Here is a 109,059-nt window from a genome sequence, read left to right as displayed (position 1 = left end):
TGATATGGAAGCAGTCATATTGACATGAATCAGACAATAAACTGGATTGATTAAACCCATTTTTCTCATTGATTTGCACGATGTTGCAGATATGAGACTCTTATTTTTTACTTTTTTCTTTTTATTTTCTTTTTATATTTTATTAATTTATCTATTTATTTATCAATTAATTTATTTACTTTTTTCTTTTTAATTTTTATTTATTTATTTATATGTATTTTTAAAAAAAAAGAGAAATTTTTTACTAAAAACATGATGACTGCATGTTGCTGGAACTTGCAGCTGCTCAGCGAGTTAAACTTTAATTTGATTAATCTTTACTGACGCTTGTAAAACTTGCACGTTTACTGCGATTATTTAATGACTGCATCATCATCATCATAAAGAAGAAGGTGTGTGTGAAACAGCTGAACCTGTGTGTGCACATACAGACAATATTTATAAATGAGGCATGTGTGTCACGGAGCTAAACTCTCACTCTTTTTTTTTTCAACCACTGTGCCGTGGTACACTAGTGTGCCCTGAGAAATGATCCAATTTCACCTCATTGGTCTAAAAAGCAGCTGTGTCTTCATCCAAACAGGCCCCAGTGAAAGATAATAAAATTCCTTCTTCTTGTCTTCATCTGATTTCCATTCAAAAGGCTCCAACGAGGTGGACTTTATATTAATAATATGGACTTTTCTTTGGTTTGTGGTGTGCCTTGTGATGTTTCAGTGAGAAAAAGTGTGCCTTGGCTCAAAAAAGGTTGATAAACACTGCTCTAACTCTCTGCAGATCTCATCCCGTTTTGATGTCAGTCTGGGAACAGAGTTCGCGCTGTTGGCCTGGCTCGGTCACAGAGGGGGTGTTTCCCACCCACAGAGGACGGCTGCGCCGCTTTCTGCTGCTGAAGCTGCTAACTGTGCTGCTGTTCCCACATGGAGCCGGCCTCCCCCTGCTGGTGGGCTGCATGTTCAGCCTCCGGGCCCTGCTGCTGCTGGGCTCCCCGAATATCTCCACCAAGCCCTCCACAGTGTTTCTGGGGCAGCTGGCCCTCACAGACGGCCTTGTGGCGCTGCACTGGGTTCTTCGGCTGGGAGGGACTCTGTGCAGGTGGGGGGTGGACGGGGAGCGGTCAGTTTGGTGGAGGGACACTGTGAGTATGTTCTGCCAGCAGCTGCTTGATGCACACCACCTGGTGTCTCTGCTCCTGCTGGGTCTACTGGGACTGGAGGCCATGCTGGTGTCGCACTGGCCTCAGCAGACCCGGAGATTCAGAACTTCACACTTCGCACAGCTCAGCTGCCGCCTGGTTTGGATGCTCGTGCTGCTCGAACTCATGTCTTTGCTGCACTTAAAACATCTGCAGGACTTCGAACAGCAGACTCACCTCCCTACTCTCTCCTTCTACGTCAGGAGGATGTTCTGGCTCATGGATTCATGGCTGCATTATTCCATCTTCATCAGGAAGCCGCTGAAGAGAAAGAGCTCATATCATTAAAACACTGGACTGTCTTCATGTTCGCCAAAACCAGACATCACTTCCACTCTGGAGATGCAGAATAGTAATTATCTGCCTCCGTCTTTCCAGAAAGATGTTGCCAACAACATGTTAGAGTGTAAAGATGGAGCATTGACAGAAAGAACCAACTAGTTATCATTTGTGTTTCACCACATGGATGGGCTTTACTTCTCACACTCAGAGTCAATTTGATGAGCTTTGGCAGATTCCCAGGAGGTGATGTGTGACTTTCAGCGAGGAATGGTCAGTAATTAGAAGTTATTTCATCCTAAAATATAGGGATGCACCGATACCGATACCAAGTGTGTGTACTCGTACTTGGTATTAATAAAAGTGTGCCGATACCACACGAGTCAAGCCAGCGCAGATGTGTTTGATGACATGCTTCGGACATGTTTTTTTAAAGAAATATAAAAGCCTTGAATGTTAAAATGTGACATTTTTGTTTCACTAAAAGCTCAGTCTTTGTTTCAAAACCACACGTTTATAGTTGTATTTAGGTAAAATGTGCCGAATCAGAAAAAAATTGTTCGATCTGTAATGTTATTATGTTTGTATTGGTGAGGTAACTTCAGAAAGGATGGGTCATTTATTACAACCTAATGAAATCTTATACAGTTATAACAGCAATAATAACCATAGTCACAATAATGTTTATATAAACAGATTTTGTGTCTGCAAATATCGGTATCGGCTGATATTCAAGTTTCAGATATCTGTATCGGTTCGGAACTCCAAAAAAGTGGATCGGTGCATCTCTACTAAAATATCTTCCTAATCCTGCAGTGATGGATGTCCCTCCTGGTCTGTAAGTTTCTCCCATCTCCACAGAAAACTGATCAAACCTATAGTGAACATTGGTTTATTAGTCACCTGTCTGCCATTTCGAGTATTTAGTTCAATTTTCTGTCACATTTAACATTTCGAAGATCATGAAAATGAATTTTTAACCATGGACATTTAAAAAAACAAAACCCAAACAAAAAACAGTCATTATAATCGTAGAGGATTATAATCCTCACAAAAACATTCTTACTCATCATTCATCTTCATAAAAGCTTCATAAAAGCTTCAGGTTTTTACAGACAGAAAAGTGAACATTTTCCCCCATCAGCAAGACGTCTGAGGTCTCTGCACTGGTTTTCTTCCAGTACTTCAGGAACCTTTAAGTCATCTGGAAGATGTTTGCTTTCTTTCCTCCAGAGGCAGAAAAAATCCAGTAAAACAAAGAAAGCTGCTGTCATTTCTATGTACAGAAAGCTGCAGGTTTACAGCAGCTGTTCTGGAAGAGTTTCTGCGTTTGATTATTTGAACAAGAGAAATTTGGTTGTTTTTCCTCAACATAAGAGTTTTATTTTATTTTATTCTTAATATATTTTTCAAATTTAATTTAATTTAAATTAAGTTTTTTTTTCTTTTTTTTTTTAAATGTATTTTTAATCACCTTGTTGCTAAACTGTGATATGAATAAATTAGCCTTCCTTTGCTTTTCTAAGTGAACAAATGTACATTTTATTTCTCATAAAAAACTGTTTTGTTCAACTGATATTCTATGTGTTGCTGTTACGGGGCGCTGTTTTGCTACCTGGGCAGGTGACGCATATATAAGTCTCTGGTGCCCCAAAAGGGCACAGCCTTTTGACTGCAAGGTCGCGAGTTGATACCGTTTTTTTTTTTTTGTAACGAAACAACCGAAAGTGTAAAGTCTGTTCTAGACAATGCATCACGACTTAGCTTCTTTAACATAAACTATTAAATTAATTTTTAAAGGTCAGGCTGTGCGTGTTTTATAGTTCACCAAGCTTACAATGATGAAAGATGTTGTAAATACATTTACATTTTACAGCTTTGTGCATTTTTTTGCTAAATATTCCTTCATTTCACATTTGAAAGGCTCATGAAATAAGTCATGTGTAACGCCGGTCACTTCTGACCAACCAGGCAGAATCAAACTTAAAAGGGTAAGTTTTATTACAATAGTTAAAATTAAATTAATTTAAAAAAGGCAAATGTCCTTCAGTGCAGGTGTGCCAGTAGGCAAACTGGGAAGAGTCATTGGAGGAGGTTGGGCGAGTTATGCAGCTCCTATCCGCATGGAAAAGCCTTACATCAGGCTAGCAGTACTAAAGCTTATGCAGGTGTTGGTCTGTCAGCCGTGAACCACCGACTCAGACCTCTGCCATTCCTCCTCCTGAGCAGAACCTGCAGGTCTCCCTCTGAGCCCACCTGGACACAATTCACCAAGCCACAGAGAGCCAGAATGTTGTGTGTCTGCCGCTTAGATAAGACAGTGATTCGCTAGCAGATGGAAAACACCTGGTTCACCACACCCACACACACTTCCACAGCAACCACACAAGAACAAAATGGTGCTACAGCTCTACCAGGTTACAAATGCAACATTTAACAACTAAGAGTTCATCATCTGGTTAAAATTCCTCTGAAGTCCTGCCAACAATCTGTCACAGAGACTGGGCAATAACAGCAAAAGAAAGCAGAATCATATCTACTCACCTGGCGAGCCTGATTCTACATGACCCCCCCCCCCCCCCCCCCCCCAATCAGGACCGTAATCTTTCCCTGCCCCCTCAGTCCCATCCCATCATGCTCCCTTAACTTCTCATGTAGAGGTCAGGTCACATTAGCCTGATCAGAGCATCTCTGGGTCCACGTGCACGCTCGTTCTCACAGCTTATTCATGTGAGAAGTACATTTGCTGCAACCAAACAAGCATTTTTTTTTCTCTCTAATGAATGGAAATGGCTTCATTTTAATTTGTTTAATGTCTTCCTTCCACGCAGCTTCTTCATTTGCTTCTATTTAACACATCCAAACACACACACACACACACACACACACAGAGAGGGGAAGTGTGTTTTGTGTGTAAACAAGTCAAACATAGGTCAAGCTGATAAGACGCATAGCTTTGAAGCATTTCTGTGACAGACTGGGGTTGGAGATATCAGCTTCTGCAATCACCGTTCTGCTGCACAAATCAGTCACTGAGGACGACAAACATCAAATCTGCACTTCCTGTAAGGAAACTGCTTGCGTTTGTTTGAAGAATGTGTTCACACACCACATTTACAAGAAGCATCTGCGCTGACACAGATAGAAAGAAGTCAAAGAACTCAGCTCCACTTTTCATGCAGACTTTTTTGTCCTTGCAGCGGTGGTTGTGTCCAGCAGGAGGAAGCGGAGAGCAGCTGAAACTAAACTGCAGGAGGATGGAGGAACTCCGCTTCCACACCATGCTCACTACTAGGACTGCTTCAGTGTGTGTATATCTGGGTGTAGCTACAGCTTCAAGTTTTCCTGGAACTAATCAGTTAAGCGTGAAAAGCCAGGAACAACAGACTAAAGAGGGGTGGCCACTTCCTTCCCACGATGCTCTCTGGTTGGCAGTGGTAACCCCACACAGTGGCTTTGCTGCTGCGGCTGTCACTCACAGCTAAAATAATGTTGGACTTGAGGCTAACAACATGCCTTGTTCGACTCCTTTGTGCTTTGTAGACTTTAAAGGATGAAAGTGGAGGGCTGTTTGCTGTGATGGCGAGTTCAGAATAAACAAAGTGACAGGCTCGGATTATAGATTAGAGGTGAAAATGATGATTTGGAAATTTCTGTGAGAATGAGTTTCCCCACCCCCCATTTAGTCCAAGACCAGGCCAACATGGACCACATGCAGTATGTACACCAGGAGTCTCCATCTCCAGTCCTTGTGAGCTACCATCCTGCAGGTTTTAATGTTTCCCTGCTACAACACAACTGATTCAAATGAAAAGGTTCTCCAACAGCTGCCTGTTAACGAGCCTAAGATTTGGGTCAGGTATGTCTCAGCCTGAACACACACTAATGCAGGATGGAAGCTCACGAAGACCAGAGTTAGAGACCCCTGATGCACACTGTTAAAGAGAAAAGAAACTATGATGAAAGTACTTTAGCATCCATAGGTCAAAGGGGACAAGCTCTCTAGCACCACCTAGTGTCTATCTGTGCACACTACTGACTGCTGCTGGTTTCATAACTATACCAAAATAATTATCGTTGAATAGAAACAAAATTAAACAACATGATTACAATGGTTAGAAGCAGAGTTGGAACATTATGAAATTATGGGTATAAACACTGCATAAAAACAGTTTTTTTTTTCCATTGAACAAAACTTTACAACAACCCTTTTATGCATAGTGGCCTTATAGTGGAGACCTATTTACAAGATTTTTTCTTGCATTTTCATGAATGAGGATGGTATTTTTGTAAATAAACCACTTCAATAGGTGTTAGTGTGTCATCCAATACATTTCCTCTCATTGGAGAATAAATAATAATATAATTGAACATAATGTAATAATGCAAGTTTAAGAAGAAAATGATACAGCTATATTACATAGAAGATTTACATCAAATTATTCTGATTATATATTATAAATATTTTATAGAATACATTAAAATAAATCATAAATCATGATAAATTCTAAACATCTAATAAACAAAAAAGCATCATTGCATATGTCTGTAGAAGTAAAGTATTGTGTTTTTAAAAATGCATTGTTTTTTGGTTTTTTTTTTATTCATTCATGCATGAAAGGGTTAATAAACATCAAGGAACAACTAAATTGATTTTAAAAGGCAATGTCCCCATGGCAACATAATATTCCTGCAAAAATACTCATCTGGACATAGCAGTGACCACAATGACGAGAACAGGGCGTCTTAACAAAATCAAAAGTTCATTATGTTAATAAATAATTATCACAAACAGGAAATATTTGCTCCTTCAGAATCTGTACTGGAAACTATTTCTGTTCTTAGACCTTGAAGTCATTTCAGGGCCTCCGTTTATGAAAGGTGGAGCTCTCAGTTCTGCCAAAAGCCTGTTGATATTTAGCCTTAAGAGCCAAAAACAGTCTTCAGCGCTCCTTCAGAGGCTGCAGCCCCCAAACTCATGGAGACACATTACCAAGGCAACATCACCAGCAGCTGGGCTATCTGGCTAAAAGAGTCGAGTTCCAGCTTTATATGTGGAGGAGGACGCTTCCTTCTTCCAGCACAAGCAAAACAAATGAAATGCACACAGAATCCAGTGTCTGAATAGATAAATAGTCAGAATGAATCTGATCAGAGGGAAGACTGGATTGTGTTGCACAGTAAGGAGTAAACACACACATCTAAAAACTTACCATAGCTCCATTTTTACATGATGCTATGATGCAACCGTCTCAGGAAGATATGCACATCCAGCACTGCCTCAGGAGGGCCAAACAGGCCCTCAGGGATCGCACTCACCCTGGACAGAAACTTTTTGAGCTGCTAGCTTCAGGTAAACTCTACAGGACACTAAAAAACAAAAACAAAAAAACCTCAAAAACTGTTTTTATGCCAATGCCATTAAGGCATTAAACGCTGCATAAATGTATTTATTACCACCGTTTTTTATATTCTTATATGTTTGTAATTTTATACATTTATATTTATTTTACCTCTTTCTTTACAGCTTATGATGGTTTGCACTTTTTCAATTTCATTGTAAACATGCAATGACATTAAAGACATTCAACATTCAACAAAAGACAGCAAAGAAGGAATAATTAGCTAATCTGTCGTCCTTAAAGCAGACATCTGGAAAGTTCTTGTGAGTTTGCGATCAAATTTATCGATGTTTACAGTTTATGTTGTGCTGAAAAGAAGCTCTAAGTGTTGCCCTGCCACGCTGGGAGCACCGTGCTCGTCTTTGCTTTTGTCGTCAGGAACATTAAGGGATTTTGTCTGCCTGACCATATCTCTAAATCCTCTCGGTTAGTGAAGATCTCCTATCTGGCGCAGTATGCCAACAGAGCAGATGAGAACTGAACTAGATTCAATTATCCAGTTCAGTTGTGCCAGTTTGCCCCTTCAGAAGACCATGTTTGGGAAAAGAACAGATGAAATCTTTGACGGCTGAATTTATACGTAGGTAAATCAGCCTGTTACATCAGAGACGAGCAGCTCCGTCTCGCAGGCTGGGGTCAAACTGGTCAGCCAGTCTGCCTCGCCTCTCAGTCTGGAGGACGAGCACTCACCCATGGCTGCTCATGCTGCACTCCATCAGTGCTGTGGGGTAAACAGCTTCTGCTTCGTCTCAGGCTGGAGCTGCAGAGTTTCCTCCCATCTGTGGCCTCAGACTTAACCAGCAGCATTGATCTGGGCTTCTCTCCGCCGTTGCCGAACTGGTTTCTGATCTGGTCCGGACCTGAACGCCATCTAACAGGGTCAGCTCCAGACCTACACACTCAGAACAACCTTCTACGCTAATGTTAATATCAGTCCATAAAGCTTAAAAAGCTCCTGTGTTGTACTGCCTTTGTGCAGCTCTGTTGTCAGGGCAGAGGTATGTATGGCACGACGGGGTTACCCCCTAAACCCTACTGGAGCCAGTGAAAGAGGATCGACGGAGGCGAGGGGAGGAAAGAAAAGGAAATACACTCATCATTGCATTAAAGAAGAGAAAGACAGAGGAGAAGAAGAGAGGGAGGGTGGAGGAGGGAGGCTGCAGTAATGGGGTCTTTGTTCTGGTTGGTGTGACTCACAAAGCCCTGGCCAGGGCAGCCCAGCTTAGTTACCGTCACCAAACATACATAAGAGGAGGGATGAGGTTGGGACTGGCAGATGTTCCTCCCCTCCAGCCCAAACTTAAATGTCTCCTGCTTTATTAAATTATGGCACGTCAACAGAGTCTTTGATGGTCTGGACTTTAGATACTGACAGTACTGTTAAGATGTTAAGGGTTTAAACACACACACACACACACACACACACACACACACACACACACACACGGTCGGTGCAAACACATTCACATGGACTGAAAGTTGCATATACATACACGCACGGTCGTGCACCTAACACACATTGTATTGTATCAAGTATGTCTGTCAGTACTTGAGACATCTGTCATCAGGCCAGTTGGATAATCATCTAGTACAATTTTGTTTTAAAGATATTACTCCATGTCACAGTCAGAGGAAGTAATACATTCATTCGTTCATTTTCTGAACCACTTAATCCACTTCAGGGTCGCTGGGAAGCTGGAGCCTATCCCAGCTCGCCAGTCCATCGCAGGGCAACACAGAGACGAACAACCACTCACACACACACACACTCACTCCTAATGTAGAGTAACCAATTAACCTAGCATGCATGTCTTTGGATGGTGGGAGGAAGCCGGAGTACCCAGAGAGAACCCACGCATACACGAGGAGAACATGCAGACTCCACACAGAAAGGCCACTGACCGAACCCTTCCCCAGGCTTGCTGTGAGGCCACAGTGCTAACCACTGTTCCACCGTGCAGCCCTTGAAGGAAGTAATACCTTATATAAATTCTTGTCATGGTCAGTTCCAGGATGATGGAGGAGACATAAAACCCCTCACTAAGTGGAGGAAGTGTACATTCCTTGTGGTTAGGACAGGATGGAAGCAGAGCAACACTAATAGGCCCTGATTGGGTCAAAGTATTGGATTTTAAGGACTAATATTGATTTCATAATGGAATAGTTTCCCACAGAACCATAAGGATCTTGCACAGAAGAGGAAACATTTAATGACTGCATGAAAAGAGCGCACATCTCTGAATGGAGTCAGTAGTTTTGATCTCAAAAGCACTTTGAGGTGTCTTTGGTTTTCACATTAAATGACTTTATGTAATAAGAGTGGGACCTGCACTGGTAACCAGTCAAATAGATGAAGCTTGTCTGGATTCACTGGAGCAGCACGTTGCATCAGAATTACGGCCCAAGTTGGAAAAGTAAATGATGAAATGAACCATTTTACGTGTGTAAAAGATCCAGAGGGATAAGTTCAGACTGATAACGGTGGCAGATGTGATGGAAGAGGTCAAGGTAGGGCGGCGTTGGACTTCCTCATGTAAAAACCCTGAGTCAGGGTACTGAACTTCTTCATCAAGATTTCTGCAGCATGTTACCGAGATCTTTACCTAAAGTAGGATTACCTGTAAAACATGTAGCGCAGGGGGGTCCTGTGGACCTGGACTGAGAAACACTGGGCTAAATGGAGTCAACAAGACTCATATGATCTCTTTAGCACCAGTTCTTTTATCTTTGTCCACTGTGAGAAAACAAAGACGATATTTAGGCTTCAATTTAAAAAAGGTTCCTTTAAAACAAGCACAGAAAAAGAACTTTATTATAAAAGAGGGACAACATCTGTTGCTGTGCAGTCGGACAGGCTGTTTCTCTATACCGAGGACAGTTTATGTTTAGATTATCAACTTTGCTTTTGATAAATCTAAAAACAGAGATGGAGATCTGCCGTCCTGCAACTTTTAGATGTAACTCTTCTCCGACGCACCTGAATCAGACGACTGTCTCATTATGAGGCCTCTGCAGAGCTGAAGGACATGCTGATGAGGAGATTCAGCCATTTGATACAGCTGCGTTGCAGAAAGGATGTGTCTAAAAGTGTCATCCCTCATCTCAAAAGATACAGACTTTATATTGTAATTTTCTACATATCATTTCATACATACATTTCACATAGTTTCTCTAATGCAGAATAAATGCTAAATCTGAACATAATAAAAGATAAAATAACACATTTGTGTTATTTTACATTTGTGAAACTTTATGTATTTAACCTGATAACACACCTGCAGACTGTTAGTGAAAACTTATTTCTCTGCTTCACATCTGTCACTGTCAATTAGAAGATAATACACAAAACTATCAGAGGTCTGTAAAAATGTGAAACCAGAAATAATTCATTACATACGAGCAGTTTTATTCAGGCTACTTGTTCTTTTTGTTGCCTATTAATAGATGTTTTAAACTGTGACCATCCATCATCTTCTGCAGAAATTTAATTCTTTACACATTTAATTTTATTGTAACTTTGAGTTAAAACACCAGAAGGAAAAAGCAACTTTAAGGCTCTAAAGTAGGTGGTGGAGTTGAATCAAAGATTAATTTCGCCCAAAAAGAGGCAAATAAAGCAACATAGACCTTAAACATTAGTGCTTTTACATTTTTATGATCATGTAATAACACAAGAGAAATCTGGGATAAAAATCAGGTCAACCACAGAAGTATTAAACCAGTAATTTTACTGGTTTAATGCAGGTTACTATGTTTCAGCATATTTATCACATTATTTATGCATAGTCTTTTCTTTTCTTTTATTTTATGTTAAATGAGTGTAAATAATCTTGTGTGTAGTTTAATTATTCTGTACTTTTAAAAAGCATCCATTTTACCATTTTTGTCTTTCAAGATGTGAAGTTCTTTTTGAATTGTATTTTATTCCATACTGACTTGTATTAAAGACATAAATGCACACAGTACAATCATTCAGGGGAAGAAGTATTAATGTTGGTGTAGATGAAAAAATGCCATAAACTAATCAAATCACCTGGAAAATGTTGGTTTTGCTCTTCTCTTTTATTTATATATCTCTTATTTCTTATATTAAACCTGAAAACAACAAAGGAAAAGAAAAAGCACAGTGTATAAATCCGCCTGCTCTGGTTTGTTATAAATCAAACGGAATAAAATTTAAACCAAGAACGATGAAACCTGGAAGATCTCTCCACAACCATCAGTACGCTACGATTAGAGACACATACTGATGGAAGTAAAAGTTGGCACAAAAAGTGCAAGAAATAACAGCATGAATTGGGTTAAACTATGACCAGATGATGATGTGGGGGAGGATCGGGGGGGCTTATAACTTAAAGCGAACTGCAGTCATTTTTCGAATTCCTTTCAGGTGTTTTAACGCTTGAACATCACTTTATAATAAAACAAAATCTGTTCAAGTAATATTGGAACAAAATAACATCTTAATACTTAATTTTATTCATTCATTACTTCAGAAGGAATAATGAACAAAAACTTGTTTTCTTAGTTATGTTCTCTTCATCAAACACTGAACATTAAACCATCCGAGTCTCGTCGGTACGGTAACATGCTGACACCAACACTCACTTACAAATACTGCTGGTTATCCATGAATTCACTTTATGTCTGGAAGGCTGTAAAATATCCCTTAAACAGCAAACCTTTCCCAGTTATCAGATAAAATGAACCAACTGGGAGAGGACGGATTCAGAGGTCGAGTTTTACAAGACAAGAAGCCAGTCTGGAAAAAAAATCAGTAGGTTAGAATATACCGTGTGTGTGTAGGGGGTGGGGGGGGGCACATATGCTGAAACATATATTTGATCTGAATTATTTGTTGCTTTTTAAAATGATTTTTGGACGTCATCGCCAGGTGGAGTTGAAGGTAACTAAATAAAAATACAGGAATCAAATAAAGTTATTAAACATGACGGAGGAAATATGCTTTGATCAGAGTGTGACTCACACTTCTATAAACACACGTTCAACACGGCAACGCCGAAGGATAAATCTACTATGTAAGTGTGTATAGTATTGTGTGTGTGACCTCAGTTTTAAGCAGGATATCCTGTCCTCCCTGCAGCTATTGTGAAGTGAACAGCCTGCCAGACGGTACCCCCGAAGACCACTTCCCCTCTGTCAAGAGCCTCTCTCTGTGTTTCACTAACACACCCACACACTGCAAAACCAGTGCAAGCCTGAACACAATGGGAACCTGTCCAAAAACACCCTCCTGTCACCTGGTTAAAAATAACTATTAGCAGCCTCAGACATGATGATTGTGTTGTATGGTGTGGCAGCACTTTGATCCGCCAAAATAGCACAGCGCTGCTCATCTCAGACAACAGTCTATGTTACTAGGGCGGAACTGGTCCCCACTGGATGGCACTTCTATTTGAGTTTTTATTACACTTTCTTTTCTTGTGCAACCTTTTCCCTGTAGGTCTGTCAGATTATCTGAAGCCAGTTGATTGTTTGGATGGTGTCTGACATTGGCAACAGGAAGTTTAGTCACTCTTTGCTGTACACAAACCCTTAAAGCCCATTTGAGCCCGGCACAAAAGGTGGATACGTAGAAGGATAGACAGTTTTGTCCGTCCCCTGCGTTAGTTACGTGCATAATTTTATTTCCCAAAGGGCTTAGTTATCAGTCGCTTGATGCAGAAAATGGAGCAAGACCACCGGAACCTGCGGGGCAGTGTTGAGTTACTTACATGCTACCAGTGAAGGGAACAAACCAGAGAAGAAGACAACTGAGAAACTGCAAAACAAAAAGCACCCAAAGAAAAAAGAGATGCAGAAGACGAGAAGAGCAAAGAAAAAAAGTAACATTTATGATTTTATTCTTCTTCTTCTGATGTTTTTGGATGGTTGTAAACAACTTTATAGCGCTGCACTAGCGGAAATGAACTCCAAACTCAGCACTGCCCTCTAGTGGATGAGCTGACTTGAGAGCTGTGGCAACGTAAGGGACGAATAAGTGAGACGACTTGTGACACCGTTTGAAGCAGATGTCCCCATTTAAGAAGCATAAATAGGCCTTTCGGATACGTCCACACCAGGTGAGCCCACTAGAATTGGTAGAATTGGAAACTTGGTTCATTTTTAGCGGGGTGCATCGTTAAACACAAAGCTATTCAGCCTGCACAACTCAACAAATTTGACTTTGTACAGTGTTTCACTCGCCACCATTAGAGACAAGAAGCCCTGCAGCAGATAGTCTGCTGAAGGGCACAAACAAACTGATTCAAGCATGCACAGAAACAGCAAATAAACCATCAGAATGAGTGTTTACATGGTTCATTTTCCCAACCAGACTGATAATTCTTTAGAGGCTGATTGGATCAGCTGAGGTGTTTACATGATACATCTTTATTCTGATTGGATGTTTGATCAGATCAAAAGGGCTCCATGTTAAAGCAGCTACTGGGAGATACTGGGTTAGACTATAGCACCATGCCAAAGTGTTTCATTTCTTTAGATATCAGATGTTTCCCTGCTGCAACACAAATGTCAAATCCGCGGGTCATTGAGGGCCTGGCGATAGTTTCCTTTAAATCCACTGAGTAGGAGCAGGGAAACATCTAAAACCTGGACACTGGTCCAAGAAGTCTGCTGCTGGTTATTCACTGACATTATTTAACTGGAAATGCATCATAAAAGGCAAACAGCACAATTTAATGAGCTCAAATTCAATAACTGGTTCAAACAGATTTATTTTACAGTCTGAACTTTCTTGGAAAGGTTTTGTTTCTTCACTTAGTCTTCGTAAAAAGTTTTCTAGTCTTCTTGAAGTATATTTCTTTGGATCTTCGTAATGTCCAGGTACTGGGGAGGATTCATCACTCACCAGACCTGTTGCCACTGATTTTTAGCCCAGTTCTTGTTCCGTTGGGTACGCCTCAGTCTTCTGTCCCTCCTCTGCTTCCTTAAAAATGGCTTCTTCACTTCCATCCTTCCAAATAGAACAGAGATGCCAAAGTTCGGTCCTCGAGGTCTCTCATCCTGAAACTTTCAGATGCAACCCTTGTCCATCACACCTGATCCAAATGAATGGCTGTTACCAGGCCTCGGCAGAGCCGAACATCACGCAGAAGAGGGAATTCAAGTGTGTTGCGTCTAAAAGCAGCAGGATCGGGGATCAAGAACCGAACTTGGGCAGTCCTGATATAGACAATCTCAAATTATTTTAATGGACATCACTTTCAGACACTGAGCTGGCAGTAGAGGTATTGTCTTACTGCACACCAGGCTGAGTTGACAACTTTGCAGCAAATAGCTCTTTGTGAATCACCTTTTTGGTGGTACACTATTTTATAGGGCTGGGAAAATCGGATCGAATAATCATGAATTGGGATTTTTTGCTTTACAATTTTAAAATCTTTTTTTTTTTTTTTTTTTAAATAAATAAAAATGATCCATTATAAAATTTTTGTCATTTTTATTATTTTTATTGATCTTTTTACTTGTCTTCTCTGGCATTGTAGCAGCAGAATGATGGTCTGACTGTTTTTTCCTAAAAGAAATCAAGAAAAGGACGAGCAAAAAGAAGTTCTATACGTTTTTTTTTGTTTGTTTTTAATCTACAAAAATCAGTGATATCAAAGAATTGTGAGACTCAGAATTTGAATTGAATTGACTCAAAAAAATTGGAAACGAATTGAGACAAAAGCGTATCGTCACAATCCTCCTATTTTACACATCAAAATGTGTTGTCATTTGTATTTTTTGGACATTTGATGAAAGAATCAAAAAGCATTTTTGCAAAACGTTGCTAGTAGCAGCTTGAAGATATGATTTAAAGTTCTCTGCCAAAGTGTCTGTTATGTACAGGTACAAGACTGCTTTGGCTCTATTTTTATTCAAATGATCCCCAAGTTAGCTTTGACTTGATAAATGAACAAATAAAAAAAAAATCCTTTTTTTAATAACCCAGAACAAGATCTGGTCCCCAACAAAAACTGGTTCTGCAGTTGGACCTTTGGTGCAGCAACCATCCCAACTAACCTCTGTAGCGCATAGCTGCTGCTGATCAGGCATATGATTGTAAACTACGAGAGTTCCAGATGCTCAAAACAAGATGGAAAAGCAGAATAAACTGTTTGGCATGTGCAGGGGGAGATGCAACAAGTTTTTCATGAGCACAACAGACATACTCTGCCCTGATGCTCATCCCGCAAATACATTTCCCCTACAAATGAGGCTTCATTTGAAAGGGGAATAAATAGGGTTTTTATTGGTTACTGGCAAGAAAAAACTATTTCTTAAACTTCTCTGTAGAGATAGATGGGTAGATGGATGGATGGATGGATGGATGGATAGATGGATGGATGGACTGATAGATGGATGATGGATGGACAGATGGATGGGTGGATGGATGGATGGGTGAATGGATGATGGATGGACGGACGGATGAATGGATGGATAGATGGATGGATGGACGGGTGGATGGATGGATAGATGGATGGGTGGATGGATGGATGGACAGATGGATGGGTGGATGGATAAATGGATGGATGGACGGGTGGATGGATGGATGGATAGATGGATGGGTGGATGGATAAATGGATGGATGGACGGGTGGATGGATGGATGGATAGATGGATGGGTGGATGGATGGATGGGTGGATGGATGGATGGATGGATAAATGGATGGACGGGTGGATGGATGGATGGATAGATGGATGATAGATGGGTCGATGGATGGGTGGATGGATGAATCGATGTATAGATAGATAGATGGATAGATGGACTGGATGAATCGATGGATGGATGGATGGACGGACAGACGAATGGATCGATGGATGGATGAATACATGGATGGATGGATCAATCGATAGATGAATGGATGGATGGATGGATGGATGGACGGATAGATGGACGGGTGGATGGATGGATGGATAGATGGATGATAGATGGGTCGATGGATGGGTGGATGGATGGATGGATGGATAGATAGATGGATAGATGGACTGGATGAATTGATAGATGAATGGATGGATGGATGGATGGATGGACGGATAGATGGACGGGTGGATGGATGGATGGATAGATGGATGATAGATGGGTGGATGGATGGGTGGATGGATGGATGGATAGATAGATGGATAGATGGACTGGATGAATCGATGGGTGGATGGATGGATGGATGGACTGGAGTGTATCTAGTTGATTACTTCACTTTATGACTCTACCCTCTGCCCTTTCCTCTCTGCAGCCTCCTGTTCCCTCCTCCCCCTCCTCCCCTGTTGTCCCGGCCGAGGTGCTATTGTCTCGTTTCCTGTGACCGCGCTCGCACTCCCCGCACGTGCACGCTCGCGCCCCCAGCGCAGACGCTGTACATTGTTGGGATCGTGATGCAGGTCGGAGCGAACTCGTCGGGATTAATAGAAGCGTTCACACCCGCAAGATTTGTTCCAAGTTTATAAGCGGTGGCGCGCGCCCCGCTCCTCGCCAGTTTGACCCGGACTGGTGCGCGTTTGGAGGCTGCTTTGGTGAAAAAGTTGGTCTTTTGACAGCTGCGCCGCTGACAAACATCAGTGACCAGGAGGTGAGCTGTCACCATCCGCTCAGCTGCCTGTGAGTCTGTCTGCTACACAACAACATCTTTTCTGTCGTGGTTTGTAAAAACATTCCTGTTTTCAGAGAAGAGGAGTTTTCATTCCTGCATTAGAGAACAAGTTAGAGACTAACAGATGGATGAGCCTCAGCTTGGTGGATTTTTCTCCAATTTACAGGTGAAATGTGGGAAAGTAGATTTAAAAAATACAGAACTTTTTGGTTAGAATAAAAATCAATTAAATTTCAAACAGGTACTGCTACTATAAGAAAAACTGTGACAATACGCTTTTGTACCGATTCGATTAAGATATTTTGAGTGCCGATTCGATTTTAAATTGCAATTCTCACAGTTCCTCGATATTGCTGATTTTTGTAGATTAAAAACAAAATAAATGTATAAAACTTTTTTTTTCTTTTTTGTGCTCGTATTTTGTTCTTCATTTCAACGAGGAAAAAAACAACCAGACCATCAATATGCTGCTATAATGCCCAAAATGACAAGTTAAAAAATTATTAAAAACAATGACAAAAATATTCAAATGTATTATTTTTATTTAGTTGGAAAAAAATCCATTTTTAAACTGAAGCAAAAAAGTCCTGATTTTCGATTTTTCAATTCGATTTGCCCCCCCCAGTGGGAACACAAACATGTTTTTAAAGACGCTTGACATGTTTGGTGTTGTGTGCTCTGCAAGGCTTTAAATGTGGTGCAAAAAGTTCAAATCTCTCAACACAACAAGAGTATCCATACAGTCAGCGTGCCAGTTTATCATAATATCTTTTTTTTTTTTTTTTAGAAGAGTTTAAACTTAGCGTGGTTACTTGAAGTTTTCTTGCATCATGTTGATCCTTTAAGTGTAAGAAAACATTGCCAGATGTTGACTTATGACCAGACAGAATAAGAAAACAGTTTGTGAAAGTGTAACAAAACGAGATGACCAAAGACGTCCTCTCCAACGCGACCCTCGTTGCCTTCCACCTTCATCCCGCCCGACCTTTTTTCTCCTGGTATGTGAGAGAAAGGAACAGCTGGATGAGAGCTGAGCTGAACTTGATCTGTTCCTATCAGCGGGTCCCAGGGGCCTCTTTCTGTCACCGCTGTGGCCGGCTGCGAGGGGGGGAACCCTGAGATGATGCAGCTGTTCATGACCTGAACATGAAATCCAGACACAAACACTCAGGACTGAAATCCCTCAGCAGGACTTCTAGTGATCCACAACATGCTCGACTCTGCTCCAGATCTGCAGCAGAGGTTTGGCTTCTTCTTACTCTTGAACATGAACTGTACAGCAGACAGATTTAATGTTCTTCTTGTCAGCAGCAGACTATGAAGCCGGCGCTGTCAGGGCCCCCGGATTTGAGTTACACAGAACTCAGTATGCAAACTGGTGCATGGAAATGTTTTCCTGCTTGTGTTCATGTGGAGTCTGCTGTGTATGGAAATGCGTGTTTGGTGCAGATGGGTACAGTGAGGGCATTGTGAGGATCCGGGGGAAGCTTTCTGGGAGGCGTGTGAAAATGCAGTAAAGATGTCACAGTGCAGCTGGCACAGAACTGGGCTGCAGGTTTACGCTCACAGCGTTGCCTTTGTGTGTGTGTGTGTGTGTGTGTGTGTGTGTGTGTGTGTGTTACGCTGAGAAGACGGGGTGAATGTTATCCAGAGACACGCTGGATGATTGCAGGCGATGCCAGAGAAGCAGACCACCTTGCTGCTGCTTTAGCTCTGCTGTGTACCAGTAGAAACCATCAGTTTAGCTTGTTATTGCAGATTTGATGCTGCAGAGGTTTAGAACCGCTCTCCTGTAAGCAAAGATAAGAGGAAATAAAATAAGCAGAGCATTTTGGTTCATAATACGGGTGGATGTTTTTAAGCTTTTGGTGCAGAATCTTCTTCCAGAGACTCAGTCCTGATGACCTTAGTCAGGTTTTTATTTCAGGTTTTGACATTGTTATACACACCACACAACGGTTTCTTTGATGCGTTGTGACTCAAAGGGAAATCAGTCTGTTTATGTGGTTAAAGGAAGTCTTTAAAGGCTCTCTGCTTCAGATAATCAAAGTGTTTGTGGTTTAGATTTAGTTTTCAGCTAAAATTGCTGTGAAGGTTTGTGTTGTTTTGCACCTCTTTGTATTTACCTGCCCAGGTGATGCAGCAAGATGATGAAGACACAGATGCAGAAGTTTATTTAATGCTCAAGTGTAAATCATTTACAGTTGCAAAGTTGCTAATCTTTTTCCTTTTTTTTTTCCTTATTGAGAAAAAAAAATGAAATACAAACAAGAAAGACAGCATCAGGGACAAATATTACAATAAAATTATACAATAGGTCATGTTTATCTAATCCAATCCATTTATTTATCAAACACATTTAAAAAGCAGAGCATCTCCAAAGTGCTGCACAGAGTCAAATATCACAAAATGAAAATAAAAAATAAAATATAAAAATGTCATTAAAAATAATAAGAACAGGTAAAAAGAATGAAAAATACACAATAAGATAACTAAAAAGAAAAAATAAAACAAGTAAAAGACAGACATCTTTAAAAAAAAAATGAGTGAAAAGATAAAAAATGAAAATTAATAAATGAAAGATTTTTAGAAAAATAACAGTTTACATAGAAATGTTTGTGCATTTATATTTTCATGCAGGTATTCTGGTTATGCATTGTTGCTTTCATAAATCTGAGAAATGTTCAATCATGGAAGTGAAAATCAGAATTCCTGAATTCCTAAAATATTGCCTCATATTTATGCATGAAACCTGAAGATGAGACAAAGATGCAGCTGTATGCAGATCATCAAAGTGGGGGTGTGCACTGGGTCAAGATAAATTGATTATTTTCAATCTGTGATGTTTATATCACTAAAGTGGCTGATTTTAACTTAAATCACCATGGTAACTTAATATGTAATCGCTGGGTCAAACCTTTGAAATAAACGTGCAATGTGTAACAAATTTAGAGAACTACAGTTGATACAGTTGATATGATTAAAAATGTGTTTATTTGTATCTAATTATTTTACTATATTATTATTTGTATATTTATTCTGAGGATGAACCCTCTATATCTACTTGCCTGTTTACATGTCAGTTGCTATGTCTGTGCCACTATTTCCCCAACATCTTGGCAACGTGAGAATTTTCTGAGCAATATAAGTGCTGCACATGCTTTGATAGGTGCAAGAGCAATAAATAACACATTAAAATGTAGGTAGAAGAAGACAGTACACATGTAGGTTATGCTGAAGTTGTTATACCTGCAGTATCAGGCCATGATGAAAACATTGCAGGAATGTCTGGAGGAATTTCGGCTACTGATGGCCACCATTCATTCACAACCAAATAACCCATCCATCCATCCATCCATCCATCCCTTTAACTGCTTTGTCCAGTTTAGGGTCCAGTTAAGGGCACTGGGAAACTGGAGCTAACCCCAGCAATCATTAGGCGTGATTTAGCGTCTGAATGAATCCATGTATGTTTTTTTTCCCCAACATGTTGAGCATATTTTCTGGAGTTATATAAATGTAGATAAAAATCATACAAAATCAAAACGAGGAAATAATAAACAAAACATTTACGACTTCTTTAGTTGTATGGTGGCCCTGAAGTGTCACAGCAATGCAACGGCCGCAACACAAATACAAAAAGCCACATCAGTTTTGTGAAGAGAGTAAAACATTAATGGTAAATTATGTTTGTTATTTTCAGTTTGTTCTATGAGAAGTAAGGGATAATGCCCAACGAGGTGTCCATTATCAGAAATTAATGGCTGACGCGGGGGCACGAACCGTCCGATGCTTTGCTTCCGCTGAGTCCATTAATTTCTGATAATGGAAACCTCGGAGGGCATTATCCTACTTATACAATGGTCACTCACAAAGGAAATGATATAAGATCAATTACTAATGTTGTTTCTGCTGTTAAAATAATGTTTTTCACAAGAAAGGGCAGATAGACTAATGTCTTTTGTTGTGGCGTTTCCATGGTAACTGGTTTTGAGAGTACCAGTCAGTTTGTACATATCAGTAGTGACTTTATTCATTCCTGACTATATAATCAGGTTGAAAATACTTGACTGATACAGAATAAATGTCAGATTTCTGAAAAATCCATACTGTAAAGACACTTTGCAGTGACTTAAAAGCAAACTGCAGGCTATGCATCATGTTTCCATGTGTCATCTGGTGAATCAAAGTGCTGTTTATGATTTTCTCTCTTCTTGATTTGCCAACAAGTCTGGAATGCTGGATGTAAAACAAGGGAAAATTCATATAATCAAGAAATTCACTTTGATTAGGAGTGATAATGTGATAATAAATGATGGATGTATTCTTACAGGTTGGTGCCGGACTTAAATGAATGAGTTAGGTAAAGTTATATGCAGGTAGACATAAATGGGAGACAGATATGAACTTCATATTTAGTTTTAATGGCAGCATTGTTGGTTTTGTCATTTTTTGTCTCCCATTCACACAACTTTCTCTTTCTGTGGTCCGTCTCAGTTGTGAATTTTGCGCATCAGAAATGTCAAACGATTAAAACATGAACATCACTGTTGATTCCAGCTTTAGCTTGTCAGCTTAGACAGAGTGAGTCTGGCTTTTCTGCACATTGTCAGGAATCTGAGTACTTATACAACCATGTATAACACAAATAAGCAGCTTTACCATGATCTGTGTAAACACCATGTTCTAAGTGTGATGGAAGCCAGGATAAAAACAGGGAAGAGAAGCATTCATGTGATTCTCTGACTCAACAGGAACTGGACTATTTAATGGAACATATCACAGTTTTAACAATATGAGAGAAAAAGTTGAGTTTGTCTCTGATTTTGAATGAATATCATGGAGTCTGAGATCCGACTGCGCTTATCGTGTCTACTTCCTGCTCTGATATCACACAAAGTAAACAGCCAGAAAATTTGTTGTCTTTGATGATGTTGCATCACTGTAGTTGTTAATGTTCAAGCAAAGCTGTTATGTTTTATGCGTAGCAGCGCTGTGACAGCAGAGACTGATGTGCACTGCATTCCTTTCACAATCAGCTGTTTGCTTCCTCCAGCTGGTGTCCAGCCACAGATTCCCTTTTTTCCCCCGACTTTTATGGGCTGGAAGTGGATTTTTCATGGATCATGTGTGAAAGCAGATGGAATTTAAATGAAGTTTGTTCTCTTGTGTAAATCAATCTACAGGCTGCAGCTTGGTAAGAGACCCGGAGCTGCACAACATACCGACATGACGACTAAAACCACGTGACAACCAGCCTGAAATTAGATTATTAATATATTAGAGAGAACAAAAAGGGGTTAGTGTAACGATTAAAGCATTTGTTTTATGAAAGGCAGACCAAAATGATAAAGAATGCCTCATAGGTGCAGCGTGAATGGAGTTTAAACATCTACACTGCTTTCCTCCTGACTTAGACCATTTCAAGAATGTTTTTAGTGTTTAAAGGTGGAGTATGTAAGATTTTCAATATTTTCAAAATAAATTAACTAAAAAAATAACTACAATCATAATTAGAAAGTTTTTTTTTTTTTTACATGTAGGTTCCAGTCTGTCCATATTTGATGTGCTATCAAATTACAAGTTTAATTAACGACAAAGACCCTTCTTAAATGTTTGCCTACCAGTAAAAAAGAAAAAGTGCTTTTTGTCATTTGTCATTAATTAAACTTGTAATTTAATAACGCATCAAATATGGACAGACTGGAACCTACATGTTCAAAAAACTAATTATGATTGTTATTTTATTAGTTAATTTATTTTGAAAATCTTACATACTCCACCTTTAAAAAGTTAAATGAAAATTAGTAAAGAAAGCTGAAGAGGAAGGTCAGTCAGACTGTAGACAGTCGAATATTTCATGTAAACTAACCTGTTCCTGGGTAAAACAATGCAAAATTAAAGCTTTTGTTGTATTTATAGTATAGTATGGGGGTGGAGGGGTTTGGAATGATCAGTCCTCTGAAGGGGGGGGAGGGGGGGGGTGGTAGTAAAAGTCTGAGAACCAGTGCGTTATGGAGACCTGGAATGGTTGGTTTCTTATCCGGCAACCTTTATAGTCCGGAAGTGACGGAGTGCTTTTTCCTTTTCTCTCGGCAGGAGGAGTGACCAGCTGTGCAGCTGTACATCCTGACTGTCTGCTTTCATATGCGTGTCCAGGAGGACTTGGAGGGGACTTGACTGGAGGGTCCCCTGCTGACCCCTCAGACCCCCACATATCCGCTCTCACTCCCTGTTTCCTGACAGCTTTTCTGTGCCCATTTCTGCGGAGACCCCTCGCCGTCTGAGCCGCCACCATGGCTAGCCTGGTGATCAATGAAACTGGAATGGAAGACTGCGGCATTGACGACTCCTTCAAGTACGACTTGTACTCGGCGGTTTACAGCGTGGTCTTTGTTTTAGGCCTGATAACCAACTGCGCAGCTCTCTTTGTATTCTGCTTCCGGATGAAGCTGCGCAACGAGACCACCATGTTTATGACGAACTTAGCCTTTTCCGATTTGGTGTTTGTGTTCACGCTGCCGTTCAAGGTCTTCTACAATGTCAACCGCCACTGGCCTTTCGGGGACGGTTTGTGTAAGGTCTCAGGGACAGCCTTCATCACCAACATCTACGGCAGCATGCTCTTCCTCACCTGCATCAGTGTGGATCGCTTCCTGGCGATAGTGTACCCGTTCCGCTCGCGCACCATCCGCACGCGCAGGAATGCGGCGCTGGTCTGTACGGCCGTGTGGCTGACCATCGTGGGGGGGGGCATATCAGTGACCTTCTTCTCCACCATCAACAGCAAACACAGAGCTACAACATGCTTTGAAGGCTTTTCAAAAAGCACCTGGAAGACCTACTTGTCCAAAATCACCATCTTCATCGAGGTAAACTGGTTTCTTTCTGACATCTGCGCTGTTTGGTTTCACTTTTAAGTCAAATTATTGTTTTTTTCTTCTAGATTGTTGGTTTCCTCCTTCCTCTTTTGGCCAACTTGGTGTGTTCTTCACTGGTTCTTCGGACACTGCGTCGCCCGGTGACCGTTGCTCATGGATGCGATAGCAAGAAACGTGTCCTGCGGATGATTTTGGTCCATTTAGCCATATTCATCATCTGCTTTGTCCCTTATAACTCTATCCTCTTCCTGTATGCGCTGGTGCGAACCCAGGCCCTGTCTAACTGCGCTGTGGAGCGCTTTGCCCGAACACTTTACCCCATCACCCTGTGCCTGGCCAGTCTCAATTGCTGCCTGGATCCTGTGGTCTACTACTTCACCTCGGAGAGCTTTCAGAAGAGTCTAACCATGGGTGGGAAAGGTGCAGTTTCCCGTCTGGAGAGCATCCCCCGCAGCGACACCGAGACCCAGGAGACTGCAAACGCCGTCCCGAGTGACACACACACTCCAGCCAAGAACGGAAAAGAGACAGTGATCACGGACACTCAGTTCTGACTTGACATGGATAACAAAAAAAAACAGAAAGAAACCTTGAACTCTAAAACTAAAGCAATCAGCTGTTTGATCCTGGAAGTGGCAAACAAATAGCTCACCAGATTAGTTAAGCCCTGAGGTAAGTCCCAAGGTACTGCCTAGGCTTTACGGATTAATCCACCACTGGAGAACAGTGGAATGTATCTTTGTGTTGAAAGAACACTGCAGGGAACCCAGATCCAGCCACATGGGGGACTCCTGACAGTCCAGAACCTCAAGGAGAGACTCTGAACATCCTCTTTCAGGCTTAATGCGCAGAAACACTGAAATGAAAATTGCTGGACGGTGCATAAGATGGAGATTGACGTCCAGCTTGTTGGAATGTGCTGTAAAGTCTTTAAATTTTGACCTGAGGAAGCTGAAGCTCCCACAGTGCGTTGCATCATGTAAGACGACGTTTAAGTACCACTGCCCTGCAGGTTTTAGATGTTTTCCTCCCTTAAAGTTCTTTGCATGCTTGTTAGTGAAGCGTTTGCTGCAGTCGGGTTAAAGTATGGAAACATGGAAAACATGCAGCGCATGTATGACTCCAGCTGTGGTGAGATCTTGTTATTGATGCTGTGTAGCAGTGTTGTTGACCTGCTGAGTTTGATGACTAAATGTTTTGAATTTTTTATCTGGCTACATTTATTATTTCTGTCCCCGTCCCGTCACATCCCCCTCTCAGTGAGCAGGACTGTAAATCTGAACTCAGCAAGGAGTTTTTTCTACTCTGATGTGGGCACGCTCCCGGAGGGAAAGAGGGCGGCCCTGATTTTTTTCGAGGACCTTGGCCTGTGTGCTGTGTCACAGGCCAAATGCTTATTATGACTGGAGCAATGGTCCATTGTTTGCTTCTGAATGAGGGCTCTCTGTCTTAATCTGGCCTTAGACTGCAGATCTGCTCAAAGTCTCTTACACACAACAAATATGCTCACATTCCAAAGTACGGATGAACACTCTTGACTGTTTACCCGAAATCACCATCTTACACAACACGGAGCACAAAGCACCAACATGAGTCAGCGGGTCCAGAAGTGTGAGCATTGCGGAAACTGCTGAATATGACATTTGCAGGACACAGTGACACCTTTTTTTCCCCACAGAATGTTAGTTAGACTTAGACTTAGACTTTAGACTTTATTGTCCCCAAAGGGAAATTCTTTTTCACGTACACAGCACATGTTTGACAACAAAAAGGACAATAACAACAGACCACAGAAACAACATACAAATACAATAAACAGTACACTCAGCGCCCCCTGCTGTTTAGAAATGTTATGACTGAGGGGATCAGGCTTTTTCTCAACCGAGCCTTTTTTACCTCCGTCCTGAAGGAAGAGGGGTGAGTTGTTCATGAAGGGGTAGTTAGATGCAGGATCTGGTCACATCGGAGCGCAAAATAAACTGATTTGGCTGCAGATTTCTGTGATAAATCCTTTGCATCGCACTCAGATGATGCTGTGCGAAGCTGTTAAAAGACAGTTTGTAGCTGGTTGTTGCATTAAATCAGGACTACTCCATCCTGGTCCTCGAGGACCGGCGTCCTGCAGGTTTTCCAAGTGTCCCCACTGCAAAACACCTGCTTCATATCCATGTGTATTAAGCTGACATGTGCAAAGCTTCTCTGAGTTAGGCGTGTTCCAGCAGGGAGGCTTGGAGAACCTGCAGGACACCGGCCCTCCAGAGCAAGGACTGAGAATCCCTGCTTTAAAAGGGTACAATTTGGATAAAATGCACTTCCTCAGCAACCTCAGCTTGACATCTTGAGTGCTACAGGTACTACTGACCAGCTTTAGCATCCTCCTAATTCATTCTGCTACTAGCATCACATTTATTTAAGGTTAAACTGCTATTAATGCCTCCAGTTATTGTGCAGTGATTATTTTTTATGTTGAAACCGGCTTTAAATGAAAAGACTTCTCTTCTGGGTGCTTAATGCAAGGTGTTTATTCATGCTTCCCAAAATGATCCACAGATGGAGAATTGATTAGTTGGGAATACAAACCTTTAAAATTTGCTGCTGTGGAATGTAAAGAGCGAGGAAGAGAGGAAAAAAGACGTGGTGACCCCATCAGACTTGTTGCTGCTGTGTGCATTTTCTGACAGTATGTATTCAGCTTCATAGAGATAACAGAGATTTGGGGTCAAGGGCGGCAGAGAGGAGGATGACAGCACTGAAGTGAAAAGAAGGACAGGAAATAAGAGGAGTGGGAGTGTAGGAGCATGTAAGAGCTCCTCTTTAACCTCTGAGTGGCTCCTGTCAAGAATGTTGCTTCTGTTGTGCAGCAGAAAGATTCTACTGTAAGTTGGGAAGTTTATAGACATGCACATGCACCCAGACTGCCCTGGAGGTTGAAGGAAAAGCCTGCAGCTCCAGAAGATGTGACTGGTGGTTTGCTCTTTCAGAAACTTGGACCTGCAGTTGTTGAAGTGAAACCAAACACAAAGTTTGCATTTAAAAACAAACTGCAAGGGAAACTTTTCAACGACCTGGGAATCTTCTGGGTCTTTTTCTTCTCGTGCAAACCCAGAAATATGAAACTGAGCAGACGATGAGAACGTTGCAGAGTTGTGGTTTTGCATGCACGTGAAGCCTTTTTGTGTTTACACAACACATTTGAGACCGCAGTCACAACTGGGTGGAGCCAGTTTATTGTTTGTCACCACAACAGCAGAAAGAAAACATTTCCCACTTCAAATGTCATCGTTTCCTGCATTCAGATCAATGATACGTTTAGTCAATTAATCTTTAAATGAACAAATAAAAAAAAGGAAGTTTAGCTTTAAATAGAGGAAGCAGACAGGAGCCTGCATGGCCGCATCCAAACCGAGTAAAGGGTTTATGATGCATGGAGCTTTGCAGTTGGGTGTAATGCTGAAGAACTGGGGAGAAAATAGCAAAATGAATGCTATTAAAGTCTTCTGCATGCGCTTAAAGAATTTCCAACACCAGAAATAAGAGGAACTAACTTTCATCTATGCATTTATAAATAAAACTCGACTCTCATTTGGTTTATTAACCACAAAATAAGTGTGTGTAAGTAAAGAAGTTTGTCTCAGTTGCTAAGTGATGTCAGAAGCCTCAAAGAGCCTGAAAGTCAAAAAAGGGCAGAGCTTCCTTTTCCCCTTTTCAGCAGGAGCCAGAGAGCAGCCCGCAGCAGTCGTCATCTCCTCTCGAAGCGACACAAGCAAACCACAGCAAGACTGCAGTGACGCCGAGTTTACATCCAAACAGGTTCTGCTCTGACGTGCAAAAGTGCGCCAAAAGCGCCTGGAGTTGTCTGCGGTGCGGTGCCATGCTGTGCGTGGCGCAGAGCGTGTTTGTGGAGCAGCTGGAGCGCGTGGCCGTGGGCCTCCGTCCCTGAGCGCTCAACGGTGATGGTTTAGAGAGAGGACACATGAACACAAGGTAATGATGCTCCTTTATTTATAAAAATGTCTGCGGAAGTTGTGCTGCAGTTATTTGAGGTGCGTGATGTGCGCAGGGGAAAAACATCTACATGTTGTTAAAAAGTTAATTCAGACGAAAAATGTAGAAATAATTTTGGTTTATTTAGTTCTGTCTGCTAACACACAACCTAAATCACATGGTTTTTCATTAATATCAGGTGTTTGGCAGAGAAATTTTATCATGTAAAGTGCTTTACTTAGACATGAAAAACATTACAGATGGTGTAAAGAAGAATAAAAGGATAAAAAAAAAAAACTAAAATAATTAAAAGCAAGATTAATAAAAGGTTACCATGCAGATTTCATGCATAGGTTCATGAGTTTATCAGCATTTGCTCGTGTTTTAATGCAACACATGGAAACAAAGCGTCTTTGTATCATATAAACAGTAAACTGAAGATGTGGTGGTTCAGGGTGGACCCAGGTCGTCAGTGGCCCATAAGATGAGTGGAGAAAAGTCATATAAGAGCTGCAATCCAGCAGGTTTTCCATGTATCCCTGCTCCAACACAGCTGACTTAGAGTCATTGTTCAGAACCTGATAGGCTGTTACTTCCATTTAATTTGATCCAGGTGTGTTGAAGGAGGAATAAACGGAACACCTGTAGGATTGCAGTCATCGTATGAATTGAGTAACTCTGCTGTAAAGCAACAGCAGTAACTGACTGTTTTTCTCTTCCCCTTCTGGAAGGAAGGGTGTGGATGTGTCTTAATGGCAGAAGGAAGGATGATGCTACAGTGATAAGCAGATTCAATTCTCCATCTCTTTCCTGTTGCAGTTTTTAATCAGCATCTGCTCTACTGCAGTTTTTGTCACCGTTTTAACACTTAATGCAGCACCAGCATCTAGCAGTCAACCCCATTTAGATTCTGGTAAGTTCACCAGATTTCTTCTTTGTCCTGCTCCAATGTTTGGGACTCACATTGTAGCAACATGTTGACGTTAGCTTTCGATGGGAAGCTGTGACAATAAGCCATTTGTAAAAGATTTTGGGTGCTGTAAATCTTCAAACAGCATCTTTATTTTTGTTTATTTTCCTCTTTAAATGTGTAAAACCTGCTTTCCCTGAGTTGTGGGACTCTATGAACAGATGGTGCTGAAATGGCCATTCTGGAGACCTCATATGACCTTAAAACTTTTCTAATTTTCTTCTCTTTCACTTAACCAGAGTTAACTTTTGCAGATACATTTTTATATTGCAATGTGATCTCATAAAGGTTCAGAGCTGCAGCTGCATCGTTCCATGGAGATAGAAATATTCACCCTGAAACTGGTTATTCAGCAAGCCGGAAACTTTTAAAAATTTCTGCATCTTAATTTATTCTTCACCACTAATGTGTTTACTCAGATGCGACTGCAAACATGTTCAGTTTTAGATCATGTTGCAGAGATAAACTCATCTTATTCAGTGCAATATTTTAGCTGAGGCCTAAAAAAGGCACTGGCAAAAAAACCCAAAACACAACAACAAATAAAAAACCATTTAATCTTTTTAAAGAAGGAAAATAACATCTCAGGTACAAGTCTAACACTAAAAAGTGGATCCTGCTTATCCTGTAATATATAAAGTATCAGTTTATTAATTAAAGCTTACAAAATGGATATTCAGGATGAAGGAAAGAGTAAAGTTATATAAACTTCTTTGCCTTAAAGTTAATAAAAGGTGAATAATAAGCAGTTGAACTCTCATCATTTCTTCAGTACTTGCATAAATTAGTTTATAACTGCAGGTGTTAACAAGCGACCATGTCCAGAGTTTGGATCTCATCTGAAAAATAAAACCACCATAAACATTGATTTATTAGTGACAGAAGTAATACCTGTTTTTTTTTTTTTTGTTTTTTAACCGAGTTCAGTAACCGTTCAGATCCTCCTCATGTGACTAAACACATGTTGACCCAGATGTTCTGCTGCTGCTGCTTCACAGCTCATAATGGGTCTTTGGTGTGGTCGTCGTGCATGCATCATTCTACGGGTGGGTTAACACCTGCCAAACATGAGACTGAAAGTTTGCTCGTGGATGTTTTCATTGCTTTTCCAACGGCTTAGTTTAGTTTCAGTTTCAACTTTAAAAGTTTTGTTGAGATGTAACACAAACTGGACAGGTTTAATACACAAAGCAAACAGCGTCATTATCTCCCCGAGTGTGTCAACAGCTTTAACTGTAGTATTTACTTCAAGGTTTTATTCGCTGTTTGTGCATGAACTGACGGTCCAGGTGCTCTCAGGGTTGTCAGTTACAGGTTATTAAAGAAAGTAAGTAAGTTAAATAAGTATAAAATGTAAATAACTAAACAAATTAGACATGGCAATAAACCGAAAATTTACACACAATGAAATTTACAACGATAACAGACAAAATTTTGCCCAAGCCAATAATTTCAGTGTGCAAAAAAAAAATATTTCTTTTTGGTCGCATGTAGGTAGTCTCTGGTCTTGTCCCTTTAAGACGGCTTACTACGTGTACATTGTGTGTAGTTAGTGACCCATGCAGTTAAACTAGGAGCGAAGCGGCTGTTGAAGCGGCTTCTGTAATGGCGAATGTAGATGTGGTCGAGGAAGAAAAGCTGCAAGAGGCAATTAAAAAAGTCTCCCATATTAAGGCAGCAGTCACTAACCGAAGCATTTACTGGTTCTGAACAACATGAATGAACATCAAAAAGATGGATTGACATTACCGATGAGATTGGCTATCAAGGCTCCCATTGCTACCGTGGAGCGCGAAGGGTTTATACACCTCGTTAAAACCGTCGCCAAGAGATACGGCCTGCCATATTTAGAAAACTGATTCCCAGCATGTAAACGACGGAGAAAAGGTCGCAGTAGAATTACGATACGTTAAGAACGTTGCAGTCACATCCGATCTCTGGACCAGTCGTACAATGGATCCGTACATCAGTCTGCAGTCTGGTATCAGTCTAGTATGTTACGACCCCCGATGGAGTTTGTCCAGGGGAACAAAGGGGTTTGTAACAATAACACAAGGAAACCAGGAAGATGCACAGAAAAGAAGGCTTTATTTAGGACTCGCTTGTCCTTAAAAAGTATTGTGAGTCACAGACAAAAACCAAAACAAACCCAACAAAAAAAGCATAAACCAAAGCTGGCACCAACCTAACTATAATCACAAAAATGTTCACCAAAGAACACCAAACAGTCAACGTGAATGAGTGGCAAGCTGCGGCACCAAGACTCAACCAAACACCCGAACGAAGGTCGTTTACTCTGGTGCTCAGCGGCCAATCAAGGGTAGGGGGGCATGTGGGCGACCAATCAGCATCCAGCACATCAGTCTGAGGGCAGCACCAGGAAGAAAACCAGGTGTATCCAATCTCCCAGGTGATGATGGTTTGAATGGTGATCATGATATTGTGATATTTATTTGAGGCCCTACAACACATGACACCCATGACCAGTTTTTCCCATTTCCCCATCTTTCTGTTTTTGGTGATTCAGTTAAAAACGAGAAGCACTGAAAATAGATGTGTCTTTATCTGTGTCTGCAGAAGAGAAGAAAATGACTTTGAACACGACTGGGTCGTGGGAGGGCTCCCCAACCAACTCCTCATTCTGTGACGACAGTTTGATCAGCTTTAATAAAAGCATGGAAGGTCTGTACACCTACTTCTATCTGCTGCTCTTCATTCCTGGACTTCTGCTCAACACAGTCGCGCTCTGGGTCCTCTGCAGACACATCAGGTAGAAATGAAGTCAGACCGAGATCTCTACGATGCTTCCTCTTTGTCGCAGAGGCTGACTGATTGGTTTGTTGCTCAACAGCAAGAAGACCAAGGCAGTGATCTTCATGATAAACCTGGCTTTGGCAGACCTGGCCCACATCCTCTCTCTGCCCCTCCGGATCTATTACTACTTCACACACACCTGGCCGTTTGGACAAAGCATCTGCTTGATGTGCTTCTACCTGAAATACTTAAACATGTATGCTGCCATAGTGTTCCTGGTAAGAGGGAAAGTTTTATGACAGTCCTGGGAGATTCTGAAAACTCTCCTTAGGAGAGGCGGGAAATTAAAAATGAGAAGTTGGCAATTTTTTTAACTTTTATTTTAAAATATTTCCAAATCATTTTCTGATGAAAACATAGTGGAACAAGCAGGAAGTCATGTTCTTGAGAGCAGTTTTAGTCAGGTATTTCTGCTCTTGCAGGTCTGCATCAGCGTGCAGCGGTGCGTCTTCCTGATGAAGCCGTTCTCTGCCCGCCAGTGGAGGCGTCGTTACGACCTGCTGATCAGCGTAACCGTCTGGGTGGTCGTCGGTCTGGCTTGCTCTCCTTTTATTGTGATGCGGAGCAGCAACGCCAGTGTATCGTCGGTCACCAGCATGCCGCAACTTGCAGATGTTAAGCCCACCCAGCAATCCTTAGGAAGCAGCAAGCCTCTGATGCAACTGATGAGTACAACTTCCATCAGAGTGGCCTCCAACTCCAGTCCTGGCAGCTGCTTTAAAGACCTGCCCATCCGCAAAGTGTCCCTAACGGTACTGGTGACAATGATGACTCTGAGCGAGTTGTTTGGCTTTTTGATTCCTCTCGCCTGCATCAGTATCAGCTCCATCCGCATCGCCTGGTCTCTCAGGCAAAACCAGAGCCCGAATCCTCCGACCCCGGCGCCACTCATCTCATCAACTCGCAGTCGACTCCAGTCGGTGACCTCCAACGGCCAGCCGGACAAATACCAAGAAAATCAAATGAACAGCGAGAAGCGGCGCGCTCTGCGGATGGTGTTGAGCTGCTCGGCTCTGTTTCTTGTCTGCTTTGCCCCGTATCACATCAACTTCCTGTTGTACATGCTGGTATCGCAGAACTACGTGTCCCACTGTGCAACCAGGCTGGCTGTGAAGCAGTTTCACCCGGTGTCTCTCTGCATAGCGAGCCTCAGCAGCTGCCTCAATCCTCTCCTTTATTACTTCCTAACGGCTGAATTCAGAATGCACCTCAGCATGCGCACCTCTTCCTTCTCATCAACCCTGCTCTCCTCCCCCACCGAGTGTCCGAGACGCAACAAATTACTGCGGATGGAGAGTACCTGCTCAGAAAGGGAGTAGCGTTACTTCGCGGCAGAAGCTCATTTTGCTTCAAGAAATCACAAAGATGCACACGATGGATAAGTATTTACAGAGGAATCTGTTCAACTGAAAAAAGACTGACAAAACAAGCAGGGTGGGGCTTTTTCTCTCATTAAAGTGTATCTAAGATCCTATAATAGTTGCTTTGCCCAGATAGTTGACAAGTTTGGACCTAATGGGAACAACATTTGCACTTATGGCTCAGTTATGACACTGGCCAGTGACTTTTATTATTATTTGGAAATAATGCTGTGAGTTGTCTAAGTCTGTATGTCTCCTGTGTACAATCTCACCAAATAACTAGAAATAAGCTATTTAGAAGGCAACTCAGCTTATTGTATGGCCGCGCTCATTGTGGGATCTGTGTTTTTGTGTGCCATCTCGTCTCTTGCATGGTTTGCGAGGGAGTTGCATCAAGTTGAAATTTACTCTTGGTGACTGCAAATGAAAACAGGTGCCAGCCCTTTTTTTTTTTTTTTTTTTTTTTTGCTCAACTTCCTCTCATCTCACGATACAAAGAAGAAAAAAAAAGGCCGAAGGGTTTGGCTGTTAAAACAGAAATTCGGTTCTTAAACAGCCGCCCACATCCTCTTGCACCTGCTGAACTCAGTTACATTTTATTTATAAAGCACTTTCAGTAGCAACGAGCCACCCAAAGTGATGACAGCATGATTGGATATGGAATTAACTTCAACAATATATTAAAAAAGTCTTTACATATGGCAGAATATAACCTAACCAAATTCTATTCCGTTGTGATTTAGCACACATCTGAGTGTGAGAACACCACAAGCAAGAAATCAAACAGAATCATAGATAAGTGCTAGTCAGACTAGACAAATTAAAAATACACTCCTAATCTTTCATCATCTCTCACACATTCATACAGATAAAGCACACAGAAGGCCTACCGGCCTCCTGCCAATGCTCAGAGTAACTCCAGTCCCTGATAGCAGGCGTGAGGCTGCTGTGAGATAAAGATATATTGGGGATCCGTCTACCCTAAGAGCTGCTCCATCGGCGACTACGGAGGTCGCCGCTACAGGAATCCCTGAGATCATGTCCAGCTGCAACCATTAGGAGGCAGTGCAGGATCCCATCGCCCATCTGGATGAGGATGATCACTGCAGCAGCAGCAGCCCTGCAGTTTGAGCAGGCATGGCCCTCGGTGGGAGCAGGAAAACACCGGGGTTTAGTTTCTCTCAAATGTTTACACATTTTTATTTCTTAGATTTTTTTTTTAAACCCGTCCTGTCCAGCATCGCAGCATACAGAACAGCAAACTGCGTGCCATATTTTTGCCAGACAGATTTGCTCTGTCAAGGGAGACATCTCATGTATATAGCTGCCCTTGATAATCTGAATATTTTTATTATTATAGTAATTATTTTTTTTAAGATTTCTTAGATGTTTCTAATGCAAACGCCTGAGCCTGTCGAAGTATTTCTGTCACCGCTTGAGACGGACAATAAAGATCTATATCTCTATCGCTCTCTATTTTCTGAAAGCCTGCCTCACTCTCAGAACTCTACATACATTAAAAACACACACACACTCACACACACACACACACACTTATTAATCCTCCTGTAAAATGAAACTTTACAGTTTTTTCTTCTGAACATTGTATTTTGTTTTCAAATGGCGCACAATGAACAGTTTAACAGTGATGTGCTCCATTCATAGTGACCTTTAGCTCAGTGTTATGCATTTTGCAGACTGTACATATATAAGTGTGAAGTAAAATATTTGAGTATTTTTTTAATACTTTAATACGTGGTAACAAAACATTTTCCCCACATAAACAGTGTTGTGTATGTAACCAACACAAAGTTGCACATACAGTTGCCTCCATACAAAAAGCAGAATTGTTCATTCATTCATTTATTCATTATCCGAACCACTTAATCTGATGAAGGGCGGTGAGGAAACTGGAGCCTATCCCCAGCAGTCTTAAGGCGAGAGGCAGGGTACACCATGGACAGCTCGCCAGTCCATCGCAGGGCATATTTTATTTAATACAGTTAAAATATGCAGCTTTCTGTTCCCCTCAGAGTATAAATACAGAACTCAGTAAGATTCAATTTCTTACCTAATTTCAGTTTGGTAAGTCCAGTTGAGGGATGCTAATGAGTACCTGCTCAACTTCGGCTGACCTTTTGCCCTGTCTCGTTCTCAGAGACTGGTTGACCACATGGACAACCACAGAAGCTCCGATCTCAGAGATCTCAGACCTCCTTCATCCTTCCTGTTGTCCTCCTCCTCCTCCTCTTACTCTGTTTCCAGTGTTCAGTTTCAGCTCACCTGTTGCCCTTTTATGCAAAGGTTCCGGTTCGTAGCTGTAAAACTGTGACAGGTGATTTCATAAGTTCTAAGTCAGTGTAGGCAAATTAACCAGAAAATTGAATGAATATGTTACCTGTGAAACAAGAGATTTACTTCCAGAAAACTGCCAAACGCAGAGAATTGTGTGTAGTGTCTTTTAAAAAAAGTGTGTTTTTTAGTTGTAAAGCAGGAATTGTGCTTGAAGTCTAACAGAACCGGTGCATAAGTTGCATGTTGTTGTCATTGTTTCTCAAGTACCAGTATTTGTGTGTAAACCAATGAAAAAAAATGGAAATAAAAAGTTAAATAAAAACGAAACAAAAGAGCTCAAAGCATATCTGGGTCTTTTACAGGAAACTGAGCTCAGCCAACCTTAGGAAACTACCAGAATATACCCACCTTTTGTCTTCCTGCTTTAAAAAAACCCAACAAAAAACATGACTGTCAAGCTTTCAACTGCTTGCTGAAAATAACACGTGAAACAGGAAGCAGCTTTTAATTTTTACTTTTTCATTTTGATGTGTTACACAGTTACACTGCCATCAGGAGGATGCACGGTGCACGATCAGTTAGATGGAAACAGTGGCTGAGTGTATGATAGCAGAAGTACTGGTGTCAAAGATTCCTACAAACCACGCCCCCTCTTTTCACAGGAAGCCCTGTGTGTTAGAGCCAAAACCCCCAGAGCGGCTTAGAAACACACAGACCGGCAATCGTGGTACAACAATAAGGTGATAAATCAGACAGAAAACTGTAGAAGAGGTGAATTTGTGAGGTAGAAGTGTGAGATTAATGAGAGAAAATGGCGGGAGAATGAAACAGAGAGCTGAGTTAGATGGGCAGAGTGTGAGAAAGGAGTGTGTTGGCTGATACATCACCCTTCTGCTTTTTAATACCACGGCGAGAAGCTTTGAAGACAGAGGTAAGAATCTTTAAAACAAGAAAAAGTTGGTGTGAACGTCTGTAGCAGATACATTCTTCACATGTGGAGTCATTCCTCATGGGGGATCACTTATGTTACTCCAATGTGAGGAATGCCTGTTATGTTCAGGGTGTGTGTGTGTGTGTGTGTGTGTAACTGTAATCCAATGTCAGTGTGTGTATTCCTGCAGTGTGATTTATGACGATTGTGGCGTGTTTTGTATGTTGGAATAGCACACACGTGGAGGGAACCTGGGTGCTCCCCGCCAACGTTTAGGGTGCCGCTACATGAGGCCAGATGTCTAGTCTGAGTGGAAAAGCTGCAACCCACAGAGAGATGACTCATAAGCGGAGAAAATGATGTTTCCACCGACAAAAATCCGATCAGTTTAACCGTTAAAAGCAAAGGTAAGAAAGCTTGACCATGACTCTTTATGTGACTGATCCTGATCTGAAGCTTATTCATCCAGATGTTGGTCACGGTGCCATCAATGATCAACAGCTGCTCTTCTCACATCTGCCTCTTTCAGGATTTTACATAAAGTTTATGTGGGCTCTTGCTGAAATTCTTAGAAAAAAATGATTATATTCATGCTGATTAGCCATTGTTGCAGTCAGAGGTTGGCTGAGGCCGTGCGGACACCCTCCGGCTGCAGCACATTGAAGAAAATGTGCTTTCAGAAGTTAAAGTTTGACTTCTTTCAAAGAATGAACAGGAGACTGAATTAAACTGAATCCCCTCTTTGCGGCCAAATGTCTGCTGCTTGTTGATGCCGTATATGGGAACATTTTTTCAGTTTAAGTCTAAAGCAACACTTCGAATGAGACTTCAGTTTTTCTGGTTATTTTCCAGTTTAAGATGATAAATTGGTGTGAACAAACTGTAGTATGCAGTGGTGCTGTGTTTATTCTCTTCCACCTCATTAATTACTTCAAACCCCCCCAGATTTATCTCATGAACTTCTAGGGGAGGCCAACACCGAGCGAGGAAACTCATGAACTTATTTTAAAGGGTTGGTCAAAGTCATTACGCTTAACACATTCTGCAGAATGAAAACAATTGTTTAAAAGTTTATATATAACTAGGCGGGTCCTTTACAGTTTGTTGCACAAATTAAACTTCAGTATTTACTTTGCTACTCAGTCGGCTACGGAAGCTGAGAGCCACCAAGTTGGTGTTTTTACACACAATTTTAACACCAAGATGAATCATCCGGATATCGGAATAATTTATCTCCTATTCTCGGGAAAACAAAGTTCACTTTTCAAGACAACAGATTATCCAAATGGATCTGATGGTGACTGGATCTGTTCCTAATCCATTGCAGAACCAACACAAAAAGTGAGACTGGGATTTTAGGACATTAAAGATGCATTTCCAAAGGAAACTGGGAGAGAAACTCCAAACCCCTCCCAGGTTCCCAACATGCAACCTCCTCCCAGGTTCCAAACATGCAGCCTCCACCCAGGCTCCCAACATGCAGCCTCCACCCAGGCTCCCAACATGCAGCCTCCACCCAGGCTCCCAACATGCAACCTCCACCCAGGCTCCCAACATGCAACCTCCACCCAGGCTCCCAACATGCAGCCTCCACCCAGGCTCCCAACATGCAGCCTCCACCCAGGCTCCCAACATGCAGCCTCCACCCAGGCTCCCAACATGCAGCCTCCACCCAGGCTCCCAACCTGCAGCCTCCACCCAGGCTCCCAACATGCAACCTCCTCCCAGGCTCCCAACATGCAACCTCCACCCAGGCTCCCAACCTGCAGCCTCCACCCAGGCTCCCAACATGCAACCTCCACCCAGGCTCCCAACATGCAACCTCCACCCAGGCTCCCAACATGCAACCTCCTCCCAGGCTCCCAACGTGCACCCTCCACCCAGGCTCCCAACATGCACCCTCCACCCAGGCTCCCAACCTGCAACCTCCACCCAGGCTCCCAACCTGCAACCTCCACCCAGGCTCCCAACATGCAACCTCCACCCAGGCTCCCAACATGCAACCTCCACCCAGGCTCCCAACATGCAGCCTCCACTCAGGCTCCCAACATGCAGCCTCCACCCAGGCTCCCAACATGCAACCTCCACCCAGGCTCCCAACATGCAACCTCCACCCAGGCTCCCAACATGCAACCTCCACCCAGGCTCCCAACATGCAACCTCCTCCCAGGCTCCCAACGTGCACCCTCCACCCAGGCTCCCAACATGCACCCTCCACCCAGGCTCCCAACATGCAACGTCCATCCAGGTTTACAACATGCAAACTCCACCCAAAATTCCCTTTCAGAAACAATTATAGAAGAAAAATGAAGTTCGTTAATTAGAAAACTGGATTTTGTTGTGTGTGTTTGTGGTCTACTGGGAACAGTGCTGGTTCCAGTCTAACTGCAGTGACCTGCAATGGATCCTTCTTGCTTTGGATGAAGCAGTCTGTCTCTGAAGGAGTTCTGCTGGGCTGTCAGTGTTTGGGAGGAGTGTGTAGTTGTGCAGAGGGGAACTGAGATCTTGGCCATTATCTTTTCTCCCAGCATCTTAACTGGTGGGTCCAAGGGGCATCCAAGCTGCTTTGTACTGGGATATCTCAGTACAGTCAAGCTGACATCAGAAAGAGGAAAATCCACCACTGACCAGTCTTTCATTACCCGAACTGCTTCATCTGATCAATGGTGAAGCTGAAGCCTATCCCAGCAGTTTTTTGGTTAAGAGGCGAGGCACACCCTGGACAGGTCACCAGTCCATCGTGGGGCCAACACAAAGAGACAAACAACCACTCACACTCACTCCTATGGGCAATTCAGAGTAACCAATGAACTAAACATGCATGTCTTTGGACGGTGGGAGGAAGCCGGAGTACCCACATAAAGGCCACCGTTTGAGCCCCCCCCCCCAACAACCTTCTTGCTGTGAGGCCACAGTGCTAACCACTATTCCACTGTGCAGACTACTACCATAAAGTCTGCCCATGACTGAAATTGCAACGTGTCTCAGTATTAAGTTTGACCATCAATTATTCACAGAATTACATGTATATGGGGAAATGTCAATGCACCAAACAAATTCTGACTCTGATCAAAGAAGGGGACTCAGTCCACCAACAAACGCAGGTCTCAGTCTGCTTCAAGTGGACCAGATACAGGAAGCGGACTACAAAAAAAAGTCCCTTTCTGCATGTGGCGTAGCATTGCATTGTGGGTAAATACATAGCGATGGCGTTAAGGGTCCTCTGCCTGGTCTGTTGTTCATACTGTGTCCATTATCGCAGTGTATTTCTGCAGTATACTTGCATAAGACACAATTAAAACCCAAAACAGCCATAGTTTTGTCTTTATGTTAAACTCAAAGTTGGCATTGTCTTAATCGTGAACACAATCTCTGTCTGCATGGTTACACCCCCATACAACTGTGCAGAGTCCCCAATCGGACCGAGTTTAACAGACTATCCTGATGTGAATGCATCCTAAAGTTCTGAATGGTTCTGGGACCAAATCAGAGACCTCCTGTCTCATTATGAACCCCATTATCAGAACCCCTCAGGTCATCTGGATCCAGTCTTATCAGTTCCCAGAGTCAGAACTAGACAGAAAAGCTGCATTCAGCTCCTACGCTCCATGTTACTGGAACAAATAACCCTCCGGTCAGCTGAAACACTCAGTTTATTTAAATCCAGGTTGAAGACCCTCCTGTTCTCAGCAGCATTTCAGTCGTTTTTATTCAAATCTTTGAGTTTATTTTAAGTCCAAATCTTCAGGTTTCTTTAAAGCTGGAATTGATCATGATTTTATGAGTCCTTATTTTATGTCATTTCCTTTTCCTTGCTTTGTTTTATTTGTAAATTATGCTTTTTCTGTAAAGCACTTTAAATCCCCTTGTTGTTGAAACTGTGCTATATAAATAAACTTGCCTTGCCTAAAACTCAGCAGAAGCCAGCAAAGATCATGAACTATTGTAAAATATGTTTTTGTATCTTTAAAGACCCGACTGCCACTTTATTTTTTAGTATTTGTTAAAGTAATTTGATATTTTTCTTGCCTATTCAGCAATAAAGTGTGAGAATATTGTAAAAGCTTGGAAGATATTTCAATTGGCAGGCAAGATGAAAAGTTGCTTCACTTGTATAAAATTATAACTGTATAAATATGAAGGGAACGAAAGCATTTAATTATAAACAAATCGATTGCGTTCCTCTTTTAAGTATTTTTGGAAAAGTTGCCCAAGTTTGCGGAAAGTTTGCAAATATTTTAATGTTGTGGCAAGCGGGAGTGATAAAAATCAGTCATGACTCAGGATTATCAACATCAGTGTATTTTTTTTTTAAAAAAAAGAAAAAAAAAAGGAGTTAGGTCTGTTATAGATTTCTGTAGAACTTAAGAAAAGGGAAGAAACTGCTGAAATATTGACAGAATAACTTGAAACAAAAACACAACACGATGCAAGTTATGCCCCAGTAGCATGCTAGCTGCTACGCTACTCATCTGATGCTTTCTTTCCATGCTTTACTTACAGAAAATCAATCCTTTCAGGAATCATCCTTAAATAGGTTGAAATATTTATATTTTTCTGGATGCTGACAGAATCCAGCTGCTAGTTTCCCCGCCTGGATTTGATAAATAAAACTGAAAAAGCTGATAAACTACTAGCTTTGCTCTCAGACTGATCAGTGTTTAGAGAATAATGTAGCAAAAAGCTTCACCATTTTGTTTAGCCAACAGTGGTACTGTTGACAAAATGCACAGCTGTTTAAAGGTCTTAACTTTTACCTTCAGATTGATGTTTCCTAATTTTGTTGTCAGTTCGTCTCATACAATTTGTGTTTATACTTCAAAGGTTTTTACAGAAAGAAAAGTTGAACTGAACTTCTTGTTTTTCTGACAGTCTGGTTGTTACACCAGAAGTTTGGTTTTCTAAAAGTCACAACATACTTCAGATGTTGCTTAGACCAGGGTCCAGCAGGTTTTTTACACATTACTTCAACACATCTCAATCACATTAAACAGATGAAGTTCTGCTCAGTGACTCGTTAATTTGATCGAGGTGTGTTGGAACAGGGATACATGGAAATCCTGATGAATAGCAGCTCTCTTGGGACCATAATGAATAACCCCATCTTAGACTGTGGATGTGTTAGATCCATGACTAATTTATTGTGTTATTGATATGCATATGGAATATAGCCTTAGTCACCTCTGCCAAGGAGGCTTTTACCGGCGTTTATCTGTTTGTGTTCAAGATAATTAAAAGTTATGGATAGATTTTCATTAAATTTTCAGGAGTTGCTGGAAATGCAAAAAGGAAGATCTGATTTAGTTTTGGTGGTGATCCAAATCAAGGTTTTTTTTTTTAATGTTTTTTTTTTTAACATTGTGCTTGGAGGTTTGCACTTTAAGTGCTTTTGTAGTTCATAAAGAGAAAACAGACAACGGATGTTCCTACAGTTCTAGATTCCAAAGTTTCAAGACTTTCATTTTCTATAAGAGCGGAGCTTAAATTAGCATGAGTAAGAGTTTTGTTTGAGAAGGGATGCATTTAAAAGTTGCAGGATAGTGGATCTTGAGGACCAAACTTAATTGTCCTGATGCACCACAATCAGATATCAAAAACTGTTTAAATTAAGAATATTTTTCTATGTTAACGTCAGCTTTGGTGTGTTTGTGGCAAGATGACATATAAGCAAGGAGGAAAAAAGACTATTAGCAGCCTTGCTGCAAGAGAAAATCACTTGTCCTTTTAGTCTGATATGAAACACACAACTGTGAGGTTCCTCCATGCAGACCAACCAGTCTGGAAAGCAGCACCTCCTATTTATACCCTGAAACACCTCCCTCTCAGTTCAACGGGCCAATCATAACAGATTTCTGAAAGAAAAATAAATCAACTGATTTATTAATAAAACATGATTGTAATAAAAACACTTCAGATTCCAGAATTTAGCACATAAATTAATAATTCACACAGTTTCATAATAACATTTATAAAAATCCTCAATGTTCATCTTTTTAACCCTAATCACTTCCAATCAATAATTCAATCCAGAACAAGAATCACCTGCAGGCTGGAAAAGAACTGATTGCAGGCAGACCTTCTCATTTAACAATTGTCTTTCTCAGAAGAGAAATTTTGGAGGGGAATTATGGACATAAAACAGCATAAAAATACACAGATGGTTAGTAAACATAAGTCAAATCCATGCATAAGAGGCACTAAGCTTAAGAAGGAGCTGGAATTTTCTAACAGTTAATATCTGTTTATTTTATTGTCTTCCATTTATTGGTTATTATGGTGCCTAGTTTATTAATTTATTTGATTCATTTTACATACAGCTTTTTGTAACTGTTTGTCTGTGAAAAACACTTTTTAAATTAGCTTAACTTACATACAAACTTACTTAAAACAAAAAATGTGTTCTTTGTTTTATAACTTGAAAGACCTCATTGCAGCATGTCGCCAGCCAAAACCATTAAATGCCATTAAAATAGTTGTAATTTAAAAATATAAATATAAGTATAAATATAAATATGAATAAAAATACTAGGGCTGTGACGGTATGCTTTCATCCCTGTAACGTAAGACTTTCATAAGCTTTCATAAATAACCCAAGTAGACAGATGTCTTTTTAATGTTTATTGGGACACACTGAAAACAACCCTATTCATTTTTAGTATGTACAGTTTATTTTCACTGTCTTTGGTTAGAGGTCCATGTAGCCACAGAAACCTAACAGCATCTCTATCTCTCTCTGCTAAAGCTACTTGCATGAAAGCCTTTGTAATGTCTGCAGTGAAGCCTATCTGATGGGGTCTGAACTTGATAAGCACATCTCAGAGATTTGGGTTAAGATTGGGTCCAGTCATTAAACAACCATTCAGTGAAGGACAGCCCTCCTCATGTGATGACACATCAAACACCACTCTCAGTTTAGTAGTTACCTTATCATCTCTGATTACAGCATGATGGGGCAGGTAGTATTCCACAGTCTCTCCCCTTTCTGCCCTTGCGGCACTCCCTGCTGGTACATCTTTGCAGATGCCTTGCTGCAGATAATCCTGTATGACCTCATTGTACCTTGTGTAAAATGATGCATCCATTTTCATTCTCCTCTTGAGACTTTCAAACCACTTTTTTGCAACTTTAAAGTTGTTTGGAAGATCCAGTTTGTCAGGTCGCCACAGTAATTCCACCTGATAGCGGGCATTTTTGTACATTGTAGTCTGTTCAAAGTTTTGAAGCACATCAGCCTCCTCTCGGCTTTGGGTTTTTTCATTAATGATTCCCAGAGACGCAACTTCCCAGAAGGCGTGAAGTTGCTTGGTGATCTATCTGACTGTCTTCATCTAGGCGTATGTGCATACAAGTGGTGCCTGTTACGCTGGATGCTGTAACTGGCCCTTGTAAAGTCCAAGCAAAGACACTCTCTATGGCCACCAATGATTCTGTGACTCTCTGCATTTGACTAGTCACGACCTTCCAGTAACAGTCTGCCCCTATTAGCAAGGACAGTTCTGAAGACAGTCGGAAGGGCCTTCTAGAGGAAAATCTGCAAGCTGAAGGCCTCTTTTCTTTAATTCTCCTTAAAGTGTTTTTTCTGGTACCTTTATCACTGCTCTGCACACTTGAGGAGTTTCCACCGCTTCAATCTTGACCCTTTGCTGTGAATTTTGCACATTTAGCAGTGTGACTCTCACAATGTTACATTGTGCGGTGACAGGAGTAGTGGATCGAAAGGTTCTTGTCTTATCACTGGCAGCATCAACTCTTTAACTACAATCTCATGAATGAAGCTTTGACTGCCTCCATCTTACAGGCACTGTATGATTTTTCTTTTTGCTGGGCTTTCTGCCTGTGCCTTATTTGTGTGGAGCAGTACAGTATTCTGGATATTAGCTTTCATTTGTACCCCACTGGACACTGATGACACCACCGCCTCTATACTGCTACTGTCAACTGCTGGTTTGCTCTCTGCTTGAGTACAGACCGATTGATGATGTCTTCGGCACATGACACACCTTTCACCTTGAAGAATTTTGCTATTTGTTTTGGTCCTAGCCAAATGTAGCATCGTCCCAGCCCTTTGAGTTTCTCACTTCGAGCAGCAACAGAAGTGTCGGGACAGCATTCTGGTTTGTGGTTTGTTTTGCCGCTCCACTGAAACACAGATGTATTTCCTTCTCTCGCTGTGCTCCATGGTACACCCCCACTCTGCACCAACTCAAAGCAAAAGGGAATGCCTTGCCAAGAAAACTGAACTCACCATTCACAAGGAAATAGTCAAACTCTTTTCTACAAGGACTGTATTGCTTCAGCAAAATCCACTTACTACTCTGGTCTAATCTGCTCCAGTGAAGGAAAATCTAAATGCCTCTTTTCCTTGTTCAATAATACTACAAGACCCTGTGGCTTGCTCCTTCCCCATCTGTACTCAACTGACTTCTGCAATTCCTTTCTGTCTTTCCTTGCCTCTAAAATCTCCAACATCCACCAACAAGTGGCCTCTGAAGGAGCTGCTGCTCCTGCTGCAGATTCTGTACTTCCATCCTTTTCCATCACCCACCATTCTCAAGTTTTGCTCTCCCCTCCCCAACAATATCTGACTTGATTAAAAAATCCAAACTTTCCACCTGTTTGCTTGATCCTCTCCCAAAAGTCACAGTCACGACTTGTCTCCCTTCATTGATTCCTTTCATCACTGCCATTTTCCATTCCTCCCTTCCATCGGTCTTCAAGACAGCTGCCGTCACTCTGATCCTAAAAAACCTGGCGCCGATTCATCTTACCTCTATAACTTTCATCCTATTTCCAATCTTCCTTTCATTTCCAAAATTCTCAAAAAGGTTGTTGCCGCTCAGCACCCCAAACACCTCGCTGATAATAACCTGTATGAACATTTCCAGTCTGGCTTCCGTCCCCTTCACAGCACAAAATCAGCTCTTCTAAAAATCACCAGCGACCTTCTGATGGCAGATGACTCCGGTCTCCTCACAATCCTCATCCTTTTAGATCTTAGAGCAGCATTTGATACCATTTCCTACGGCACCCTGCTAAATAGATTGGCATCCCTTGGGGTCTCCCATTAACCTCTCACTTCGTTCTCTTCATATCTCTCCAACCGTACACAGTTCATTCAACTTCAGGCTCACACTTCTAAGTCATTCCCCATCACTGCTGGTGTTCCTCAGGGCTCAGTCCTGGGACCCCTTTGGTTTATCACCAATGTTCTCCCCCTCGGCCACATATTCTGTAAATACAGCATCAACTTCCATTCCTATGCAGATGACACCCAGCTCTACATCTCTTCTAAACCTAACTCCTCTCTTCCACCCACCTCCCTCTCTCCAGGAAATCAAAGCCTGGCTCTCTTCCAATTTTCTCAAACTTAACAGCAGGAAAACAGAAGTTTTACTTGTTGGCACACCCTCCATTCCAGTCAAGTCTCACAGTTTCTCCATCAACCTTGACAGCTCCTCCATTTCCCCCTCCTCTCAGGTCAAAAGTCTGGGCGTCTTCTCGACAGCACTTTATCGTTTAAAGCCCACATTAACAGCATCACCCGGTCTGCTTATTTCCACCTTCGTAACATCATCTCTCATGCCACACGCTGCTGCTATCCTTGTCTTGTCACTTCACAGATTGATTACTTCAACTCACTTCTCTTTGGTTTACCCAGTAAATCACTTCACAAACTGTAGCTCCTCCAGAACTCAGCCACTCGAATCACAACCCACACCTCTTCCTATGATCATATTACCCCAGTCCTTCAACAGCTCCACTTGCTCCCAATATAACACAGAATCAACTTCAAGATTCTGGTCCTCACCTTCAAATGCGTCCATAATCTGGCCCCTCCTTACCTGTCTGACCTGCTCCACATTGCTACTCCCTCCGTACCCTCAGGTCCTCATCCTCCATTCATCTCACAGTTCCCTCTGCCTACCTCACCACCATGGGGAGCAGAATCTTCAGTCGCTCTGCTCCCCGGCTCTGGAACTTACTCCTATCTGAGCTTCAGAACATTGACTCTCTTCCGTTATTAAATCCCAACTTAAAACTTATCTGTTTAAACTGGCCCACTCTCTTTGACCCCTTTTAACTATTTGCCTCACTTGTTTTTGTTTTTAATTCTTATGTGATCAGTTTCTTTTTTGTTTTGTAAGGTGACCTTTGGTACTGAAAGGCACCTAGAAATGTATTATTATTGCTATTATTATTATTATTATTATTATTATTATTATTATTATTATTACTATTATTACTATTATTAATAGCAACTGAATCAATAGCTATTTGTAACTCAAAGTGTTTGTGAGTTGAATGAACAAGCTGAACACCCACTCAAGTGAAGAGTGGTTGACCAGGCTCAGGTCTACATATTACTGTGTTTCCATCAGAGGGAAATGTCAGAAGCAGGAACTGCTCTGTGTGAAGTGCCATCTTGTAAAATCTTCTAAGTTACTTTCAATTTGGAAAGATCAGAAAGCATCATGTGCATGTTTTTTTTTTGTTTTTTTTTTTACATTACAGAAGTAGCGATTTGCACTGAAAGAGCACGGACTTGTTTGGGCTAACATTTCTCAAAATGCTAGTTTCACTGGTGGTTGGTGCAGAAACATCTTACAGCAATTTAGCTGTGGGCTGCCCTGCATTTAAAGCGGTTAACAGTATGTTGGGGGTGGGTGAGTGTGCATCAACATTGCTGCAGGTTTGCACGTTTACTGTAAAAGCCAATGCAAAAAAACAATGAATGCACAACTGATTGGTGTTAGTAAACCTACACACACAGCTTCATGGTGTAAAATATGCAAAACATGTGGCCGTTAGAAGCTGATCTATAGACCCACAAACAGTGCTTCTTTTACTAAGCATGCACATCTCCATTTCATAATGGTCACAACAGACACACCTCTGTGCAGAGTAATTTACTGTAACTTATGTATCGGCACCTGCATGCTGACAATGAGGAAGCTCAAGCAGAGAAACAGAACTTTCTCTGTGCTGACAGCACATTTTAGCATCTAACATCTTTTTTTTTGTGGCGACACTATAAACCTCAACCCAAATGTCTTTAAATTCATACACTTTTCTCTCTTCCAGAAAACCATTTTCTGGCAGGAAGACGTGAACTATTGACAGTTTATCAGGCCTGGGACACAAACCAGAAGACATCACATCTCTGTCTGGAATGCTGCAGAGAAAGAGCAGCACAGCTCACAGCATGAACTCCTCTTCACCATAATGGCCGCCATGGACACTGCAAAGAAACTTTCAACAAATTGCAAGCAGATATCCTGATACAAGCGTGCTGCAGGGTTGCGAGACTGCTCCTCTCATCAGCCTACATGGCTACGTTATGGCTTAACACGAGCATTCAAAGCTGCAACAACTCTGATAACCTGAAGACATACCAGCATCACATCTACGCAGTGGTCTACAGTGTGATCTTAGCACCAGGCCTGCTGGGTAATATCCTGGCGCTCTGGGTGTTCAGGATCTACATTAGAGAAACCAAAAAGGCTGTGGTGTTCATGATGAACCTGGCTGTGGCCGACCTCCTGCAGGTAAAAACCCTCTATATAACATCATCTGTCTGTCTTTCTCCAAATCTTTTTTTATTTTGCCATTTTCAACATGAACTGACAAGGAAAACAGACGGGCTCAGATGCCATCCATCCATCTCCTACCGCTTATCCGGAGTATGGTCCTTGTTTTAAACTATACGTGAAGTTCTCACTTTGTAGCAATTGTGTCTCGGCAGGCAAGGAATGGGTCCCAGGTAGCTGAGAATTCTCCGATAGGGCTTCTCGACCGAGCTGGTTCAGAGCCACAGCCAGACTAAGCACCGGTTCTTTGGCTTTCGACTGCCTAAGCACCGGCTCCTGGTTCTCAGAACCGGTTCTATCCTGGCACCAACTCTTTGCTGGGCCAGAGTTGAGAACCGCTTCCCATTGTGTGCATCAGTAGCTGGGGGTAGGGCTACCTGGCCAAAATATGAGCATTGAAAGTTGGACCAACATCTTCATACACGCTAACAAAACTGACAACAAGACTAAGCCGAGGAGGAAGCTTTTTGTTTCCTGGCTCTTTGGTCGTCTGCAGAGATCCAAGGTAAATCGGACAAAGCCTTTGCTGGAGCAGCTACAACAGGAGATGGCAGCAGCTGGCTTCAAATGGGGCTTCGACCACTGGTCAACAAATTAGTTTAACAAATTTTACAGAGGACTTCTGGGGACCGGAAAAAGGAGCTGGGACCCATATTTCCAGATCCTGAATTCTGTTCTTGATGACCGGCCTGTAATGACGCAGCACTGACCAGACTCTTTTTGTCGAAAACCAAAACCGGTTCTTTGTTAGCACCAGAGATGAGCCCCCTAAGCACTGGCTCTAGCACCAGCACTGGTTCTTCTTTGGTCGAAAGCCCTATGAGGGAGTTGGTTCTCGTAGACTTCAGTCTTTCCATTTGTATGACAAGACTCCTATCAGCTAACCATCTGTGAAAAGGGGGGAGGGAGGATGCTAACTCCCAGTCTATCGGGATGAGTCTTCTGGCAACAGTACTCCCCAGCTCCAGAGACTTTGGCAGTGATGTAGATAGGCTTGTTGTGAGCAGCCACAAATCATTTAACAGGATTTTTTTTTTTTTACAGTACTTCAACCATCATAAACTTTAACAGTCGCCGATTCTTTGTTTAAAAGCTTTAGGAAAGCTTCACCCATTAACCGTCATCTGAGGGCTCCTCTGAGCTGCTAGCATGCAAAATATGAGACAATTTCTGACCATAAAGCAGGAGAAGGATGTAAAGTGGCAGTAAAGTCCCCAGATAGCAGACAAATTCTGGCTACTTCTGACAGTTCCGGCACTTCAAAGTGTTGTGTGGGCCAGAAGTGGACCAGACATCTGCTGCCAGCCCAGCTCAGATCATGGCAAGTCTCCTGCAGGCCTCATGTGGAATATATTGGGATATATTCTCTTTTAAGCTGAGCCTAGAGTTTGGTGCTGGGGTGTTGGAGGGGCTCAAAACAAATGTGAGCAATGTTCAATGATCATGGCAGCAGCAGTAGTAGCAGCAAGCATGAAGCAAACAGCAGAGAGAGGAAGGTTGCAGATTAAACACACCTCCCAGACTTGATGGGTATGTTTGATGTTTAGCATGAATGTTTGAGGCAGATTGCATGGGGTGCGACATAGCAGCTAAAGCCAGCAGGCATGGCTTAATTTAAGGCAAACCTGTTGTTATGTTCATTTCCTGTCACTGTTCGGACCTTTAAAAATAAAGGTTTACATTTTAATATGGACCGTTATACTTCATTCATAAAAAAAAAACAAAACAAAAAAAAAAAAAAACTTGCTTTGAGCCAAATCAGAATTTTTACCAGTTTTTGTATTCTTAATCATTTTAGTTTGTACAGTCATCATATCTGGTGCTTTTTCAGTTTCACATCCTCTTCATGAATTATAAACAATTTGAAAAGACAAATTTCATCACAGGCAGCTGGAGGGGAGGGGATAACGCCGATGAGAAAATAAGAAAACTTTCAGAAAAATGAAGATGAAAAGAGGAAGAGCTTTAAAACATGATGGCAATCTCAGAATGCACAAACCATGGTTTCCATGAATCTTATTATTCCCCGGCTGAAACAAAATAAAAGATTAATTGATAAACATTCAAAACTGTACTGTGATCTCACTGTACTGGATGTCTTTGCATTCTGAAAAAAACCCCCAAAACCCAGCTAAACTACTTTCAGTATAATAATAAATGAATGAAATAAAAATGTATATATAAATAATATATTATTCTACAGTATTACTTTAGCTATTAAGTATTAAACAAGCTGTTCTGTATGTGAAATTAAAGACAGAGATCATATTGGTTGTCCCTTATTAATTTGTTGTAAAAAAAAATGCTGCTTTTGTGTAAAATACTTTAAATTATTTGCCACATTTTAAAAATGAATCTTGGTGCTTGTAGCTTTTCTATTGATCAGTAGCTGGACAGGAAAGTGAGGCACAACATGTGACATGCAGCAAAGGCTCCAGGACAGCATGGAGCTGTAGCCTCTTTACACAGGGCTCAACCAGTTGAGCTGCACTCGCCCCCAGTTCTTCAAATCATTGTTATTATTATGAAATGCAACTTTTATTTTAAATTTACTGAGGATTAAATTTCATAGACCAGAAAAATACAACATACAGAATATAAATCAATCAAAGCCAAACTTAGTTATGAACTCTCTCTGTTGCTTCATAAAGAAGAAGCTAAAAACGGAGAATTAAAGGCCAATACATTTTTATTTTACAATAAATAAGTGAAATACATGCCTGATAACTCCGTTTTGCAGCCTTGGTGATAGTAATGCATCCATGGTGATGTTTGGTTTCTTTTTGTAGTTAATAATTGATTCTTCTTCTACAACCATCTTGACATCTCCGACTCTCCTCAGGTGCTCTCCCTGCCTCTGCGGATCTACTATTACCTGAACGACATGTGGCCATTCGGTCTACCCCTCTGCATGTTCTGCTTCTACCTGAAGTATGTCAACATGTATGCCTCCATCTACTTCCTGGCGTGCATCAGCGTGCGCCGCTGCAAGCTCATCATGCATCCGCTGAGGTACAACTCTTCAAAACAAAAAGGAGACTTGTTGGTTTGTGGACTGGGCTGGTTGTTGGTCTGCCTTTGCTGCCTGCCCTTCCCCTTGCTGAGGAACCCCAGTTATGACTCAAAAATTGGTCCTAATGACTCCTTCCCTTGCTTCTCAGAGCTGCCTCTGAGGCACATCAGTAGTCCAGCTGCCTGGTTTCTCCTGGTCACAGCAGAGCTACTAGGCTTCATCGTTCCCCTTATTTTGGTGATTGTCTGTGCATGTAAGACTGCTGGGAGCCTCAAGAATACGACAGTGGGTGCTGTTCCCGATAGAGGGGAGAAACGGAGGGCTTTGAAGATGGTGCTGAGCTGTGCTGTTGTCTTTCTCGTGTGCTTTGCACCTTACCATGTCACCATGCCCCTGGACTTCCTGGCGAAAGCCAACGCACTGAGTAACTGCTCGCTCAGAGACTTTGTTCAACGAATTCATCCTCTGACGCTCTGCCTGGCCAGCCTGAACTGCAGCTTGGACCCACTCATGTACTATTTCACAACCAATGAGTTCTGGAGGCAACTGAGCAAGACAGAGACACCAGAGAACATGGCGTTCAGCAGGCGCCTGTCCTGCATAACTGGAGAGGACTTGGATGATGACTGAACCACTAAACCCAAAGATAAACGCTGAATTCCAGCATTGAGAAGTATGTGGAAATGTGTCAAAATGTGATATTTTCTTATGTATTTATTTGTGAATAAAACATTTTTCTACTTTTGTATGACCTTGCACAAGAGCTGTTTTTTCAGGATGACTTCTTCGCACCAGAATCAGGCGATGCAGAACAGGACATTTAGAAAAACTTGCCAGTTAATGCAGGGATGTGGTTACACTGGAGAAATAATTACTAAAAGTTTAAATATTTCAATTAGATGAGAAATTTTCATTCAACTGAATTATGTTTCTGTAACACTAAACAGAAAATAAAATTTGTGTAATTCAAAGATAAAGAATGAACAACGTAGAATTATTGTAACACTGCTGATAGACTTTACCCATTATATATAAAAGTTAATCTAATACTGTAAATAAATGACAGATATTACAAATATATTAATGTATACATATAAACTTAAATTTTGCATAAACTTGCAATAAAACTGCTTAAGTTTCATTGTAATAGAATTTAATGTTTATTACTATATTTGTCATGCTGTGAAAATTTTACGCTGTTATTGATAAGGGGGTTCAGGACTAGATAAGTGCCTAACTTCTTCCAAAACCCCTTTTCGAACTTAAGAAGTTTATTTTATTTGTTGTAACCAATATTTGTTCTTTTAAAAGTCCTTTTTTAGTTCGAAATAAAAAAAAAAAAAAAATTTAAAAAACTTTTCTACATACATACAAAATATTTAGTTTTACTTAAACTTTTATTTGTTTATATATTATATATTTTATTATATATATTGGGTAAATTCTATTAGCAGTGCTACATTTATTCTATATAGTTCATTCTTTATTATTTGGTTGAATTAAATAGATCTTATTTTCTGGTTAATGTTACTGTCGGGTGGAAATTTGTTGTAAACTTTAGTCGTTGGGCCAAATAATTTTTTTAGTGTTTTATGGTGTTTTAATAACCAAGCTGGAAGATTTTTCAGTAGGTAAAGAAAGTAACTTTATTTGACAACAAGTGAAATCCTGTTCAGTCGTTGCACACAGCGCTGCTTCTTAAGAAACCCAACTTTACAAGTTTACTTCCTCTTGATTGTCTTCCCGTACAAACATCACATAAAAAACTATTAAAATGGCAGGAAGCCATTTTTCTGAACTTTTCTTAAACCTGATTAATGCCAATAATTCTAAACAAATAAAATGCAAGTGTTACAATTATCAGCCTTCACATGTTAAAGACATCAATAACACAAGAAGTATTCATCACAGATTTAAGGTTAAATGAGTACAAAGGACTTAAAGTTGGCAATCAAGAATTTTTATGTCTAATTTCCCTTTAGTTTACTCCATCTTTGTGCCAATCCTTTATATTCACAGTCACAGATGTTTCAACACAAACACAAAACTCCTCATACGGGGTGCTGGAGTGTTTACCATTAGTTACACTAAATTATAACACAGCAGAACAGCGGAGGCCTCTGGGAAAAGCAGGGCACTCTGGGAAATATGTACAGAACTGGTAACTGAGAGCTCTTGTCTTGTGCATCTTTTCTCATCCAGAGCAGTTGACGGCAAGCATGTCATGTGTACCAGACGTTTCCATGCTCACTTGTGCTTTATCACACTATCACACTAAGTATATCTTGTCGAAGCAACTCTATAAGAGTGGTGGCGGTACACGCTGACACAACACAGGTCTGACATGAACGACTTCTCAGTATCACTAGAATAATAAGTAGAATGAAGACCGAGTCTGGTCCGGAGGTGACTGAAAGCTGCAATACGCTAACATCAATAAGATCAGTCTGCAGGAACCTACAGCAACGAAACGGTACTTAACGTAACAAACTTATTGTATATTAAGTTAACAGTACAAGACTAGTTAGTGTATACATGAGAAATAGAGCTATGATCCATGCAGGATCAGGATAATACAGCAGAAGGAGGGGGTTAGGCTTCAATGCTGCCACCTAAATTCACTCAACACAAGCTAAAAAGCAAGGGAGGGCAAAAATTTGAGTTTTATACAAAAGTAACTTTCAGCAAAAAGTTGTTTCTGCCATCATCCACTCCCACCCGCACACTCTCTCTCACTCCCACTTATTTTCAAGCTTTCCCATCAAGCCTTGCAGATCCGGGTCTCCGTCACAAATTTGTTCTCAAAGTGATGGATGGTGAAGCAGTCGTCTGCAGAGCGCTTCTGGATGCCTCCGCCTGGAAAACATGGAGGAAAAAAAAACAGTTGATACGCGACTGTTTCAAGCCAGAGAGCATATTATTAAACCGCAATTTTAATAGGTAATACAATCTTTGATAACCCCACAGGGCGCATCGTCAGGCGATGTTTGGGGTTTATACGTTAAATATTGCTGTCTGAGTCGTGACACAAGGAAGGGAAAATGGCTAACGTTAGCAAGCTAGCTAGTGAGCAGCTTAGTCTTGTTAGGGAGATCTATTGAAATTAAATTAAATGAATGGTATTAAAAATACTTTATTAATCCCCAAAGAGAAATTCAATAATAAATAATTATTATTAATAATAATAATTAATTATAAATTAAATAAAAAATATAAATAATACAATATAATAATTATAAATATATAATTATAAATAACAAAAAATATAAATAATTATAAATAGAAAAATAATAAATAATATAATAATTATAAATATATCATAATTATAAATAATAATCTCCTAAGTATCAATATAGGAGGGTGGGATTTTAGTTTGAGGGACAGACCATGTGCCCTATCAGATTTGCTTATGTGAAGGAAGGCGGGCAGACACTATGAAGACAGCAATATCGCGGCACATCTCAGGAACAAAGAGACGTTGGGAGCGTTGAAGAAACATGTTTTACAAAACACAACTGATTACATATAAATACAGTATTCATAATTGCTTAGTTAAGCCAAAACAGAAATTCCAAATAATATTGACTGAACAACCATTTGGAAACCATAAGTTGAGTTGAATCTTTGAAAAGAGCCCGACCGCCCATCACGATCGCCAGCTCGAGTTTACCTCAAAAACACAAGGCAATAACATAACATGGGCACAAGGCAACATCTTGTCAGACTCTAGTTTGTAGTAATTAGTAAGTCCAACTTAAGCTAGCCTCCACTTATAAGCAAATATAACCAATTCCAATGAAGCTGGAACGTTTTGTAAACCGTAAATAAAAACAATGATTTGCAAATCCATTTTAACTTGTATTCAACTGAATTAGCCAAAAACGTGAAACTTTATTATTATTATTTGCAAATACTCACTCATTTTGATTTTATATCTGCAGCACATTCCAAAAAAACTGGGATGAGGGCAAACGGGAGACTGGGAAAGTCAGGAACGCTCAAAAACATAAATGGTGAAGATCAGGTGAACTGGAAATGGGTAAGTGTCAGGACTGGGAGCATCCCTGAAAGGCGACAAACTCTCTGAACTGACGGTGGTTTTGTGGAGTGTTCCTGAGCCCACATGGTACGATCCTTTAGACCAGGGTTATCCAGCAGTCCTCATGGGCCAAAATCCTTCTGGTTTTCCATGTATCCCTGCTGCAACACACCTGACTCAAATTAATCAGTCATTGTGCAGAACTTCACTGGCTGTCGGATCCATTTATAGTAAGTAGTTAGCCAGGTGTGTTGGGGCAGGTATACATGAAAAACTTGCTTTGAACACCCCTGCTTTAGACAATATCTGTTTTTAATGCAGTCCTGCCTGAGGGCTTAAAGCATTCAATGTTAGTTTTCAGTCTTGCTGCTTATGTGCAGAGATTTCTCCAGATTTTCTGAATCTTCTAATATTCTGGACTGTAGATGTTAAATCTTTAAATTCCTGCAGCTGTATGTTGAGAAACGTTCCTAAACTGCTGGACAATTTGCTCATGCAGTTGTTCACAAAGTGGTGGAAGTCTCTCCATCCGGCTTGTGAATGACTGAGCCTTTCTCGAATGCTCCTTTTATACCCAATCATGACACCCACCTGTTTCCAATTAACCAGTTCACCTGTGGAATTATCCAAGCAGGTGGTTTTGGAGAATTCTTCAACTTTCCCAGTCTTTTTTTTTAACCCCTAAATTGAAATGTGTTGCAGGCATCAAATTAAAAATGAGTGAATATTTGCAAAAGAAAAACCAAAGTTTATCAGTTTGTCAACATAATCCTTTGTAGTGTATTCTGCTCAATGTATGAATGATTTGCAGTTCACTGTATGATGTTTTACCCAACTTCATTGGAATTGGGGTTGTGTATTAAAGTTGCAGTAACTGTACAGTATCGCACAGTCGTATAGTACAATACAGAGCCCAACATGCTGCATGTTGCCCACCAGCAGGCTTACAGATGACAGCCAATCAGAAGAAAAATGGGCTTTTATGGGTCAATTGTCGTACAGAAACGGCAAAAAAGGTCAAATCTGAAATAAATAAAAAGAAATCATACAATAAATAATATATCCTGTGCTTCTAAAAGATCAGCACAGAATACATTAATGGTTTTTTTTAGCTGTAAATCTTGAAACACTGTAGAGATCCAGACTTACAGTTGTCCTCATATTTATTCATACACTTTCATTTAAGAAAAAAAAAAACAGCTGCCTGTGAGATAAGCTGAAATTGACTAAAGTAATGTAACCGTGATTAATTCTGTCATTATAGTTGCTAAAATGTTTTGGTTCCCACCTACCCCTTGTTTCTGGGGGGAAGAGAAAAAAGTAAGGAACTTCCGGGGGAGAAAAAAAATGTGGAGAATGGGCACAATGTGCTAAGATATAAATGCCGTCCTGCCGTTTGGTTAATAAACGTTATACACGAAATCATTAACTGTAGCCCGCTTTCATCCACGCCTGAAGAGACCCGGATACGCTACGACTCGAGAAATAAGGGTTACAGACTGGTGGCAGCGGTGTTTTTTTTTTTCTCTTGTCTTTAATGTTAGCCAAGGCAGCCAACTAGCTACGCCAGTGGAAACGGTCGGGACATCTGCTTCTGACTACGAGTGCAGTCGGTGAGTTGACTACGTTCTCACGCAGTCTTGTAACAATACAGACAATTGCAACAGGGGAAAAGCAGACCGTGTTGCTACTGGACAGTTTAAGTTGGACGGCTTTTATGGTCTGAGGATGTCGCAGCAGCGGGAAAATGCCGATGTTAGTGACGCGTCTGATGATGCGGGTGCATGCGGCGACGCGCACCGAGACCTCACAAAGACTGTGGTGCATTACCGAGTGGCTTTACCGCCATATTTCCATGGGGATGGTAAGGATAAAGAAAGTTTCTCTCTGTGGAAAACTAGACTGGAACTGGCGGTGAATGCATGCTCAGACACACAACAGCTTGATATTGCCACGATCCTTCCTACCTGCCTCAGCGGAAATGTACTTGCCTTCTGGTTGTCTTTAGCACCGGATGTGAAGCAGGACTATGAGACATGTGTGGCAAAGCCAAATGATGTCTTTGGGAGGAAACCATTTTTGCTTCACTTTCAAACCTTTGTCAATGCTAGACAGTGTTTGCCTAAGGAACCATTGGAAGTTTATGCTGCAGAAATTACAAGGCTGGTGCTGGAGGCATTTCCTAATTACGGTGAAGCAGCCATTATGATGGAACGCTTTCGTCGTTTTGTTGCCGGATTGGATCCCGTCCTTCAGGCAAAATGTCATGAGCATGGGGCATCTACACTGGAGGATGCGTTAGCTATTGCATGTAAATGGGAACGTCCACAGGAAGCTTTGAAACTCCTTCCTCCGCCAATGTCTGCTCAGGCCCTGATGTCACATACTGCTTCCCCACGTGCGAATGACGACCCCCTCACAGCTATGGTTTCAACCACACATGATAAGCCTCTCTCTGATCCTTCGGGGGAGCTGATGAGTGTCGTCAAGCAACTCTCTAAAGATGTTCATGCTCTCAGGCTGGAGGTTTCTCAGCTGAAGCTTGGGTGTAACCACTCTACTCGACTCAAGATGGCTGATTCTGTAAATTCCAAACACCGGTCTGAATATGCAGATGAATTACAGGGTGAGCGCGGCAGGGAAAGATATCGCCGCTCTCCATCGGTGTCACCTGACCGTCGTGCCTACTACTCCTCATCTAACCAACGGGGTCCAAGCAGATCACATAGTGACCATCTCCGCCCGGGATATCCTCCTGACAACCGCAGATGCCTGCATCTTTCACCGACTTCGTCCCCACCGACATATCGATGTGGTCACCTGTCTGCCAGCGGTCGGGAGCACTTCAGCCAGTACAGCCCCGATGGACGGCGCTCGCCTGACTGTTCCAGCTTAAGGTGTTCCTATAGCTTTTCCCCTTACTCTGCTGCTCATAACTCAGGTGGCCCCCGACGTGACTCAAACTTCACTGACTCGCCTAGGACCAGACACACCCACCACAGAGATAGTTACCATGTGAGCTTTACTGAAGACTGCCCAGATCAGGGAAAAGAATGGTAGCAGATACTGAGGGCCAAGTGTCTGCTTCCACTGTTGAGGCCCACCCACAAGTGACAGTGCCTTTGTACAAGACACCCACACGCTATGCGATAGCTGTTATTGAAAACGTTGCTACTAAAGTATATCTCGACACAGGTTCAGACATATCACTAATTAGTGAAGCTTTTAGGATGTCTATTCCATCTTTGCACACCAAAGCAATGCAGCGTGCTCAGCTTTTCCCTAGGGCTATGACAGGGGACTACCTTGACAACCTGGGAGCTCTTCCTATTTCTATTAGGTTAGGCACTGATGTTTTCACCCACACAGTCCAGGTCGTCAGAAACGTTACACAGCCAGTTATCTTAGGCTGGGACTTCCTGCTTTTATATCATGCAGTTTTAGATCTGAAAGATGGCACCTTAAAAGTAGGGAATCGTACTAGTGTCCCTCTTCTGTCTGCCACTGACTCCGCCCCTTTGAGCTGTAATGCTCAAAGGGGCGGAGTACAGTAATAATAAATAAAAAATTTATGAAAATCATTAGTTTCTAATTCTGGTTCAATAGAAATGTTGTTTTTTAAAAAAGCAAACAAATAAGATCATTTATTACATATTACATCAGTCATAAACTAATATTTAATTGAACAATGCTTTAATGTTTCCGCTCCAGTCAGGTGTTTTCTGTTCCTCTCAGTCAGACTTCTGCACCTGTTGGCAGGTATTTTGTCCCACTGTTCAACAGAAAAGTCTCTAATTTGTCCAGGACCCATTTGTTTGTTTGTTTTTTTTTCTTCTTCAACTCAATTAAATGAAAAAACAGTGTCTTATATTACTAAATTATATTTTTGCAACTTTTTAGTTATTGTTCCTTTTTTTTAAGTCTCCAGTTATTTGAGTGACTGTTGTAAATTCAGTCTTTTCTTTAATGAAAGGGGATGAACACATATGAGCACAACTGTAAATGTGCAACACTAAGTGCCAACGAACAGATCATCACATGCATACCTGGCAGGCTGGAACGACGCTGCATTCTGTAAGTTTCCTTTCCATCACACAGCCGACGAATGTAGAAACCAAGTGGTTTCACATCATCAATACGCTCTGTCACCACCAAGTCCTCATGCACCAGGTAGCTGCGGTATGAGTCAGACTGTTGACAGAAGACAAAGAAAGAAAAACGCACAATGAGAATGTGAAGCTGTGCATCACTAAGCCACTTACAGAACGGCAAGTATGTCAACGGTTAAGTGTGACAGCGCTTCTCAGATTCAATACTTTCAGATCTGATAATGATATTCAATAATTCCAACACCACCCACCATGAAAGCTCCAACTCTGCACAGGATGTCACAGTAAATGACTAAGTGTGGGTCTTGTATCTCTAAACTAACATAACTCGCCTACATATAACCTTGGCTGTTATAAAACATGCCGACCACATTTAAGCCATAACATAATAGATGGCAATAACAAAATGTCCGACAGAAATATAAATGTAAACATGAAAATAATACCAACTCTTATCAATACAGTGAAGGAAAAAAACTTTACGGACCCACAGACCTGATCAAACTATTCATGACGGGACAGAAAGACTGCTTCTTAGTAAAGCAAATGACCTTTTTTTTTTATTAAAAAACGTCAAAATGTGCAGTATTTTCCTAGAATTATTAACAATGCAGTCAACAAATGAAAACTAGAGTCCTGTTCAGTTAAATCTACTTAAAATTGAATTAAAAAACTTTTTGTCCTTTTAGAAACAAACTGTTTGTCTTTTAATCTAAGGAATTGACACATCTTCTGACTTGGATTGGGAGAGCTTTATGCATGAACCAGATTCTGAATATACTCGACTCGGTTTACCTTCATTTTATACCTAACAGTATAAATCATCAATGTGAACTTTACTTTTGGGTTGGATAGCCTGATCTGGCAACCCACTGGTACAGATTTATCTACGGAAGCCTTTTTAGTCCAATCTCCTCCCTACGTGAGTTTGTTCTTTTATACTGGTTGAATTTCTCATATTTGTATATTTCCCTGCTTTTTAGTGTAATTATACATATAGTTTTTGTTGTGATGTCTCGTTTGTGGGTTGTGCCGGTACTTTTTCTGGCCAGAATTCACCAGAAAAAAAATTGGTTTGTGATCTTAGTGGGACTTTCCTGGTGAAAGATTTGATAAATATTATTACTAAAACATCAGTAGTCAGTACTGTAAGTAAGTCAGTAAGTAATTAAATAATACATATATTGCCCATCATATATACGCACACATCACACAGCTAAAGCTTCATAGTTTTGCAATTTAATTTAATCTCCCTGTAGAGTCTAACAATGCTTTTTCACCTTGGTTTGCATTTTTTTTTTTTTTTAGAAAAACAGACTGGATATTTTTTTTTAACTTCGCAAAAAGGAATTATTAAAATCCCTCAACTTGGCCAGAACAATCAGCCCTTCATATCAGAGTGTAACCATGGGCAACGGTGAGAATGAATCCATCAGATTGTGTTGGTACCGCAGAGCCACCGCGCGGACATTACTCACCATCAGCTGTGAGAAGAGGTCAATGAGGTCCTGAGGGGGGAGGACCACTGAAGTGTTGAGAGGAATCACGAAGCAGGTCCTCAGAGTCAGGTCCAGATACGCTGTCAGCTTCTGCTCACAAACACATGAAGAGAGTTTAAATCCCACCTGGACAAGCGTGGTCGTCTATACCAGGAGGAGGGCTGCGGTCCTGCAGGTATCTGATGTCTCCAACAGCCTATGAAGTTCTGCACAATGACTTATTCATTTCAGTCAGGTGTGTTGTTGCAGGGAAACACTGAAAACCTGCAGGATTGCAGCCCTGAAGGACTGAAGTTGGACAGATGGGACACCATCTGTTGGAGCTCCTCACCCTGTTGAAGTCATGCAGGATGTAAGCCGGGTCTCCAGGTCTGAAGCGGGGAGGAGGGACACTGATGACAGCCATGTTGTCAGAGATCTCCACCTCCTCCTCCACCCGTGGCAGGTAGTACGGCTGGCTCTCTGCTCCGGTTGACATGTCGCTGAACTGCATGGCGCCGTGATACAGCCTCTGTTGGAGTCACATGAGAAAAAGATCAATTCAGGCTGATATAAAAAGCTTTGAGGATGCTGTTTTTTAAGTAAATGATTAAAAGAGACAAGATAAATGTAAATTATTTCACTTTATCTGATTGTTTTAAACTTGGACAAAAAAACTGAATTTCCATTCTGGTATTCAGAACAATTTGGCATGCACATGGTTCCTGAGTCAGTCAGCTGGCCTCATCCAGGTCTGCGCAGCCAGCGAACTGGTCTTATGCAGGTCTGCATGGCCAATGAACTACTCTTGTGCAGGTCTGCGCAGCCAGTCAGCTGGACTTATTGCAGGTCTGTGCGGCCAATAAACTGGTCTTATGCAGGTCTGTGCGGCCAATAAACTGGTCTTATGCAGGTCTGTGCGGCCAATAAACTGGTCTTGTGCAGATCTGTGCGGCCAATAAACTGGTCTTATGCAGGTCTGTGCGGCCAATAAACTGGTCTTGTGCAGGTCTGTGCGGCCAATAAACTGGTCTTATGCAGGTCTGTGCGGCCAATAAACTGGTCTTATGCAGGTCTGTGCGGCCAATAAACTGGTCTTGTGCAGGTCTGTGCGGCCAATAAACTGGTCTTGTGCAGGTCTGTGCGGCCAATAAACTGGTCTTGTGCAGGTCTGTGCGGCCAATAAACTGGTCTTGTGCAGGTCTGTGCGGCCAATAAACTGGTCTTGTGCAGGTCTGTGCGGCCAATAAACTGGTCTTGTGCAGGTCTGTGCGGCCAATAAACTGGTCTTGTGCAGGTCTGTGCGGCCAATAAACTGGACTTGTGCAGGTCTGTGCGGCCAATAAACTGGTCTTATGCAGGTCTGTGCGGCCAATAAACTGGTCTTATGCAGGTCTGCGCAGCCAGCTTGCTGGTCTTATGCAGGTCTGCGCAGCCAGCTTGCTGGTCTTATGGAGGTCTGCGCAGCCAGCTTGCTGGTCTTATGGAGGTCTGCGCAGCCAGCTTGCTGGTCTTATGGAGGTCTGCGAAGCCAGCTTGCTGGTCTTATGGAGGTCTGCGCAGCCAGCTTGCTGGTCTTATGGAGGTCTGCGCAGCCAGCTTGCTGGTCTTATGGAGGTCTGCGAAGCCAGCTTGCTGGTCTTATGGAGGTCTGCGCAGCCAGCTTGCTGGTCTTATGGAGGTCTGCGAAGCCAGCTTGCTGGTCTTATGGAGGTCTGCGCAGCCAGCTTGCTGGTCTTATGGAGGTCTGCGAAGCCAGCTTGCTGGTCTTATGGAGGTCTGCGCAGCCAGCTTGCTGGTCTTATGGAGGTCTGCGAAGCCAGCTTGCTGGTCTTATGGAGGTCTGCGCAGCCAGTGCTGTTTTTGTCCGTTTTGTTTTGGTCTTCCATTTTGAAAACTGCACCAGATTAGGAAACATTATTCTGCAGCAGCTGTGGTGTCTGAGGCTGCCAGGGGGAACAAAGCACCTACACTGACAGTATGACAAACTCACTGAGAAACTCATGCAACATATCAGTGTGTGTGTGTGTGTGTGTGTGTGTGTGTGTGTGTGTGTGTGTGTGTGTGTGTGTGTGTGTGTGTGTGTGTGCGTGCGCGCGTGTGTGTGTGTGTATGCGTGTTTAAAGGAAACATCGGGTCTTAATGGATTAAGATTTTCAATCATGGCACAATACAATACAGGCAGGAGTTTATATCTCTTAAGAAGAGACATTAAACCTTTAAGCTTTAATAAAAGCCTGTAAAGAACAGAATATAAACTAAATACTTTACAAATTATTCCTGCATTGTTTTTTTAATTTAAATACCTTTTTTGTTTTGCAAATATGCAACATGTTTTTTTTAATGTCCTGAAAGTAAATATTTCACTGTAAGTTGTTGCAACAACTTCTTATTTTTCTTTCTCAACCAATGAAAATGACATTGTATGCAACAAGATTACATATGCACAAATGTTGTTCCCCTTTGCAGTACCGGGTTTAGGTCTTAAAATGTTCAGTATAGGGAAAGTCTATCCATCCATTTATTTAGCTTATTCCAGGTTGCAGGGAAGCTGGAGTCTATCCCAGCTACTAACTCGGGAAAGGTTTTGGTATATTTGGTATATTTATTCCCTACAAGCTGCAATGTAAACAGACTTTTGCAGGGTTTGCATCATTTGATCTCTGTGTTGATACTTTGCAGAACCCCCTCTGGCTGCAACTGCAGTGGCGATTCTCCCTGGTTATAAGTTTAACTCAATTTTCCCCAAACCAGAGCAAAAGGGCTCTAGCTCCTTGCAGCTGGATGAGTTCTGTTGGAGTACAGCAGCCTTTAAATAATACCACAGATTCTCAGTTGGATTGAAGTCTTGGCTTTGACGAGGCCATTCGCCTGAAGAAGAGTGCTGCTTCAGCGGTATGCTAGGGGTCATTACCCTGCTGGAAGGTGAACCTCCATCCCAGTCTCTAAACTCTAAAGGATTTCCACATTCTTTCCTCAAGAATTTTCCAGTATTTAGCAACATCCTGTTAACTTGATGGTCACCACTGCTCATCCTCACCATTAACTTCCATTAAACACCTTTTTCAGGTGTTGTTCTCATAAGTCTTTCACATGCACTCCACCTTGTCTGCATTTGTGTTTGAGAACAATGTCACACTGCACCCGTCCCCACAAAAAAAAAAAAAAACAAAAAAAAACCAATACACCACTGTCAAGTCATTAATAATATATCTTTAACTAAGGATAATAGATTAAGATTCAAACAGATGACGCCTGCACTTTCTTTGAAGACAGAAGTGTGAAAGTCAGCGCTTCTTTTTCCCACCAGGGGGAGGATTTCCATCAGTAGTCACGACCATCCCTAAGAATTCTTCCTCAACTTTCATCAGACTCCTCATCCTCACCCAAATAAACATCTCTGGTCAAAGGAGCAGGAGAAAAAGGGATGATTTTTAAAGCTTGTACTACTTCTCCTGGCCCATAGTTAGCCAAAAGACATGCAGAAATGCTGAATCAAACTGCTGTGAGGTGTAGAGGTAAAATATTTTATTTGTTAAGGGTTAGAAATACATGCAAAAGCAGGAAGAAAGATGCAAGATAAAATAAGAATACACTAAAGAAATGACTGAAAATAAAAACCTGCATGATATCTGACTGCAGATTTAAAAACCGTTCAACACTGCATGTTGTCTGTAATACTGCCTTCAGTATTAACTTATATGCACACACACAGACCTTTGGGGTGAAATATCGGTAGAGACATGCTCCCCCAACGATGAGTCCACTGAGGATGAAGGCGATGCCGAGCAAGGTGAGCAGACATCGACCTGTGGAGCCCTCGGTGCCTGCTGGAGCAGAGGCCAGCTCAGGATCCTAAACGCACACACACACACACACACACACACACACACACACACACACACACACACACACACACACACACACACACACAATGGACACGGAGTTTTAAAGGATCCTGCCCAATGCTTTCATATCAGTATCAAAGTATATGCACATTTGATTTAGCATTCCAATAATCCCACTCAATCTTTGCCGTCCTCTGCGGGACAGCTGTGCAGAAGATGGGCGGTCCCACGGTGTGCTGCAGCTGGTGGAATACGACCATCCTACATGCGTTTTAACACAAATCATGCACCCCCACAAATACAAAACCATTTAAGTGACAGGATAATGCATAAAAAGAATAGAGATCTACACGTGCATGTTGTTGCAAGGCTTAGCGGCCGTTGCGGGGCCTGCTACCAGGCTTCCCGCAGACATTGGGGCTCAGATACCGGGTTGAAGCTCACCTTCACGGCGGCTGGCGCCTCCTTCCCCAGAGCCTTCTGCGCCAGAGCAGAGTTAAAAGCAATCTTCACCATGTTTGGAGCGCGGATTTCTGCTCGGGTTTCTCAGACAGACAGAGAAAAGGGTGAATTTGTCGGCTGGACAGCAGCTTCTGCGTAGATCCTCTGCAGCTCAGACCTGTGACGCACTTTTCATCCTCGGCTTTATCTGACCCTTCCGGTGGATGGAGGGTTTTACATGATCACCACCAGAACCAGAAAGACATTTCTCATTAGACCTACTTGTTTTATATACGGCCTTATCGTGTTTTTATTTCATTTGGAATATTTAGAAATAATTTGTAGACAACGAATGATATTTTTACATCTTTTTGCTTCCGTTTTTTTAGTTAAATTTCCTTGTCTTTGGCGCCATCTAGTGGCCACAAGCTCCATCCCTCATTGCCTGTCTTCACAAACTAGATCGTATTTAACGCAACAAGACATTTTACACTTGACCATATGACCTATATTAAAAGTAGTATATCACATTACAGAGAAATTACTCAATGTTGCATTGATTCTGAGTGTATAATGTTGCCTATTTATTTCTGTAAACATTCCACTCTGTAAATATACTCCCTCCTGCATGCCATGTCTGCCTGCCAGTGCGTCTACCCACTCACACTGACACACACAGCAAGCAGCCTTCACCGTGCTGTGTGGAAATACAGGCCAATGCCAAGGCACAGTATGTCTGACACATATCCTCAGTCCTCTCTCCGCCTCTGGCTTGTGGTGGTCCTCTGTTTCCTCTGCTTTCCCTCTACTCTGCTGGGGTTGTGCATTTGAGTATATAAACACTTAACTTCTACACCAGTGCTATAATTCCATGCAACCGAATGGCATTTCTCCAGCTCTCTGTGCTGCAACTGTATCATATGTATCTCAAACACAGGCCTAAGCACACACACTCTGTGAGGCAGCAATATTTCCTCTGTTAAACAGACAGATTGGACCGGTAATCACCACTGAAAGGTACATAAACAGAGCAGCTGATTTCTGTATTTCTGTACCTAACTCCCCCTCCATGTGTCCCCTCAACACTGACTCTGCCTGAAAATCTTAAGTGGTCCTGAAAGCTTGTTTATGGGCTCATCTTACGCTGTGTTTGATCTGAGAGCTTGCCCACACATGCATGTGTGGACACATGTGCACACGCTCTGCAAGAGAGAAAGGGAAGCCAGCATTAGCAGTAATAGCCCAGATGATAAACAAAAGACTTAGATTTAATCCTAAGGGCTTCTCAGCATCACACACAACAAAAGAGGGGGAAAAAGTTCAGAAGAAGAAATGATTGGGGAGGTTGAGGCATGAAGCAGGTGGGGGGGAAATGGAATGATTTGGGAAAAGAGTGGAGAAGTGACTAGGAATAATCTGGAGAGAGTTGCTGGGAGTGACAGAGCAATCTGCAGCATCTGATGCTTGAATGAGTTTTCCAAGGAGCTGATTAATGGCAGATTAAACCCACCATTCATTCAGTTTACATTTCAAACCTTCCAACATGCCTGTTAGCTTGAGTTTCTCTACCTTTCAAACTTAAAAGAGCAAAAAAACGTATTTGAGTAGACATCATGTTTCTGTGCAGGCGAGGATGATGGAGTCTGAATGCCAATGTTTCCCTGTGGTCTGCAGCAAAAGTCCAATAAACACAATAAAAAAGCTTGGCTACACACATGGCCGTGCATACACAAGTGCACACTCTACGCCTGCAATGTCAGCAAACTGTGAAAGTCTGCAGAGACATAGCTGGTCTCATAAAGTGTGAGAAAAAGAAGCCCTCCAGCATGACATCACCCTCTCACAAACCAACAAATATGAAAAAGCACAGACACGCACCTCACAGATTTGTCATCAGTTTCAGTACCAGACACATGAAAACCACGGGTGACAAATGACTCTGTCTCTGTCGCCACTTTCAAAAGCAGACGTGCAGCACATACACATGCAGTCCTCACACAAAGAGCCTAAAAACTGCTTCGCTAACAGCTGGCCAAAGCGTTGAACCCCCCCCAAAAAAAAAAAAACAACTTAGACACTGGGCTTCATAACGTCACTGACAGGTCTTCATGTGGATCTGCTATAATCACCATGTGCCTCCCACTCACACCATGTGAGTGGGAGGACATTTAGTGGTCAAAGAGAGCTGGAGAGCAGAAAGAGATGGAGCAGATCTCTTGGGTAGACCTGTCCTCGAGAGCAGTGATGCTGCTTCAAAGCCCCGTCAGATCCTTCACCCTCTAAAATCAGCGGTCATCACAAGCCTGTGATCTTTGCTCCACCACACACTCGCTTTTAGTAATCACATATGGCTTTAAGACAAGGGAGACAAATGAGTCTTTGCTGAGAGTATCAACTTCCAGAGCTACCTTTGCGCTCTGCAGCACTGCCTGTCTTGTGCTCTTCATCCTCTCCGTTAGCCTCACCTCAGGGAAATATGATAATTTCATGCTGATGGAGCTCGAGCTGAAAGAGGGGGGGGATCAGGCTTACGTTGTAACAGTTATTCCTAAATCTGTCAGTTTGTGTTAGTTTCTGATCTATCATAGACAGATGTAAATAAAAAGTATAAAGTAATCTTACTTTTCAACAGTTTGTTTATTGGATCTTAATGACAGGAATTTGCTCTTTAAGAAGTTATAAAAATAGGTATCCACAACTTAACTGAATATAATTTGATATAATAGCATTTCTTATAAATATCACACATAGCAAGTCATCTAAATTATTTGCATGTCAAATAAAACATATTAAACTGAAGAGCAGGAACAAAAGGCAAGGTGTCATTCCTCAGGAGTAAAAAACAAAATCATTACAAGTGAAATTAGTGACATGTGGGGTGTTACCCAGTTTCATAAAACATCAATGTTTTTAAGATTATAAAGTGTAGCAATTATTTTGAAACAGTATTAATCAAATCCAGAACTCTGTAATGAAAAATACATCAGCTTTACTGCACATATGAAGAGATAATAACTTATTTTTAAAGAAATCATTTAGAAAAACTGTCATAGAGTTAAAAAAAAAAAGAGAATTGATGTAAGAAATAATCTGCATTAGTTTAAGTGTGATACTTACTAGCTTGAAATTTTCCACTGGTTTTTCCAGGTCATTAGCATTTTAGCATGTTTGTTGTTAGCTAAATTTAGCAGAAAATATGTAATGTTAAGATAAATATTTAATTTCAACAGGAAATTATACAACACTTTTACAAGATTGATTTGTAATTATAAGAATGGCATTTAATTTTATATATCAATTTCTTTTTAGAATATTTGTTCATTACAAAAGTTAATGTCTGTTTCAGTCAACCTAGCCTGTTAGCCTGCTAGCCTCATTAAAACAATAAGGTATATTTGTGGTGCTTCTGTAATTTAAAAACATTTTTGTTCATTTTTATTTGATTATATATCTATTTCATTTCCTGCCTTATTATTATTATCATTATTATTATTATTATTACACTCAGTTTCATCAAAGGTTAGTTACGCTTTACTCCTAGCTCATAAGGTTGTTTTTTTTTTTTTTTTTTTTTTTAGCCGGTTGACGTTAGCTTTGTCAGTCAGACAACAGTTCATCTTGGTAATTACTAGATAGAAATAATTGTAAGTTAACAACTTTATTCCTTTGTATCTAATCTTTGTAATAAATGTGGTACTTTGTTGTTTATATATAGAAAAACACACACACACACACACACACACACAAAAAAACCAGGTATTCAGCATAGCTTTATAGCAATTCTAACTTGGCTAAATGAACAAGTTATCTTTTCATGTATGCCCCTTTATTGATTGTTTTTAAAATAAAGAGGAAGTCCAAAAAGAAGATGGGATGTAATCTCAAGAGGGAAAGACAGAATGAAGGACTGAAAGTCTGTGTACAGTTTAAGGTGAGCAAAGTGAGGAAGAAGAAGGTGAAGGAATGAAAAAGGATGAAAGAGCAGAAAAGAATGGAGGGATGGAAACAGACGAATGTCTGTTATGTTTCTGAGGGCTAAGCTCCTGGGAAATGACCTCATCATGATATTGGTCCAGAGCAGTACAGCCATGTTGACTTTACACCAGTGGAGTGTGTACACACACACACACACACACACACACACACACACACACACACACACACACACACACACACACACACTCGCCCTGTGTTGAATTGTGGCCAATAGCATCATGGCCAGGGCGAATCACTTCCAGATTCAGTGACGTCACCTCTGTCAGGTTCACAGGAGGAGCATAAAGCACACAAACACGCAGCACCTTTCCCCCGAAGGGCAACACACTCATCTGTATTTCTTTCTTCAATCATACAACAAAGCCTGTTTCAGGCTTTTTATTCCAGCTCCTTTTGTGAACCCTAAAACAAGCTATCCTCACGTCAAGCTGTGGGTACAGCACAGAACTGACAGACTTAAACTCCTGTGGCTGAAAGCCATCAGGCTATGGTCTCCGCACGGCTCTGAAATACCCATAATAAGGTTTAGTAGCCTGCAGAAAAGGCAGCTGGAAGGCCATGAACTGTTGTTGTGCCAATAACGGCCAAGCATTGCAACAGGCCGATACGTGGTTCTGGGAAGCTCCAAGGTGTCAGTACGCTCTGCAAAAACACAGCAGGAACAGAACTCATACGCTCAACTTTATTTGTATGGCGCCACTTCACAACAATGTTGTCACACACTTTACATACACGAATCAACATACACGTAATTTCAAGCCAATTCATACATATCTTATGATAGAAACCAACTGATTGCATCGAGTCATGACTTCGATCCAATCCCCCATCCTGAGCTGTACGCGGCGACAGTGGGAAGGAAAAAACTCCCCTTTAACAGGAAGAAAACCTCCAGCAGAACCCGGCTCAGGGAGGGCAGCCATCTGCCTCGACTGGTCGGGGTGGAGAGGACAGGAAAGACAGATCAACATGTACAATTTGATCATGATGAATCATGTTCTTACAAACTATGAATAATTAATAACTGATGAACAGCCCAATTAATAAGAGTTATTGTTACATATGGAGGGGCTGAATCACATCCAAACCGCTGGCCTGGGTTCAGGTCGTCCACCCCATCTCTCTCTGACCCTCTTGGATGGGCTGATACTGCCATTATGAAGCATCACATAAACACGTGTGTGTGTGTGTGTGTGTGTGTGTGTGTGTGTGTGTGTGTGAGATGGTGGAGGATGTTCAGAGGATGTTGGGAAGCTTCCGCCACTGATGGCCTCCCCTGCTTCCCATCATGTCAAAGTTCACCATGCTACAAGGAAGATAAATGTGATGCAATACACCCTGAATGAAAGTGATAGTGTGTGTGTGTGTGTGTGTGTGTGTGTGTGTGTGTGCATCTGGTAGGGGCCCACAGAAAGCCTGCAATCAGACGGCTCTCAAATTAGCGCTCCATAACTACATCCTGACCAGGGCTTAAACTTCTGAAATGCTTGAAAGTCTTTCCAGACAATCAGACACACACACACACACACACACACACACACACACACACACACACACACACACACACACACACACACACACACACACACACACTTTTTATCAGTCATTAATCTATCAGGTGTCATTAACAGCGGAGGATGGGCTGATTGGAACCAGAAGGAGACAGAATGATGTCACACAAACACTCTTCACTGCCAGAACTCATGTCTCCACATCTCCCTTTCACCCTCATCACACACACACACACACACACACACACACGCACACACACACACACACAGATGTGACTGACACATGGACAGATAAAAGCACAGAATTTGGCTTGCAGAGGAATCTCTTATTCCTGCTCCTGCAGCATCTGAGCCACAGCGAACGGGAACCGAAGGCTAAAAAAAACTCCCTCTGCAGCAGACAACAGGAAAATGATTGTGTGTGAACATCAATGTGTGTCTTTAATGAGCGAAGCTGTGTCAAGCAGCACAGATGGATTGGTTCTTCCTCGTTCCTACCACTCCTCCTGCAGTATAACATATAAACACACACGCTCCGTCGCTCTCTCTCTGGAGGAAAAGCTATTGTTTAACAGTGACAGTAATCCCGTAAAGAGGTGCTGCGTTTCCAGACTGAGAATGGATCTCTTTATTAACAGTGACGGAGGATCATTATCTATAAATACAGGCGGGAGCCACTAATAAATCATTTCTCATGGCTCTGATAGAGCACTAACCACAAGGCATTAAGGCATCGTGAAAGCAAACCACACGTTGGCAGGCCGGCTCTGTGAGTGTGTGTGTGTGTGTGTGTGTTAGACCATGCCTTGGCAGGCAGAATGATGGGGCTAGAACTGGGCTTTTGATTGAAATAGCATGCTGTCTTTTGAGCTCCCATTTCAGCTGTTTAAATTATAGTGTCTATGGAGCGCGGCAGAAAGTCCCTTGGGAATGGGAATAAAATCAAAAAGAGGATTTTTTTTTCTGTACATATCTGAGGACATTCTGCATTTAACCAGAAGGATGTTGAATGATTTTTTTTCTGAATTATTGCTTCACTATAGTACCCTTATAAATGAATTTCTCCAGCTTCCACATCAGGGTCAAACCCTTGTTTCAATGCCTGCTGGTGCTATGTGTCACAGCATATCACTGGTGATGATGTTTAGAGGAACTGCAAAAGGCCTGGTCCACGTTTCAACCCATTTAGTTTATATGGAAACCACCTGCTTATCTGCTGGGACTGATTTTTTACTTAATTATCACGTGGCTGAAAACATCACACCAAATAAAAACTTTAAGTTTGCGACGCCAATCTAAAACATACAATGTCTACGTTTTTCTGCTGCTTCCAAGAGACTTAGAATGAATGTAAAAAAGAAATAACTGGATCATTGATAACCCCTATAAAAAGAAGAATGCATACGTTGAATCCACTGGCAATAGATAAGATTGATTTGATTTATCTAAATTTACACCAGTTGTCTAAAAATATCAATTTTGTCCTTAAATGTATTAATGTTCTTCTATTAAAGTCACTGCAACAACTAGAAACTGATAGAAAAATAGATAAAAATTTGCTAAATTATAATTTAGAGAAATAAGACATTGCTTTTGAATTGAACTGAGTTGAAAAGAATAAAAAACAAAGCAAAAAAACGTTGTCCTGACCAATTCCATCCCTTTGCAGAGGAGCAGTGAGCCAAAATACCTGCAACAGGTGGAAAGTCTGAGTTACAGGAAACACTTGGTTGCAGTACTCTAAGGATTGATCAAAGAAAAAATTAGTTTACAAATAGTATGTAAACTATATTAGTTTATCTTGCTTGTTTGCCTTTTTTTAAATATTTCTATTGAATATAATATAAAAAATGTATCTATTGAATAATATTCTATCTTTTAAATGTATTATTACATCCGTCAATTTAATCTTATTAGAGCAGCAGCTGTTCTTTAATCCCTTCCTCTGTAATTTATATAAAATTGACAAATTTCCTTTAATGAAGTTTCTTATTTTTTGAGTGTTCATTTTCTAAACACAATAAAGTTGGTCCAAGACACAGCGAAAATTATTTCTTTAAACTCTGATAAATTCAGATTTAAACAATCATCCATTTCAGGCGCAGATTTTTTGCCAATAATGTGAAAAAGTTCATTGAAACATGAATAAAGTTTTTTCTTTTGACAGAATCCATGAATTCTGGGACAGATCATGACAGATCCTCTATACAGGTAGGCATCTGAGGCTGCAACAGGGTTTTGCCATGATCAGCACCTGATAGGTGAAGATGGGGAGTGGTGACCTGAGACAAGAGAGAGATGTGCTGGAAGGACTGAATGAGTGAGGAAAGCAGCAGGACAGACAAGAGGAGCTGGACAAGGTCTGATCCTTTACCACGGTCAGCTTTCGGTTGTCAGCCGCTGGTAGGAACCTGCCAAACGTCCTCACTGCAGGAGGGGTTGGTAGTACGAGCGTTGTAAAATATGGAAACATAATGAAATATAAACACACAGCACTGAGCCCTTTGTTGTTTTTGGAAAACTCACACAGAACTGGTGCGACGGTTTTGTCTTTCTCACATTGTTGGGAATAAGGTGCTTGTTTTGATAAATGAGGAGCAAAATGATCAGAAAACAAAGCTGATCAGAGTCATCTGTAGCATCAGCGGACACAAAGATGCTGCGTCAACTGGGAAAAAGAAATGTCAAGGGGTCAGATGCCCTTCTAGCTCTTCCCAAAAGAAATAACAGCGATCGAAAGCCACATTAAAGACGGCTCAAGATGGATGAATTGTTGCACCAACCCGAGCTGCATATCCTTTGTCACAAGATAATGTTATTGTCACGGTGGCGACGTGGGAGGTGAAGTTGTGGACCCAAATGCAGGAGTCATGAAGCCAGGATGCAGAAACAGCCGTGGATTTATTCCAACACAGGAACTCAGGACTAACTCTAACACAATGATCCCGCAAAGAAAACCAACAAGTGACGATAACTACACTGAACCAAACGAGACACAGGTGACACAGATGAACATGGAACAAAAGCTAAACAAGACATAAGGGAGCTAAAAAGGAAAAACTTCAAAATAAAACAGGAAAACTAAGACACGAAAAGTCTTAACCATGAGAGCTATATATTTATCAGCAAAACTTCCATGATTTCATTCTGCGCCCTGTTACCTTGTCACCAAAATATTAACAATAAACAGATTTTACTTTGTAAATATGTTAAAAAAAAAGCCAAAGCATGAAGAAGATCTGGTGGAAATGCTCAGTTTATCTGGACACAACACTGATAAAATAAAAAAAATGCAATGCCTGAACTATTCATGTGCAGTGCTGCTCCTTAGCCAAGGTAAGAATTTTAATCTTTGAGACTTCTGGCTTAGAAAACATGGAATTCTTGCTCAATTCTTCTTTGCTCAGACTATCCTGTCCACCCCGGCTAACTCGAGCCAGACTCTGACAGTTTAACCCTCCTCGGAGGTCACTCCTCCTCTAACAGCAGCACAACCTCCTGTTTCAGCTCAGGCCAGCCATGTACAACCAATCACATCCTCATCCAGCCTCGTTCTGCACAGACATGAGACTGAAAGGTCCGATTAGGTCCTGCTGGAAGTATTCAGCATCGAGTCCCCACCCTGCCCATCCTGACGGCCCCCCTTCTAACCCAGCCCCTCTCCCCTCAGCCCTCCTCAGTGATTGGCATGTGAATTGCAGTGTGTGGTGATGATAATAAGAGTGCTAACTGGGGCCAGGCCTGGCGTTCCAGCCAGCAGCCAATCCCAGCTGGCACGGCCTGAAAGACGACGGCTGCCACCATCTGAAGAGGCAAATAAAAATGACAAGCTAACTGTTAAAGAACTGCTGATTTTTCACATGTTATAAAAGCTTTTGTAGCTGTGCCAGATTTTTTTTTCTCCAACCCTTTTCTTTGCTTCTAAAATGTCATTCTTCTTCTCTCTCAACCACATCCAGATATATGAAACCCCTCATTTATCAGAGAAAACTAAAAATAATAACCCTCTGCTGTGGTGCGGCTTCGATAAAAAAATACTTGTGTTCAGACCGATTGTTCTCAGAGGGACGAAAACAGAAGAGGACACATGTGATTTAGCGGTAATAACTACTACTTTCCTTCACCAAACATGTTAACTACACAAAACATGAGCGAAAATAAGAAGTGTGTTTAAGTTGCTCACTTTTCCGCTACGTTTTACTCGAACGGTCCAGAATCATGTGCTAGTTCCTCTTTACGGTATTAGGAAATTATACTAACACCTTGTGGATTAGTTTTCCAAACCTTGACATCCTTCTGGGTAAAACATTCCCCATTCCCAAATCCCAGTGCCCTGCTCGATCTCAGCCCCGCTTGGCAGAGTTTCTCGTCCGAGGCGCCCACGATGGAGGGAAGAAAACGCTCGGCAGAGATCCCCACATGCAGAGCCTGACTCTCATTATCAATTACGCCTGTTTTTGTTGCTTTTAACCACAAGCAATAACCACACAGTTACTGGCAGGCGGAAAGACAGCGAGAGAGGAAAGACAATTTTCATCAAAAAGAATTAGCTATCCAAACAAGCGAGATAGATGTGCCACAGAGGCCGATTCACAGTTGGCCTTGTGAAAGCTCTGTGGACAGATGAAGATCTATATGTGTTTAATGGGAAGAGGTTGGGTAGCAATGGGTAACTAAAGGCTCAGGAGGAGAAGGAGAGGACAGAGGGGAGAAGGAGAAGTTAATTCACAACACACTTGTGGTGAGAGGAGGAGGCCACTTCTTGGCAGAGATGTTGCCGTCGTCTTCTGTTTTACCTCTCGCCCTCGTCCTTCGTCACCCGCCTGATCAGGCTGAGGTAGAAGGAGACGGTGAAGGTTGGATGCTGTGACACATGAGCCATTAAATCATCCTACACTCTGAGCAGGGGAGGGCGGCAGGACTGGGTCTCATGGTGAGACCTCTGCTTGTCGCCAGTGCAGAAGAGCTGCAGAGGAGCTGCACAGGGAGGTAAAGTCACACATGTACAGTTTTATTGCTTGCAATAAGCTTGATGTGATCTCTTGCATGAACAACTGCAAGAACACGAATGAATCCAGAACTCAGAACAGAAATATTCTAGATATTGTATAAAAGTCCCCCATTTTTAAATGATTGTTTGTTGGCAAGAAATGGGTAAAGGAAGACCTAGAAGCGTTTGCATTTGCCCTCTAGTGGTCACAAGAGAAGATGCCTGTAAAGGTTCAAAATAGTTTCAGACACAGTAAAGGGAAAGCAAAGTATATCCATGCTACTGACTGAAAGTATTTTGGCTGTGATCTCCCCTGTAACAAAACTCCATGGCTGAAACATTCACCTCTTTAATGTCTGGCTGAACCTACAGTTTCTCCCACCTCTTGCAGATACATCCTCCTGCCACTTGGGGGCAGTAATCACAAATATGTGGCACAATATGAGGTGATCCGCTATTGGTTAGTGCTGGTGTTGGTGTTCAACCTTGTTTTCATAAACCATATATGAAAGATGGACAGAACCTCCGGCAGTTAAAAGCGAAGCCTCTGTGGAAGTGCGTAAAACTGCAGTTCCCCCTTCATCCACTAGGGGCTGCAAAACAGAGCCGATTCCCATAGACTCCCATGTTAAAAAGACCAATTTCACAGCAGAAATAAACATGTTTACAGCCTGGTTCAAAATCCATTTTAGGTTTAATAGGTCAGGTTTACCTTCATGATAACTGTGGGGGGAGTGAATTTAAAAAAAAAAAAAAAAAAAAAAAAGTAATTTAATCTCGAAATTCGGCATATTTAGGGGCGTTTCCTTTTGATTGACAGGTACCGGATCTCCCGCTTCAAGTCAGAAGAACATAGAACAACTGCAGTTTTTAGCCGGTTAACAACGTGACTTAGCTTCAGCCTGCTAACCTCCGTTAGCTGGTTAGCTCCTGTTATCTCCGGGTTAGCTCGGTTAGCTCTTAGCTACAGGCAGCTCAGAGTTTGCTGGATGTCAATCATCCACCATGACGCGTGAGACGACGCGCATGCCTCTGCCAAGAAGGCGAAGGTAGGAACCGCCCACTTAGCTTCAATTCAGCTCTTCAGAAACCTATGGGTGACGTCACGGAGGCTCCGCCCATCTTTTTATATACAGTCTATGCTTGTTTTTTTTTTTTTTTTTTGTTTGTTTTTGTTTTTTTACAAAAAGCAAATATAAAATGGATAGAAATCTGCTTGTGAAAATGCAGTCCTTTTTAATTCATGTATTTAGTTAATAAATCCCAGAGAGACAGCTCGGAAGAAACTTGTTTCTTTATTCCACTGTACTGCAAACTGTCAGTAAGTTTCAACATGAACTGGTGTTCAGTCCAAACCTGAACTGGTTGCTCATTAAACTAACAGCTGGGCAAAACAAGCAAACAAAATTGCATGCATTTGTTATTTCTTAGCTTTTTGCATTTTAGCTAAATTTGCAGAAACTCCATTAAATCAGTGGTGTAGTCCAGTTTATACGCAGGTATATGGAGTATAGCTACTTCTTTTTCAGTCAGCAAAGAGTGTGCCTACTTCTAAACCTCCCGTGATGCTGCTTTTACAATTATAAATGTCATACACATATGTATGCTGCCCAGCAGCTCAGCTAAGGTACATTGGTGCAGTTAGCCATCAGCGGCGTTTTTTAAAATAAAATTAAACCAGAACTTCATTAAGCCCATGTAAAAATATTTAAAGTCATAAAGTGTTTGCAAAATGCAACCTTATGTTTAACACAGTAAAAGCAGCAGGAAAGTTCCACTGGTCGAAGAGAGGAGCAGCTGAAATCCACCATGCATGCAGGGGGTGGGAATCATCATTTAGGACACATTAAACAACCATCTACAGCTGCTTAGCAAGCAGGGCTGCTGGATAAAGTCATATGACCATTTACCATCTCAATTCAAAGACGGTTTATCATTCAGAGAACAAATCAGGACATAAAGAAGAGAAATTTATTCCGTATAACCTTAAAAATATAATAATGTGCAATCTTGTGCATCTAATCAATTTTAATAGACAGAAAACTGGTGAAACATGAAAACAAAAATGTAAATAAAATGTATAAAACTGATTCTGATGTGACTCTAACAAGCTAAAACTCAGATTGTAGTCAGAGTTTTAGCCCCACTCAGATGTTTTCAGATCATTTGTTTAAGCAGTCTTAAGGAAAACTTCTCCAGACTTGTTGAAGAACATTTCAAAACAGTTTTTTTTTAAAAATTTTTTAAAAATTATATTTATCTGCTTTTTGTTTCATTCTTTGTCCAGTTGTCCCTACATTGATTAAAGAAATGCTGAGCTCTGGAGAGGATTCAACCCCCCATCCAACTCCTGATTTTCAGCCTGTGTCATTCTGCCTCCACCTTTTCTCCAGTGTTTCCCACCCATAAGATCAGCTTCTCAACGGGCTCTCCCCCATGGAGACCCTTTCTGATGAGCGTTTGATGGATCAGCTGAGGGTTCAGATGCGTCTCCTGGGTCCTGTGCCGGTTCTTTGCTGAGTATTTTCCTGTTTCTTAAGAAGATCACTTTTAGACAGTGTTCATCTTTGCTTGTTTTTTGGATTAAAAATTCATTTTTTTGTCCTCTATTTTCCCATTTACTCCACTTTTGAAAGAAAACGCTGCCCGGCATGTGGAGATATGCCGAGTTTTCAGCCGGTCGCTGTTTGGGAATCACCTTCTTCATGGAAAGTTTTAACATCCGTGTTAACTTTGACCTTCTTCATGAGTTTGACTGCAACAATAAGAACTAGTGTATTTCACAACATGCTGCAAACAACAGGAGGCATGAGATTATATTTAAAATTGTTTTTTTTATAGTCTGTGCTGTTGACTCAGCACTGGTTTAACTACTGATAAATTGGGTGCTTTTTTTTTCCAGAAAGATGGCGGATTTCTTTGCAAATAGTCTAAAAGTCTGGTTCATAAACTGGATTGAAAATAAGTTTTTGGAAGTCAGCTGGTATTTTTTAAATTCCCACTTTGGAAAACCTTCTGAAAGCACGTAGAATTATTGATCAAGACCTTTAAAAACAAACAAACAAACAAACATATGGGTTGCCTGCAGACTTCTGCATATTACTGCATACCTTAATTAAAGTGAAAGTGTAGCACTCACTCTGTATAAGTTAAATGTAAAGTTATGTGAATAAAGTTTAAACATGACAAAGATATTCTTTATGCTGGTGTCAAGTCTAAGAATAATTCATGTTACTGGAATATATTTACTGATGCATTAATGTGTATATTGATTGTAGTTGAAGTGATATAATCAATATAACAGAAGTTCCTCTCTGAGATTTGAAACTGCGTTGCTTTTTTTGGTGTTTTATTTATTTATTTATTTTGACCAAAAATCATTGGTTCCTACATAGAAAGTTACTAAGTTTGTCAAATAAATATAACAGAGTAAAAAAAAAAAGAAATAACTTAATCTTCAAATAGAATCAAATTTGTTTTAATCAGAATTAAAAGTATTGTAAAAGTACCACTGATTACTTTGCATGGGCACCAGCTGCTGTTTTCCTTGGTTCGAGTTTGTTTTTTCCTTCTTTCTGGATCAACTTTAAAGTTTAAAATCTGAATAACTATAAACATTTATTGCTAAAAAAAAAAATGGTGCATTTGAATGATCATAATTTAAATCATCATATGATTGATATCAGATATAAAATGTTGGTAAACAGAAAGTAATGAAGTGATTTTAAAATTAGAGAGGTATAGGTTTGTAAATGAGCAAATGCAAATATAAGCTTTATTCCTGCAAGACTTTCTGAATGCTGCTGTGCACTTCAGACAGAGGGGCATCGCAAGTTCTGAGCAGCAGATGTGATACATACAGATGTTGACAAGTCAGGGTCAGAATAAGCTGTTGCTCTGTAATCGGTTATGTTGTGAAATGCTCTGTTAGCTGCATTTGTTTGGTTCTACTTTTTCACACGATGCACTGGAGAACAGAAGCAGTAGGAGATCATAAAATTTTTTCATTTTTCAGCCTCAAACGCATAAAAAGCCGCTTTGGAAACATTTAGCACATCATTGTCGCAGAGCAGTTTGCATGTTCCAGGTGAACCCTTCATTCACGTCCAACACGCACGACTCGCTTCCCATCAGGGCCACAATGCACTGAGTGTTTACAGCATTTCACATTTAAACACTCTGCAAATGTCACAGCAGACAGGCGGTGGAAGTTTGACATCTGGCAGTGAGCGGGCATCCGCTCAAGCAGCCAGCATCCAGAATAACTCTCACACACACGCATTCACACACACCAACTGCTCAGCATCGAGATCCAACTTAAAACAAACCATCATGGGGCCCGTCACATGCATTCAGCAGTGAGAAACAGACAGACAGGCCTGTTTATAAACACACAAACACTGCGAGTGTGCACATGTACAGTACAGACACATGCCTACTGGGGGCTCACAAGTGGCCATGATTACGCACTGGACATCGTCCTGCAGTTTAAAACACACACACACACACACACACACACACACACACACACACACACACACACACACACACACACACACACACACACACACACACACACTTCAGTCTCACAAGTAAAAAGCTGAAAAGTTGGACTTAAAGTTACCTGAGCGGCCTCAATAGCAAACCAATTATTTGCAAATGATTATTAATTAGGCCGTGAATGCAAATCAGCAGCATGCCCGCGAGCCTGAAGGCGCGCAATGATGGGGAAGACTAATTGCAGCTGATCATCAAACTTCCGTATCCATGGAAACCCGAGGCCTCTGCCAAATTGGATTTGAAACTCGCGTCTCCGATGTGCTTTAATAAGAGGAAACATGTGTGCCAAACATCCCTGAACGGGACAAACGCGAAGTTTGCACCGGATTAGCAGACAGAGAGCAACAAGATGGAGCTTCCTGTTGTTCTTAGCAACAGCAGGCTGAGGGGGGGGGGGGGGGGGGGGGTGACTCGCGCCCATCACCACCCTGCTGACATCTTTCAGCCCCAGAAGGAAGATTTATGAGCAGAGTGCAGGAGACAGCGGTCTGTCAGGCGTGTAGGGATGGAAACTAGACTTTCTCTATCAGTTCATTGCGTCTTATTTCCACTGGAAGCGGCAGGCCTGCGCACGCAAAGCGCCGTGGTGACGTTGCGCGCGCACCTCTCCAGCCAACACGGACGTTTTAGATGCGCTCTGTCACTGTTTTGTAAGAAAACCTCAAGTTGGAGAAGAATAAACACCAAATCCATGGTTATGATGACGGAGAACATGTGATTCCGGTTGGTCATAGTTCTCCATTTCCCGGCTGTTGTCAGAGGTTTCCATCCCCATCCAACCCAAGCGTGCCGTAAACACAGCCCTCATTTGTTTTGTCCTCGGAGCAATTACAGCATGTGATTTAAAAACATTTTAAATAAAGCCTTCGCTGAGTTTTATTTGTGTAAAGCGGATCTATTTCATGTCGAGCAGTAATGTAATAATCCCGAGCTGTCATTACAGCCCAGATCTTCCCCCTGGTGCGCCAAAGTCCATCTGATCTGCGCGTTTATGAGAACCAGACTGGCGCACGCCCCTCGTCGGGCACAACAAATCCCACTTCTGGAACGGGGAAACGGGAGACAAGAAAGCGCTTGAAGGAAAGCCTTCAAATTAATATAGGAAATGTTAAGTTCAACAGAAAAGCAGCGAGTTTCATGAAGATATTTTACCTTCCAGATGGCCCGAATTAACAGACTTAAATATTTGTGCTTTGACTCTCCTTCAAGAAAACCACCCAAATCCGTTTTATGTACCTATTGGCTGCTTGGATGGAGGGCAGCAACTCGGGAAAATATCGAGACTTGTTTCTCCTTTTCTGAAAGAAATGCCTTGAGGGAGAAATGGCACTGAGGAAACGCTGAACCCGAGTTCCAGATTCCACTTCAGACCATCAAACAGCTTCTTTTTTGCGGTTTTAATTTTCCCATATTTAAGTCTGGATTTAAATTCGATTAAATGTCAGATTGTTTTTTCATTTTAATCTAGAAACTCAGAGTTGAAAGCCTCACCAGTTGACAAAAGGGCACGTCGCCAGTAAAGATGCTCATTCCGGTTGTCCTGGAAACATAAAGATGATAGGAGCAGGCGCACACTCTAAAAGTACCTCACTTTCTTCATTTATTTAATTAAATATAAGACAAATAAACGTATTTCAGTAAAACAACAACGTGCTACAGATGCGTTAATAATCACTTAATATTTACTAATCTGTCTCATTTCAGTTGTTTGTCAAACTTTAAAGTAATAAACTCACTTGGTTGTCAAAGAAAACTTCTCTATATGGACTTTTATCTCTTTCATCTTAATCAAATTGATCTGAAGATTGATGTCAGTTTGGAGAGGTTTCGCAGCGCAGGCCTGTGGAGGAATGCTCTCTTCCCTCCCTCCTCGTGACGCGCAGAGGGGAGCCGGAGGAACGCGAACCTCTGTAAAGCAAAAAAGGGGGGACACTGGAATGGAGAGAGGGGGAGAGAGGGAAATATTGCAGCGAGGAGGAAAGGCGTGCCAATAATCAAGGATTTTGGAGGAGAGCGCGCGTCTCGGAGAACACATGGCGACGCACCGGATCCATTACGCAGCGTCACGGGGCCGCTGCGAGAGAAGAAGAAGGGTTCCCTGAGGTGCTGTCGCTGCTTCTGCTCATTTCCCTCCACCTCGTCCTGATCCCACTTAGCTGGGAGCCCGAACCTCGCGTGGGTCAAAGTGAAAGGACAAGCGGAGACACGAGCGGATCAGACGGCGTGTTTTCCGCCAGGATGCAGGACTTGAGCTCGCGGGCTCACGCCTTCTCAGTGGAGGCGCTCATCGGGAAGCCCTGCAAGAGGATGAAAGTGTCGGAGAGGCATGGATCCAGTTCAGCTGGAGACACCGGAGGAGACGGGAGCATCTTCACCGGTGAGACCGAAACTCTGCAGCAGTTTCAGATCCGCATCGAGGTCCAGTTTATTCTCACTGGTTCAACTTAGAACTCACCAAGAAACAAAAGAACTGGTCTGATTTATTCAGCGGACACTTTTAACTGGGACTCAAGGCAGATATCTGCTTTTATAATCCATTTATTTATTCCCAGAAACATCCTGGAAAAAAGAGGAAGGAGATTAAATAATAATTGCAATAATAATAATATTTTAAAAAAAGTTTCACTTAATATTTAACATGTTCAGACTTTTTAAACTTCTTCCCAGGGCAGCACGAATATCTCAGCAGTCGGTTGAAGCAGGAATGTTCAACACTGAAGAGAGCAGACGACATGTCCAGCGACCAGCCAGGATCTGGGGCTGGAGACTTGGACCAGGCCGGCGAGGAGAGCGCGTGCCGGCCGGACAGAGAGGTCCGAGTCGAGCTGCAGGGCTCAGAGCTGTGGAAGAGGTTCTATGAGATCGGAACTGAGATGATCATCACTAAAGCTGGCAGGTATTAAATCTGGAATTTATTTTTATTTCAGACTCATCAGGTTGTTGCAGGTCATTTAGCCTTGTCACACACGGTCTCTTTTGGCCCGTTGTCACACACACACACACACACACACACACACACACACACACACACACAGACACACACAGAGTTCACCACTACTGGAAAAATCTGCTGACATTTTATTCAAAATGCTGCAAAAAAAAAGAAAAAAGAAAAAGAAAAAAAAAAGTGCAATTATCTAATTTCCGTTTTCAGTTGTTTGCTACAATAAAAAGAGCTGCAGGGGTCATTGTCTGAGAACATTTCCATAAAACTGTCCTGCTGTTGCAGGTGTGCATTGAACAGGTAAAACTCTTCCAACGCTCTGCAGCCAATCAGAAATAAGCAGAGAAACTGTCAGTTTTATTATTTTATTTCTCAAACAAATGAGCGGGAACTTCTCAGTTCCTGCAGAGGAAATTCTGAAATTGCTGTGGTCATTTGCGTTTTATTACATATTACTTCGCAAAAAAAAACACATTTCTTAAATTTATTGGCACTGATAAAACTAAATAGGAGGCATATTTAAGTAACGCAATATGAAATATGAAGCTTAAATTAGATTAAATGAACTTTTACCTCAGACAAGTAGCCATGTGTGTCTTCTTTCCCCTACAATGATTTATTTAAACATATTCTAGTCGCTGAAATTTCAGCTCCTTTTATTCACTTAGAGACAGCAAACGCTGTAAATCTCTGCAGCAGCGTGGCCCTCGTGGCCCCTGGAGGTCCCTGCGCTCTCCCGACACGGGTTTCTATTCTCTCTCTGTCTGGAGACCAGTTTTCAGTGCAATAAATAAAAACCTAAAAGTTTCTTTTATTTATGATGATGATGACGATGATGATGATGCGCCGCGCTCCTCTCACCAGGAGAATGTTCCCTTCTGTGCGCGTCAAAGTGCGCGATCTGGACCCCTGCCAGCAGTATTATGTCGCCATGGACGTCATGCCAGTTGACTCCAAACGCTACAGGTGCGTGTGGTTCAGCATCCTACATGTTTGCACTTCTTCTTCTTTTCTCATCTATTACCTGCTGACTTCCGCGTGCGCGCGCCTCTCAGGTACGTGTACCACAGCTCGCAGTGGATGGTGGCGGGAAACACCGACCACTCCTGCATCTCTCCCCGGCTCTACGTGCACCCAGACTCACCGTGCACTGGAGAGACGTGGATGCGCCAGGTGATCAGCTTTGACCGGGTCAAACTCACCAACAACGAGATGGACGACAAGGGGCATGTAGGTAACGCGCGTGCTGCTTCCTGTCTGAGACATCAGATCAGCTGGGACTGTCAAACAGAACCTGATGTGTCTTATTTTACTCCTCCTGTCTGTTCTGCCATCATTTTAGATCACGTCTTTATTGTTGTAAATGTTGGAATTTAAGTCATTTTTAACAGCTTTGGCAGCTTTTAAAAACATTATTTTTAAACTGTGCAAAGCCTGATTGGTTGTTTTATTCTGAGTTTCCAGCTTCATGTTATCCTCTTTCTGGTAACACTCATGAAGTCTATTTATCTCATCAAAATGCTCTGAAGGGCCCTAAAACAACAGATTAAATTGTAATTTAATTTGAATTGTTTGTCATCTCTACCGAATACTCAGGAAAAAAAACTATTCACAAATTACTTCATGAAATGCAAGAATTCATTTGAGTTAAATTAAACTTTTGTTTCACTTTTTCGCTAAACAATGTGTTATTTTCTAGTAAAATATTAAATCCAAGTCATAACAAGAATTAAATGTTTTTCACTGATTTACTAACTAAACTGAATCATGTTTTTTATTTTATTTTTATTTCATGTAGATCTGGATTATTTTAGTAAATAACAGAGAAAGTATTACTTTACAGATATTTAGATACTTTGTTTTGACTAAAATCAATACCTTGCCAATTCCATTTAATTAAAGTGTTCAGCAGTTTATGTTGCCACTAAAATGAGATTAAAAGTGTTTGTATTTTTAAAGTTGATCAAATATTTATTTGAGCAACAAAAAAACAGTTTGGTTATTTATTTAACTTTTTTTTTCTTTTTTTTACAAAATGTTTTAAAACCTATTTACTTATTTATTTATTTATTTATCTATTTATTTATTTATGTGATTTATTTTGAACATACAAAAGAAAAGTAGACATATTTGAGTTTTAAGAAAAAGGGAAAAATAAGTTTTAAAAAAAATGCAAAACCAAATATATGAAAGAAATTAAATAAAAAATTAAATAAAAATATAAAAATGACTGATCTAGTTTGAAAGGTATTTATTTAACCAAAACGTTACTGTCCATAATATTCGTTCTTTTTTTTTTTTTTTAATTATTTTAAAAATTACTTTAATCAGAATTAGAAATGGGACTTTACTGCGGAGTACGTTTGCACATAGAAGGAATTTTTCTTGTGGTGAAAGTTCTGCCAAAAGAAGTATAAAAGTCTAAAATTGTGCACATTTTTTAAAAAAGGTTTTCACACAATATAAATATAAATGTTTAGTGCAAAACCTGGAACCAAGCAGGCAAAATTTAAATAAATATAAAATAAAAATATACAAGTTGTTTCTGTCGGGTTTGACAGAGCTTCATCAAACTTCCAGCATCATCTTCATCTCTCACCCTCCAGATTATTCTTCAGTCCATGCATAAATACAAGCCACGTGTGCACGTCATCCGGCACGACCCTCGGATGGACTTGTCTCAGATCCAGTCGCTGCCAGCTGAAGGCGTGTGCAGCTTCTCCTTCCCAGAGACGGAGTTCACCACCGTCACAGCATATCAGAACCAGCAGGTACCGCTCACAGAAACTCACGCTTCCCCGTTAAAACACAGAGACGTCATCAGAAATAACATCTCTGACATTAGAAACTACTTCTTTTATATGTCTGAACACAAAAAGAGAAACGGATAGAGATCAGCCAACATTTCTTTCACCTCCTCTGGAAAAGAAAATATTCATAAAGCAGATGTTGAACTTTGTCGTCACTGTTATGAAGCTGTTCGACTTCCTGTAAAAACATGAATCTGCACATCACGAAGCTGGTTTCAGTGACATCATAAACTCACAGTGTCCTTGCTCTCTGTTCGGCCAGTTGCTCAGACAGGGTGTGTGTGTAGTGTGTGTGTAGTGTGTGTGAGCTGACCCTGCTGCTGGCTGCCTCTCCTCCAGTAACAGAGCCGTCTGCAGGGACTGCCAGCTGCTTTCATCAGGGCTCATTTTACTATCAGTGAACATATTATTACAGAAACGTAGTAACAAGCTGTGACTGCGCCGACTGCTGGAGTCCACAGACTATTAAAGCAGGGAATAAAACTGTACAAGCCCAAACCGCCCCCCCTCTGGCTCTCTGGAGCCCTATTTGGCTTGGCTGATTGCCCTGAGGGGCTGCTGGGAGATGCAGTCCTCATGTTGGGAGCGCTGTAGTAAAACTGAGCTCATTGTTGGCTTAACACGTCACCGGCTGACACGTCCACTCTCACCCATGTCTGTTCTTCTCTCCTGGGCAAGATCACGAAGCTGAAGATCGACAGGAACCCCTTCGCTAAGGGCTTCAGAGATCCAGGAAGGAATAGGTACGGAAAACGTCACCGCACACTGAACTTTCAGCTCTTTTACCCGTCAGCTCAGAAAAAGTCTCCCCTAAAGGACCCGGGAGGGATTTTAAGCTCAACCACTGAAATGTGAAACCACGTAAAACCTTCAAATAAAGCTGAACGGTGTCGTGCAGAATTTCACACCTCTCACAGCCTATATTTAAATCCTTGGAATAACACTTTTCATTGCTTTTACAGTGTATATATGTGTGTGTGTGTGTGTGTGTGTGTGTGCAGGGGGGTTTTGGATGGCCTCTTGGATTCTTATCCCTGGAGAGGCCCTCTCAGCTTGGACTTCAAGCCCTTCGCCATCCAGCTCCAAGGTGTGCTGCGGTTTCCTCGTCTTCTCAGGTCTTAGCTGAGGTTTAGGTGTTTCTTTCTGACGTTGTGGTGTTGGTGTCTGTCCACAGGCAGCTCGGGATCTCCGACCAGCAGCGTAAAGAGCCTTCTCCCCTTTTCTTCATCGCTTCTCCCACTCTCCTGCCAGGACGCTGCGCTCCACGCCCTCGCCTTCCCCCTGTACGGCAAGACGTCCACCGTTTCCCCCGCCGTCTCGCCGCTGCCCAGCAGGGCCTTCTCCTCTCTGGGAGCCGACAGACTGAGAGGCTTCTCGCCGCTTCCTCCCGTTACAGACCTCCCACTCCTCTCTATGCTGCAGGGAAAGAAATCCCCCCACTGTAGCGAGCCATGTCCTCACGGTTCACCAGGGAGCCCCACGTCTCTCGTCCCCTTCCACAGCCCCCTCAGCCCACAGGGGTCCTCTCTCCTCCCTGATCTCTCCGACTCTGCAGGCCCCTACTGTTTTTACCGCTACAGCTTTCCCCTGAGCCCCCAACTCGCAGCTATTTCCCGGCACAGCAAGCTGGCCGAGGACCCCACAGACTGTCTGCTGCGGCCGTCTCCGTGGCACCCGACCACCAACCACTGCTTCTGACGGCTGGACGGCTCCTCAGGGCTCCGGCCCATTGACTCCTACAAACCAAAGGTTGTTGCAATCAGACTGAAAAAAGGGCTGATCTCAGTTCAGTGGAGGCTGAAAAGACAAAATGTGCCTTTCGGGACTTTCTTTTGTTTTGTTTTGTATTTAAAAAGTTTTTTTTTTTACACTCCGTTGGATGCATTGCCATAAAAACAATCAGACAAAATCAAAAAAAGAAAAGAAAGTATCTGGAGTAAGTAGAAAGATTTCTGCTCAGGCAGGATGTAGGTTCACACTTTGGACTTTCTGTGATATTTTTACTTCCTGAAAGCTTGTAAACCAAAGAGCATCAGCATGATGTCACATGACAAGCACAGGTAAAATGACCAGAAGTGCCTATTAACACTCTGCGGACGCGATGCCAGGGACCATGTTGTGTTTAATCGAGCATAACTTTTGAACCATAAAAGATAGAAACTTACTTTTTTTCCCTCTTAATCGGGAGACTCTGGGCTTTCAGACGGTAGTTCCAGCATCAGTGTAGCCCATTCATAGGTGATACAGTGTTGTGTCAAAATAGACGTTCCAATCAGAGCCTTTGTCTTTGGCGCATGACACGTGTTTGTCCAATCAGAGCCGATGATGCCTCAGGAAACGCCTCCAAACGGTGTCAGTCACTATGCATCGGCGTCATTAGCGGTCGGATAGCTGCCTTCTGTATTTACAAGGCCGACAAATGATGAAAACAACAGCTTTTACGCACACATACCATGCGTAATTGCTCAAACAAACATTTGCATTACTCAAGTAGTTTATTTAAACATAAACGACACGACGGCGTCGTAACAGATGTATAATTTATAACAGATAACAGATACAGTGTGTGCAGCTGAAAGCTGCGGTGCTTCAGTCCCCTTCAGTACCTTTAGTCATGCTTCGAAATTATAATACTCTTTATTTCAAGCAAAGGAGACTCATTTACATAGCAGTTTATGATATTTCAATTCAAAATAAAAAATAAAAAAAAACAAGGTTTAGGACATTATGGGGAATTAAAAGGTGGAGTTTATTAGCATTTAAACTAAAAAACAATCTGGTGAGGTTTATTTCTCTAAAATACCCTTAAAGTGTTCGTCATGTTTTTGTTCAGACAAGACAAGCTGAAAATGTTCTTTTCCCACATAAAACTACAAGTAAACCAAGCAGCACACGCGCTCCTGTGCGGCAGGACGTTGCTTTGAATCAGGCGTGACGTGAGGACAGGAGGATGTGGCCATATTTACTGAAACTGAACAAAAGTGTGTTTTGTGTTTACTCTGAAGAGACCGTGTCAGGCTCCACCAACAACATGAGCTCATCGGGTCGCTCTGTGAGTTTTCTTTGGGGGTGGGGGGGAGAGCAACATCTGCCAGAATTCAAGCAGCCAGTTTCCTTTATTACCATTAATAGGACCAATCAGAGAGGCATGGAGGTGAATCGGTTATGCTGAAGAGGCCGTTATTGGCCGCTGGAAACTGGAACGAAGACCTTTGCTCTCTGTAAAAACCTGAATCCTTGTTATAGTTGTGTTATGGATTTGTTTCAGAGCCAAGGGAAAATGTAAATCCTTCTCCATCATGTGGCTTTCAGAAAACAGAAACGGTAATTCTTGAGCTTCGGTGGGTAAAAGGAAAACCTCTCGCTGCTGCTGGGCCAACATCACACTGTGTTCTCTTGTCTGTACCATAAGAGGCTACGCCCGCTCGACTGCTGATGTGATAATTTGTGCCTTCAGCTCAGACTCTAAACCCAGCACCCATCCCTTTCTCTCCACAGAGCAGCGGTTTAGCCAAAGCACAAGGGAAATGGCCTGTTTCCCCACAAACGGTCATAACCAAACAGCAATTTACTTGTCATAGCTGAGCGCTGCAGCCGGCTAACGTGCCCTGGACGTGGAAATAGCAGGAAGGAGTTAATTTAGGGACTCAGGCAGGGGATGGTCCACATTTGAGCAAGAGGTCAGGTGCACTGCTATCAGACAGCCTGCCCTTTGTCTGCAGGCAGGCATAGCGCTTGCTGGTTATTTGATACTGGCCGTCATTTCCACCTTTGCGAACGTAGACAATCATTTTAAACTCCACTAATTCCTGATCTTTCAATTAAACAAATTGCTTTCATACCAGGAAGAGCTGAACCCTGCACCTGCTACTCGCCAGCACTAAAATGCCATCATGCTATATTGTAAGCTTCAAATATGTAGCTTGCAAGGTGAGCTGTTTAGCAAGAGGCCTGCAGGCATTTTGCAGGAGTGCAAACATGTGACATTAAATGCAACAAAGTGAAGAGTTTACTGAAATAAACAGTTTTATGTTGAAGCAAATTTTTGACTTTATGTATAACAGCTAGTTAGCTTAGCATTTCTCTAAATGTCAAACATGTTAAAATGTCATTTTCAAACTCACTGCAAAAACTCAGCATTAAAAACAAGAGAAAAAAATACAAAAATTAGGTAAATGTTACTTAAAATAAGATAAATTATCTGCCAACAGAGCAAGAAAATGTGGCTTGTCATGAATTCCCAAAACAAGTAAAAATACTCTAACAAAATAAGCATATGTGTACTCAATTCAAGATTTTTCATCATACTTAGATTTAATTTTTTTTTACAGCGCATGCTGTATGATTTTTACATATCTCTGCAAACAGTGCAAGGAAGAGCAGCAAGCTGGAAGATATTTACTGCTTGTTTCTCAGATTTGTTCACATGCTAAGTGCACGCTAGACCCCGAAGCTGGCTGAAAGTGCCTGCTGAGTTCACCTTTTATCCGCCTGCTGATGATGAATATCCATGGCTGTTCCTTCACCCACTTGGTGAACATGCTGTAAAATGTGTCAACATAATTCTTGTGTCGGTGGTGGCTGAAATAACATGGAAACTGCGCTGATTCCAGTTTGTAATAACACAAGGAGGGGAACGTTTCTGGATAATTCTGCGGTGATTGACAGGCAGTAAAGGGAGAGAAATTTGACCCAGGAGTCATTTGTTTCCAATCATGTGAAATGGCATCCTGAAACAGGAAAGAAGCTCTGCAGACGTGCAGACGTGCAAACACACTTTGCCTTCATTAGATTAACATACATGACACACGCAAACACACAGCACAAGCCTGCGTATGTCATTTATCTGCTAATAACAGCTACCATGCAGCTCCTTGGGCGTTCTCAGCTGTGTGCACACACACACCCGTAAGTTCAGCTTCATGCCCCACAGCCCCGTCCCTCGTGAAGGTTTATACTGGGCGCTATTTTCTCTGCAAACTCAATAAAAGCTGGTTATTTATCAGGTCAGATTATCGGACATGACGGAGCTCAGCTGTACAGCTGAAAGTGAAACCAGCTGTGGCTGAAACTGAATTACGCTCAGTGGGTAATGTGAAAAGAAAGAGTAGTTTAACAGTTATTAAGCGCTCCTCCAGTGGCCTATCAGGCATCAGGCTGTAAACGCTCACCGTGGAAAGCTCCACTCCTCTCTTATCACCTCCTTTTTGCTTTAAAACAGCCAAAAGCAGCAGAAAGTCTGTCATGACATCAGGAAATCCTTGTTATCAATGTCTCTATGAGGTAGAACAAGAAGTCTCCACAAATTTTAAACCTTTTTTTATTATATTTATGTGTATACCGCAGTGCAGAATACAGGTGTGCGTGTGTGTGTGTGTGTGTGTGTGTGTGTGTGTGTAGACAGAGGTCAGGGCCGGGGGCATCGCATTGGCATGCGCTCCATGACAGGCCCATGTCATGCCGGAGCAGAGGTTAGACAAGTAGAGGACAAACAGTTTTAACATGTGGCCCAACAGCTGGCCTAAATGTGTGTGTGTGTGTGTGTGTTTTGGGGTTTTCTTCTGATGCCATAGATCAGATAATGTGTTAATCATCCGAACAGCTCAGCTCGTGCACCTCCTGGGCAACTACACTGCTTTATAACCTCATCATCTTCATTTCTGCGGGACGACTTTTTGATCCACATCATCGGTCGCTACTTTTTTCCTTCTTTAGTCGTGGCGACGGGAACGTGAAGCACTCGCTTTCCCCTTTCTTTGGTGATCAATGGAGCTGTGTGTTTCAGCGCAGGGTGGCTGGAGGAGGGCTGTCAGCACTCAGCTTATGACCAACAAACACAATGTACACTCTGACCTGGGCTGTCCATCATGAGGAGTCATCCCTCTTCCTGAAAGAAAGTGTGTGTGTGTGTGTGCTAATTCGTCTTTTCCACAAAGGCTCTACAGGTGTGTGTGTGTCGGTATGTGTGTTAGAGAGAAACTGGCATTGGTTTTATTTAGCACGGACCTATAAATCAACTCTTTTGGAACAAGAGATGTGAGATATTCTTTTTCTCTTTGGGCCTATCTCTGACAGAGGGATGGATGGCTCTTCCCTCTCTCTGCTTCCTGTGGATGACAGGTTATCACTTCTGGGACGGACAGGCAGAGAGGGGAGGATCAGAAAAGAGGTGGGGAGTGATTGAGTGAGAATGATGCTCCGTGGCTGATGTATCAGATGGCAGAAGAAGGGATGGGGTGATGTTTCGAGAGAGTGATTTAACGCTGGTCTGCTCTCTCCTCTCCTCTTATCCCCGCCTTGCTTCTTTCATGTCTCAACCCCGGGTCAGATCCGCCTGCTGCCCCAGATGGTGCTGTCTGTCTGGGCTGCCCAATACAGGATGTGCCCCTCTCACCCCCCCACAACTGCAGACCTATACTCGTTTAATTGATTTCAGGGGGGAAGGTACTATTCTGTCTCTCTCTCACACACACACTCATAGCTCAGCCAGCAGCCAGTGCCCCCGCTGCACACACACATACACGCGGCCGGCGCTGTGCGCTGTCAACGCTAATTCAATTTGAGACGCGGGAGTGTGACTAACAGCAGACCTGCAGAGTGTTTTACCATATGCAGCACCACACACACACACACACCTGACAGATCACTCCTCACACACACACTGACATATCCATCGGGTTGAAAAGAATGTAATTCCAGAGGTTTAAATCCTATTAGTAGATCTGCTATCTGCCTCTTTTCATCAGGAAACACTCATCTGTCAACAGCTGCCAGCAGCTCCTTAATGATTAACTTACTGACTGTGTTTTAATGTTTGGGAATGTTTGATGGTCGGAAATAAAAATTAAAATATCATTTAACGCCATTCAGCTTATTTTAAACTGTGACTCAGGATTTTATTTATATTTGATGCTTACAGTATTTGTTTTAAAGTTCAAGGTGCAGGTTTTAGAAATTAGAAAATTTGTGACTTCTGTCTGTGAAAGGTGCTATATAAATAAAATGTACTTACTTACTTACTAAAATTAAGTTAAATACATGCAAAATTATAGTTTAAAGACTTTCAAACACAGTGGTGATTTGGATGAAATGCTAACAAGCAGCCAGAAGTTTGTACAACTTTCCCGTCAAGCTGCTTTTTTTTTTTTGTTTATTAGTTTGTCAGCAGTTTTGCTTTAGTGCTGTTGAAAGTTTCAGCTGAAGCTTCATCTGCTGCGTTGCACTGCGATGACACACCAGAAGCGGACATGTCAATCACAAACCATGATGCTTTGTGGCCTGGAGCTAGCATTAACAAAGCAAACAGAGTTAATGCTAACCATTCACAGTGTGTTAGTGTGGTCTGATCCACGTCCACTCAGAGATGAGTTTAGGTCTACCCAAGGCCGGATTATCCAATGAGCATTAAGGCCACAGGCCCTGGGGCCCACACCCACATGGGGCCCATTTGGGGCCCAGCCATGTAAGGCAAACACCAGCAGTTTGGAGATTAAACAAAATGTATATAAAAGCCAGATAGTTACACCACAGTGTCTAGTGTGTTGCTATTGCTACCATTGGCTGATGTTTTTGTTGTTTTACAGTGTATCATTCACAATTTTCACAATGTTGCAGTGAGGAAGGGGGGCCCCTGGAACACTCTGGGCCCAGGGGCCTGTGCACTTTTAATCCGGCCCTGTACCTGCTGATGTTTGCCTTTTTTTTTTTTTTTTTATTGAAAATGGAGTTTCTTCAACAAGTTTGCCTTTTGGCAAACTGGGAAACACAATTTTCTTTTAAATCAGGCACCAAAATGAATGAATCTTAACAACATCACCATTCTGTTTCCATGTTTGCAGCCCATATGCATCTTTTCCTGAATCGTTGCCATAGCGCCACCGTAACCCACATCCACAAACAGCTACAACAATGATGGATTACAGTTTTACAGCATAATGCGGCTTTTACAGGAAATTCTACTCCTTGTCGTCAATCTGCGCTGTTCACCGTTATCTTATCCGTTGTGTGTTTAATATCTGCACATGCTCGGTGTCTTCTTCTCTTTGTTGGTGTATTATAGTGTCTGCGTTACGGCGCCTCTTACAGGCCTGGCATGTTTACTACAGCTTTTAAGTAGTTTTGTGTGGAGGTCTAGAAACGATTAAAAACTTTGTAAAACAGTGGATTCCTTCTCTGTGTGGATGGAGCTTAATAAAATGTTGCAGCACTGAAGTTAGACAGTAAATATGTAGCTGTAAGAGCATTAGCATGTCGTAATGGAGCTCAAACAACCCAACAATGTGGCTGCGGTGACTAAATTCAGGTATTATTCAGTTGCTTCTCATGGGTAGTAATTTATATTCAGTATTCAGTATATAGCTACAGCTGCAGTCAGTGTTTGTTTACGAGTACGAGAATACATTTAGATTAAAATGGTTACAGGTGCACACAGATTTGTGTTAAAAGGTTTGTTATGTTGAACATCTGCTTGCCATAAGCCTACTGCTCTTTGCTCATGCAACACATTACAGTAAATATTTGATGCAGATGGTATAAAAATGCATCAGCAGTCAGCTATAACCTAGTAATTCTTCTATATAAGGAATATAAAGGTAGGTAAGGTTCTGTTGTATGTTGAAGCAGCATCATCTTGCCCCCCCATATCACCCCCCACCACCCCTTTCTTTTTTTATTTTTTAAATTTAATTTAAACCCCTTTTATATAAAATGAGGATTTAGTTGTTCCTACTTGCAGTGGACATTTAATATTTGGCTGTGAGGACTAGAAATAAACTGAGATAGCTTTTTAGAAGATGATCCGACAGTCTGAATGTAGAAAATCTCCTCTATAGTTAGAAAACAGCGTCTGTCCATACAAAATGCTACACTATATAGTGGGTTGAGTTAGGAAACGAGTAGAAACGACCTTGGTTCAATACAAAATATCAAAATAATAAAAAAAAAACCTTCTGCTCTGTTGCATTTTCCCTTTGGGATAAACAATGAAATATTTGGTCCTTCATTAACATTAAAAATACAGAAGGATAGCTTATTGAAACAAGATGATGACCCTGAAAAGCAATACATAATCTTACAAATTAAAAACAAAAAACCAAAAAATAATTTCTTTGCTGCTGAAGTTTGCATTTAATGCTTTGCTTTCAGTTTGTTGTATTTTAATTTTTCTCTTGTTCTTCTGTACAGCGGTGTAAAATGTTTTATTCTTAATGTTGTTTGTTTTAACCTTAATAATTTAATCTAGTTAAAAAGGCATTTGCCCAAAGTTAAAAGGGATCTGTGTTAGCACAAGTTGTAGAAAAAAACCCCCAAAAAACAGTGTTGATTTTGCACGATCTCAGCTAAATTATTGTTCTAATTTGTTGTATTTATCTTGAGGAAAGAGTTTTGTGTACGAAAGTATGAACCATAAAGTTAAATAACGTTACGAGCTGCATTTACACCCATGCAGACACACAGTCTGAAAAGATGAGGCCAATTGTTTACAGGTTATAAGAGGTATGAGAGTGGATGGCGGGGTGAGGGAAGGGTTAAGTTTCGGGGGTTAACAGGGTGGCAGGATCAGGTGTGTGTCTGTGTGTGTGTGTGACTGAGGTTGTGAGTGTGAGCAGCAGATTGGTTAAATCTTAATGAAGCATGCAGGGATGGACAGGGCCAGCTGTACACAGGCATGTGTGTGTGTGTTTGCATGAGACAGTAAAATTGATTAAAAGCTGCGTTAACACGTCTGGCAGGGCACGATGGTCAAGAGGTGAGTGGAAAGCGAGGGAAGTCGTGGTCTGGAACGATTAGACACACACACACACACACACACACACACACACACAGCAGATGGAGACTGGGTAGCAGTGATTGGTCACACATGCCCATCGATATTCGAGTAGAACCAATCAGGTCAGCTTCCTGTGTTTGACCTGAGTCTTCATGGCTGGTAATTGAATATTTCAAATGGGAAGCTGAGAGGCATGAGGAAAATCACTTCCTCTCCTCACTGTAAGGATGTCACCAAAGCTGCAATATTTCCCCCCAAATCACACATAAACCACGACTTTCAAATACAACACGGGATTACAAAAGAAGAAATATTGTAAACCCTTTATGTGAGTAAAAGTACCACGATGCTGCTGCTGCTGGTGCTGGAAATACCTTATATATCGGTTTATTTATGGGGATGTTAGATAAATCTTTGACTTTTTGAGATAATTTAATGAGTCCTGATACAAAATCTGATGGTTTCACTCATCTTTGACTTTACTCAAATAAAAGTTCTTTTAAAAGTTCCTTAACCCTCTGATGCATGAATTATTAAAAACAAACAAAAACAATGCTACACTGTCATATATAATATTTTACTTCTACAGACATGTGCAGAGATGCTTTAATTTTCCCTTTATTATTATTGGACATTATTTAGTTTATTTAACTATTTTACAGAAAATTTATCAAATAATATTTTGTCATATTTATACAATATAAATATTCTATAAAAATGATTAATATAATTCTTTGTCCTGTTTATCACTGAGGTAAATTATGAAAAAAAATCTTAAAATATTCTGTAGAAACAAAACAAAATCTTTTAAATGCACAGATATATCAGCACTAATTGGTGTGTATCCCTTTTGTGGTGTTGTGGTGCGCTTCACAGGGAACAAGGGTTTGACAGTGCACTGTTATAGTTACAGAGCACAAATGCACTTTTTATTATGGTAATTTTTACTGTATCATTGTTATCTTTTTACGTTGTTTTGTGTTTAATTTAAGTTTGTGTGTCTTGTTAGTCCCGGGACTACAGATGGAAATTAGTTCTGAGGGACATAATCTGGTACCAATAATCTCTGTGATTATTGCTGATGTACATTGTTCCTGTCAAAATAAAAAATAAAAAAATAAAAAAAGGTAAAGTTTTTAATTACATGTACGTGTATATATAAAATTTTATACTGCATTTGTTGATTCTTCAGTGAGCGACAGTGTGGTAGGTGTTCACTAAAGTGGCAACATAGCAAATTTACCATTTTCACCTATTAGTAGGTGTAACTGTAGTGGACATCATGCATCAATGCATTAAAACTGAACTATTAATGGAGAAAAATCAGATACAGTTGTGCTCATATTTACTCATACCCTTTCATTAAAGAAGGAAAAAAAAAACAGCTGCCTGTAAAATAAGCTGAAATTGACTAAAGTAATAATAAATAAAAATTTCATAAAAATCATAACATTATTTTCTAATTCTGGTTCAATAGAATTTTTTTTCAAAAAAGCAAACAAATAAGATAATTTATTACATATTACATCACTCATAAAGTAATATTTAGTTGAACAATCCTTTAATGTTTCCGCTCCAGTCAGGTGTTTTCTGTTCCTCTCAGTCAGACTTCTGCACCTGTTGACAGGTATTTTGTCCCACTGTTCAACAGAAAAGTCTCTAATCTGTCCAGGACCAATTTGTTTGTTTGTTTTTTCTTTTTCTTTCTTCAACTCAATTAAATAAAAAAAAACAAAACAGTGTCTTATATTACTAAATTATATTTAAACTAATTTTTAGTTATTGTTCCCTTTTTTTAAGTCTCCAGTTATTTGAGTGACTGTTGTAAATTCAGCCTTTTCTTTAATGAAAGGGGATGAATACATATGAGCACAGCTGTAAGGTAAACAGGTGACAAGTCATCTGAAATGTGGAGTTTATACAACTTTTTTAAAGATAAAAAGAGCCTAAAAAGAGCTGGAAAACCTTTTTTTAGTACTATTGTAGTCAGCAGACAACAAACAAATAATATACCTAAATTATCCACCATAAATATGAAAATGTGACTTTAGGGCAGAAATAAATGAACATAAGCTAGCTTGTGACTGACTGAAAAGACTGTTTCAGTATCTCTGTGTAGCTCAGCTGCTGGAAGGAGACCACCAGCCCACCAGATCCCTCCGCCTGTCAGCAGGTATCGCTCCTTTAGGGACCTGAAAAAGAGGTGTTGACGGAGCTGGGAAGGGGGGAAGCCACTTGGTATCAACACCTTGCTGACACACACTGGAACACAGGTTTCCAGCGCTCCCCTGCACATCTGCTGGAAGCAACCCTGCACACATGCTGGACAGAAAACGAGACCACGGCAGACTCTCCCAGCTTTAATCATCCTGAAACATGAGATATTTCCACTGCGGGTTAAAAATAGATTCTGTGGCTCCTACAGCAGAGGGACGTGGAATTTTAATTTCAGATGATTTCAGTCAAGGCAGAAATGACTGACAGCTGTTGGACTGCCAGGATCGCTGCTGCAAATAAGCGCCCTGAAGAAGCGGGTGCAGGCTGAACATCCTGCAAGCAGCAAAGTCATCAAAGCGCCCGGCAACAGGCAACATAGAGACTTGTGTCAGTCTGCAGGGCACTGATGATGATTGTGGATGTAGTTAAGTGTGTGCTGATGATGATTAGGAAGGACACAAAAAGGGTCAGAGGTGGCAGGGCATCGCTCTGGAGAGCTCCCATCAGCTGTAGGGCTGCCAATGTGCTCATGGATAGATATTTGTGTGTGCTTGGACAGCACCTGTAATGGCTCCCAGCTGAGACATGCCTCCCTCTGAGACATGGTGAACTCTCTGTGTGTGTGAGTGTGTGTGTGTAATGAGGCACTGGCATGCAAGCAGAAGACCACTTCCTCTACAGGTGACACCTTTGACCTCTCATCTGTTCCCTGTTGGAGGAGAGAAAGGGGAGGGGCACAGTGAAAAGTAAAGCGAGGAAGCGGCATGTGGTGAGATAGATTCTTTCAACTAAAACACAAATGCTAAATTATACATATAAATTTAAAAAATTATAAAATAAATAAATAAAATAATAAATAAATAAAACAAATAAAATAAATAAATAACATAATAAATAAATAAAAAAAATAATAAATAAATAAATAAAACAAATAAAATAATAAATAAAACATAAAATAATGAATAAATAAAATAATGAATAAATAAATAAAACAAATAAAATGAATAAATAAATAAATCAAAGCATGGTTGGTTTAAATGTTTTTATTTGCTTTCTTTCCGTGCATATAGGTGCATGGTGAGTCTGTTTAGTGGCTAATGCTACATGTTAAAAAAATAATAATTTTAAGTTTATATACATATAAATAATAAGATAGTAAACAACCAAGTAGGACAACAGTAACCATGACTGGAAACACAGAGATAAATAACACAGCAACACCAGAACTCCTCATATCCAATAGTTACGCCAATCAGTCAAATCAATACATCATTATCATTATATAAATATATATAAATAAACTAATAAATACATTGCTTTTGCATTTTATAAATACATTATAACCCATTTAGAATGAGGTATCAGCTGCACGTTACTGTTTTTTTTTAATACTTGTTAAAAATGCACATATCAGCAGTGATTTGCTTTTACAGCTACTGAACTGAAACAATAATGTAGCCAAAAGGGAAATTAACAGTGTAGTTTGATGCAGTAAATGGCAAGACTTTCTCTCATTGCAGCACTTTGTTCCCATTTATTTCCCTTGAAATAAGAACAGGGAGGAGCACACGAAGTGTGCAGGCACATAGCGCAGGTTTATTTTTCCCTCCTCTTTCAATCCCTGTGTTTTGGCCTTCACTTTCGCCGCCTCCTTTTCTCCTCCGTGTCATTAGGACACTTGGTCCCGCAGCCTGGACAGCCTCTGGGAAAGCTCATCCTGATGACAAACCGACAACGCAAAGCGAATCAGTGACATGAAGATGCAGGTAAACTGGTTTCCCAGAAGTAAAAAGATGTCAGCATTTATGGGCTCAAAGAATAACTGTTTAAGAAAATCCATAAATCTCTTTTCTATCCTTGAAAGATGAGAGGATGTTACCTGGCAAAAATCACAGAAAATCCTTACAGGATTAGTTCCTGCCTCAATGAGGCTTTAAGAAAAGCCTCAGGCGGAACCGCAGCTTCTTTCAGCTCTGTTTCTACAGCACTTTTCACACACAAAACTAATGAAGAGAAATTCCCAAAACAGCAAGAATTAAAATGATAGTAATGAAAAAAAAGTCAAAATTGCTGAAAATGATCAGAACTTTTTCAAGTAGACGTGTTTTAATGGAAAAGCAGAGACGGAAACCTACAGCCTAACTGGTCACACGATCCACAAGAAGCGTGCCTGGAAACTTTATTTTCTGCTTCCCATTCTGTTCCTGGGAATTCTGGGAAGCAACGACACACCTGATTTCTGCGAGTGAAGGATTTTTGTAGGATGACAGTGAACAATGAGATTTTATCCCCATAAAGCCCGATATGACATATTGATCCATACAGTTTGAGACATTTTGCATCAGTTTATGGTTAAAATGTTCCTGTTGTTTTCTGCTGCTAACAGACACCAGGAAGCAGAAGTTTACACTGTCATAATTCTGACACGTCAAATAGTTAAGAAGGTCCAAATAAAATCTTTTCTGAACGTTTTTTTTATTAATCGAGCCTCAAATGGTTAAGATGAGACAGAGTTTTCACACTGCAGACTTTGTATGTTATTAAATCATTTTAAATTGTATTTTAACCCATAAGAACCCAGAGTTACATATATGATATATTTACTTAATATATATATATATTAAGTAAATGATATATTCACTTAATGGTTCAAACTTTGCTTAAAATCCTGTGGAACACAATGTGATTTCTGTGTTTTGCACATTAATGGACACCAGAAAGCTGAAGATCACACTATAGAAATTTGACATAATATTGTAATAAATGATAAATATCCCTAAAAATGGTTGGCGCTGTTATTGTTTACATTTTGTTAAAGGGACAAATAAAGACCTGATATTCAGAGGATGGACTTATCTGATTGTTTTCCATGTGTTGGGTCTTTTTGGGGGAAGTTTTACATAGACACAAAGTAAAGGGAGAAATGTGACTTGGCTAAACGCACCACAGAGATTTTAAACACCTGGTAGATTTTTCAAAAACGGTTTGGACACCTGGTCTTAGCAGCTACCTGTACAACGGCACCTTTTTAATCAGCCGCCATAGGTTATAATTGCTTATTTTCAATGTCACAGAGAAGTAAAATCAATTTTTTATTCCATGTATGCAAAGAAATAAAAATGAAGAGAACATGATGCACGACTTCCATAATTTTACAGTCAAGAAAAAAACTTGTGAACCCAACCCCACTCCTACATGCTCCAAGGCAGGTGATGCACCCAGGTGAGTGCAGCTATTTGTAACCACAGAATACACACCCAAAGTGATCAAGTGTGCATACGCCGGCATTAAAATAACTTACCTTTATGGCTCCTACACATAACTTCAATCATAGAGCATGCAACTATTTCCAGTTTCTCACATAAGTTTGGGATATGATGTTTTATTTTTATGCTTATTTTTATGATTTTTGCTTCTCTGCAGACGTAGATATGGATGAAGGCAGCTACCATATTTCACAATTCTTATTTTAAAACATAAATCAGCTGCTCAGCATTTCTGGCTCGTCTTGTAATATTCTTCACAATGTGCCTGATTTTACTATATTTCTATATTATATAAAGTTTCAGATGAAATTCAACCATTTGGAGGCATTTTTCTCTAAACTGCAGTTCCAGAAAGGTTGTCAAATTTTCTAATATAAAAAAAATAATCATAAAACTTGTGATTAGTCAGTTCATGCAAGCTTTTAAAGCATTTTAAAGAAATTAGTTTTAAACTTCTCAGTCACCAACTTCATTGTATTTGAAAATATGAATAAAACAAAAACCTGAAATCAGCACACGCACACAAAATAGAGAAAGAGATAAGAGCATGTTTTCATACTGTTACGTCACCCTAAATATTAATCATACTTTTCAATAAGTTGGGAACTAACTAACTTGTAGTTTTTTTAGAGGAATCCTGATGAAAGCAGTAAAAGACTCAAGAGGTGAGACATCCGGACTGTATGTAGATCTGCATAAAAAGCTGAAATGTGGACTCATCTGACCACAGAGCAAGTGCTCCGTCATTATGTCATCTTTAATTTAAGATTAACTCATTTTCAGAAAACCTAACAGCATTTCTGCATGAAGCTGATATTTGTATAATACATGTTAGATTTCTGGGTGCTGCGGCAGAACATGTCAGCTGTTGGCTCAAAGGTCATCCAAAAGGGCTTTTTATACCTTGACCTTTATGGTCAGACATTTCCATGAGTCAGCTCACAATATTTTGTGTACAGATGACAGATGATTTGTTGACAGATCAAGGTTCTTTAAAATCCTCTATTAGGAAATATTTTTCTCTCAGACTTACTGATGATTATCAGACCAAGTTTAGCACAAAGTGGTGCTAAAGAATGGCCAGTCTTGTTTAGAAAAATTTAATATTTGGAGGCTGCCCATTTAATACCCAATCCTGACACCCTAACCTGTCACCAACTAACGTGCTGATTGGACAATCTTGCAGAATGTTGTAACTTCTTTTGGTTTTTTCTTATATTTCTACATACTTTTTGTTTTATTTTTCAGTGCTTCTGTTTTGCACACTAAAGTAAATTCTTTGGTCTTGTGTCTGTTAAATAAAGGTTTAAATTTACAAATAAATAATGTTTTTTTGCTGAAGTTTTGGAAAACTTCCCTATTTATTTAATAGGAATTGTATATTATTACTAAAATGATTATGAAACAGTCTTTTCATTTATGCATCAGGTTACTGATCTGTTCAGTTGCTCTAATTTGTTGTGAGATATTCTGGTGATTATTTTGCTTTTTTGTTTGTTTGTTTGTTTGTTTTTTGCCAACTTTTCATTTATTTTAAAAGATAAAATATATTTTCCATAAATTATGACATTTCTTAGTTTTAAAACTTAGTTTTAAACTAGTCCGAGCTTTCATCCTTAGTCGGCTTGATAGTCTGCTTGAGTCCACACTTCCACATCAGTCCAGTTCTGAGGTCTTTACACCGGCTGCCAGGATAGACTTTAAATTTCTGCTGCTGGTCTATAAAGCTCTGACTGGTTCAGGACCAAAGTGCACCAGAGACCTCTTCTCCCAATATGAACCTACCAGACCCCTAAGGTCATCTAGATCAGGTCTTTATTCCTTTATATGTTATATAAGTTTTTATAACTTATGACTTTATATGTTCACAGAGTAAAAGCAAGAAGTGGAGAATCTGCTTCAGCTTCTATGCTCCACATGTCTGGAACAGATCTAAATCTTCATGTTTCTTTGAAGCTAAAATAGATCATCATTTTAATAGTCTCTATTTAATGATATTTCATTTTTCTTGTTTTATTTTTGAATTATGCTTGTTAATTTCTAATGTTTTATTGTCTCTGTAAAGCACTCTGAATCACACTGTTGTTGAACTGTGCTATATAAATAAACTTTCCTTGACTTGCATTGTTTTAAGTGAGTGCAATGACATCTAACATTTCCAACTAAAGGTAGTTTGGAGACACTTTAGCTGTAAAACTGTTAGTTTGCTCTTGAAATGCTAACGTTTCTGTTTATGTGCCAACTCTGTGGAATGCCGTGGAGGTGATACCTGCTCTACCGATGCCACAGATGAAGCCAGTGAGGTAGTCTGGCCTGGAGGAAGCTCCAGATTGAGATCCAGTCTAAACAAAAGTGGGGAAAGCATGTGACGTGAGATTTGATTTTCATAAAATTGCATCTTTAAAATGCATATAGTAGGACTTTTGCATTACAAAAAAAGCCTTATAAATAGCTTTACATACAACTGAATAAAAATATATGATAAAGTACGTCTTGTCATGCTTGCTTTTAGACAGATTGGAGGTCTTACCCTGCTTCATCAGCCATTTCATGCAACAGCAGATCCACTTCATTCTGGGGAAAATCACATGAAAGCTGAAGCAGAAAACAGTGGACATATTATCCCAGCTGGTATCCATCGGCGCTTCTTACCTGAGGTGTTGTCAAGGTGGTGGTGCTGCTCATTACGTCTTCCATCTGAGCCGTCTGAACGTCAAGAGTCTCAAACTGGTTTTCAAACTTGTCCATGAGAGCAGAAATCTGAGAAGGGAAGGAGTTATAGTGAGGAACCCTGAATGAACATGAAGTGTAAAGTATATCTATGAGTCTTTCACCTTTTCCAGGTTCATGCTTTTCAGCGTAGCATCCATAGACTTGACCACTCCAGACATGGATTTAGAAACCTGGAATATAAAATCATTAAAAAAAAACATGCTCAAAACCACATCAGTCTTCTTCATTTGTTGTTAAAACAACAGAATAAGCCCATATATCGTCATTAAAATGACATTTTACCTAGCAGAGCTTCAAGTGATGTATCCTTATACTTCCACTAGGTGTCACAAGTGCAACTCTTTAAACTCAGATAAAGTGTCATGCCCACCTCTTATCCTAAAACCCGCCCTAATATGAGGAGGATTATGGATTAATCTTGTAAAAATGAACCCAGTCTGAGATGAATAAGCTATAGTGAATGATTTTTATTATTCATGCTGTTGCATTAAGGCTTAATCAGGCATACAGTGACATTCAGAGGCGCTGAAAGGTGGTTTTCAGCCATACAAGCTCACATCTAATACTTCTGCAGATGTTATTAAGGTAATGGAGCCCTTCCTACTTTAGGTCTGAAGTACATCTATTCACATTATGTAACTATAATTGGTGTCTTTTTGCTGCTTTTCCTTCTTTTGGCTCAGTCTGAAGGGGTTGTGAACTGTAGCTCTTTTTCTACAATATTACTTAGTTTTTGAAACATTAGTATTAAAATCTGTATGCAGAGTAAATTATATGGAATGAAAAAAATTATATGCATGTCTAAGATGTAAGCTTGTTTAGTTATTATATGTTTTTCAGAATATTTCCATTTAAATTAATTACTGCTAATAAATTACAGAATAAATAGGAAAATAATATAAAATGGCTGCTTGGATAGTATCATATCTAAAACATGGTTAATAGTATCTGATTCAGTGTCAGTGTTTTAAAAATGAGTGTTGGACCCTCATGAAGTTCAATGATTTTAACATCATGTCTTTACTGCAAAAACATAATTTTGCTATCAGTATTTTAAAGAGACAAAAAAGGCCCTTAACATAATGAAAATAGCTGCTTGACTGACCAAGCCAGTGACATTATATAAGCATCCCAATAAAGCTCATAAATCACTTTTACTTTAAATAAAATAAATGTGTGACTTTGGTCAGTAAAGGTGTCAGGTTTGTTACTGGTCATCATTTAACAGGACACAAGAGAAACCGTGACCTGGTTCACAGTGACAGCAGTCTGGACCCTAGAGGCCACAGCATCCACACGGGCACTCATCCTCAACAAGTTAATGGACTGATGCTTCTGACGGATGGCATTTTCTGCATGGATCCTTGCTGCCTCCATATTACCCTTCTGAATAGCCTGGGAGGTGGAGAGAGGCACATACAAACTTAATACTGCATGTCTGGCATCTAATAAGATCAGAAGTCAACAAACCAACCTGCTTCACTTTGGTTTTTTCTGCCTTTTCCTCTTTATCACATTTCTTAGAATTTCTCTGCAACTCCTTGGCAGCAAATTTGAGGTTGAACAAGTGTTCTGGTGAGCAGAGTCAAAGGACAATAATAATAATAATAATAATAATAATAATAATAATAATAATAATAATAAAATGGGAATAACTCAAAATGGGAAATGCATGGGGCAATTTTACTGACGCATCTCGGCACATTTAGGTTAATTGAAGAGATAAAAAAGGAACCAGTTCTGTCCGACGCTGGTGAAAAATTAACCAGACATTAAACTCCGGGGTGAGGTAGACAGCTGTCAGTGTTTTTCCCTTCATCATCCGCAGCGTTAGATAGTAACCAAAGGCTTATGACTAGCAACGACCCCTGCAAGCCAGCTGTGGCTTCCGTCCTTCACACAAAAAAAGGATACTCTCCATTTTCGACATGATAGAAGTCTTTTTCTTGGGCTAGTTTGCTTGTGGAAATAAAACAACAAATAAATATGGACACACTCGCAAAGTACCCAGAGTTGTTTAGGTATTTTTTTTTAGAGTTGTCACTGTAGCAACGTAGCGAGCAAGAGATAAATCTTCTGTCTACTTCCGGTTTAGCTTAAGTTCACTTAATTAAAGTGTCTGTTTTGCATTTGTGTTGTTGTTGAGAAACAAGAATTGTAGTTGTTGTGAAATATTTTATTTTAGGCAAGGGTTATGTAGACAGAAATATTTGAAAAAGGGCAAAAATGGGGATTAAAAGTGTTAAAATTAAGTATGTTTAGGAAGCGCATGCGCACAACAGCGGAGTTGAAACGGCACCGATTATTCTTGAATTTTCCTTCATATTACTTTGCATATTTTTCATTAATTCTTAGCATATAGCCTGCTTATTATATAATTCAGTTTACGAACATAACATGCTGAAATGTGTCAAAGGTAGATGATGTTATGACAGCTGGATAATTCGCAGTCACGCTGACTGGACCCCAATGACTGAACTATCTTAATTCATCTTTAATCTTCGACTGAAATCGCTGGTACTTCAGGCAACCTTTCACCGTCGTCACACATGATCACGATTTGGCGTGGCGCGCTCGCGCGTTCTACGTCACGACTTCTCGAGAAGCGGACGCGAGTGTCCAAAGCAGACAAGTTGCATCCTGGCTAAAAATAGTTTGCGCGCGGTATCGGTAGGTTTGTGGTACATAGCTAATGACGTCACTTGTGCTTTTTTTTTTTTTTTTTTTTTATTTGCGAGGGAGTAAATTGACCTTTTACTACAAAGAAGCAACTCAGGTTTTTGTGTGTTCGCGCTCCAGCTTTCCCATTTATAGGTCCCTTTTTTATATTTATGACATCTTAATATTATTATAATTATTAAGAATGGAAGCTCTGTGTGTCAGCACAGGCAGACGCACAAATAAAGTAGGCCTTCTCTTAGAGGAGAATGAAGACATTTTAGCATTATGAGTGGGGGGGGGGGGGGGGGGGGGGGGGTAACGCCCAGATTGACAGATAAAGGTTCCAGTGTGTGTGCGCACCGGCCAGCCAGAGAAAGCTGGGGTTTGGGTGGGATTAACGCTGGGTCTGGGGGAGGGAGGGGAATGGATGACTCATACTGTATCTGATGGACAAAGCATTATATATATATATATATATATATATATATATATATATATATATATATATATATATATATATGTAAAGAAGTACCCTATAGAATAATTGTTACCTACTATAATAGCTGGACACCGTGTGGATACTTAAATCAGGGTCCCTCGAGGTTGCTTCCCTGCATAAAAATCTTATTATCTTATTAATTTGATGTGGAATAGTTTAACTTTTCATTTTATGTCTAAACATAAAACAGAAACAAAGTGTATAAAGAGTAATTTAAGATGATAACAGCAAGTTTCAGTATGGTATCCATTCAGCTCCAGGTTCTGTTTATAGCAACCTTTATACTCCTTTTTTTCAACATGGGGTTAGCAGAAGAATTAGCCTTGACACTTGTAAACGCCCTCTTTCCCACTGCCACAACTCCAACATCCACAAACACACACACACACACGCACAAACACGCTCCCCCAGTCATAACTGAGTGACGGCAGGTCGCCATGGAAACTGCGTTACGCTCCGGGCGGCAGGGGGGGAGAAAACAAGAGCGTGAGGACTCCTTTCACTCTTCATTTCAGCACCACGCGCCTCCTGGACAGCGCCCGAATGAGCTCGCGCACAGATTCCGGCGTCGTATGCCCTTTAGACACAAACGATCCAGCAGCGCGTCTAACCGGAGCGGGGAGACGAAACACAAACCCCCATTTCAGCCCCGCCGACTCTCCGAACCTGTAGCTCGGTGGATACTGGGGCTTTAATTCCGAGACAGGAGCCAGTCGCTCCCTTTGGTGCCAAAGCAACAGGTAAGACCCCCACCTCATATCTGTGAATTTTTGGAGCTACCTCCACATTAACCCTGACAGATAACGGCGCCTTGTTATGGCTTTTTATGCAGCTACTGTCTTAATTGCAGCTAATTAACTCCACCTGGCATGTCAGGTGTAAGAGAGTGTGTAATTAAGTGCTTGGAGAGGAGACCAGCAGGGCAGGATGAAGCACAACACGACTCGGCTAATTTTGTGCCATGATAGGTTATAACTCCTGTAACATCCAGCAGGTGTTTTTTTTTTTTTTTTTTATGAGGCAAATGTTTCTTTTACAACTCGATACATCCTCAGAAGGAATATTAAAACACAAAAAGCTTAAAAGCATTGCTGTTACCATATATAGCTTGTAGCATACAGTTTACATTTTAAATCTGTACTGAAGACCAATTTGTTTAAGATGCTTTTTCTGCACAATAAGTTGACTTTTTAGATCTGATTTTATTTTGATTGTTTTAATTTGATTGCGTTTATTTTTATTTTTATTTTTTTTTATTGTTTTTGGGTGTCTGTAATTTTTTTAAGTTATCCTAATGTATGTTATTTATTCTGGGTTGTTTTTTTTTTTTTTTTGGTTTTTTTTTGTTTTGTTTTTTTTACGCCCCACAATGTGGCACTTTGGTCAACACTGTTGTTTTTAAAATGCCTTATAAATGAATTTGTATCGTATTGTGTTGTATATGTGGAGTTTGTTTACCTGTGCAGCCACTTGTGTACAGGTTTTACCCTGAAGACTGCAACCTAAGTTTTGTGTTTGTGTATGTTTCACACAAAAGGAGCCTCAGATTTGTTGGCTTTTCAGTGGCCATAGATTATGTGCGAGCTGAGCTGATACGCCTGGATGAGTCACTCAGCCTGCAAGTTTGCAGAATAGTGTGAAAGGGGAGGGGGAGACACAGGGGCCAGTTGGAAAACAGTCCCGCAGTGCCTCCTCTGCACATTGTTGACTTGTGTGTACGATCTGTATCAACACCTGGAGCTCTGTTTGGGGTTTTTTTTTGCTTCTGGATGTATGATTATTGTGCAACTGGAGGTTGTTAGATTGGGATGCAGATGCATCTCTTAGGAGCTGTGTTGTCTGACAACTTCTTTGTTCTCTGGTAAGCATGCTCGGCTCTTTTCTAATGAACAGGTGGGGTTGTCTTTTGTATTTTCGTTCTCTAATAGTAAAGTTTTGCTTTATTTATTGAAATGCACACTGCATGAATTAATAGATCTAAACACTCACAGTAATAGATTGTTTTGTGGACGTTGCAAAATGCAGCCCTGTGATGTTTAGAAAGCATCCCATTACAGCTCATTAGTATCCCTGTGTTTAGGCTGCTAGTATTGACAAATCATAGCAATCAGCAGCACTCAGCTGTTGCAATGAGTGACAACTATTGATTAAAGCACACAATAGATCATAATAGGCTGGTATGAACCACAGTTACTCACTCAAACAAGAGCGCTCACTCTCTGAAACGCTCCGACAGGCGCGCACAATCACACACTCGATCATATAACAGAGACTGTTTGGATGTACTTGGTTAGGCAAATATTGGGTGACTCATTGAAAAATGTTTGTGGAGATTGATTGATTGATGGAGCATGTACGCAGAGGCTGAGTTGAGCTGCTGGGAGGATTACGCACATGAAAGCAAAAACCAAAATAATAAAGAGAGAAAGAAGGAGAGGGGAAAATAATTGGCGGATATTAAATTTTCACTTTGTTCCAATTAGTTTTACAATTTCCAGTGTTGTTACATAAAAGCTTTGCTGCACTCCCGTGTTGTTTGTGATGCACAAACATCATGTGCAGCACACACGGACACAAAAACAGATGTGTGTCTTTAATTAGTGACGTTGGTGTGATTAATGCAGTCTGCTGGTGATGACTCATTCAGATTAACCCTTGCTCCTCTGGCTCAAAAAATAATAAACAAAGATTTATTCTGACTTTAGATGTATTACTGTTATCCTACAACACAGCAAATGAATAGAAATGATATTTTTCTTATATTTTGCTTTGATGTTTAGTCTAAATCTAAACTAAATTCTGCTATTGTGATAAAATTTGACAAATTAATGAGGAATAAGTTGTTGGTAGTTAATGCTGTGATGTGTTCCAGACTCCAAACAC

At 41.0% G+C, this 109,059-nt stretch overlaps 6 protein-coding genes across 6 annotated transcripts; 4 read left to right on the top strand and 2 right to left on the bottom strand.

The window, feature by feature from the left end:
* Positions 1-22,764: 22,764 nt before the first annotated feature.
* On the top strand, positions 22,765-24,123 carry lpar4 (lysophosphatidic acid receptor 4; the record flags this gene model as incomplete). The annotated part of the gene is made up of 2 exons (XM_079249925.1): positions 22,765-23,340; positions 23,415-24,123. 2 exons carry the CDS (start codon positions 22,765-22,767, stop codon positions 23,901-23,903), a joined length of 1,065 nt encoding a protein of 354 aa, XP_079106051.1. The 3' UTR covers positions 23,904-24,123.
* Positions 24,124-28,218: 4,095 nt separating this feature from the next.
* p2ry10 (P2Y receptor family member 10) lies at positions 28,219-32,436 on the top strand (the record flags this gene model as incomplete). Its single annotated transcript, XM_079250196.1, has 4 exons — positions 28,219-28,246; positions 30,881-31,073; positions 31,155-31,335; positions 31,540-32,436. Exons 2-4 carry the CDS (start codon positions 30,892-30,894, stop codon positions 32,434-32,436), a joined length of 1,260 nt encoding a protein of 419 aa, XP_079106322.1. The 5' UTR covers positions 28,219-28,246; positions 30,881-30,891.
* Positions 32,437-47,031: 14,595 nt separating this feature from the next.
* Positions 47,032-50,935, top strand: gpr174 (G protein-coupled receptor 174; the record flags this gene model as incomplete). Its single annotated transcript, XM_079250195.1, has 2 exons — positions 47,032-47,250; positions 50,135-50,935. The coding sequence occupies 2 exons, from the start codon at positions 47,032-47,034 to the stop codon at positions 50,933-50,935; spliced, it is 1,020 nt and encodes a 339-aa protein (XP_079106321.1).
* A 996-nt stretch (positions 50,936-51,931) lies between these two features.
* On the bottom strand, positions 51,932-64,450 carry LOC306763702 (integral membrane protein 2A-like). Its single transcript, XM_079250576.1, has 6 exons — positions 64,224-64,450; positions 63,649-63,786; positions 60,284-60,463; positions 59,932-60,042; positions 58,391-58,535; positions 51,932-53,161 (listed from the first exon to the last, which is right to left on the bottom strand). The coding sequence occupies exons 1-6, from the start codon at positions 64,293-64,295 to the stop codon at positions 53,067-53,069; spliced, it is 741 nt and encodes a 246-aa protein (XP_079106702.1). The 5' UTR covers positions 64,296-64,450; the 3' UTR covers positions 51,932-53,066.
* Positions 64,451-82,066: 17,616 nt separating this feature from the next.
* tbx22 (T-box transcription factor 22) lies at positions 82,067-86,729 on the top strand (the record flags this gene model as incomplete). Its single annotated transcript, XM_079250194.1, has 7 exons — positions 82,067-82,173; positions 83,086-83,187; positions 83,277-83,451; positions 84,828-84,992; positions 85,710-85,774; positions 86,033-86,118; positions 86,206-86,729. Exons 1-7 carry the CDS (start codon positions 82,151-82,153, stop codon positions 86,727-86,729), a joined length of 1,140 nt encoding a protein of 379 aa, XP_079106320.1. The 5' UTR covers positions 82,067-82,150.
* Positions 86,730-98,686: 11,957 nt separating this feature from the next.
* Positions 98,687-104,946, bottom strand: LOC306763141 (charged multivesicular body protein 1B1-like; the record flags this gene model as incomplete). The annotated part of the gene is made up of 8 exons (XM_079249859.1): positions 98,687-98,734; positions 102,553-102,625; positions 102,814-102,857; positions 102,936-103,043; positions 103,118-103,186; positions 104,265-104,411; positions 104,491-104,588; positions 104,931-104,946. 8 exons carry the CDS (start codon positions 104,944-104,946, stop codon positions 98,687-98,689), a joined length of 603 nt encoding a protein of 200 aa, XP_079105985.1.
* Positions 104,947-109,059: the final 4,113 nt, after the last annotated feature.

This window comes from Telmatherina bonti (genome assembly GCF_933228915.1).
Source record: "Telmatherina bonti genome assembly, chromosome: 12".
Classification (NCBI taxonomy): domain Eukaryota; kingdom Metazoa; phylum Chordata; class Actinopteri; order Atheriniformes; family Telmatherinidae; genus Telmatherina; species Telmatherina bonti.
This window is presented reverse-complemented; position numbering and strand designations above follow the sequence as displayed.

What these genes read in the sequence shown, in the direction of transcription:
- LOC306763702 (XM_079250576.1), bottom strand. Translation starts at nt 64,295, where the DNA reads ATGGTGAAGATTGCTTTTAACTCTGCTCTGGCGCAGAAGGCTCTGGGG. An exon ending in ACCGATATTTCACCCCAAAG is followed by an intron (nt 60,464 to 63,648) that starts GTCTGTGTGTGT and finishes TGACTCCAACAG; the next exon opens with AGGCTGTATCACGGCGCCAT. An exon ending in ACCTCTTCTCACAGCTGATG is followed by an intron (nt 58,536 to 59,931) that starts GTGAGTAATGTC and finishes TTCTGTCAACAG; the next exon opens with TCTGACTCATACCGCAGCTA.